The following is a 143,105-nucleotide window of genomic DNA, read 5'->3' as shown; positions in this document are numbered from 1 at the left end:
GCGCGATACAGATATGTGATATATGTAATTTATCGTTTGACCCAAAATCATTTAATAAATCAAAATGAATTTTTCTGAAAATAATTTCGTTAGAGAAAAATGAGAAGAAACATATGAAAGAGAGAGAAAGAGAGAGAGAATATGTACTTTGTAATCGGTTATATTCCAAGTTCTTTCTCTGCATCTTTCTCTTACGTTCCTGGACGCGTGTGAGAGGTGGAGCTCGGTTGAGTTGAACGCGGCGTTGGTTGAAAAACACCCTGTAGACACGGGGGACACGGTCACTGCCGGCTTATCAACCGATCGGAAGTAAATCTCTCGAGCGCTGTCAGGGAACGTTCGACAGGCGCGATAGCGAATTAACTTGAAGGTAAATGGTGCCTCCTACGAGGAGATTCCAATTGACGAAATTTCTTTCAGGACATTCCGGATTTCGCGATAGGAAGCTCCTTCGTCCCTTCTGTCCTTCTTTCTTTTTTCTTTTTCTTTCTCTCTCTCTCTCTCTCTCTCTCTCTCTTTATTCTGTAAAAATGTCGAAAGAAAGGTTTCGTCTCTCGCGAGAATCGTCGTACATTCTTCTTCTTTTCCTTTCCCGTCTGTTAGATCCACTCGGTAAGATCGTACGAACGAAAAATCTTTACTCGGCTCAAATTCTCTCTCTCTCTTTCTGTTTTCTCTCTTTTCTCTTTTATAAAAGGGCAATTATAGAGAGGGTTGAAAAAGAGACTGGTCTACCTTCTTCTTCTTTTTCTTATTCGCCACGTAAGTAAGTCTCTACTTTGACGCTTTTCCCTGCACGCTGTGAAAGCGATCGCGAAAAAAGCGCACGAAAAAGAGAAAGGGAGAGAGAGAAAAAGAAGGAATAATGTCGCGAGAGAGGGTAAAAGAAAAGAAATTCAATTTGCATCGGCCGCCATTCTTTAGGTCCTTTGAATTCCCGTCGCTATAGCGACCTTTGTCCGGATCGTGCCACAATGGCTACTATCCTCTCTCCCTTGACTCCCTTTCCCTCTCACTCCATCTCGCTCTCTCTGTTTCTCTCTTCCTGGAGAGAAACCGTCGCAAACAAAGAATCCTCCCTGCGCCCCCAGTGAGAAAAGGGCCAAAACGACGAAAAAGGTCGATACACGAATAAGCGATGCGCTGCTCGGATAATCCAAGAAAAAAGACCGCGAAACGTGAACTCGCACTGCACCACCTTCTCCTCCTCCCCCTCCTCTTTCTCTTCCTGCTCTTCTTCTTTCTTCCCATCCTCTCCACCGCCTCTGCCTCTCGACGTGCCTACGGTTAGGAGATAGGAAACTCTCGTATGTACAGGGTGGATCCGCCAAAAAGCTCCTCTCGTTCGTGGTGGCTAACTCTTGGAAATCGAATTCGTGCGCGTAGGTTAAATAAAATTGCATTACATGCAATTCGTGATGCTACTCTATGCAATGTATTGGAACTCGTTGAATTTTTTCCAAATAAGTCATGGTGAATCTATTCCGAATTGGATTCTCGGACCCGATGTAATTTCATTGAAAAATTTGTACCGCTACCGATCGCTTATGAAAGTCGATGGGCGAGTGACTCGTTAAAAACGGGGAGAGAATTCGTGAGTTTGATATATATCGCGAGCTTTGTGGCAATCCTATCGATAACTCACCGACAAGTTTCTCCCTCTCTCTCTCCCTGTGTCCGATTATCGCGGTTCGACGTTAGGATTTACGCTCCCCACAAACCGTGTTCCCTTGATGCCACGCAACTATTGCGAAATATTCGACGGGTGGAGAAAGAGGAAAGGAGGTAGGAGGAGGAGGAGGAGGAGGAAAGAAGAAGAAGAAGAGACGACGGTCGTGGATGGCGAAGGGTGGATTCGTGGGGACAAAGGAAACAAAGCGAGCGGCGTGACTCTGATAGCCAATGGGAGTTCCGTGCGAGGGGACATCGGGACCGAATCAGTTTATGCGCGACAGGTTCTGGAAAGAGAGAAAAAGAGATGGAAATCGGGAGAACGAAAAAGGTAGAAAAGGATTGAATAAGAGTGGATAAGAGAAAGAGAGGTAAGGACCAACCAGACCGTACACTTTGCCAACTCTCCAACCTTCTGCTAAAGCCGCCATGGAGAGACATTATTTACAACGGAGTCCGTGGTAGACAATGCCGAGGTACCCGCGGCCATCTTTCCTTCCTTTTCTGTTCTCCATATGCAACAGCATCTGCTCCGGCCATCCCGTCGACCCTCTTCTCTCGTACCAAGGAGCGCAACCAAGTAGTAGCAACAGCACAACCGAGAAGTACGACTACTACTACTACTACCTTTCTCTCCCTTTCTTTCCCTTTTCTTCGAGAACCCTATCGCAATGTCGAGACATCGAAGGTGCCCGCGAACGGTTACTACCTACGTACTCGCGCAGCACTATCATTATCATAAACTCGCGGACTGGTATCGGGACTAGCCATAGAAAGGGATGCCATCGTATATATATGCTTGTACATAGCCATTTTATACCGGGTGTCGGGATTCTTCTCGTAACTCCTTGGAACGACTCGAAACTCGTACCGCGAAGAAACGTAACCCAAATTCCTTGGATACCGAGCCTCTCCTCCCCTATCCTCCTCTTCGATTTCCGACGGATCAATCGAGCCCCTTCGATAAAACTATAGTACTCTCTCGCGTATACTACTACTACTACTACTACTACTACTACTACCTACTCTTACCACTACCGTCTACCAGACCTGCCATCTTTCGCTTTCTCGTTTTTATAGATATCGTTTTTATATCGACCGACATCGTTTTGCGTTGAACCATCGTCTCTCCAGGGACGCCATCTTAGTTTCCTAAAGGAGACACTACCGGTGACAGGACGGCCCGATCTTAGCGCCTCCATTCACAGCAGATGTTTCCATCTTTTCGACATTTTTTCTTTTTTTTTCTTTTCTTTTATTTTCTACTAGTGAAAGTCGCGAAAGCCAACGGACGATACCTTTAACGTCTTTTTCTCCATTTTTTTTCTTTTTTCTTCTTTTTCCCCCGTCGTTCTCTTTTTAATTTTTTTGTTTGTTTTCTTTTATTTTCACAAAAAGTATATCGATATTCCTGATGAAAATTCATTGGCGGTTATAAAAGATTCATGAATACAGAGAAGAATATTGTCGAGGTTACGATCGATCAAAATAGGAAGGCGAGGGTCCTTTTTCCACGTCTTTGAAATTCCGGCCATTTTAAATCGCTCGATAAAATGGGCGAATCCTCGAGGACCGAGTCAGTCGTTTTTTATCTCTACCAAACGACGACGAGGACGAAAACGTCGAGGACAGAAGTTGGAAAGGGGAGGTGGATGAAATAAGAAGTAAAAGATACAACGACGAGTGGATATACCTATGTAACGACACGTACATATAGAAAGTAGAAGCCAATGTTCGATAATAACATTTCATTCGAAATAATAATTGAATTTATCAATACAATTAATAGCATTGTAAACCGATAAAATATAAACTTAACAACAAGAAAAAATGTCAAGTATTTTGATCGAGAAGAAAATTTGGACATTAATTAATGATATCTCTCTAAGGATCAAAAATAAACGGGACGAAATTTGGAATAATCGAGTCGTTTAATTAACAATCAATTTAAAACGATCTAAATCTTCGATCGCGAAGGAAATGTCGAATGAATTGTCGAGCCATGGAAATGGAAAGAGTTAGTTGGTTTTAAAACCGGTGGTAGGTCCACCGGTTGGACTCGTAGTTAGAGAAAAAGTGCACGGTGTAGGTTTTCTTGCCTCCGGAATATACACGAATAACGCGTGCCTCTGTCACCCTTTTCTTGGCAGCCATCTGCCGTTGGTGCCGAGGTCGTGCTGGTGGTGTCCGGCAGCTTCCGCTGGGGCAAACAGCGCAATCGAATCGAACGAGGAGTCTTATCTTGCGCGTCAAGGGCGACCAGGAGAAGGGAGAAAAGAGAGAAAGAAGGAGGCCCTTTACTTGCTATATCGGCGGAAGCATTGCGTCCATCCGTGCAATGGCGGTGAAGAGAAGTGCGCCGGTAGCAGCTGGCGAGTTTCTGCCCTTCTTCTTCTTCTTCTTCTTCTTCTTCTTCTTCTTCTTCTTCTTCTTCTCATTCCCTCTCCTTTTCTCATTCTATCTCAAACGTAGAACGTGCGTATTTACTTGTCTCTCTTCTCTGTGAACTTGTACATATATATATATACATAGGTAGAATCGCGACAAGGTGCGTGCGTATCCAGTTGGCAGAAGACGATCGCCAGGAGCTTCTTGGCCTGCAAGAGCAGCCGCCCCAATAAAAACTCCTCTTCGAATCTTCTTCTTCTGCTCGGTCCTCGTCTTCTTCGTTGTGTCCTCCTCGTCGTTCTTCTCCTCTTCTTCTTCTTCTTCTTCGTTGTCGTTGTACGTCGCGTCGCGTCGCATTTAAAAGGAGGAACAGAGAAGGTAGTAATACGACTATCTCTCTCTCTCTATCGTGTTTTCTCTTTTGCTACCTTTAACTCGAGTATATACGTATGTCTCTCCCTATTTCTATCTTTCTCTTTCCCTTTAGAAGAAGAAGAAGAAGAAGAAGGAGTCGGGCGCGGTCCACGTTCCACGACGTTTGACAGAACAAAAGACTATCGACCGAACCCGTTGAAGAGGAGGAGGAGGAGGAGGAGGAGGAGGAGAAGGAGTAGGCAGAGAAGGAGGAGGAAGATGGGTTGAAGGAAGAGGAGGAGGAGGAGGAGTTCTTCCTCTTCCCTCGAAAATAGCCTTCTACGACGACCCACCACCGACCGGCACCCTTCAACTATCATCCTTCTTCTTTTCTTCTCTCTCTCTTTCTCTCTCTCTTCTCTCTGTCTCCCTTTTTCTCTTTGTCTTTCTCTTTCCCGTAGACGGGAACAGCAAAGAGAGGGAACGCGTGGAAAGAGAAGGCGGATCCCAAACTACGAACGCCATACGTGCGCGAGCGTGCACTCTCCATCGCGTACAAATTACCGAAAATTGGTCCAGTTTTTTAAGCTTGAACTCGATTTCGACACCGGTCCCGCTACCGAAAAATCTTTCACGTCTTCCTTTTTTCCAGTTACTCCCATTCTCCCTTTTCTTTTTACTTTTTTTTTTCTTTATATCTTTTACCGTATACTTACACCCCCGTTCTTTGTGGACTACCGGTATTAGACATAGGGACCTTTGAAATTGGATAACCTGGCCTCAAAACAATTTCGCGAGTTCCTATCATCTTTAATGAATTCGAAAGAATCCAGATTTTCGTAAGAACGAAACCGTAAACGCATAACGGTCCTCCTCCTCCTCCTCCTCCTACTCCTCCTACTCCTTCTCTTCCTCCTCCACCTCCTCGATCTTACGAAGAAAGAATTCACGCTCGTGTCAATAATCCGTTTATTAGCGCAAAAAGTTTATAACGAAAGGGGACAACTGTCGTTCCGAGGAGGGAAAGAGTTACTGTCCAAAAAACAAAGAAACAGAGGAAGGGAAAAAGAGAGAGAAAAAGAGAGAGAGAGGAAAAGATCCGGTACTCCCGTTAATTATTATCGGTATGAGAAAAAGTTAGAACCGATATCGAAGGGCGAATCGTTTAACGAGCGCGAACAACGTCAAGAGAGCCGTAAACCTGACGAAGATACTTGCAAGAAATACATACACATAAATAAACTGAGCCACACACACACACAATATATATATATACAATAGAATGAAAAGATAAGAGTTTAACTTTTCGCACTCCTTCTAACTAATATTTAAGTACCTAATATTCTAAGGTCTCGTTTCAGGTCTGATCCACGTATGTTACGTAGAGTTTCTCATTAGATTCGAAAGCCCTTCGTTATCCGAGACAGTTAGACGCCCTCGCGTGCGATTTAACGACGCTTAGCTAATTAACGTAAAATTCAATCGGTCATGCAGTACAACTTCTCTCTTCCTTCTACAATTTGCTCGCGGCGCAACTTGTTACTCTTTTCTTTTCTTTCTTCTTCTTCTTCTTCTTCTTCTTCCTCTTCTTCATCTTCTTCTTTTCCAATAAGAAAAGATAGAAATAACAGAAGTAAATAGATATCAGTGAGGGCTTATCTCGTCGAAGTAGTTATCCCTTTGGCAAAGGTCGGCCGATTTCCACGGACAAATGAAGTTGACTCTGGCAAAGCGTGTTGGACTACAGCCGTAAACACCCATGTAACCATTTGAAAACGGCCAGTGAAACGCCCCCGCACGATCGTACCTCTACGTACATAAGTACTTACATACATATATGTTTCAAAGCGGAGTTTACGAACGATTCTCACGATCGGCCAATGAGAAGGTGGATAGAAAGGAAGCCGGAGGGCGAGCGCGATCTTCAAACAAACCACCTGCTTCTTTCTCTCTTTACACCTATATACACACATGTATTTACATATACAAATATATATATATATACATAAACGTTCACTTTTCCCGAGAGACTAGAGGAAAAAAAAAAGGAAAAAAAAAAAGAGAAAAAATAAGAAAAAAGTTATCTTACTCTCATATTATGCGCAAATAACGGAGAAAGGAAGGTGGAAAAGGTGAAGGCGTGTGGGTGGGGTGGGGGAGTGAGGAAGACGAAGGTGTGTAATGGTATAAGTGTTACACACCGACTAGCTGATATTTGGAGGCCTCGGGAGGACCAACCAACGGCCATTGTATCTCCGTTCGCGCTCATTAAATATTAACGAGAGTCTCAATTTCTTCATTCGTTGATGAGTCGCCGCGCGCCACTCGAACCCGCATATAGATTGAAAATTAACTTATATGAGCCTCGACAAAATATATACCTTTAGGTATGCGCGCGGCCCTGCCAGTAAGATCCCTACGAACACGCGTGCGCGAACGTTCCTTACCTACAACCTACAGAACTCCCTTTTGCACTTACATACACAACTTTCTGAGCTACGATTTACACGACTATCTATATTCGTTCGTTATTTTCTCCTTATGTTGGTATAAGTTTCTCTAAGTAGGAGAGGATGTGTGCGCGAGTGTATATTCTTTATTTTCCCTTTCTTTTTCTTTTTCTTCTTCTTCTTCTTCTTCTTTTATTTCTATTCCTTTTTTTCTTCTTTTCTTTTAAAATTTTTTTATTTTTACTACTCTCCACTCTCTTTCTATCCCTACGTTCTTTCCTTCTTTTCTCCGTGTCTTCTCCAATTCACACACTGGCCACGCGATTCTCTTTCCCACCCGTTCGCCAACGTGAAATCCTTAAATACCTAATTTGATGCTAATTAGAACCAAAGCTGTTGCAGTTGCGTCCCCTTCGAGCACGCGGTCACGCTTATGATCTTTATTTTTTTCCTTTTTTTCAAAAATAATCTGAAAGCCGATACATCCTCCGGATATTATCTATTTCGCTTTTTCTCTTTCGTTAAATAATGTTTGGTTTGTAATCATCGGGGGAAATATCGAAAATGGGTTAAAAATTAGAAATAATACGAGTCAGGATGCGTGTATTTATGTATGTAACTATTTATTATATTATTGTTATTAATATTATTATTATTATTAATTATTATTATTAATATTATTATTATTAATGTTATTATTATTATTAATATCATTATTATACGATAATAGTTGCACTCGAAGGTAGCACATTAATTTGTCTATACAATTTCTTTTTTTTTTTTTTAATTTTACTTTCGTTAAACCATATCGTAAACTGGTTCATCTTTTTTTTTTTTTTTTACGAAGTTCAGACGCACATTAATCGTCGCTAAACGCTACGCGCAAGTAGTACCTAAAACGCACGACTTCAATTCGGCTCTTTTATTCGATGCAAGACGTTTTTTATTTCTATTTATTTATCTTTTCTTTTTTTTTTTCTCTGTAGGAAGTGTCGCCAAATAACGAATAAAAAATCGGGCGATCGATCTAACGATTATCTCGATTTTATTTAAATTATTTGTTTCCTTCGTTTATAGATACAAAACGTCGGATTCTATCTAAAATTATTTTCCGTGTTTTTTCTTCTTCTTCTAAAAATGTTTGCATCAATTTTTGTTCTGTTTTGCTTCTAATATACATCAACTGTTTGAGCAGTGGTCAGAGCCGTACTTACGTTCGGATTCAAAGACAGACCTGGAATGTGAACGCTTCCTCGAAACGTCGATCGATTTAGTATATCGTTAAACCGATAAATCGAACTTGTCGATTTATTTCTGATAAGATCGAGAAATTTCTCTTCTTCTTCCTTTTCTTTTTCTTTTTCTTTATATTATTTATTTTCTCGCTTATTCAAATGCGATTTGAAAAGCCGGAAGAAGAACGAACGAACGAACGAACGAACGAACGAACGATCGTACGATCGACGATCGGGAAGTGTCTGACTGGTTGTTGCCGACAACTTTCTTGAAAAAATATATCGCTTGTAATCTATTGAATTCGAACGGCTCGTGAAATTCTCCCTAATCTTAGCAGCTACACTTTGGCACGAGGAGAGGAACGCTGTTAAGACATTATTTTTTTTTTCCCTAAGTTTAACCGTCGATCGTTATTATTTATCAAAAGGTTTTCTTTCTTTTTCTTTTTTTTTTTCTTTCTTATTTTTATTTTTATTTCTCTCGTCTTCGTCACATTTCTATTATATGCAAAACTTTTTCTCTACTTTCTTTATCGACTTTTTTACTTTTCAACTATAACACACGTTCGATCCGATATTACCGTAACGTGTTTGCTAAACGACGTCTCGACGTCTCTCAAATAATTCTTTTTTTTTTTTTACGAAGAAAAATAAATAAAAAATAAAAGAGGAAGATGTGACGAACGAAAATTGGTCAGAAAAATGCCGAATTTTTACTCGTTGTCGCCGAATTGAACACGTACGAACGAAAATAATTAAATTTCATTTATCCATGTAGGAAAAATTCGTTAACATTTTTTTTTTATCGGGATTCTTGATGTATTCGATAATAATTAGAAATAATTAATATCGAGGTTCTATTTGAGAGAATGAATTTATTCGTCGATGATCGTTAATCGTGTTCTAATGGCGTTTCTCTCTCACATCTAAGTACTTAAACAGGAGTACGTTTTCCACGAGAGAGAGAGAGAGAGAGAAAGAGAGAGAGAGAGAGAGAGACAGAGAGAGAGTGACTATCGTTTAGAAACCCTTTGGTAATTAAAATGTGCATGGAACTATGGTTATTATCACTTATCTTTTAAAGCTAATCTCTCGTCTCTTCTCCTTTTTTTCTATAAGAATTTTCCCGAGTCAACGATAAAGACTTCTCTATATCTCTGTTTATTTATTTTAAACGAAAATTCAATTTCTTCGTGAATAATTTTGTCGATGGGGTTTTCTTTTCTTTTTTTTTTTTTTTTTTTGGTTCAAAAAATGTATTCGAAGAATGATAAATAATAAAGGATTTCCACGAGTATCCTTGACCGTTATCATCAGGAGTTTTCACTAATTGGACGTTAACGTCCTTCGATGATAAGAAAAAAAAAAAAAAGAGAGAAGTCCGTATCTTCTTCCTTGACGTTTTCTCATCCAAGATGGCTGGAGAGGGTACTATAACCGTCTTCCTCCATCTCAAGCCGTCGTCAGTAGAGATCGGAAAAAGAGACCTGAGAGGAAACACCGGAATGCAAATGATGAAGGGCGTGCAACTCTTCCATCGAGGTCGAGGGCATGCTGTTACTGTCACCTAGGATGCTAACGGGCGGAGCGACGTTTGGTGAACCTGCTGTACTCGATGACACCGGAGTACCAGGACAACCAACGTTACTGCTTGCTCCGCTACCCTCTTGCCGCATCATATTCCGCCGCCATTTTGCGCGTGCGTTTTGGAACCATACCTGCGTGGAAAGTATTATATCTACAAATGTCGACCTTTTTCTTCGTAATACGCGAAATTAGATTTTTTCCCTTATTATTTCTCAAGGAACGTATATTTTTAACGAGTACAATTTTCAAACACTCCTCTTATCACCAAAGAAACGAATCAAATATTTTACGCTTGAATGCCCTTTTTTTTAATTTAATTTAATTTAATTTAATTCTTATTCTCACTTCGATATTCTTTTTTTGTTGTTGTATTTCTTTAATCTCGAGCACCCCCGTACGATCGAATGAAATTACGGACGTACCGCAATCGCGATCGTCCCCTTCTCACCTGAAGCACCCTCTTCGAGAGACCCGTCTTCTGCGCCAATTGCTTCAGATCTTTAGCATCTGGATTCTGGTTTATCGCGAAGTAGTTCTTCATAGTTCTCAGCTGATGATGCTTGAAGCTCGTACGCATGCGTTTCGTTCTTTGGCTCTGATGAACGGGTCCGGGCGAGCCTACGGATGCGTCGTACGCCGCGAGCGATTCCATCGACGATGATAATTCGGTCGGATGTAGTAATTCTGAAACAACGAGACGGACAACAAGATGCTTTCCATCTATCACTGGGCCGACCGATTAAATATATACATATAAATATATATATTTATCAATGCTTTACACACTTATCGATTTATCTAGAATCAAATGAAACTCGTATTCTCTCGCACGACGTCCTATTATTATATATTTTACAAATATACGATAATAAAAATCAATTTAAATGACAAATCCTTTAAACCATTATTATACCATCCAAAAAATACTAATAAAATTCAGATTGAAAAAATAATATCCTTTAGACCAGTTCATTCCATTTATCGTTATTGCTCAACGTTATTTCCTATCGTTTTGTGAAATCAACTTTGATCGGAATCGAGGAAGGAAGGTGGGAATCGACCGAGTAGAATCTGGAACGGGGATTGGAAGTCGCATAAATCCGTTGGATGGAATCGAAACTGGTCGACGATGTCGCGAAACCGTATTTTCTCCTCGTTCCCCGACCGAAGAAAGACTTCGGCCGAAGGATCGGAACGAACGAATTCATTTTTCCGTCGAACGTGCTCCGTCGTCGAACGGGACAAGGCAAAAAAGTATGTAGGTATCGAGGGAGCAGCAACAACCAAAACGGGGGGAGGGGGAGCGGGGGAGACTGGCAAGGAGTAAGAACAAGAGGAAGAGGGGAATGAGGGGGAAGAGACTCGCGTTCTGTGCCATCGAAGAGAGTCGCGATTGTTGCGCACCGGCGGAGCGAAGAAACGCATCCAATAAATAAGACGACGAGGGTAACCATTGAATTCGATCGAGAGAAAGAACGGGTTCCAACGACGAGGAAAGATAGCTCGTGGTGGTGCTGCCAATGCTAGTGGTGGTGGTGCTGGTGCTGGTGGTGGTGGTGGTGGCCTCGGCCACGAAGGGCTCGGATCTGCGGAGGGTTCGGTGGAAGGTTCGGTAGAGGGGGAGGATATCCCAGAAGTAAATCCCCGAGCACGTATCCGCCATTACTGTTTATTGTTCCGAACTTCCATTCCCTCGCGTTCGACGATCTCTGAGCATCGCGAAAGGGAAAGAGAAATAAAAGAAATAAAAGAAGGAAAGAAAAAGAAAGAAAGAGAGAGAGAGAGAGAGAGAAAACGAGATAGAGAAGAATTCTCACCGCGAATATCGTTTTTCTTACGCGAGAATGAAAAAGGGAGCGAGAGAGAGAGAGAGAGAGAGATAAAGGTGAACGATCTCTTATCCTTTTCCCGTTCTCCATATAGGAATCGAACGGAATGCATCCGAAAGTTAAATGTTCATATTCTTCTCGCGTTTTACTCACGATCGTACGTGAGAGAAAAGGGAAGCTGAAAGGATTCGAAGATTTCATTGTACAAGAATGAGATTACAATTTGTCAAGGCGGAGGTTAGAAGGGCGCAAAAGAGAAAGCAAGCGGTAAAAGGTAGATACGAAAGAGAAAAAGAGAAAGAGAATGAGAGATAAGTAGAAAGAGAGAAAGAAAATAAGAATAAGAATAAGAATAAGAAGAATAAGAAGACAGAAGAACGGTAGAGGGTATAAAAAAAAAGTTGAACGAGCCGGCATTGTGGACGGCCGGCCATTCTGCTAGCAGTGGCCACGTATTGGCCGCGACAGCATTCTTTTCCGGGCAGATCGGCCAATCGATGCATCTCCGTGCCGATACCCATCTGTCACTGTCCGCGTATGCCCCCTAGCCGTTTTCTCTCTCTCACTCTCTCTCTTTCTTTCTATCTCTCTTTCAGTTCTTCTCTTCTTCCTCTTATTCTTCTTCTTCTTCTTCTTCTTCTTCTTCTTCTTCTTTCGTCGAGCGTAACCGCGTGCAATCGGTCGCAGACGTATGCGAGCGAAATCTGTTTAGATCGACGATGTGCTCGTACAAAGATAGAGAAAGAGCTATAGATATATATATGTACCAAGCTGGTATGCGAGAAAGATAGAAAGAAAAAAGTATCGAGAGTCGTCGTAGATTCGCGATTAAGGAGACGAGACTCGATCTGCCGATAAATCGTTCTCTTTCTCTCTCTCTCTCTCTTTGTGTCTTTCCTTCTATATCTAGGAAGAGTGCACAAGCTTCGATCGTTCCGATCCATCGATCTGATCTCGATCGATCGAACGATCGTACTTCCTCCAGTCAATATTATTTCTCTTCCTCTTTCACGTTTTCGGCAAAAGTTTTCGTCCACGTGGTTCTTGAAAAACGTCATCGATCCACCGGATTGTAAAGACGCGTCGTTAACGACGTTAATGGTTTACCTGGACTCGCTGATTTTTATCGGAAACGCGAATGGATTTACTCTCTCTCTCTCTCTCTCTCTCTCTTTTTCTCTTTTCTACTGGCATCGCCAAGAATGGCCGAGGCGAAGACGTGGAGAAAAACGAAAGCGTTCGTCGCGAGTTGTCGGGACGTTGCGTAAGCGCGACGTTCCATGCCCGATCGAGTAGAAAATCTTTACCGAACAAGTTTAGCGTCGTGTGTGAGATTTCTTTCTCTATTTCTTCTTTTTTCTTTTTTTTTTCTTTCATTCCTTTTAATCCTACTACCTCGTCTCTCTTCCGTTTTTAACTCTCAACTTATCTTCCCTTTTCTATCTTATTTTCTGTTATCTCTTTTTTTGTCTACCGATTAAATACGTAAGAGGAGAAGGATTAGATCATCCTTAAGTGTAAATTTCTTAAACGACCTTGACGAAAACGAATGGGATGAAGAAAAAGGTGAAAAGATGATGATGATGATGATGATGATGATGATGATGACGGTATCGAAGGAGAAAGAATCATACCACCTTTCTCCTTCTCTCCTCTCGATTCTTTCGATCTGTCGCGGGAACGTCGACGCGTTTTCAAGGATTTGCCGACCGTCGAGAATCAGGGGAGAGACATCCAGACGGGATAATTCGAAATCTCTCGAACGAAGCAAAAAGTGTCCCAATTATATATAAGGACAATAAAACGCCGGGAGAGGAGTCCTGACGGGGACAAGTCGGCTGGTTCCCACCCTATCTTTCTCTTTCCCTTCTCTCTTTTCTCTTTTTCTTTTATTCTTTCTCTTTCTCTTAAAGCCGCAACAGGGAGAACTTCATGGACGATTTTATGGCTGTTGGTCGTAAATTCCAACCGGTAGTCCGAGAGCGATCCTCCTTTGCTCTGATCGCACGTCGATTATAAAATAACTGAGAATCACGCGTATGTATATATGTATATATGTACACGTACACATAGACATCTCTTCTCACGAACGAGACTCTAAACTCGAGCAAAGTCAAGTTTGCTTTCGCCGTTTCGTGAAATCGTAAAGATGCGAGAAAGTGGCAATCGAAGGAACGAAATCAGGACGATATATTCTAAGAGAGAATAATTATTGGCGCTCTCGTATTCTCGAGATCCTTTTCGATAGTTAATTTATCGTTTCACCGTTAAGAAAAGTCAACTGAAAAATCAGCGAACGCAACGCAACGCAACGCAACTCAACGACAACGCAAAAAAGCAAACAAAAAAAGTACAACGAAATGATGTAGAATAGCGTGGGATCGTATATGGTTCGCGTATTGTAAAATGCAACGCGAAAAAAAAAAAAAGAATAAAAACAAAAAGAAATAGAAAAAGAAAGATCGTTGTAACGCGTGTCGGCTTCGTTAGAAACTACGTTTGGAGACTCGGTCGCATTTGAAATACGAAATATATAAAGAATTAAAAATGCGATTCATTCGTTGCAACGAGATTAAAGAGAATATCCGATGAGTGGAATCGTAGAAAACAGCTGCGTAGCGTGCGAGAATTTATTAAAGAATTCCGTGTGTCGATGGGAGAAAGAAAAAGAGGCCGAGGGGGAAGGAATAAAGAACGTTACGGCGTACGGTTAACGAGGCAAGTGCGAACGAATCTCGCGATTCGTACTTGCCGATTCTCGAAAGCTCGTGCAAATGTTTGCGCGCCTAAGGAACGAGCCATTATGCTCATTGCTCGGCAAATAATGCAACTCCCTCGACTAACCTGCTCGAATACGCGAACGAACGAATGAACGAACGAACGAGTATATGTAGGATATTAGAGAGAGAGGGAGAGAGAGTGGGGAGAAGAAGGAGACTCGACGCGGATATAGAGTGCGTACCTACACCACGTGTTCCTATGGTTTTAAGGCCGACATTTGAAAGCAACCCCTATTTACCATCCGGTCCAATTAGGGTATATCCCTCTCTAACATCGACATTTACGATTAGGTCGTCGCGAAGCTTTCATCGGTTAGTCTCGTTACATGATCTCTCGACGATTATACAAAGTATGTATGTATGTATGTATATATGTATTTGCATGAATTGTTTATCGTAATTGTCTCGTTAAATGGAAGGAACGGTCCATTTGATTTCACTTTCATGGATTAGTAATATGTATGCATTTATTGTTACGAACGAGTTCAGAGACGTTCGTAGTCGGAACGAGTAGATTATTTTGCAGGTGTCGAGATTTGTTTGTATAAACAATAACAAGCGTCAAGATAGACAAGTTACGGCCTACGTTCAAAACTATATTTGTTATTTTCTTATTAGCGTTAGAAAATTTGTATAATTATTATTAGATTTTAAGAATAATGCAACGTATGTATGTATATGTGTATACAGGGGGATTAGGCGAATGATCGAAGATTGTCGGAGATTCGCTCACCCAGCGCTCCGGCGGCCAGCCTCATCGTAACAGGAAGCTCGGACCCGGTGACTTCGGAAAGTTTCCTCTTCCTTGGTCTTCCCTTCTGTACCGTTCCCGAGGACGCGATCGGACTCTGCTCGGCCGTGCTGTAATAAGCCGGAAGCGGCGAGACTCCCGGCGAACCGATGTCGTCGATGCTGCCAGTGCCGCTTCCGTAATCCCCGGCGCAGCAAAGCAACTCGTAGTGCGGTCTTGGGATCGACGAGCTCGTCATTCGTGAACCTTGCTGTCGAGTATTCGATTCGCGAGCCTTCGTTATCTTACCGAGTTCGTTCGACGAGACGATCGCCAAACTTACTTACAAGTCTTTTTTCTTTTTCTTTTTCTTTTTATTTTTCTTTTTCTTTTTATTATTATTTTCTTTTCCCTTCTCTCTCTCCGTCTTCCTTTCTCATATACACTACTAATAATCACGAACAACATCGTAAACGATCGACCAAACGAATACGATCTCATCATAATCGAACTTATGAAAATAATCGATCCGTCAAGACGATCCGATCCGGCAGCACGCGAGGAGCGTCGTGCGTGATCACTGTCTGTCAATTGATCGGGGCCGTTTCTCCGATCTACGATCTCGGTCTCGTCGGTCGAACTCGTTGATAACAAAGAGACGGCCTTTGGATAACGCTAATCATCGGGCTCGTATTTATCTCACCTACAATATACCAAGCCGTCTCTCTGCCCAAAATGATCGCCTTTGTTCAATGGTATACCGCAGGAAGCGCAAGTAAAGCAGGCCACGTGGTAGACCAGGTCCCGTGCTCTCATCACCAGCTCCGAAGGAAAGATCCCAGCACGGCACCGGGAACATCTCGATACCGCGAACAATCTGTAACGATTAATTAAACGTATGTTTTTACAAATTTTTTCATAATCATTCTTATTTATTTTCTCTACGACATTATATGATAAATCAATAAGTGTTTCTTTGAGTTTGATATTTAGGATAAGTCGTTATTAAGGATTCCGTAGGGGGATCATTTCTACATCGTAAGCAATGAATAATTGACAAACGAAGGAAGAAGATGTCAATTGTCGAGGAAAATGTATTTATCGAACAATGGTTAATATTTCATACGTTTGGAAAGATATACGAGATCATAGTTTAGCCTATCTGCATTCTGCTCGTCCCTGTTATGCAGTCGTGCGTTAAACGTCGTCGTTCGATAATATCGCGAATAGTCTGCCGACACCTTGATGATTACTGCATTCAAATAGAAACATAAATTCAATTATAAATAATAATAAATGTCACACGGTTGTGTAATAATATCGATCGTTTATTAAAAATATCGATCCAATAAAATATAACAATCGTATTTTAACTTTGAACGGTAAAGAACAAAATTTCACATCCGATTAAAATTAATTTCTTCGTAAGAGTAGAAAATTTAATGAGTTTTTACAAAAGTACCGAGTTAGTCACGTACACGTCGAAAGAGTAGTTACGAAACCGTGCATCGAGTTGGCTCGATTTTACAAATCGTATTCTCGCGTATTCGTCATGCGAGCGACCTCCAGCATTTGAAACGGCACACCAAAATTGGCACACAAGGAACCAGTAACTAAACGCGTATGTTCTCGTTAATAGAAAAAGGCTAGACCTAGATAGGAAAAGAGTCGATTCTTGGCAATGCCCATATCACGTAGCAACGATCGAAACATAAGAAGGCACGCGTTATAATAGTTTCCGAAGCGCGAACAACAGAAAGAGAACGAACTAGAGGAAAAGAAAGAAAGAGAAAGAGAAACGAAGAAGAAACAGCAAAGAGGAAGAGGGTGAGAGAGAGAGAGAGAGAAGGAGGGAAAGAGAGAGACAAAGGGGGTGGCCTGGATCTGGATCGTTGCATATTGCATGGGAGGCCGTTCTGTTCTTCCCTAACGAAGCAGAAACTACCGGAGAGATACCGGACGTTCTTCTTCCTCCCTTGCGTGGAATTCTGGATATATTATCGCGTAAGTACAACTTTACTGTGGCATAACAACAAGAACAAGAACAACAACAACAACAACAACTACAACAACGATCGAATTATCTTTCAATACAACAATCTAGCGTTCGATTTAATTTGAGATAAAACACTATTCTTATTATTTAAACTTAAAAAAACATTACGATCATCTTTGCATTATAACTCGATGATATTTACAAAAGCACGAAAATATTAGATCCGTTTATTCCGGATCTACTTGACCAAAGTGGAAGATTCACTTTGTTCGCGAATAGAAACAAAGCAACGTGGAAGTTGCTCATGGAAACATTATACGGCGAATTATCGAGGATAATGGTTCGCGAAAGGCGATGCAAGATTCGGTTTCGGTCCCCATTCTTCTTTCCTTTCTCTCTTTCCTTTGGCCCGTTCCTGTTTTCTACGTATGCTTTCGCATTTCAGTATTTATTGGGGTAGCTTCGAATTTGCATAGGAGCGTCACTTCTGTCCCACACCCGTATGTCCCAAAAGCTTGGCCAACCTCCCAACCTCCCTCCTTCCCCTACCTCCTCCTACCAACTTCGACTTCCTCCGGACCACACAAAATCTATACTAATGGGTGTCTCTAGGGTGCGGTGGATATCCAAGCCCGAACCTTAAATTCCGCGCGCGTTCGGTGATATACTCTTCGATAAAGTTAAGCTAGGCTACTCGGAACTTTGTTTTCATCTTAAATCCATATTAAATCGATGGATAATATCTTTCGAAGAGAATCAAACATGTTCCTGCTGCTGCTGTTGTTGTTGGTGCTGGGAACTAACTAACAGAGTACTGCTCATCGAACAATCGTATCACGTTTGCTGAGTTATTTCTACGATTAAAAAGATGTAACAGATTTTTCTTTTCATTCTTATAAATAAAATGAAAAAGAATATCTATCAAGAAGAAAGGTATTTCTATATACTAAGGAAGCCCTTAAGGGATATAAAAAAATGCATACCTATTCTCTCTTCTTTCTGAAGTTTAACTTTGGATGGACTTTAGGAACAAGGAGAGCGACGTAATCTTCTTAGCCAAGGGAATAAAGCTAACCTGTAGTAATCCTCTTTGCAGTAAATGTTGCCGTCCCTAGCGAAACAAGTGCGTTCGCCGGCGAGAGGCATCCGGCAGTGACCGCAACGAAGACAACCGCAGTGCCAGGCACGATCGGCTGCCTTTAGGTACCAACGTTCAGCTATCTCCCTTCCGCACCCACCGCAGCCAAGGGTGCTATCTGAACTGTTGCTCTCCGCCGTGCCAACCGGACGGTTGCTGTTCAAAGCACCATCCCCAGCAGGGGGAGTACTACTTCCGCAGCCGACTTCCTTCAGCATCTCGCCATGACCCAGCGCTGTCTCCACCAGTACATTCTGCAAACACCATCAACGACATCGCCGATCCATTTCCGTTTCCCTCTTTCTCTATCTCTATTTATCTATCTCTCTTTTGTTATATTTATTTTATTTCTTTCTCTCTATTTTCTTTTTTTTTCGCATCATTCAATTTGATCATCCGGCTCCGACTCTATCGTTTCCCGATACGCACTCATCAAAGAAGACTAGCACACTGCCGTATTTCATTTTATTTATTTTCACGTACATTCCCGAGCTTTCAAACTCTCTCTCTCTCTCTCTCTCTCTCTCTCTCTCTCTCTCTCTCTCTCTCTCTCTCTCTCTCTCTCTATGCGGATTCGCGACCGATATTGATTATACTGGAAAAACCGATGAAACGTAGAAAGAGAGAGAGAACGATAGATAGGCTTTACGTACACGGATCTCAGATATTATTGCACCCGACGATTAAATATATCTCTCTATATATATTTGTATAAAAAATATATAAATAAAAATATGATTATCTCGTTTTATATATACGCGTTAAAATATCTATTTCCCTTAAAAATTGTCAGTCGTGTCAAGGACTCGAACCCTCGGAGGAACGGGTGAACGACTACGTTCATTCAGGACACACTTCTTAGTAGCACACGCAAGAACCAATGAATGAAAACAATTCGTGACTGCTGTCCCGTTAATGAATGACTCCCGGGGTAGAGGTTTCTCTCTTTCTCTCTCTCTTTCTCTTACTCGTACACTCACTCGCTCGTTCGTTCGTTCTTTCGTTCGTTCGTTCGTTCGTTCGTTCGTTCGCTCGCTTGCTTGCTCGCTTGCTCGCTCAGTTTCGAATCGGCCGCGAGCTAATTAGTAGAACCTTGCGGATCGCCACAATAACTCAGCGTCCTTTACGAGCGCCGGCTGCACGTGATTTCCGCGAGTTAAATGGAAGGTGACATTGCCTGGAATCACTGTACACCTTGTTACGAAGAAGCTGACGCCTTCCGCCGCCGGGAAATAAAAAGGATTTCTCTCGTTGCTTCTTTCTTTTTTTTTCCTTTTTCTTTTATTTATATTTTTATTTTCCTCTTTTCTCTTGTTAATTCCTTACTTTTTCTTTTTTCCTTCACGTTTTTTATTGTTCTCTTTTTTTTCATTGACAGGTGTTGTCCGATATAAAGTGAAACGATGCAAGAGAAAGAGAGAGTGAGAGTAAAATATAAAGACAAATGATTTCTCGTTCCTAACGAAAAGAAAAGAAAAGAAAAGAAAACGAATCGATGATTCGATGACGAGTAACTTTTGATCAGATATTTTAATGTATATACACTATTGACAATTTAATATTTAATCCAATCGATAATCCCGTGTTGGTAGTTCGCGTCGTATTAAATTAATCACCGTTACGCGCGTAAAGAAGCAAAATAATGTAAGTTAAAAAATGAAAAATCTTCGTGCCCGGACACTGTCAAGGACTTTTAAGCAAAAGGGAAGAGAGTCCGATCTCTCTGAGGCGTTCTGGGAAGTAGGACGAGTAGTAGTTCGTGGCTTCGTTCCGTGTCACACTTCGTCCTGGATTCTCTCTGTCATTCCCCGGCGTAAAAGCAGCCCTCGGTCTTTGAGAAATTTTAATGATCGTCGGCTTCTCTTCCGATGCGTTCTTACCTACCTGAGCTCGGTTAACCAGCTGGAAACGCGGCGGTGGATTCCGCCGGTTCTCTTGCCGCCGTTGATGCTGTCGTCCGACGCTCCGATCGTGTCGTTGCAGAGAGAAAGACAGAAAGAAAGAGAAAGAGAAAGAGAGAGAGAGAGAGAGAGAAAGAGAGAACGACGTGGCCGATCGACGCGAATTTATCCTTCCGATAAATCACCAAGAGAACTCTCGAAGAAGAAGAAGAAGAAGAAGAAGAAGAAGAACTTTAGCCTCTCCGGTTTGAGTTCAAAGACTGCCTCGTACGACGGACACTTTGTGAGAAAAATTGCGTCTTCGACTTGTAAGAATAAAAAAAAATGGAACTTCGAAATTCATTCGTTCGCGAGTTAGACGCGTACGTCGATTTTCAAATAAAACTTAACCGGAGACTTCTGCACCATTGGCAGGATAAACTTAAGCGGATTTCTTCCGTCGGTCACGTCGAGCATAGCTCGATAGCATCTTTGCGTAAAGTCGTAGCACAAGATTCTTAAGAGATATCACCAAAAAGTGTTAAAGCCCTTCGTTCTTGATACGAGCAAAAAAAACACTGTCCACCAGAAAGGATGAGAGGATGAGGTGGTGGGAGCTGGGGAGGGAATGGGGGGTTGAGGGTAGCGGTAAAGGAGAAATCGTGGCACGAAGTCGTAGGTAGCAAGTAGTATCTTCTTCTTTGGCGTTGAACAGGATCCTTGCGTTGGTTCACACGATCCTTATTTCTTTTTTTCTTCTTCCTCTTCTCTCTCTTTCTTTCTTGTTCTCCCAAAAGGAAACCAATAAAAAATAGAATCAACCGGGAAGAAAAAAAAGTAACGAACGATCACTGCAATCGAACTGCAATCACCGACGTGGGGGCGAGGTTAGGCGAGGCGGGCGGGCGGGCGGGCGGAGGGGGAGAGAGGGGAACGAAGAAGAAAGGTTCAGCTTGTTCGAAGAGTACGGAACGGAAGGAGAGAACTGAAAGGCGTATAGGACAAAGAGAAGTCGCGTCTGTACGAGAAAGCGAAGGAGGAGGAGTAGAAGGATGTGTAAAAGGAGGAGGAGGAGGAAGAAAAAGAATAGAGGAGCAGCGATAGCGCGAAATGCGATCCAAGTTGGGGTTCGAGGGGGGTGCGAGCGAGTGAACGAACGAACCGAACGAACGAACCGAACGAACGAACCGAACGAACCGAACCGAACGAACAAGTGAAACAGCAGGAGCGCGAGCGCGCGCGCGCACGCGTTCTTACGATAGATATGGGAAAAGTGTAGCAGTTAAAAAAAAGTACGGTGTGCCGGAGGTTTGCTGGTGGTCTATGCGCACGCGAAGGGAAACCGCTATCCGCCGTCACTTTCGTTAATATTGCGATCCCCTGGCCCGTGGAGGCCGCGGCGTCGTGGCCCAGGGCCGGACGTCAAGAGGAGAGAAAAGAGGGCTTGACGTTCCCGACGCTGCCACCGTTCTTGAATATACCTAAATGTCAGGGGTGGGGTTCGCCGGACGACCATTCGGAGGGGGTGCGGAGACGCTTTAGGAACCTTCGCGTTTGCGCCCTGCAATTTATTTCCCTCGCGTTTGCGCGTACCCCCCCAGTCTCACCGCTCTCTGCATATCTCTCTCACTCTCTCTCTCTCTCTCTCTCCTTTTCTCTCTCTCTTTCTCCCTCTCAAACATCGAGCAGCAACGACGGCAGCCAGCTCTACGACGTCGACCGTCGTAGTAACGTCGAATTCCTCTCTCTCTCTCTCTCACTCTCTCTATCTCTATGCGTTTAACATCCTTGATTCATTTTCGAACTAACGAAAGATCCCTCCATCAATCATCGTTATCGATCGTGAAGATGATCATTCTTGTCGTTCGTCGTATTAAATAAGAGAGATGATTCTATGTTTGTTTAAACAAAATATATACATATATATACATATATATATATATATATGCTAAAAATGATTTCAGATAGTTAGTTTGGTTGACAAGATTGAATCGAATTTATGTTAGAGGGTATAGACGCGATGGATCTCTTTCGATCAGGAGGGAGGGGAATATTTAAGAAACAATTTGTAAACGTGTATGCGTGACTGACGCGCGACAAACCCATTCGCGTGTCACGTCATTTCTCTTTACAAGCACGAGTATTCCTCTCTCTCTCTCTCTCTCTCTCTCTCTCTGTATCTCTTTCTCATTCTGTCTCTCTCTTTCTCTTCCCATTGAGATCCCCCGATTGCAAATTAATTGAGAGTGAAATGTGAACGCACGGTAAACGCTTTGAGAACGATGTCGACACGCTGGAGGCGCTAATCATGAATAATGAATGCTCGACCGCGACCGTGGCTTAGAACGTTTTATGAAACAACTCTCGCGTTGGCAAGGCTCGTTTATCCCGAGAACGTAGCGAAATCATTCCAACGAAAATCGCGAGAGATTCGCTTTTCTCAGGAATAACGAACCTTCTTCTTCTTTTTCTTTTTCTTCTTCTTCTTCCCTTTAAAGTAGGTAGTACCTACGATTCTCACCCATACCTAACGACGAATTTTTTATCAAAGTTTTTGCTTTTGGACGAGTCCCACGACCTATTTAAAATCATTTCAGAAAATGTAATTGTTTTTTTTATTTAAAAGTAGACTACCCTTAATATTATATAGGTATATTCGTTCTGTTCGTTATCATTATTTGATTTGAAATGGAAGAAAGTAAAAAATAAACGAACGTACGGGGTTGTTCAATCGAATCTTTAAGGGATAGAAGGACAAATAAAAATATTCGATTTAAGTAATATTTTAGTCGAATTTATAAGTTCAGGTGTGGGGGGGGAGGGACGTTAGCACGATCATTCTTGTTTGCAACATCTTGTCTCGAGTGTCTCTTAATTGCGAACGAAGTAAACGAAGAGTACGGTAGTCGAGCGTATTGTTCTTTCACGAGTGCTTCTTCCAGATTTGCTTTTCTCTTAACGTACTAACGTAGTATTAGTATTCCTAGTAATAGTAGTAGTAGTAGTAGTAATAGTACTGGTAGTGGTAATTGTAGTCGCGACTATATTTGGAGGGTCTCATGTTTCTTTCCGAAAGCACGTTTATTCCTTCTGCTACTTTTACGTTTCTTTCACTTTCTTGATTGTCATGAAACTAGTAGAAGTAGAAATAAAAATAAGTAAAATAAAGAAGAATAAAGAAGAAAGAGGAAAGGAGACATCTAGTTTTCACGATGATAAGAAAAAAGTCGTCGTACCTTTGACATGCCGTTAGGTTCGTTGAACGATCAAGAAAGGCGTGGCACCGGCATGGGAAAAATGTCATTTACGCGTTTCTAACTATTTTCTCTCGACTCTCATACTCTATTTCTTACCATATAGATACTTCCTTCCAATCGATAATATTATTCCGCAATACTGAAAAGGGTGGATAGAAGAAATAGGGAAAGAGGAATATAATATAAAGCAAGAGAGTAAAAAATGTAAAGTACATAAAAAAAGAAGTCAGTCGGAAGAGAAGAAGAAAAAGAAGAAGAAGAAGAAGAAGAAGATCCAAAGGCTTTCGAAGAGGAGCTTTTTAATTTCGAGAAAAAGAATCGTGCTCGGCCTCGAGGCGAATCCTCTTACGCGTTCCACCGCCTCGAAGATTTCCGAGTTTTCATTGAAGAAAGAGATGAGATGGGAAAATAAAAGAAGAGAACGTCTCGGATGGGGTCTCGCGTGCTATCTTAAGTAGAAAGAAGAAAAAGAAAAAGAAAAAAAAGAAGAAGAAGAAGCTCTTGCTTGGGGATGCCGAGAAACCGTCAGATCGATCAAAAGAGAAACTTATCAAAGTTGCTGTGCTACGGACAACGCGAGCGATGCGCTTTATTAGCGCGTAAGACGAAGACGGAGTCAAAGTATTAAAGTAAGAAAGAGATAAGAATAATACAAGAGTAAGAAAGAAGAAAAAGGGGAAGAAGAAGAAAGTTCATTCTGGATTCAGAAGGTTCCTCTCTCTCTCTCTCTCTCTCTCTCTCTCTCTCTCCCTATAACTATCTTTATCAATCTTCAACAACCCTCTCACTCGACTGTCTCTTTCTATTATTCCTATCGAGGTTTGACTAGTAGTGGTAGTTCAACGGGGATGGCGAGAAAGGGTACGCTAACCCCCTTCAAAAGAGATAGAGAAAAAGAGATAGAGATAGAGAGAGAGAGAGAGAGAGAGAGCAAATGATAGAGTGAGAAAGATAGAAAAAGAGAAAGATAGAAAAAGAGAAAGATAGAATGAAGCTGAAGGTCCGCAAGGCGCGGCCTCTCGAGCAGACTCGACGCCCGCTCGATAGAGACCGGCCCGTTCCGGCCAATGGCGGTGGCGGACGATGATAAAGCCGTAGTCCGATTGGTCGACGTGGAATCCGTGGCTGACACGTACGCGACGGTACGCAGAAGAGAAGGAGAGAAAACTATGGAGAGAGATGGTACTGGTCCCACCAGCTGCAGCATCCCAACTTTCCTTCATACCGGCCAACCGAGAATGGGAGTCATCTGGCGGTCTCTCATCGAGTCTACTCTTCTTTCTCTCTCTCTTTCTCTCTCTCTCTCTCTTTTTCTCTCTCTCTCTCTTTCTATCTCTCCCCCTTTCCTTCTTTCTTACTATTCTCTAACGCTTACGCATGATCTCTTCTTTTTATTTCGTTACTTTTTCCTTTAGAGTATCCTCCTCTACCTTCACTTTGATTCCCAGAGGAAATTTTTCAAAAATAACCAAATACACCAAGCAACAAGAGTTTCATCTTTCCTTACCTCTCGTATTCTAAGTTCGTTGAAATGTTTTTTATATCCTCAGGGAAATTTTGCTTACTCATAGTTATTATATTTTCTTTTTATGTATATCGTTTCGTTAATCTTGTAATTGGAGGATTGACGAATTAATTAACTCGTTATAATACTACTAGAAGAGATGACATTAAGAGTTCATTTAAATTCGATTCGGTACGACGTTTACTATTACTTAAGAACTTTGTCATTAATTAATAGTCGCGCGAAACGCTTATTGTTAGCTTAAGTATTCATAATTATTACATAACGCATTTATCATTCTAAAAAAAAAAAAGAAGAAAAAAAAAAGAGAAAAAAGAAAAATATTAGCACTTCTTGTTAAATTATCTCTTCTCGTATAAAATATTATTAATAAAATTACGACAAGTGCAAACGATCCAAGCTTCGTTTAATTTTCCTTTTAACCCCTAGGTGTAAAAGATCAGACCGATTATCGTTAATACTTCGTTCAATAGTTTTCCACTTATTTCCAGAGAAAGAAAAAGAGAGAGAGAGAGAGAGAGAGATTCTCATAAAAATTGTTAGAATTCCTCGAGTGGTTTATCAAATCTATAAAAATGCAGTTAATGTCAAACATCTCTAAACTACCACCACCACTACCCCCTTTCCTCTCCCCTCTCCCCCGCTTTTTTCTATTCACTCGAACTTAGCGTAGGCCGATTGCATTATGTAAAATACGGTGCACGCCTCGCTAGATTATCTCCTTGTGTAAGAGTAAATAAGTGCAAAGATATAACGGTTAATTTCCGTGTTAACCGCGTTTTATCGCGACGTCTATCCGCAGCCAGCCGCCCAAGCAGCAGGATGCCGGTCTTTCAGTGTGAATCTGCCGTGTGGTACTAAAAGACTGCCCCCCCTCCCTCCTCCTCCTCGCTCCCTTCGTACAAATACCAACTAACACAAACTAACAGAAACAACGACAGAGAAAGAAAGAAAGAGAGAGAAGGAAAAGGTTCGCACCGTTGCTTCCGTGTGCGTTCTCTACCTCGTATTCGTTACGTCGAAAGATATCTCCTGCGTCTACTCCGTACATGTCGTCTAACGTAAGAAAAAGAAAACGAGAGAGAGAGAGAGAGAGAAATAAGGAAAAAGAGAGAGAGGGAGAGAAAGAGAGAGAAATACTATTTGAAGTTAGAATAAAATAGAATACGAGTTCGAGATTAAATGTAAAAGTAATGAGATCTCGTTATAACAGATTATAGCTTTTACGTGGATCAATTATCGATGAATATTATTTTTTTTGTCTACATCAGTCTCTTTTTTTTTTGTACAACCAATGGCCCATTTACTTATTTGTTATATATATATATATATAGTTAGAGATAAAAGTATTCGTACAATAGTAATAATATTTGTAGTATTGAGTATTATACAGTAATAATATTTCCACATTGTTAATATACGAATACTTTTGTCTTCGAAATAATATTGGATCATATATATATATAAGTTACAGGAAGATAATAGTTAATAATTAGATTTTTATAATACACCCTAACCATCTTACAATACAATATTCTACAAAACACGATATAAAAATTATGACTATCATCTGATAAAACCTGGTCTCATCAATAATATAACTAACATAAATTTGGATATAACTGTTACATATATAGTACAAAATTGTATTCCCCTAATTTGCGATTATTTCCAAATGACAATATAACACGGAACAAACTACGCTGTTATACTTGCGTTTTATACCTGATATCTTTGCGAACGAGCAAATAAAAAAGAATAAAAAAAACCTTGAAGAAAGAAACTGTCAAAGATAATACAAAATATAGTTCACTATTTATGTTAAATCTGCAAGATAAAAAAAGAGAAAGAAAGGAAGAGACTAAATAAAAAATAAAGAAGAAGAAGAAGAAGTAGAATAAAAAGGAAGAAAAAAAGTATTAAAAAAATGGAGACGGAAGAGGTTAAAGGAGCGCGTCTACACGCACGTATGTATATTTATGCGCGGACAACGTCACGCGAGTAAACGCGGTCCCCTCGTTGGAAGCAGGACGCGTCGTCCTGCTTGTCCTCCTCGTCGTCTTCGTCGTCGTCTTCTTCTTCTTCGTCTTCTTCGTCGTTGTCGTCGTGTTTCGCGGTTGGCTCGACGAAAGAACGGCGTGTTGGTGAACGAGCCTGACGTGGATAAATGGTAGGTTTCCCCGCGGGAGACGGGTACTCGCTGATCTTCCGGGCCCCGTTCTCTTTTCAACCTCACACAGCTGATCCTTGACTATATCAAGAAGAAACTCTTACTAAAGCGAACATATCGAAGATACGTATATAAGTTACTTTACGATTATTTTTTTTTATTTCGATTAGATATATTTTAAGGTAAGTAAATGTATAGGTACTCTTAATAAACTTTTCAACGTTTAGCTTTTAGAAAGGTATTGATTAAATCAAAGGTTTTTCAATTATTTCAATTGTTATACTATAATATAACTCTTTGAGGGGTACTTTTTTTTGATACGTAAATGTGATTCTATTACAGGGGAAACTTAATTGAATAATAATTATTATTTTTCGTACGCGCGTTTTTCCTTTTTTTTTATTAATGTTGTATAATTATTATGGTTTTCCTTTAGTAATAAAAATAAATTATAAATAAAAATATATATATATCAGCGTAAAAAACATTTTTTTCGATTATAAATCGATAACATTTTAAATATAGTAATACTCAATTATATTCATAAATAAAACCTCTTTAACGATATACATTTATCTGAACATTTTATTCCAATATGTCAAAATTGATATCACCAAACATAACGTAATGTATTGCTGATTAGAAAATCATTTTTGTTTTTGTTACCGAATAATAATAATAATAATAATAATTAATAATACTCAGATCAATCGAATTAAGAAACGCGATAGAGAAAGTTTATTCTCAAGAAAAAGATATATGACTTCACACAATGAAATCCGTTCACACGGATGATTTTGAAACGTTTTTTTTTTTTTCCGTTTATTCTTTCTCTTTTTCTATCTGATCTGTCTTCTTCTTCTTCTTTTTCTTCTTCTTCTTCTTCTTCTCAACGAGAAGGCGATAATTAATTCGTCGAAAATGCGCGAGGTTCTCCGGGCAGCTACGGCGAATATGAAATTGGATGACGAAGCGATAACGATCCGTCGTTTCTCTCTTCAACATTTACGCGGAAGCCACGCTTCTTCGTTCGTTCGTTCGTTCGTTCATTCGTTCGTTCATTCGTTCATTCGTATAACTTCGTTTCCATTGTAAGCGCCGCACATCGTACGGTCGTGTCAGTCTTTTGCGGAGGAGGCGTACCGAAAGACGAATAATAAAGAACAGAAAAGAAGAAAAAGAAAAAAAAAAAAAAAAAAAGACAAAGATAGATAGAAACGGACACAAGATGGAATAAGAGAAACGTGGCAGGTCAGGCAGAAGGAAGGTAACACAGAAGAAGAGTTTTATCTGATCACGAGCGCGCGAATATCCTCCCAACTTCCGGCGGCCAACCTGTGATTACCACGTCGATTGTCTGCAAATGGAAGCTGAAAAATGTGCATCTCGGATTTCTTTAAGAAAGAACGTGCGCGCATACACACACACATATACATACAATTATATTATAAAGAATAAGATTAACGAGTAGAATTCAGACGGAAGGGGGTGGTGCTATTAGTCTAAACGAGATATTTCCGATTTTTCAAACGATTTCATGAAAAATGCATTGCGGATTGCACTGACGCATGAACAAACAAAAAAAAACATATAACGAATAAATAAAGAATATGATTGAGGAGTAGAATTAAGAGGGGGAAAAAAAAGGGGTTAATTTGATTTCATTCGCAAGAAATTTCGTGATTTTCGCGATTAAGGATAATACTTCATCCCTTTTCATTCGGCAAATGCATCCTGATAACTAAATTATTCTAAATAAAGGAATGAACGAAATAAAATAGAACAGTAAAGAGGAGAAGGATATAAGGATGATAGTAATAATAATAATAATAATAAAAAAAGGAAAAAAAAAATAGGAAAGAACAATCGGTGACCCTGTTCCAACGGAGCGGTACGCTTCGGCGAAGCGCAATTAAAATTGCTATTCTCTCGCAATTAGCGTTAATCTCGTCTGATTACGGAAGTAAGTACTCGGAAATTCAAGCTCAGTACAACGCTTTTTATCCTTAATAAAGGATGCGCACGCGGCTACGGATTTCTTCCGTGAAAAATAAAAAAAGGTGATAGAAGGAAGGAAGGAAGAGAGAGAGAGAGAGATGGGAAGAGAAAGGGAGAAGAATGAAAAAATAAAAAATATCTTTTTTACATTTTTACATATATATATTATAACATTAAATAATAATCCTTAAAACGAATTGACCTTTATCAAAATTCGAGCTTATTGTTAGACGAAAAAAGGAAGAACGACGGTTCGTTATTTCGATATTAATTCAATTGGTTCGTCCTTCGTACGAGAAGACAAGGTTCGTATGCTCAAATTCGTATCTTTTTTTAATTCGAAATGATTTTCTTCCTACTCCTTTAAGGAGATATTCGCTAAAATAAGATACGTATCGTATGCGGACCGACAAACGCATCCGATATTCATCTAATTAATACAAACAAAACGAGCTGCGCCGAAGGAAGAAAAAAAAACAAGAAGATAACAAAATCCCCCCGAACATTAGAATATGTATCGTTCGAAATATCGCATTCGCGGTAAGATCGGCAAGACTTGTGCTACAAGGACGGTTGGGGGTTGGAGGGGTGGAGGGTGGGGGCAGGGAGAGTTAATGGCGGGAGAGAGGGTGGAAAGAGGGCGGCGGGTGTTGGTGCAGTTGGGAAGGAGGAGAGAATATTCTCGTTCGTCGTATATAAAAATGTTAATTTCATGGTTCTCGTTGTTATGCTAAGCGATGCATCGCACGTGACGTTCACACGATAGAAAAAAATGCAAAGAAAAAAAAAAGAAACAACAGAAGGAAAAAGAAGGGAAAAAGAAAAATGCGAGAAAGAGAAAGAGAAATTCTGAACGAACTCACACACACACACACACGTAGAAGAACGCGTGGCTCGTTCTCCCTTCTCATAAATTCGTGTCCCTTTTTCCCTCGACTTTCCGTGATATTTACGATCCTGAAAATGCGATCCAGACACCTAAGGCGGTTGTAACGCGAAGAAATGAAATCCTCATTACTCTTTCGGCCGTTCCGCGTTCGGTGCTCGCTCGCATCCGGTCTCTCTCTCTCTCTCTCTCACTCTCTTTCATTCTTTCTTTCTTTCTTTCTTTCTTTCTTTTACCATGGCGACGCAGCGATTTATTTGAGCTTCCGTCTTTATCGTAACCAGGATCACCGTGAACGAGTATATAGACCATAACCGCTTTACACTACCTATTTAGCGTAAACGAGCAATTCCTTGGTTAACTATCGTCTACGCGAAATGATCAAAATTCTTCTTTCCATTTTAAGAAATAACTTTATAACTTTTAGGCGAGACCACACAAAATCAGGAATAAAAACATTTTTCTTTAGTTTTTTCCTTAAATTAATTAATTGGGGGCTACTTTACGTGTTTCAATTAAACATAGATCGACCAAATTTAAATCTTAACAAAATATACAAACGTTTTTGACGTTTTGATTCTTTTGACAAAACGAAAATATTATTATCAGTGAATTATTTGAAATACTTTACTCATGTTAATTAATAATTTCGTATAGAGAGGTATACCTCAATACGACCTTTGGTATATCAGACAGAAAAAAATAATTGGAAAAAAATAGGAATGAGAATTTTTCTCCTCTAAAAAAAACATAATCGATATTTTCAGCTCGTAGGTGGAAAGAAATGAAAAAAAATAAAAAGAATAAATGTTAAAAATAGATGGGGGAAATGTTTGCGATCGATCTGAAAGAAGAAGAAGAAGAAGAAGGAGAGACACTTGAAAAATATGTCGTTTGTCGTATTGTTTGCGTAGGTGTTAGGTAGAAGCGAGAAAGGTGGCTTGTTAAACGAGACGAGACAACATCAGAGGGATGCCGCCGTCGAGTTGAAGAAACGTTTCATCTTTCTCTTTCATACTAATCGAAAAGGTGGGAGATCGAAAGAGAAAAAGAGAAAGAAAAAAAGAAAGAAAGAGAGAGAGAGAGAGAGTGAGTGAGTGAGAGGGCTCGTAGAAAAGCTTGGAGCTTTGTGTTTATCCAGACGGAAGCAAGCCAGGAGGTGTCTCCTCCCTATACCTCCCCCCCCCCCACGCCCCCCATCTTTTTCTGGTCGATTCGCACCTCCGATGGCTGTCACACGCACCCTCTCTTTTCCCGTGGATGCTCGCACCCTTAACGGCGATTATTATTACGTCGGACACACAAACGAAGACTCGATGACGAGTAAAGTACGGTAAGAAACATCTTGTACGATAAATAAGGAGAAGATAACGATCGTACAGTCGACAAAGAAAATATTCGGACACCAGTATAGATTTGATATTAATATATGGTTTTTATTTTGATTAAATATAAAAATGATTATAAAAATTATATATTATGCTATGGATAGAGTATATGATTTATATATATATATGAATAATAAAAATATGTAAAATATTTATTTATCGTATAATATAATTGTTTCAACAATGGAAAAGAATTGTAGATGTCGGTAATTTGTAGATCCAAAAAATATTATATACTGTGGAATATTGTTAGATAATATTAACACTGGTGCAAGTTACAGAAAATTATTAGTACAATGTTAAATAAGTATAATGTTTGTAATATAAAGGAAGAGTCAGTGGTTGAGTATTCTTTAATTGCGTTTCAAATTTATTGAAAAAGAAATGAGTCGTAACAATGAGAACAGATGTTTCTTTATGCGACAGTATTAATCATTTTCCACCAAGAAAATGGGAAAATCGTATCGCGAAATTTCAAGTCTTTTTAAAATTAATAACAGTACTGTAGCGGACTTAAAAATGATATCAAAATGAAGAGCAAATCAATTTCACGCGTGACATTATTAGAAAAATGAAAAAAGAATCGCAGACAAGTGCTCCAAAAACGGTGCTATATAAAAATACAATTCTATGGGAAGAACGTATAATAGTTGATTCGGAAAACGTGGGTAAAGTGTTCCGTACAGAAGATTAATCAAGTGAAAACCGTATATTAATGCAATAAACAGAAATAAAATACTTCAGTTTATTAAAACATATATTTCTAAATAAAATAATTGATGGAATGGACGTTATTTTTGCCGATATGGGTAAATTTAATATTTATAGTGGTGATAGGAGAACGAGAGTGCAGAGAAATGCAATATTATATAAATATCAAATCAATATTGGTGTCCGGATATTTTTGTGACCGACTGTAGAAGGCCATATCAAAAGAAAACTATTATTACGAAGACGTGTTCTTTTTATTTTCTTTCTCTTCTTATCTTTTCTCTCTCTCTCGCTCTTTATATTTTTATTGTGTATTTTATTTTGATAAAAAAAAAAAAGAAACAAGAAAATACGTCAGCTACCTTTTCCTCCTGTCCTTCGTAGTCGTGTAGTCGTTGTCGTTGTCGTTGTCGTTGTCGTCGTCAAAGGTACACGATTCCTTCGACGTTCAGATCCCTTCGAAAAGGGTAAAGTTTTATTCAGTAATCTCGCGAACATCCCAGGAGAGAGTCTTAGCGAGTGTCCGGCACCACTCTTCGGCACCATTAAAGCACCGACAATCTTAATCCCACGTACAGTACGCGTTGCAGCAACTTCCAGCTACGATTTCAGCATAAAGCATAAGACTTTATGGTTATTCGACGTACGACTAGCTGACGGTTCTGACTTTGCAAACACGATGAAGAAGAAGAAGAAGAAGAAGAAGAGGAGGAGGAGGAGGAGGAGGAGAAGGAGGAGGAGAATCATGAAGGGAAAGGAAAAAGAGGAAAAGGAAGAACGCGACAACGGTGCTAGGCTACGTTTTGCTACCTGAACAATCTTTTCTTCTACCTTCCAGAATTTCTTCTCTATATATCTGCGTGTCAATGTGTATGTGTATCGTGTAAAGGGTGGAGAAAGGAAGAAAAAAAAAATGGGGAAAAAAATAATATAGATAGATAGATAGATAAAGAAAGAAGATGCTAAGAGAGAGAAAAAGAGAGTTAATGTGTAGCCATTGTGACGGAATTTTGATAACGACAGGATACACCACGGGACATCCTGCGGAGTTTACCGTGATTCGGACGTCGAGCATAATTCTCGTAAAATTCTTAGCTTTATGATAATGTCTACCTATTCTCTACCTTAACCCACGGACTGGAGCTAAGTTAACATAAGACGTCCACTCTCCACTTGTTTTCTTCTTTTTCTTGTCCTCTCACGAGGAGTACCTCACCGACCGATGATTGTATTTTTCTTGTTTCTTTTTTTTTTTTCCTTATCGCGATCGTCAAGGAAACCTTTTAGAATTTTTCCTTTCTTTTCCCATAGTCAAGTATCATTTCTTCTGTTCGTTAACTTTTGTAACGAAGCTGACTCGAAAACGAGATTAAACGGAAGCGCAACTAAGGGAACTCGGGTACACGTTTGATAAAATTGTCTGGAATAATTATGCGTGTACCGTTTTATAAACGAAATTTATATATATTTCAATTAGTAATATGTATTAGAAAAAGATAGATTTAAAAAATTAGATCGTTCGAAATATCTATATTTATATCATTTTAGTTATCATATCAATAATTTATTTCGCTTATAGAGAATTGCTAGATGATATATATATAATTAGAACAATATTTATATATAATTTAATTGTTTAATAATATTTCTAATAATTCACTTTTATATCGTTTGATAGTTGAACAATGAATGTTTTTATTTAACACATCTTCATCTTATCTTTTTCGAATTATAAATTCGTCGTTAATAAATGAATGAACCTTTAAGGAAAAATAAACAGAAAAGTGCGAAGTACTCTTTAATTCGAGATAAAGCTTCAACTGTGTGTTCTTCTTGATTCGGTGAGAACTCTCGTACTCACGAGTTTTCGAGCTTCTAAAATCGGACGACTAAGACGAAGACGAAGACGAAAAGGAAAAAAATCTTTTCCAGTTGCTGTCGATAAGATCTCAGCGTTAACACGTTACTCTTTAAAGTTATAAAGTCCCGTTCTCGAGCTTCTACAGACTCGATTCTCCAGAGTAGAAAAAAAAAGAGGAAGGGTACTCGAGTGGAAGATAGAAGAAAGTATCAACTCGATCTTTATCGTCTCGTGCAGGTTTAAAGCTGGTGCGAATGAGCCAGGAGACGTCGACAAGTCTTTTCCGTTTACCGAATACGCGCCTTCCTTTTTTTTTTTATTCACGAAGTCAGCAATTAAAGGTAGAATAAACGAGGAAAAATGCATTCAATGCTTTTCTCGCGCCTTTCAAAACTTTTCCCCAAAAAATTTAGGAGAAATTTTTTTTCTTCTTTCGAGTACATCATCGTAAGTAATTGACGTTTAAAAAGTTTTTCCTTTTTTTTTTCTTTTTTTTTACCCTAATCGAACTTTCCACGATATCGACCAAACAATTTCCCACGTAAACGCGAAACTTAATCTAATCTCGAAAAATTAATTATATATAATTAGATATTAAAAGAAAAAATAACATTAGAAAAGGGATAACAATTATTTCGTTTGATTTAGACAATATTTCGCAAATCGTATCGTTCGATTTCGATGTCGAAATGTTTTGGGTAAATTCTATGGTAGGAGGAACGAGACGTTGCTTCAAAGGAACATAGTATTCTAAATTTGGAAACTAAAAATAACGAGAAGAGAGAGAGAGAGAGAGAGAGAGAGAGATAGTCGTGCGCGTGTTGTATCGACCACCCCCCGAGTTTCGTTTTTAAATCAAACTTTTATAACAATTTTCTCTTTTATTTCCTATCTCCCCCAACCCACCCCATCTCTATAACATAGTTTAACAGATTTTATAATTGATAGAATTTTTCTTTTTAATCAAATATTATAAATCAATAAATATATAAAATCATTAATAGTTTGAATTTAAGCTAAATAAGATGTATGTATGTATGTATTTACATGTAACATGAACAGTTTAACTCTGTTTATCTCTATATATCTTTCTTCTTCTTCTTCTTCTTTATGTTCCTTTTTCATTTTGTCTCTTTCTTTTTATTCTTTCTATTCTCAATAAGACTCGGCTTCGACGATGCCGATAATTAAAATACATTCGACGAGTTATAAAGCCTTAACGACGTGTGCGCTCCTCTCGTTTTTTGCTACATATCCTTCGTTTTACGATACTATTTATTGCTTATTTCGTTGAGCCTTTCCATTTCATTGGTTTTGGTTCGTCTACTGGCAGCAACACCCGCGGCGCCTTCATTTTTTCAAACCCTCGACGGCTCTTAAAAATCCTTCGTAAAATAGAGGGGAATAACGGGGTCGGGTGGGGGAGGGGTGGTCGAGAGAGAAGAAGAGAGTACGAGAAAACAAGTACGATATATCTCTTTTCCTAAAGAACATACTTTATTTTTTGCTATTCCAATTCTTTTTCACTTTTTTTCTTTCTTCTTTTGTCTCTTCCGTTTTCTTTTTGTTTTTTTTTTCAAATAAAATAAACTTTCGTTAGATTTCAAAAGACCGTTTCCTTCCATTTAAGTTGCAACTAACTCGAGAGCAGGTTCGACTAGATTCGAACGACATTTAATCCTTGCCACGCGAAGAATGTACGAATGTACCTACTCGGAAGCGTTAAACGTTAGGCTTGTTTTCAATAACGTTGCAAAAGCCTAAGGGACATTCTCGTTTGGCCAGTCATTTCTTGTAAATATCTTTCTCTCTCCCTCCCTCTGTTTCTCTATATTTCTCTTACTCTTTCTTTTTCTTTCCCTGTGTGCCAAGAGAACCTTCTCCCTGTCGTTTCTACTCTCGAACGGATTTCTTACGAACGCGATCTCGAGGAAACGATAAATCATCTCGTTTCTCGTCGAACGCTCCGCAGTTTGGCCGGTATTTTTATTTGACGGCTGCCGCATGTAACGACTTTCCAAACGCTACGTGCTCTGTAACTCAAGTATCACCCGTTCTAACTATCCTCTCTTCCTTCTCTTTCTATCTCTTTCTCTCTCTCCCTCTCTCTCTCCTTATTCTCTCTTTAATCACGGTACGGACAACATCCGGAAACGTATAAATTCCATTCGAAAGCAACTACTCTCCTCCTGTCGCATCTTTTCAATTTTACATTTGTATATGAGAATTAATCAATTCTTTAACATGGTAGGTTACAATGTTGATAGATTAAACGTTACGCATTAGTGATTATTATTATCAATTTTTCTTGTTTTTTTTTAATATTTTTAAAGGACTAAAAATAAATGAATTGATTATAAGAAATAATGAAATGGAAGTAAAACTCGTATCATAGTATGGTAAATAATTAATAATTATTGATACGGTGAGTGTGATTTAAAATCGTACACCGTTAGGTTTACTAATGTTTAAGATGACGAAAATTTACAAATCAATATTATAAATATATATCCCTTAATTATATATTTAATGAGTTTAATATTTAAAAGATTTATTTATAAAAAGTGCATTAATCAAACACCTATTAAAGTGAGAATAATAAAAAGTACATTTGTTTAAAAATGACATATCTGTTAATATACTTGAAATATTAAATAATTTCGATTTGATATTTTATTAAATCAAAATTTTCAATTCAAAGTCATCGATGGAGCAGGAACGTTGAAAAAAATGTATTTTAGTTTAAACAATTAAAAATATTAATAAATTATATTACAGTGTTCAACATACCTCAAATGATTGTAAATAATCGAAGAAATTGTAGTTTAAATGCACGGAATATAAATTCGACGTAACATCCTCTTCGGAATCCAATAGTAAACTGGCGGCTCATTGTCCTCTATGTGAGAGACGATTAAAATATTCTTATTTACTTTTGTTTATATGACTTTTCTTAATAGGAAATTCTATTTATTTCGAATATTACTTTCGTTATGCACGTGTAACTTTTCTGAAAGTCGTAGAAACAACATTGAATAAAAGAACTTTCACAGCTTACAATGAATCAGTTTATCGTTGGATTTTAAAGAGGATGGTTACGTCAAATTGCTATTTCGTATTTTTAAACAGCAATATACATTTTCTTCGATTAATTAATATTCATTTAAGGTATGTCGAACACTATTAAGATACATCACATATTCATGCATCCTTCCATAAGCAAACGCATCCTTCCACAACTATCGATTGACGTATCTCACATATACACACATACTCACACACACACAATACTATCATTAGAATCTTTTATAATCTCGTTCAACTATCGATCGATTGTGGATTTGATCTCATTCTCTGTCTCTCTCTTTCTCTTCTTCTTTCTTCATTCTTTCTTTTTTCATCAAAATTTTAGACTCTATCATATTTCGTATTATAAAATAATTATATAAAATCAATATATATATATAAAGAAAAAGAAACAAAAAATACATTAAATTAATACGATTACTTGTGTAATCCTACAGTACAGGTGTACGTATTCGATTCCCACCCGAGTTCTCGCGATTTAATTAGAAATAAAAGAGGGTTGGTTGGGACATGTGTGAGTCGAGAAAGAAACAAACATAAAAAGTTGGAAAAAGAAAAAGAAAAAGAAAGAGAAAGAGAGAGAGAGAGAGAAAAGGAGAATGCTCGAGGGTGGATAGGAGAGCAGAAAGAAAGATGAGAGAAAGAAGAAGAAGAAGAAGAAAGGAACGTGAGAGGAAGGATGAGGTGAAGGGTGAGGAGGAATAATTACTACTGGGCTCTCTCACAGATTTCCAGGTCCAATGCCGGCGAGCAGTGATGCAAAAAATCCAACGCCACCCACACACCAAGGAAGGGAAGCTCGTTCCGGAGGGCAGAGGTTAGTTATTCATGCGTCGTGGCGCCACCGCCACCGCGTCACCGTCACCACGGCAAGTTATTCGAACCAGACCGTGCGTTTCTAATGTCTAGATACCAAATTCTAAGGGCCAACCACCATATCTAACTGCGAGCGAGTTAAACACGAACTTTTACATTTATTTTATTCCATTTATTTATTCAACTACGGAGTTAACGCAATGTATATCTCTCGGTGAAGTATCATTTATTCTAATGATTCAAATTATTTTAATCGGACAGTGTATTTCTGATGTACAGATACGAGATTTGATTTTTCTGATATTTAGATACGAGAACGTGTTAAACACGAACTTTTACATTTATTTATTCGACTAAGTTAAAACAGAAAGTATGTATATCTCGGTAAAGTATCATTTATTCTAATGGATTCAAATTATTATAATCGGACAGAGTGTATTATTTCTGATGTTTAGATACGAGAACGTTTTAAACAAATTTTTACATTTATTTTATTTCATTTATAATTTATTTAACTAAGTTAACGCAATGTATGTCTCGGTGAAGTATCATTTATTCTAATGATTCAAATTTAATCGGATTAATATCGGACAATATATTTCCTGACGTTTACGTAGAAAATTTTAAGTATCGACTATAGATATAATTTCATTGCAATATACAAAGAATAATACATTGTATAACGTTAAAAATCTTTTAAAAAATATTTTCAACGAAACTTAAAAAAAAAAACGTATATATCATAAATCATCAGTTCGTAACGGCAAAGATAAAGATAGTTTAGATTTATCATTAGTGTATAAAGAAAAGAAAGTAAAGCGCGTATCGATCTTACGAAAAGTAAGAAAATGAAAAATCGAAAAGCCTTTCTTGATAAATCAGCCTTCCTATTCGCGCGTATGCGAAAAAAAGAAAAAGTCACTAAAGAAATAAAGAAAGATAAAGAGAAAGAGAGATGAAACGAGCTAAGAGTAAATCCATCGAAGAAGCAGAAGAAGAAGAAGAAGAAGAAGAAGAAGAAGGTGAGATACGAGTATGGAATACGAAGGGGGTAAAATGCTAAATTGAAATAATTCTTCGCGTTGAATAGCCGTCGGCCGGTTCGCGAGAAGCAAACCCGTCGTCTACGTCGTCGTCGTCCTCCTCCTCATCGTCCTCGTCGAAAAGGGAAGAAGGAGAAGAGGCTACGAAGAAGGGCTTCGAAGGGAACGAATAGAAGCCGTGACGATGTAGCCGTAAATCGAGCCGACTTGATGGCGCATTGATTGCCTCGCATCTCATCACGGATGCTCACGCTAACTTCCATCTCTCTCTCTTTCTCTTTCTCTCTCTCTCTCTCTCTTCATCTCTTTTACTTCTACTCGTTTATGCGAAGTGAAAAAAAAAAAAAAAAAGAAAAAAATTCATCTCTGACCGAGTCGGCATCGCGAGAGTCCGAACAGGACGTCCACTTTTTATTTACCTGTCCTTTTTGTTCAAACCGTGAGAAGGAATATGTGTCTCGAATATGATTTTTTGTTCAACTTAATCTAACGGTAAACTTAACAAATGTTATTTCAACAAATTTCTCGTCTTTTTATCCTTTTATAAACGTTTCTTTTTTTTGGAAAGAAAAAAACATATAGAAATTGTTTAAAATAATGCGTAGAATGCGTGAGAAATCTGATCATCTATGATAATTGAACTCCTTTCTCTACATTTTATTTTTAATTTATATTAAACGAATAAATAAAAATGATCGGTTTTGCGATTTTATGATAAAGATCGATATAGTAACGCAACGAAATAATAAATTAGCATAGATTTATAAAATTTTCGTTATTCCGTCATGACTAACTAATTACAAGGCGGGAATGTGTTAAATCGTATCTGCATTGAAATGAATTCTTTATCGCGTCGCTTACAATGAAACGCGTAATTACGCGTGGATCAGAATTGAAAGTAGAGGATATAATTGGAAAGTAATTACCCGTAGTCGTTCGTGTAATTAAATATAATTTAACCGATAGCCCGATCAAAAGTAGTTGTATGGTACATACATATATGCATAAATACATACACATTTATCTGCATATGTAGAATCGAACAAGAATATATCCCGTCCAAAGTTAGAAATCACGAATAGAAAGTCAATGTAACAGTGTCTCTACCATGTGTACGATGATACATGCTGACACGTGTGTATCATTTGAAAAAATGATTTTCTCGATCGAAGGAACTTCCGGCGGACGTTATCGAGAACTCGTACGTCGATCGATGTTTAGCAAGATTATCACGTTGTATTTCAATAGAAATGTATCGGCAGTTAAGCCGATCCTGACTTTACGCGCCAATATCTATAAAATTAATAGACGCATATTTTATCTGTTCGATATGAAATCTTATCCGATGCTTGTCGATAAAAACGAGAACGACCCGTTTGAAAACCGAATTAAACCTCGTATGACAGTTTTCACCGTGTATTTTATCCCCTAAAAGATATAATAACTTTATCTAGCTAAATCGCGCTATTGCAAAAACGTATATGCATTATATACACGTAGAAAATATAATATATATATGTATGCATGCGACAAGTTATAACTTTATGTGTTTTCCCAGCTTTTTTTTCCCCCATTTCCGTTGTATTTGTTCTAACGTGATTTGCCGTTATCGAGCATCTCTCTCTCTCTCTCTCTCTCTCTCATTCTCGATTCAAATAAGGATGTAACTAGGATTTCAAATTAATGCTAAATGGTAGAGTGTTGTAGAAAAGAAGTAGTCATCGGTAATTTTTTGATTGTATCGCGTTAAAAACTCTCTCTCTCTTTCTCTCTCTCTCTCTCTCTCTCTCTCTCATTTTCTCTTTCTCTTAGCTTTATTACTCGTAGCCATTAGCTCTCAACCGTAATTTACGTATTTGTTCTTTGCCTTGTAAATCTTGGTCGAGCAAAGCGGCTATTTCATTCTCTTACTCTTTTGCTCCCCCGCAGGACTAGGGTTACCACCATCACCACCACCACCACCACCACCATCAACAGAGTTAGTTCGAACGAGAAGTATCCTTTCTCTTTCTTTCTTTCTTTCTTTCTTTCTTCTTTTCTTCTTTTCTTTTATCTTGTTTTATTTTTTCCTTTCATCTTCCTTTCTCCAAGTAGATAGGCGCCAAGCGAACGAACCGAGCCAATATGGATAGGAATGCGTGACGTTACCATAATATTAATAGTTTATTTACCGAGGCCCATACGTCACTATGTCCCACCAGCTTGAGCATGTATTAGTTAACGTCGTCCGTTGCTCCTGCCTTCAGGCGACTATCACTAAATATTCCTCTTTGCGAAGATGCTGACAGAGGGGATAGTATAGGGTGGTCAGCCTTAGAGAAAAGTCATACATATACACCTTTATATTCATTGGTATAAGTATACCTACTATACACACACACGCATATGCATAAATCCAAGTACTAAGTGCATTGGAGAGCAACGCATATACAATACCTGCCAAAAGCTTCGAATTCTTACGCAAATTCATATAGAAACGGAATATTTATAATTTACAAGAAAAAAAAAAAAGAAAACGAATAGCTTTAAAAGAAATCTAATTTAAGTAGATTTATTTTGTCGTCAATAACTTACAAGTAATATGTATTACATTTTGTCCAGTTATTTTTGTACAAGTAATAAGTGTTCTCTTCTTCTAAATTAATATTTCATTATTAATAATACTTTTTACTTTTAACACAACAACACATGACATATTTTCAGCATCCTTGTAATCGTTACATTTTTTGTCAAATTATTCTAATCAAATATTTTCCCATTTTTCTCGTGAAAGTTAGTAAAAATGTTCCATTAGAAAAATTTATTCCTAACGTTGTCTTTAATTAGGTGTAAAGATTATGTAAGAGTATTAATAATATTGAATATAATGATTGAACCTTTTATGATCTCGGCGTATAAAATATTAAAATCCCTTGAATAATTCAATCCTTTATATTGGATGTAATAACGATGAATTGTTTTCTTAAATTTATCGGTGTATTCGATTATTCTGGAAATCAGCAAGGGATTCCAAACTCTTGACCGGTGGTGTACATATACACATATATATCGTTTACCTTTTCTATCTTCGTTTCTCTCATCTAACTCACTCTCGAGGCTAGCATTCGACGGTTAATATTGATGGCAGAATGAGAGAATGGCCATGGCTAAACGATTCGTTGGTGCATATCGCTATGGTAAATAACGCGCTCGCGTTTTACCATGATTTACGTCTTCGTACTATAATAAGTCAGAATCGAATCTACCTAACAATACCGTTCGTAAAAATGTTTCTTATCATTGAAATATTATTCTCTTAATATATATGTATGTATTTTTATCTTTTTAATATTTTTTTTTTATTAATGTTGATAAAACCAGGTAATTCCTTTTTAAGCATCCAAATTAAATATTTTTTCGATCGGTATAAATATTCGAAACACGAGAAGAATATTTTTGGACAAAAATCAGGCAGACCTGGTCGATTATCAGCAACTAAAAAAAAACTAAAAAAAAAAAGAAAAAAACGTTCCAACCATCGTCCAATCACGCATCTCTCCTCAATTATATCGACAGTGTAGCAAACCTGTCTTTATCTTGCCGACTTTGTTGCGAGCAATCGGATCAAATTGTGTTCGTCTGCTTTTTTGAGTAAGAGACAGACAGACAAACAGACAAACAAACAGAACAGAGCTGAGCAGACATAGCGAATGAGAATTGCCAGTTTCTCTTTGAAAATTCCCTAGGAGTTTACCGTTTCTTTCTCTTTCTCTTTTTCTTCCATTCTTTCGCTCTTTTCTATACGATATAATCGTACGGTTTAGAAGAAGAGAAAAGATTCGAACACCTTTCCTACCTTCTGGGTTTGTTTACCCATTGTAATGGTAAGTATCCTGAAGCGGTTTCTCAACCAAAGAAAAAAAAAAGAAAGAAAAGAGGAAATGAGCGAAAGAAAAAAAGTGAGAGAGAGAGAGACAGAGAGAGAGAGAGAGAGAGAGAGAGAGAGGAATAGAGAATCCTCGCTAAATCGTCGTTGCGTGTTTGGAATAAAAATGACGGGAAGAATCTTTTCCCCCAAAAATACAAATGCCGACTGTCATTCCATTCTCGTACGTTTTCCCGGAACGAGGTGATCAGTAATTTTGCTTCGATCTCGAAACTAAGCGATGCTCGGTATAAGAGAGAGAGAAAGAGAGAGAACAAAAATCAGAAGGAAAAAAAATAGGAAAGGAAGTTCTTCTTTGGTATCTTCCTTTCTCTCTCTCTCTCACACATACACACACACACACACTCTTTTTCTCTCTTACTATCTCTCTTATAATGATACACGAAGATACGTTCGATTATAGTGCGGTGCATCGCGTGTGCTCGTTCTAATGTGTCGCTAGTTACTATATGCGCGTTCTGACGAAGATGAACGCGTGACTTTGTCCCTTGGCCTCCATTTTTCTCTTTCGTTTGATTTGCCGCACACATCGAAGATTACTAAATATTCTCGTAAGAGTAGAAACATTGTGAAAATGATGGAATTATCCTATCTCCTATACGAAATAAATTATGAATAATGGATAATATTAATCCCCTTAACCTACGATTTACGTTAGAAAATTTTTATTTTATTTTATTTTATTTTTATTTATTATATTTATTATATTATCATTTTTATACACAAATATTTATAATCTTAAGACGTTCCCACCGCTAATATTTGACCCGATCATCGTATCCGGAATATGCCCATAGTTATAGGTTAAGAGGTTAACTACGGAGAGTAGATTTATCAACAAAATATTAAAGATGGAATGATTTTTTATTAACACAATTGTCGACAAAAATTTAACTGCATAACAAAAGTCGTGAGGTCCTTCTTACTTACTACATCCTCGTTACTAAATATTCGTCAAATATTCGTAATCATCTACGATCGTGGTCTCGATCATTTTCGATTCATATGAACGTAACCGATGAGTCGAAAGGAAGCGACCAGTGGCAGGACGGTAGGACATAGCAGTGAACCGATCGGTACTTGGATGCACCATGAAAGATAGATAAAGAATGATCAAGAAAAAGATACAGAGAGAAAGTAAAGGAAGATAAAGAGGAGGAGGAGGAGGATCAGGAAAGAATTCGCCGAGTAATAGCTTCCTCGCCTCCGACTCTATCCGATGATTTCCTCTTCCACTTCCCCCTCCCCCTCCGCGACCCCAACTCTTCTCCTCTCCCCGTTCCACCTTCTATTTCTCATGGAGGTACACCTTCCCCCCATGACCACCAGCATCCCTCTCTTTCCTCTTCCCCTTATACTTCGGTCTGGCGCACAGGTAGTCGTTGGAAGATCGGCGGCCCTGGTGTCCTCTCACCTTCCTTCGTGTCACCACGAAGCTGCAGCCGAGATATTAAAAGGCAGTTTAAGGATGACTCGAGACGATGACTCATGACGCTTCTGCCATTGGAAGGACGACTCCACCTATCTTCTTCTTCTTCTTCTTCTTCTCTTTCTCTCTTTCTTGTTCTCTCGATTCTCCCGACCCGTTGACATCGAGATTTGCCAGTCACCCTTCGACCAAGACGTCCAGACCTGGACGATGACGCGGCGATAACGATCCCGAACAAGTTTCTTCGGCGTGGGAGAGAAATCTTCCACGGGGGATTTACATACGGAAGCTATGCCTGCAAAAGATGTTAGGAACTACCATACCTTCAACGATTTGGATTCCGATCTTTCGTTGAAGTTTTCTTTTTTTTTTTCTTCTTTTCATTATTAATTATCTATAAACGGGTCATATCGATAATTGATATATATTTTATTTTTTTTACGTCGTGTTACAATCGTAAAGAATAAGTGTCTTCGTTATTGTGCATCGAATTGTTTTGTTCAAGTAGTATAGATACATTTTATTCGAACGAAAATACGATTTAACTTCTTATTTGATTTTGTTTTGTTTCTTTTTATAGATTGATCTTATTTCGACAATTGATTTATAAAAAGCGCAGAACAAATTGGATGATAGTATAAACGAGAAATTATTTTCACGTTAGAAAAATATTCATACGAATGCATGATTGAACGTAAACCGTATCCGATTAATATTATTGAACTTGAAAATTATTATTATTATTATTAATATAAATTTTTGTGGATAAGATCTAATGCGTGAGGTAATTTGATAAAATGTTGTTTGGTTGCGTTAAACGTTACAATTGAATATCTTCGAGAGTAGACAAGTTTAAGATCGAACGTGGGGGTTCGTATTTTCTCTCTCTCTCTCTCTCTCTCTCTCTCTCTTCCTCTCTTTCTCTCTTTAGCGAATGTATGAGAAGAATCAAAGAGTGCCGACTCTTATCTCTCTGCGGGGTCGAAACGTCCTGGGTAGGTACTTAAACGAGCTCCCAGAGACGAACAATGACGGACTATACGTGCGGCCACCGTACGCCATTGTTCTTTGTTGCGCCAGGAAGAAAAGCGAAGGGAACCCTGCAAAGAGAAACGAAGATAGAACCAAAGAGAAAGAGATAACTTTACATTCGGACATTTCGATAATGTCCCACCTACGATCCTTACGTTTTAATCTTTTACACGTTTACGTCTCGATTAGGCTACTAAAATCGAACAGAAGAAAATCAATTGAAAATCTTTTCGATTAATAGATGCACTTTAACGTTTAATAATAATAATAATAATAATTAAAATGATATGCAAGCTATAGATTATATTTTGCGAATAATATAAATTTTACATTTAATTAAAATTAATGGGATATATCATATTTTTATTTTATATTATCAATAGAATCCCCCAACGAATATAAATAATAAATGTAAAGTAGTAAAGTAATTATTGGAAATAACGTTATACTCAAATAAATTACACAATTTTAATCGTTAATAATATTCTTTAAATGTTAATCAATCTAATATCGTCAGACAAAATACAGTAATATAACAAATTTAATGGAAAAAATCACGAAACGATAAATTAATCTTTCAAAGTTATTTCATGAAGAATGAAATTATCCCGTACACGAAAATATGTAATATAATATTATAGGAAAATTTTACCCACGAAGTCATTACTGCACAGGAACGTTAAAACAAATGTACATTAGTTTAAACAATTATATAAAAATTAAAAATAATACTAAAATGAGAACGTTACAATCTTAAATTTTATTGATTAGGTGTATGATTCCCTTTATACACATGCGCAACGTTCGGAAAGTCATATAAACAACTTTCAATAAAAGTAATTTTCTAGAGGACAATGACTCAGTCTAACAGAAGACTTCGAAGGAGAAGGTACATAGATCATATATTCCGAGCTTTTTAACAACAATAGACATTTTTATCGATTAATTACCAATTATTTTAATACTTTAATACACTCTCTTTATATTTCAGATTGTTTAAACATTTATGTACTAGTTTAAGCATTACATATACTTATTAACATACTTTAAATGTTAAATAATTTCGATGTGATATTTTATTATAGATGAAAATTTAATCTCACCCTCTCGAAGTCATCACTGCACAGGAACATTAAAACAAATCTACCTTTGTTGAAACAATTATATAAAAATAAAAAAATGCTAAAATATGAGCGTTGTAATCTTTAAATTTATTGATTGGATGAATTATTCCCTTTATACACATGTGCAACGTTCGGAAAGTCATATAAACAAAATTTAATAAAAGAAATTTTACAGAGAACAATGACTAAGTCCAATGGCGAATTTTTAAGAGAACGGTACATAGATCGTATACTCCTAACTTTTAAGCAACAATAAACACTTCTATTAATTATTTAACAATTATTTTAATACTCTAAAAACTGAATATTAAACAACCTACATTACAAGCTAATATATTAAAAAGAACAATATTAGAACAATGACAATAGATAATAATAATCGACGTTTCGATTCGCATATGTATCTTTTATTACGCGCGTTCACACTCGTTCCCTTTTATCCATCCTTCCCTTCCTCCATCTTTATCTCTCTTGTTCCAGAACAAACGTTGTAAATCTTAACTCGCAAGGACGTAATCACGGTGCATTGAACACCGGGTGGACTTCACAATGAACACCGATTCCATCCTTTTCTTTTTTTTTTTTTTATCCCATACCGAAGAAAGTAAAATGGTAAGAGTAAAAGATAAAGAGAAGGAGAAAGAGAGAGAGAGAAAAAAAAGGAAAAAAAAAGAATTGGCATCTTCGTCGACGAACTTCTCGTCGTCGTCGTCGCACTTCTCGTCGTTTCTTCGTCCTTGTCGGCGCATACCAAAATGATTAATGTCTCGTCGTCGTCGTCGTCGTCGTAGTCTTCTTCGTCATCTTCGTCGTCATCTTCTTCGTTGTCGTCGTCGTCGTCGTCGTCGTTCTACCTGCCGCGGGATCCGCGCAACGCTCACGTCTTAATTCCGCGGCATAATGGCCTTAACGATTTTCTACGGTCGAACACGAGAACCCGAGATATACGAACTCGCACGCGAACGAAAGAAAGAACGAACGGAATGAACGAATGAACGAATAAACGATTGAGCGAATAAGCGAACATAGTTTGGTTTTACTCTCGAGGATACCGCATGTACCTCTTCGTTAGCTTCTCTTGTGTATGTCGAGCTGACGTTTCCTAATCTTTAACTATTTTATTCTTATTATTATTTCCTTTTCTTCTTTTTTTTTTTCTTCTTCTTTTTCTTCTTCCATTTTTAGTTCGTTAAAACAGGAAGTAAAGAAATATTTCTCTGTGAACGTTCGCTAGCTCTAATATATAATTATTATTAGTGTACGTTTATAAATATGTATGATAAGTACAGATTTATGAAACGTCTGATACGTTTCTCTTTTATATATATTTATCTTTTAATATTATATTATTCTTTAATATTATATATATAATTAAACAAAGAGAAAGATAATATTCTATGGAATATATGTAAACATCAATTATCATTTTATTTCGCGTATTAGGAAACGTAATCGAAGGGGAAGAAATTTTGTTCGTAAGAATTCTAATATCGTTTGAAATCATTTTGAAAAAAGAAATGTTACGAAGTTAAATATACGGAGAAAAGGTAGATGATATAAAAATCGGTGGAAGGTTAGGCAGTTGAAATCATAACAAACGAATGAATGTAGAATGAGTCGGTACATCGTGCTATCGACGGAAAAGAAAAAAATATTAAATAAAAAAAAAATAGGGAAAAAAAATGAAAGGGAGAGAGCAAGAGAGAGAAAGAAAAAGAGCGAATATATTTCGTTCTCTTTCGTTTGCCGGCTACGTTTAGGCTGATTTATAGCAAAGGAATGATGAGGCATTGCGCCACGTTAAACGCCGCTTTTATGACCCCCTCGCTGAAACTCTCCAACTTCGATCGTGGATCATTAATCAGCAGGGTTGCTCGCTGCTGGTGCTACCTCGCGCGTTCCGCTTGTGAGTTTGTTCGAGATTGAGTCCTTTCGTGCCTTAATCGCATTTTACCTTGCCTGTCTAGAACTTCTCATGGTGTATGCAAAATTTCGAAATAAACCGGTCCAATTATTTGACCGAGTTCTGTTGATCAAACGAATTTTGAAATATTAATATTATTTAGGAAAATTGTATTTAACTATCTAAAGTAATTACTTGATACTTTAATTATTATTTTTTATATACTCGCGCGCGTTTATTAATAACATTAAAAGAAAAATAATTAATACGTAATTTCTTTTTTTTTTTTTAAATATGTCATCAAAAAGGATTAAGTAAAACTCAAATTTTTGGGACTGTTATAATTAACCAAAGCGTGAAAATAATTATTTAAAAAATAATGTTTTGTGTTTTATTTACACTTATTTTGTTTTATGATTTTAAATATACAGAATACAAAAATCAATATAATTCAAAACTTGAGAACGAACAGAATGAGAAAGGATCGTATAAACTCGTAAAGTAAATTTTATTTTATAATGCAAATAATTTTTTGAATATTTTGATAATTATTTCATATTTTTTTATCAATGATATAGAAAGATAAATAATTAGTATATTTCATTGTTTTAATTAATTAATTATTTATTATTATACATTGTATATTATTTATGTATTTATTATTTTATAATATTAACTATATAGAAAATATCGATATAAAATTGATAATTTTTATATTAAAATTATAAACAATTTAAAGATATTATAAATTCAAAGTTTTTTAAATCCACTAGAAAAGGATAGGATTGTAGAGTCATAAATCTAAAGGATTTAAATCCACCTAACGTTAGAAAGTTAACGCCTGAGGATCGTCCCGTAAAGTAACGAAGCGTTCCTCAAACAAATCGTGCCCAGATCCGAACGAACTCTCGTACGTGAATGTTTATACGATAGATTAGAAAATCTGTTTGTAGTAATACTTAGTCGCGGCTGAATGATCATCCAGTAGCAAGCAACGTTATTAGATGAACGATCGAGCGTGATGCATTCGAGTCTAAGTACATAAAGTTACCCTGTTATTTACTTAATCGCTTAGTATCACGATGACTGGCCCAGATAGAAAAGATAAAAACGAAAAAAAAAAAAAAGAAAAGAAAAAAATCTCGTCAACAATATTGACCAATCGATTAAAAGATTAGTTTATTCGATTGACGGACGGTTGGTATGATTTCGTAGATGTTGATTAAAGAAAAAAAAAAAAAGGAAACAACATTTTTCGTAATATCGTTTATTTTCGAATTACACGAGATCACAAGGAGAGAGATAGAGAAAGCTTGCACTCTCGGTGAATCCAATCGAAAGATGAGAAAGAAAAAAAGAAGAAAAAGAAAGAAAAGAAAAGAAAGGAAAGGAAAGGAAAGGAAAAGAAAAGAAAAGAAAAGAAAAGAAAAGAAAAGAAAAGGAATGGAACGGAACCGAACGAGGAAAGAAAAAAAAAGAAAAAAGAAAAAAAAATGTACGGAGAACTGCGTAGAGATCGTTAACGCCACCGTTACGAGATGGTGTACAGCAGGTGTAGCGAGCGAAGAGTAGATCGTCTCATCGTCGCGAAGAAAAGGGTCGTGAGTGAGGAAGGAGAATGGAGAAAGAAGACGAGAGTATGTGTGTGAGAGAGAGAGAGAAAGAGAACGAGCCGTGTACGAGGGACGACGAAGAAAAGACTCGGAGGAAAATCTCTCGCTTGCAACCTCGATGAATCTCAATGGTACCAGTGCAAAAATAGGGACGACCAGAAAGCGAGAACGAAAGCGAGAAAGAGAGAAAGAGAGAGACAGGAAAGAAGGGAGGAGGCGTGCAAGCGATTCGTCACAGATATTATTTGAAGGGTCCCCCTCTTCGAGATGGAGCACAATACAAGTCAACACGGCTGTCTGCGTAATGAAGTAGTTTCTGGAGGGTTGATCCCGCCTAACACACAGAATACGAGAGAGAATGAGAGAGAGAAAGAGTGAGTGATTCTACACGAAGAAGAAGAAGAAGAAGAAGAAGAGACCAGAGGGGAGCCAGTAATTGGGGGGTACCCTACTCTACCCGCAACCCCCAGGGGTCTACGAAAACCCCTAACATATGCTCCCTTTCGATCCACCTTTCTCTCTCTCTTTCTATCTCAGTTATTCTACCCCTTGAAACTTCTCTCTCTCCGTCCCACGGTAATCCTTTCGAGTTCCTCTCGATTCGGCCGGTGTGTAATAGATAAATAAAGCTTGTAGCCACTCTCTTTCTCTCTCTCTCTCTCTCTCTTTCTCTTTCTCGTAAGCTTTTTTCTCTCTTTACCACCGAAATCTGTTCCACGTCGAGTGGTATCTCAAATGAGCATTCTGCTACGGCGCGGCGTCAAGAGTTTTCCAACTAGCGTTTGTGTGGTTTCGTTGTTTCGGTATACTATCACGCGAGAGTAGAGACTATATAGTACTTTTCTTTTTTAAACCGATCACGATCGACGGATTTAATTAACGCTTTAATCACGAACATTTTCGATCTCATCATCTAGCGAGACGTCTAGACATCTCGATCATATATATTCGCCAGTCCACTCTATTGATTTTGCTTTTCTTTCACATAAGTGTCTAAAATAATCGAGTGATAAAATAACTAGATAACTTTTGCCTATTCATATATATATATATTTTTTTTTCTTGTCGTTGTAAGCCTCACAATAAACGTCCAATTGCAACCCGTTGAGGAAAAAGTCAATTGAAACCCTTCCTCTAACATTCACTTTTTTGCCAACACCAATCGTCAGGGATCGTATAAAGACGTTAAGAGAATATATGGGCACCGCAATCAAAGGCACCATCATCATCGTTCACCCCACTAAACCCCTAACGTTTTTTTTTACGCTTTCAACGATCACCACGATCGTAAACCTCTCTCTTTCTCTTTCTATTTCTCTCCCCCATTGTGTTTAACCCACCCGCCCCCTTGTCTAACACAATTATACTACCCAGCTTGGATGTTTATTTCTATAATTGTGCGGCCAATCCGATGCACACCCTCCGATACGCTCGAATCGAACATCGAGGGGTGTCCGTGAACGTTCCTAATGCGAGTTACGATAGACCATCAAATTCAATGCCATTCGAAGTATCATTCTAAATGCGATAACCCACGATTTCTGTCTTATATTTCTCATTTCGTCATTCCTCACACTTTAATTAGTCATTATTTGAAAATCCTCTTACCTACATCTCGAAAGATGATAATCTCTTTTTTTTTTCATTTATTCTATATTACATTATTATTGTTTCTTATATATTCTCGTCGTCACTTTTATTTATATTATATTTATTTTCACTCTAATCAATTTCATAGCAATCATTCTTCGCGAACCTATCTTAACAACGTGCTTACTTTTAAAGTCTCTCGTATACAAAATTCGTATTACAACGCGATTCCTTGTCGGAATGAGAAATAAGAAACGGATGAAGGTAGAAAATAGGAGGGACATCGGATAAAAGTCACACAGCGTGACTCACCTGTCAGATCCACGTGACCGTCCTTGATTTTCCATGATGTCCCAGAGTCTCCCTCTTTCAATCCGACATCTTCTTCTAGTAGTACTAGCTACCATCACCGACCACCACTACCACCACCAGCATTGCAACTACCACCCTCGTATACTCTCCTCCTCCTCTTTCCACGTGACTTCCATGTGCTCGTTAGCGTCGGCTTTGGGTGAAATCGAGAGCGTCGACGTCACCGTACCGAGAGCGAAGAAAGACGGCCAAGGGGAGGAACAAGAAGAGGAAAAGAGAGAAAGAGAGAGTGAGAGAGAGGGAGAGAGGGGAAAACGTTGGCGAAGTTCCTCCCTAATTGGGGCGGGACGACGACCACTGCAAGCCGGGGATAAAATCAGAGCTACCTCCTTCCCTCCTGCCCCTTCTCACTCACTCCCAACCCCCTTTTACTCTACCCTCTTCTTCGTGACCGATTGCGTATTTCGCTCTACGGGATTTTCAATTTTAACCCTCGATTCGTCGAAGCGAATAGGCACTCAGCTTCGCTTCGTTGACCGCAACTTTGCGTTTAAAAAAAAAGAAAAAAAAGAAAAGAAAACCAAAAACAAAAAAAAGTAAAAAGAAATTTACGAGATTCGCGCTTTACCCCCTTCCCCTCCTTCCTGAGTCACCCGCCGACAGCGTTTGTCTTCCACGATTATTTTTCGAAATTTTATCGACATCTTCGATATTATCTTCCATGAAAAATGTTTCATCTTATTTTTATATTTCTTTGGTTCTTTTTCTTCTTCTTTTTGTGAAATATTTTTCATCAATCCACAATGAAAAATAAATGGTTCCAGAGTTGTCTTGAATATTTTGCCGTTAACGCGGGATCGATATTATAAATTAGAAAGTGTCAGAGTAAAAGTTACGATTTGCGATTTGTACGCGCAACCGGAGGAAAATATTTGCGCGCTGAGCCGGCGGCCCGCGAAAATGAGCATAATATTTGGTCGCGTAATCAATCAATTAGCGCGCAAGCAACGCGCATTAGTTTGCCAGGCTGACCGACCATCAACCCACGATCAATCGAGTAAACAATTCGCTTCACTCTATCTATCTCTCTCTCTCTCTCTCTCTCTCTCTCTCTCTCTCTCTCTCTCTCTCTCTCTCTCTCTCCGATCCTCTCGCGTTTCACCCTCTTTCCCTTTATCATTGGGAAAAGCACGCAACAATGCTCATTGCCCTTTCTCGATTCGTTAACACGCCAAAAATCAAATATTAGGATATTAGAAAATCAAAATAAAAGAAGAGGGTTAGGAAGAGAACATTTCTCGGACATTTAAATTTCCCCTAGTGCAATTTTTATAATTTTTTCTTTTTTATCTTTCTCTCTCTCTCCCTATTTCGTTTTCTCTTTCTTTCTTTTTAGGAATAGAATTTATTTTATTTCCATTTAGAGATCTCCGATCTGCGACTCGACACCCGCGTTCCAATTACAGGAGGCTGACGTCGAGGCAACGGGAAAAGAGTCGGAGGGTGGGTTTGCAGGCTGGAGATGTGAAAAAAGGGTTCGTATGTAACTTTTGCTTTTTTCCGCATGGAACGCAATATATTCGACAGTAACGAGAAGCTTGTACACGCCGCAACGCCGTTGCTTTTCCTCCTCCTCCTCCTCCTCCTCCTCTTACTCTTTTTTTTTATTCTTTACGTTTGCGAACTAATTAAAAAAAAAAAGGAACGAAAAAAGAAATAGAAAAATGGATAAAACGAAAAAAAGGGGTGGAGGTGGAGGAGGAGGAGGAGAACGGGGTGGAAAAGGAAGGAAGAGAAAAAGTACATTCGCGTAATTTTTGGATACGTGGGCATACAATTTTTTACCGATTTATCATCCAAACGGGAGGAGGAGGGCTAGTTTTATTTTTTTTTTTTTTCGGTTACTTTTCGTCTACTCTTCAATAATCGTAACGATTCCAACGTTTATCTGTTAAACCAACAAGGTTTATATATACGCGATACTATTATTATTATCAATTTTATTATAATTTATTTCATTATAATTTCATCTCATATTTTATTATTATATAAATTTATTTATTATTCGCGTATATATATATATATATAATTGTTACGAATTAAATGTATCGAAATGAATGATTTTAAAACACGAGTCTTCTTATATTATTCGACTATATTCGACATCCCCCCCCCACCCCCTATTATTTGCTTCACAAGATACCGGTATTATTATATATTTGATGTTTTAAATTAGATATTAAAAGCAGCTTGTTTGTTTCTTTTTTGTTTGAATAACTGACGTTTACTCCTTTATAATGGTCTTTTAAAATGTTTTTTTTTCTTCATTTTTATTCAATGAGAATTCTTTCTGTTATATTCATTGCGGTTTTATGAGAACCCAGAGAGGCGAATACGCCGACGGTATTCGATTCGTATTTAGCATAAATGGCGAAAACGATCGCGTTAGGAACGAACGCACTAACCGGCACGAAACGTGCGTGCGTGCGTGCGTGCGTGCGTGCGTGCTCCAAATGTTTCATCTTTTTTTTTTCTTCCATCTTCTTCTTCTTCTTCTTTTTTCTCTTCTTGGTTGTTTATTTTTTTGCATTTTTTTTTGTTTTGATCTCTTTCCATCTCACTCATTGTCAGTCGTCGTTCGTGCTTTCTCTTTCCCTCTCTCACCCCCTCCCTCTCTCTCTCTCTCTCTCTCTCTCTCCCTCTCTCTCCCTCTCTCGTTCTCTTTTCTTTTCAACCGAAGGGAAGCCCTCGTCGTTGGTTTCAGGTATTACGTTTTGTGTTGCGAGCTTTCGTCGTCCACAAAAGGTGCACCGTCGGTTAATGCGGGGTGACGTGTGTTTATAAATACACGCTCAGCACCAAAAGAGGGGTCGTAAGTGTATTTCATCATCCGTGTTGGTTGCAGCACGCCTTGTATCCTTTGCCATTATTGCTCGGTCATCGAGCATGCGTTCACGTGCTCGCTACCTATGGAAATCGGAATCCACAGAAGGGAATTAAACGTAAATTTTGCTTTAGAATATTTTCTACCGACTTAAGTGGATTTCTAATTTCTTTCATGAAACTTTATACATTATTATTTGTAGCTTTTTTTTTTGTCTTTTTTCTCTCTCTTTCTCTGTCTCTCTTTTAATCTTAATCTTTACAGATGCCATTTATATGTACACGTAATATAATATCATATATACGTATTTGTCCTTTGATTAAATAATTAATAATCGTTAACTAATTGCGCTTAACGCAACCTTACAGTTCGTTAAGAATTAATAATAACGATAATCAAGCGCGTGAATGAATTTATTTGACGTAACTCTCGTAATTATATGACTCGAAGCGAGAGTTAAATATCGCGAAACATCATACTCTCGTTGCTTGTTGCTACATCGTTAAAAAAAAAAAAAAAAAGCAGAAAAAAAAAGAAAAAAGGAAGAAATGAAACAAAATAAAGTAAATACGAAAAAAGAAATAGGAAAAACAGGATGAAATAAAAAATAGGAAATAAAAAAGAAATAATATTAAAAAATCCAAAAAAGAAAAAGGTAAAAGAGAGAAAAATCCGAGTATAGGGTGTGTTACCCGGTGTAACGCGAAAACTTGGTCGTTAGCGTCTCTTTCGCTAATTCTCTCTCCCTACCTTTATTTTCTCACGTTTCTACGTTGAAAAAAATAAAATAAAAGTCATGAAGGAAAAAGAAAAAGAGAGAGAGAGAGGTGGATATACCACGAGGACATAATAAAGCGTATATCCATTATTTTTCTTGGCATCCTTACCACCCACATCCTTTGCGAATCATTGCTACTGTATACTCGGACCGATAACCCCCGAAGCACTTTTTTTTTCTTCTCTCCCATTTTCTTTCGTAGTTTGTTATTCTGAAAGTCTCTTTTTAGATGGAGAAATTCTACACAAGCAGTTCGGCCCATTCCACTCTCTTTCTCTTTCTCTCTCTCTCTCTCTCTCTTTGCAAAACCCTCCTCGTCGCTAGCATAGGAATAGCCTCTTTTCTTCTGGCGTCTACCCTCAACCTCTCGATCCCCCATTCCTCCTTTCCTATAGGTACCTACCCCGTTTCTACCCTGTTTCTACCCCGTTTCCAGCGGTTCTTCTCACCCTTCGTTCCTCGTCGTGAGGCTAACCTCCCTTACGAAGAATGAAATTACCTTCGTTACGTGAAACTCGGTTTCCCCAGCCCCTCTGGCAGAGCTTGTTTGTTTCTCTCTCTTTCTCTCTCTCTCTCTCTCTCTCTCTCTTTGCTTCTCTTCCAGCCTCTCAGTCCCTCATTTTCTATTTTTCCTCGTCGGCGTCGACCATGAATATATATATATATATTTCGTACCAACACCCACGCGTCCTTGGAAAGCAAACTCGTGTGAGTGAACCGAGGCGATTCCATTGCGCCATTTCTACTCCCTCCTGCATCCAGTAATTCTTAGTTGGGTGGAGAAAACTTTACGAAAGTAATGATTACTTCCATAAGACGTTCTTAGAGAGATGTCACGTTTTTTTTTAATACCAACGAAATATAATATAATACTTTATAACGTTTTTACACATGATCGCGCACATTGATTTCAACTAAAATGTTATTCTAATACCAGTTTAGATACACACTTCTATCTTTTGATAGATGTAAAATCATCCGAAGAGATGATCATCGTTCATTCGCATCATTATCATCATCATCATCGTGATGATCGTCACGATGATCGGTATCGTCATCATTGGCGAATAAAATCATCGATGGAATAAAAGTCGCGAATGAATATGAGACAACAATGGAGCTCGTCTATATAGTGACTTAGTAGTGAATCTTTGAAGCAATATACGCACCTGGTTCACGTAGAGGGTACCACCGTTCGCGATAAAAGAAAGAAGAGAATTATTATTCTCTCGTCGGGAAGATAAATGGAGTTCATTGATAGCCGATCAATCGTGCGTCGAGGGGGATCTCGAGCAGCATTGTCCGAAGTTCTGTTCGCCAAAAGTAACCCACCACCACCACCCCCCTCATCCCTCCCGCCTACCCCCGCCACCAATTCGCTACACAGAGATTTGCTACGCGATACTACTCACGTTTTATGCTTCAAGTAACAACGCGAGCATCTAGGGGAACTGATAAATAATATCCTTTTTTTTTTTTTTTTTTTTTTTCTATCTAACCTTTTTTTTTTATTTCTTCTTCTCGTTTCTCTCTTCTTTTTTTCTAAATACAATAAAACAATAACGAGAAATGAGCCGTTTATTTTGAAAGTGGCCTAATTCCATTTGTCAATTATTTCCGGTTACCCATGGTCACATGTACAACTTCAAATTATCTATCAATAAAGCATTTAAGATTACTTATATTCCGAGTAAATACGGTAATTCTGGACTTATAAGTTTTCAGAGTTAGTTGAATAACTGAGCCGTATATATCGTAATAAGTCAATTATATCCTTGAATTTTGCGGTTGTAATTTGTCTAATATTTTTATACAGTGATGTCAATACAATATTTTCGAACTTTCTTGGTCTACCCCGACGTGGTAATAAATTCAGGACTTTAAAATTTTCGTTATCATTCATTGATGTCTTATAGAAAATTTTATACGATTCATTTTTGGACAAAACGCATCCAACATATTTTAAACCAGTTTATTGGTTCTCCGTTAGAGTTCTTTACCCTTTTAAAAATTGCGTCTTCTAATAATTTATTTCTTTTCTTTTTCTTTTTTTTTTTTAACTAATGCAATTGTCCAAAAATTGAGGTTTCATCACTGTCTTTGGACATTATCAATGATAAATATCTTAATTTAAGTTTAAATGGACTTAGGCCACTTTCCAAATAAACGGCTCAAATAATTATTCATTTATATTTTCGTAAGATTTTCGTCGAGAATTCATCTTGTTCTTATCGAATATTTTCTTTATCGATGCGTTGTTTACTTGTATACAAGTTTGTAAGAATATTTTTGTCCCCGATCTCCTTCTTCTTCTTCTTCTTCTTCTTCTTCTTCTTCCCATTGAAAAGAGAATCTCTTTTGAATGTAAGTTCGTGTCGGGAACACGCCTAACTCTCCTTACAACCTTTCACGCGTCATTAGCCATCGTCCTTTGGGATCAACCAAAGAGAGAAAGAGAGAGATGCAAAACGAGACGGCAAAGAAAAAGTTTCTTGGGAAAAGAGAGAGAGAGAGAGAGGGAATGGGAGAAAAAGGAAAGAAAGATGAAGAAATAGGGTTCACACCCCCTACAGACGTATCACGTGTCCCAAACGCAACGACTTGGCGCCAGCTCATCTCATCTTTTCTTCTCTTCTCTTCTCTTCCCATCTCTTCCCTTCTCTTCCCATCTCCTTTTCGTTCTTTTCAAAGAAACCGCAAAAATCTGTAGGACTGGCCGCAAGGATCTTATGTTAGTGTATCCGGCTACACGCGTGCTACTTTCCTTCAACGGTTCCTGTGGTGGAGTCGCGTTACACTGTTGCGCCTGCTGTAACACCAATCGATGTCGACACGCGCGTCAAGTATGATTGAAATACTAACTCTCACTTTGAGAATATGTTTTCCCCCCTTCACCCCTTTTTTTTTTATTTCTAATTTGGTTTAATATAAATTTCTTGTTGTTTTTTTTTTCTCATTATCTTTCGCGTCCGTCGAGAGTAATTGCAAATGAAAGGAAAACGAAACGAATAAAAAAGATAGAAAGAATGACGGAAGAACGATCTCGGTTCGTCGAAATTAATTAATTCCCACGTAAGAGATAATTTGCGAAATATTTTATTGATAGAAATTATTAATGAATGAGATAAAAAGAAAATTTTTCAGATTATATATCATTGAAGTGAAACTTCTCTTAGGCATCGATTATGAAACTTTGGTATTAACTGATACCAAGGGAACACAATAGTCAATTATATGAATCAATTGATTATTTTCCTACACGATAATACGAAGTTTGAACTTATGTCGCGGGGGTTTTTATTTCTTTTTTTCTTTGGGGAGGGGGGGGGAAGGGGGTTTAAATCGACCATCGATCAAATTAATTTCGAAAGCGTCATGAACATTTATACGAAAAATAGGGCGAGTATTTTTGCTTCAAGGTAAAAAATAAGAAGTAAATATTGAAACGGGAAAAAAAAGAAGGAAACGAAAAAAGAAAAGAAAAAAAAAGGGGGGAAAAGAAACGCAAACGAAAGGCAAGTTGGACTCTCGTGCATTTTATGAATAATGATCGCAAGAAAGGTTCCGCGGTCTTAAGGCGTAGGGTGGGCGTTCCTCGAGTTTTTTACGCTTCACTTTTACGATCCATTCGCTGTTAAGTCGAGTCAAGTCAGAGAGGATGGAGGCATTGCACGTCCGGTGGGCATCAAGTGAACCGTCACGACTTCGATACGCGTCCGAGTTCTAACGATTTCCTGCCCGATGAAATGTACCCCGTGAACGTTACGTTGCTTTCCCCTTGCCTTGTCTTGCGTTGCCTTGCCTTGCGTTGCGTTTCGTTGGGTTGCGTCGGGTTGCGTTCGCGCGCCACGTCCATCTGCATCCGCCATTTCTATATGCATAATAAGCATATGTAGATGCGTTTAAATATGTAAACATTTGTTATGTCCTCGATGATATATCGCTTTGCGTTTCGCTTCGTCCTTTCTTGCCTTTCTCTTCTAAAGGTACCTATTCTATACACATACATACAAATATACATATATATATACTGATCAGCCCTTTAAAAAAAACGCGCTCGTTATTTATTACTTTCGAAATGGATACGAAACGAAGAGAAGAAGAAGAAGAAGAAGAAGGTCCGCCCTTCGAACTTTCCTTTAATTACAAACGACGGTGAACCTCGTAATCTTTCTATAATTCTCTCTCTCTCTCTCTCTCTCTCTCTCTCTCTCTCTCTCTCTCTCTTTTTTTCTTCTCCTATTCTTTTTCCTTTCCTTTTCGTTACTTTTACATTCGAAAACACGGGAATAGACTAGAAAGGGATAAAGACGGGCGGCGGGGGAAGTGGGAGCTAGGGGGAGGGATGGACGGAGGGTCCGAGGAAGAACAAAAAGAAAGAAGTAAAATCTTTTTCGGAGCGCGTAAATCGTGGTAAAAATTTTTGCGAGGGGGTAAGTAAGCTCGAGAGTTCGGTCGGGATCGCAGTCGATCGGCTCGCAGCAGGTGCTTTTCCACTCGTATTTACGGCACCCCTTGACCCCGAGGGTGCCGATCGGAATAAGTTTTCCACTCGGTAGGAGGAATACGTCTCTCGTTTCTAACTCTCTCTCTCTCTTTCTCTCTCTCTTCGTGATATCGTGCCTTACTCGGGATAGTTTGTTGGCTAGCTAGCTAGCTAGCTAGCTAGATACCTAACTATTCTCTCTCTCTCTCTCTCTCTCTCTCTCTCTCTCTCCCTCTCCCTCTCTCGTGTGATTCTTTATTTTGTTTTTCGTTCTTTTCTCGCTTCAGGGCTCTCCCCCCGGCCTCCCCCTCCGATTTATGTGTGGCCCCGATCGAACGAATAACGATCTGTAAAGAGGTTTGTAAAGTTGGCGGGTAGCAAGAACCCCGCGGAGAGAACGAAACGGGCGGCCCCCCCTCGGTGAGGTCATCGAGCCATCGATGATGCTCCTCGCGCCTTCCTTAGAAAACTTTGTTGGAACCTTTCGAATATAACCGATTCTCTTATACTATCTTTTTGTATATATTTCTCTCCTTATCTTTTTCTCTATTCGTTTACGTCTCTTTTTATCTTCATCTTTCCCTCTCTCTCTCTCTCTGTCTTTCTTCTTTCTTTTATGATTTTTCTTTTCTCTCTTTTTTCCTTCGTTTCCATATTTTTCTTTTTCTTTTTAACTATTTTTCCCTCTCTTTCTATCTCCCTCTTTTTCTCATTTTTTTGTTTCTATTTCCATCTATCTTTCATTATACGTGTCTCTCTTATAATTCATTATCTCTTTCTCTTTTGCGATTTCTAAGAATTTTTTGATAACTAACACGTACAAGAGAATAAGGGGAAAGGAAAAATATCAAAGCAGATTTGGAGTTTCTCGTTTCGACGTGTTTTTAAGGCGGTCCTCGTAATTATCATTCATCTTCTCACAAAAATTCTCTCCTTTTTTGACTAGGCGATCTATTTAGTCGTAGATTTGAAAAAAAAGAGAGAGAGAGGGAGAAAAAAGATTAAAATTGAAAGAATTTAGAAGAAAAAAAAAAAACAAAAATAATGATACCCACGTTAAAGTGAGGAGAGTTCGAACAAAGGATAATATAATGATAAAAAGGAAGATTGAGAAAAAAAAACGAAGGAAAAATGATAGGCGAGAAAGCGAATACGCGCATCGTCGCCTTTGTGCAGTTGCAGCATAATCGATCATAGTTCTCTACACACTCTCTCTCTCTCTCTCTCTCTCTCTCTCTCTCTCTCTCTCTCTCTCTCTCTCTCTCTCTTTCTTTCTCTGTTTTCGAATCGTAGGACAGTTCTGCGTCGGTGGTTTTACCTTCGCGTAAGTAAGGGGGATGGTTGGAAGATGAAGAAAGTACAAGTAGGAATCGTGGAAAAGGAAAGGGGGAACGATGTTGTTGAGGACCACACGCAATCGCTACGATATCCTTTTTGCTTCTGCCATTGGCCAGTGCCGGGCCGAATAATATACCGAACGTGGGCGACACTTTTTACAATTTTCTTTACAATTATTTCATTATTAATTTCAACTGTTTTATTCAACGTGCAAGTAATAATACGTACGTAAGATGAATGCGCAAAGTAAGATGAAAAAAATGAAAATCTTATGTAAAGTAAATGGTTATGTATGAGTAGGAAAGAAGGAAGTGGATGGTGGTGGATGAGGGTGATGGGGGTTACAGAGGGGTTAAGATTTTTTATAAAATCCAAAGTTTCGAAGCTTAATGGGAGGAAAAGTAAAGAGGTAGGCGATCAATAAGAAAGATCGATACGATAGATCCGATAACGTTACCTGTACGAAGATATATCGCTTCGTTAAAGAGAATATGGGATATTTTTGGCTAAAGGAAATTCAGGATCGTTATAAAAGGGCTTGGAGTTTGTTCGTTCCAGCCCTGAGTTACACCATTATCGTGACACGGAGTCGCGCTTATGGCGTGTCCTCTTCTTCCACCCGTAAGCCTTTGAACAACAACACCAACAACAGACAGACACCATGATTTCTCATTTCGGCACGCCATGTTTTTTATCTTTCGTGATTCGAACCTCGCTATACGCTGTTCTTGAAATATATATATTATTTCTTTTGGTTATTTAAAAAATACGTCGTCCGAAAGGAAAATAATTCTAATGAACGAATAATCATTCGTTTTGATTTGATTATCTCTGGAATTGGTTAAACGATTATTTATCTATTTCTTTCTAAAATAAATAAATAATTATCTGTCATCTCGCGCGCGTTTTGTGCAATGTTGCCAAGTAGGTAAGAAAATGTAAGATAATATCGATCGGTCAGGTATTTGAAAAATTTCAATTCTACGAGCGTTAAGAGAGAGAGAGAGAGAGAAGAAAAAAATAATTTCTCATAGTTGGAGAATATGCGAAAGATACACACGTTGCTTGGTCGGTTTCTAAACTCCCACACGTATTTGAGCGTGGGCCTCGAGACAATCGCCACCTACAAGCCCATTCTTCCGTTGGCCGAGCGCACGCGCTCGTACACGAGCGAGATCGAAGATTTACGGTTTTCACGAGTTATGGCCAATTAATTAAACCGAAAGGTAGAAGAATGGCGTACCGTACGTGGACCGTAACGATCTCCTCGAGAGACGATTTTCAATGTTTCTTTCGCGCGGCCAGTTTCGCGATTCGTAAAACGTCCACTGCGCGAATGATATTTTTTTAATAAGCTAAGCACAAAAATTTCATTCCTCGTCCATAGAAATACAACGTAAGTAATTCTAATAAGAATTTTCATTGAAATCTCTAGCAATTCAATTTATCCGTTCTAATCTCAAAAGCAAGCAAAAATTCGAGCCAAATTTCTATACTCGCTCAGAAATTAACACGTAATATTTCGGATATATATTATCGAATATATTATCGAAACTTAAACTGACAATGATTTCTATGATACACGCTTGGACGGATAAAGTATTTACATTTATTTACTTGAATATAATTGAAGGAAGAAATAGAGAGAAAAAATATTATGTTAGAGGGAAAGAAGAGCGAGTTAGAAACGATTACCAAAACGGAGAACAGTTTGGGTGGTCCTGTTCGTTGATGGGATTCCTCAATGAAGCGGTTCCTTACGCACAAGAAGAAGGATAGGAGGAGTAGGAGAGGGGGATAAGGGGGAGGAGGTGGATCTTGTCGGTCGGATTTCGGATGTAGGCGCAACTCGCGTCGCCTCGAAGCGCGAAGGTCCGGTGACGACCTAATGAGGAACAAGCCGGGAACTCTTTAAACCATCTGGTCACCAGCTTCCGAGCTCGACGACGAAGTTCCCTCCGGGCAACCGCACTTCCCCTTATGTTCTCCTCCTCTTCCTCTTCTTCCTCCTCCACCTCCTTCCTTTCCTTCCTCAAAGCCCGTCTTCTCATCCTCGCACTTACGGGAAATTAATGTACCTCGAGAATTAACGAGCCTTCTTTTCTTTCGTTTCTTCTACTTTTAGTTAGAGCGAGTGAAAAAACGGTGGCTTGAGATTGTTCGACTACTCTCTCTCTCTCTCTTTTTCTCTCTTTTTCAACGTAGACGCCGAAAAAATTTGTTCGAATGCCCCGATTTCCAAGCTCTCGACTCTTTCGTTCGTCGCAAGATTTTTCATTGAACTCGTTTACTATTCTTTAATATTAATTCATTATGAAATTTGTTTACGTCAAAATGAACAAATACTCCTTTGTTAACTAAAGGTGTTATTAAAAACACTTTTGAGTTAAAAATATTCATGATGAATATTATAAATTATCGTAACGATAATTGGTAGAAAAATTTACCATAAAAAAAAAAACAACTAAAATCACGCGCATCCGATGTAGATAAATGATTAAAACAAAGTTGAAGAGAGGTTCGAGAGTTTTTATCCGATTAACGTTGCAAAGAAAATTCTCTAGTCATTATTCGTGGATTTTGATGTAGATGAAAGACGATGGAGAAAGAGAGAAAGAAAGAAAGGGGAAAGAAGGGGTAGGAGAGGAGGGTGGGAGCCTGAGGCTTTGTTCCACGAAGATCGGAGGAGGGCGAGGATCGCGTGCACGGGTCGATCCTCCAACAAATCGTATTATCCGACGGGCAAGCGCATATATAGTGATATGTAACGAGTTTCGCGATGATTTACACCCCGTGACCTCCTGAAACTAATCTGTATTTGTTTATTTATTCAAACGGCCGTCGGAAGACCGCGAGCCGCAGTCTATCCTCCTTCCTCCTCCTCCTCGTGGCCCGAGTCCGACACGTGATTTAGGGTTTCGCCTTTCCCGGGATGCACTCTCTCCTCTCCTCTCCTCTCCTCTCTTCTCCTCTCCGACCCCGCCGTTGTATTTACAATTCCCCCGAATTTATAGCCTCACCTAAAGAAGATAGCCGGCGGATGAATCGAGAAGAACGTCGAAGAGAAACTGAGGTAGGTAGGTAGGTGGAAGATGAATAAGAAGAAGAGAAGGAAGAAGGATAAAGAGAAGAAATAGGGTTGGGATCGATAGTGATTTCGCATCTCTCTCGCAGGACCTTCTTAGTTGGAACGAGTCCCACTACTATCTTTCGTGGAGAATCTTGAAAAATTCAACGAAAACATCTTCAGAACTTTCGAACGAATCGCTAATCTAACCTAATTTACAATTTTCGGAAAACTAATAATATTGTATAACATCTACATGATTTCATGTTTTTTTTCAACTCGTATATTTTAACATTTCCCGACTAGATGAAATTTCGATTTTCTGCGGGGGACACAAAAAAATGAAAATGAGAAAAAATTGATTTTAATAAAAATTAAATGAAAATTTTTGGAACGGGTGTCATACGGTGTTCGGAATCGATCGTTGCATCAACGGATACACGTTGGTGGTATAGGTTGGATTATGTCGTTAAAAGCTCGACGGTTCACCGAAGCATCGTCGTGGCTCGCATTTCGAGGTGCACCTGTGCGTTCTCGTTATGCGTCACCGATGTCCGAGGATGTCGCGTTGCGTTCACGTATGTAACCTGCTCGGCTGAAATAACGCGTCCCGAAACGTAGCACGTGCTCTTTCTCTCTTTCTCTTCTATCGTTGAAACGCGGGAGGTGGTTACGGCGCTTTAACTAACGAGGGTCGTTCACCTATAAGCTGCCAATTAACGAGCTATGAGCCTTATACGAGATTGGCCGTCAATTAATTTAGATTCAGCCTCCCCCTTCTGGACACGCCAACCAGCCCGTAACATCTACACTCGGACCTGTCTTTTTTCTTCCTTCTTTATCTATCTATCTATCCATCCATCTATCTATCTATCTATCTATCAAACAATCTATCTCTATCTTTGTTCGTCCAATTCTTTTCCGTACCCTTTAACGCACAACACCCAAAATAAGGACCACGTGCATCCGGCTATTGTACTCTTTCATATTTATTATCCTTTTCGGGTCTTCATATCTCCCGTTGACAGGTGATACATATCTACCACCTGACATCGAAAGGTACCAACAAAATAAAATCGGTAGTACTATTGGGTTGGCAATTAAGTGAGTGCGGATTTTATCGATAGATTATTATTAAAATAACCGCACTCCCCCTTAGTTACCAACCCGATAGTATTCTCAAGCGTAGGTGTTTAATCGTTAATTATTATAACCAACGGTATTTAGTCATCCGTCACTATGGTATCGTAATTTCAATTGATATTGGTTCGTATGATATAAATAGATAGATTATGAATAAGAAAAAATATGAAAATATTGTAAATTTATCGATCTCCAGATCGTATATGATTTATCGTCGAGCCACCGTAATCCATCAGCACTTTTCATTTACGATTCCTCGAAATCATTTATCTTTTATTGCGACGAAATCTTTCTCTCGGCGAGGTGAGCATTGAACGGAAACCTGAACTCACAATCAGTTAGATGATGCGCTTGCTTGCTCGCTTAGCAGTTCACACTGCTACTTGAGAGTGCTGGAGGCGATAGAACTCACGTGGTTCTTCGTAAATTAATATAATTTATATTGCCTGTCATCTTCATTTAGGCGTCCGTCATTACCAAGTCCAATCCCGAGCGCGATGCAGTAAGTATTTGTCCCTTTAAATATGCAAAAATGGAATTTGTATAGGCGTGGTAATATCTTCTTTTACATTTCGACAATTTCTAAGCTGTTTTTTTTATCTTTTGTTGACATTTTTATTAATTTTCATTTATAATACCGACGGTAAGTAGAAAATTGGAATATGAAAGAATAAGATAGTTGAGTTTTGAAATATAAAATGGTCGAAAGAATAGAGAATTGAACTTTGAATGCAGACGAAATGGTCACGTGGCTTTCCACGATGGCGCCATGCCGATCGATTCTTCGCTAAATAAAATGCATTTTAATTAATCGACCGATATAAGCCTCTCGTTAGGGAGTAGACAACGGCTTGGCGTCGGACCGCCAACGACCGGATCGATCTCCGCTGTAATACTTACGTCATCGATCGATTACGAGGATTTCGTTCGATAGGATTACCCACGTTGATAATAATTATAATAATGATGATAATACAATGAGACGATTCATTGTTATATAGTATTATTGTGTAACATGAAATAAGACAACGTTTATTCCGAATATATATTGTTTCTAATCGAATATTTTTTACTAAACTTTTCTTCTGGTATGCAGGTACACGAAATTAATATAACGTATTATTAAACAAAAATATAATCAAGTTTTTAAATAAAATGAATATTTTCTATTTGGTCATCGTTACGAACAAACCATTTTTTTTTTTATTTTATTTTTGGTAAATATAAATTTTGAAAACATCGTATTCGAAATGACAAAAATTACGAAGGCTATGTGCGGATGAAATAAAAAAAAGGTTTACTTATCTACACCTAGATAGCCATGTGGGCGATCTTGTTGACAAATATGCAAAGGAGTATAACAACCATGCGTGTCTTCTCTTAGCTCCGCCTACCGACTTTGCTCGGCGGTGATGCGTGCAGTTACGTATATCAGGAACGAAAAGCACACAAGTACATCGTCCGACAAAAATTTCTTCGCAACCCAGACACCCTAAAATAACGAGTAGCATCTTCCTGTCACTGCCAATCGACTCGACAAATAAACCAACTTTCTTCGAGAACGTTTTGAACGTTCTACGGACGATTTATTTCAACATGACGAATTTCTATGGCGCGTATTTAAATCGAAATAAGTTCAAAGGATTGACAGATTTATCGTCAACGTTGTTAAATATTTTCGCGAATTAAATGATACTTGTCAGCTGCAATTAGTGGATATCCGCTACCTGTCTAATTGTTGTTACTTTTCAATCGTCTTTCGAAAAATTTCTATTTTAATTAGAAACATATTCTCAACAAATATTTCGATGAACAATCTCGAAAAAAGAAGACAAATCAAGCGACGAGGATTGTTATATTATTCCCAAATTTATTCGGAGAGAAGAGATACAGGACAAAGACAATTCGTAGGATATACAATTTGAGAGAAAAACAAAAACAACAACGAAGGGGTTGATATTTATTGTTAGACCAAGGGGTTAACTTAGGAATTTTGTTTCGGTTTGTACCCCAACGTGACATCTCGCGGCTATTACGCTGACTCCCAGCGGCAGGTGTAACATCGCTCACTGTCCAAAGTCGATATATTCAAATGGCCCACTCACACCGTGGCCTACCATCTTGAGGCAGGTCTTCCTTTTTCCTTCTTCCTTCTCCTCATCTTCTTCTTCTTCTTCTTCTTCTTCTTCTTCCTCCTCATCTTCCTTTTTCCTTTCTTTCATTTCTCATCTCACTCTCCTCTCTCTTTTTCTCAGTCAGTAACTCACTCGTTCGCTAGCTAGCTAGCTAGCTAGCTAACTCGCTCACTCACTCACTCTTTCACCCTCGCTTGCGCCAACCTCAACACAGAGCGCCATCTTTTTCTTCTCTTTATTCTATTTCTCAGCGTTCTCTTTTTCGGCACGCTCGTGAACCGCTAATTAGCGCTGACTTTGCGCGCCCTGCGGATCCGTGGAATCCGCACGCGGTTGTTTGTCACCCGCACGACTACGGGGGAAGTCCACCGCCTCCTCCTCCACCCCCTCCCTCTCCTTCCCTTTCACCTTCTCATTCGTATTCTCTCCTCTACACCAACTCGTATTTTTTTCCTCGACCTCCTCGTCATAGGCGCCGAAACTTCTACAAAACTTGATAGGGGTTGCTGAGTAGTTAGTCTCCTGTGCACGCGACCGCGAAGGTCGTCTCAAAGAAATTCTCGTCCTATCCGAGTACACGCCGACTAAAAAACCCTTTCCAATTTTTCTTTCCTTTTTTTCTTTTTTCTTTCTTTCTTTCTTTCTTTTATTATTTTACCTACCCTATTCCTTATACTACCATTTCAACCATTTCTCTTACCTTCATTTCATTTTTTTTTGTTAACCTTTGACCTCGATGCTTTGTCCCTCGCTAAAAAGAATAAGGAGACAAAAGATGGACGAATTTCGTAAGGTTCGTTATATAAATAATATATACTTATACGATTCTACTTGTGGACAAAGGAATAAAGTAAAAATAGTAAGGTTAAAGAAATCATTTCTTTTGGATTATTAATTAGATCATTATTTATATCAAGAAAATATAATAATTATAACGAATAAATTAAATATAATATTTTATAAATTTATTCGTTGGAAAATAAATCTCGATTACGATCAAGTGAAAAAATAAAAATATTCCGAATAATTTAGTAAAAAAAATTAGGTTTTCGCGTAAAAAATCGGTACCAAATAAATACATTTAATATGGATGAGATTTTTGTTTGTAAATGAAAATCGGTAATAAACTTTCCAATAAAGAGTGTATCTATTTAAATGAAAAATTGATAATCGAACGTTTTAAACGCGGTAGCGAATTTTTCGAGACAACCTAATCAACAACACGTCTATCTTGGGTACTTTTCACTCCCTGCATTTCTACGTCTATGCGTCTCGTATTCCTCTCTCTTTCGCAGACGCTTTGAGAAACTGCAAAGCACAGGAGAAAGAGAAAGAGAGAGAGAGAGAGAGAGAGAGAGAAAGGGCGTAAAATACGGCGCTTTTGATATTCCGTCATGGCGATCTTCACGCTCGCGCCTTGAAGTCTGAATTATTGGCCGCGAAGAGCGGCGCCCCTTGTCGAATGGTATCCGAGCGTGACATAGGGCGTCAAAAGTTTCCCCCTTCTCCTCTCCCTTAGCCCCTTTTCCCTTCCTGACACGACGTAGCACGTGCCTTCTTCTTCTTCTTCTTCTTCGCTTCTATGTGCGTGCGTTTGTGCATACGTTTGTTGTGCATCATGAACGCACCAAACGCGTTCACTCCTAACCTCTGTTATTTCGATTTAACTTTCTTCAGAAGAAAGATACGTGTTAACTACCAAGAACCGAAAAAGATGAGGAAATTTTGAATGGCCTGTGTATCCGGACTTAAATGTCTTCACAAGTTTCGTTTCATTTCGTTTCGTTTCGTTTCTAAGATGCACCAAAGTATAATATTTTATTTAGATTGGTGGATGTTACTGTTTTTGATTATTATGGAAACACTTGGAAATTGAGATTATATATATTTGGATGATATTAAGTTTAATGATTGGATATCAAAGTATAAAGATGAAAATGTGAATAAATAAGGAAGAGTTTATCTTATTTTATATTTTTTCTTACAACAAGATTTTTATACCATAGAAGAGAGATATTAAATCTTCGATTTGAGAGATGACAATTGATATTTTTTAAAAGATGTTTCCGCGTATGAAAGTTAACAAATATAAAAATAAATAAATAAGAACAACAAATATTTTATATTTTTTTCCAATTACATTTTCATACCCAAAAATAATAATAGATGTCATATGTTTTATATCCGACATAATATCTTATTGCACTATATTATATTATTCGTATGGAAAAAAAATGTACTCGATATTCCATGGATCGTCTTATATAGAAGAAAAATTTCAATGAGTCGTATCTTCCATCTTGGAAGTATTCAATGTCGTACCGTTGGTGAAATCACGAGCGATGGAAGAGGAAGAAAAAAAAAAGAAAAAAAAAAATGAAGAAAAAGAAAAAAAGAAAATGGGAAGGGTAGGGAAAAAAATGAGAGGAACACATCGAGGAGTCTCTCATATTTCCTTGTCGGATGGTATTCGAGCGTGAACTCGATCCAGGGCGTTAAAGGTCTTCGGATAAGGGTTGCGCGAGTACCGCGGAGAGTATTCGCGAGAAAAAGCTTCCTCCTCTGATACGACTGCGAAGCAAACGTAAAAACGAGAGAGGGATGGAATAAGAGAGAAAAAGAAAAAAAAAAAAAGTGAAAAAAAAAAAGAAAGAAAGAAAGAGATGTGGAATCCACGAGTCGTAAACTCGAGAGAAATGCAACCAGGCAAAGGGATTTGAGAGAGAACGAAGGTACTAGAAAATCCTCAGGTGGAATTTTCGATAGACGAACGTGAAAATAAGGGGGAAAATACAAAAATCTATTTCTCTTTTGCTTTTATTTTATTCTTAAATATAGAACTAGGATATTATCACCGATTCGATCAATCGCGTCAATTAATTTCCGTTACTCGTTTATTATTTTTATCATTGTTCGCTTTCTTAATATAATTAAATTTTTACAATTTTAACCCTTATACGTACGTATAAATATTAATTGTATATCTCATCTTGAGATATATTAAATAATCGAAGAACGGAATGAATCTATTAAAAGACGCAGACATCGTAATTTATCGTTATCTATATTTTCTTTTTCTCACAATCATGCGTTCGTTATCTATATTTATGCGACTTTTCTTCATATAATCGTATCAGACCGGCATATTTTTTTTCAATACCAACAAGAATCACATAACTCGATTATACACGTTTCCTTTTTATTAAACACACATCGTAATTTCTGATGTTTGTGCATTAAGTCATCTCAAAGATTCTCATTATCGTAACTAACGGGAACTGTCGATGGACAATGAGTGCATTATGAATTTAACGATTTCCACTATTGGGTATAGGAATAATCTGTCCTAGTCGTAAATTTTCGATAGAGTAATATTAATCTATCGTTAAAAAAAATCCCGATATCTTAATTATTAGGTCGTGAAATTTAGAAAAAAAAAAAAAAGAAAGAAACCAAAAGTGACAATACAATGCATTACAAATTTCATGCTTGTCAACCTAATATATATATCTATATTTGAGATATTCGAATAAATAATTTTAAGTAAGATTAGTTGAGAATTTTAATCGATTAAAACCGAGGAAAGGAAGTCGTGTTTTATTTGACGAAGTAAATGAGACGTCGGCAAGAAGCGACAACGGTCTCGCCGTTGTCTATCGAAAGGTTCTCTTCCCTTGTCTTCACGAAGCTTCGGCATCGATCATCCGTGTTATCGACATCTCGATCCTTTTTCGAACCGGTCGGAGAACACTGGATAACTTGACATCAACGGAAAGATCTAGGAATCTTTTCGATATCCTCGATCACGCCTCATCGGTTTCGAAAATGAACGCTCGTCAAATGTGAACCGAATCCTCGTTCGATCTACCTTTATCGTTTTCCAACCAAACACTAAAGCGATTATCTTTTTTTTATTGATTTATAAATGACCACGATATGTGATGATTATGACGTAACTAAAGGACATTAACAATTCCTGGATTAATAAGATAATAAAACAAAGTGTAATGTTTTCACGTAAGGAAAAGATGAAAATTATTGAACATTCGTTTGATTTTTATTTCGAGGAGAAGACATTTTTTTGTCTAGTAATTTATGAATATTCTAGTAACTTATGAGAAAGAAACAAAAAAAGATAGATATTAAATATCTTCACCGAAGAATATTCACATAATAAAATTCTTTTTAAAACTAAGGATACTTGATTCTTCGGTTACGTTATATTTTCTTGTTTTTCTTTCGGTATTATTCTTTATCTTACGTTTCATTCACAATTCCGTTTTGCAACGTCTTAGAATTCAAAAAATAATCTCGACTAGAAATCGTATCACGGTGTTGTACGTCATGCATTAGAACGACCACGCAAAGCCCTTCCTTCCTTCCTTCTTCTTCTACTCGATGCATATTGCATGGGCCACGAGTGGGAAAAGAAGTAGAGAAAGGAAAGAGATGGAAAATAAGAAGAGACAAGTGTATAGATAATATATCTTCCATTTTACCGTAAACGGAATAGGACTCTTCTTTCCGCCGGAAAAGTATTCCTTGTTTATTATTTATAAAAGAAAAAAACAAGAAAAGAAAAGAATGAAAGAAAGACAGAAATTAAACCCCCAATTGAAATCGAAAGTTATACGAGTTTAAAATCTTACATTTGAGAAAAATATAAGAAAACAGGGATCAGTTAAAGGAATATTTTAGAATAGTTAGGAATAAAAAATTAAAAATATATATTTTACCGAGTGCAAATATTATTAAAAAGAAGAGGAGGAAGAGGAGGAAGTGGATGAGAAAGGGGGAGAGAAAGGAAAAGGATAAGAAAACGAGTACGAGTAAGCAAGGAGATAAACGGATAACTAATGAGGACTTTTATGGGCGGGCAAATGTTATGTACGCAAGAGGGAAAAGAAAATTTACACGTAGACGGTTATGTACTCTTGCATAATTCGATCTGCCGCGGCAGCTTATAATTTCAATTTTAATGTCCAACCAGCGGTCTGCTAGGTGCATCGCGTTTCATAGCTTCGCATAATCGAGCCGTTAAATCGGTACTATGCTTCTGTGCTTGAGCGAATAAACGTACAAATCTACGAGAGTTATCCTCGAAAATAGTCACATTCGTGTGTGTGTGTGTGTATGTGTCTATATATATATATAACATACTCATTTATATTTCCCGCACATACACGGATCTATCACTTTGTAAATCTTAGATTATTTTATATCTTATAATATTCACGGATCTCATATTCGATTTTTCATTATTCATTGCAAAAATCAATTAGTCACGGAAAGATTAAAATATTTTTCTTTTTTTTTTTTTTTTTTAAACACACGTTCACTTTTATTAACGATCGAAAATCTAATGGTTTAAAGCGATCAGATGAAAATAAAAGAACGGAAAATTGTGAACGTGTATACGTTTTAATAGGTGTGGGGACAGAAAAAGAAAACAAAAAGACCAAGAAAGGAAAAAAAGATCTGCTTGGTTTTATGTCTCATTCGGTTTTGCATCATTGACGTTCGTTCGAAAATTCATGAATTTTTTTTCCTATCTACTTATGTCCGAGAACGTAATAAAATAGACTTACCTCTCTCTCTCTCTCTCTCTCTCTCTCTCGTTCCCGAGACACACGATCGAGTTTTAAAAGTAATAAATATATACTTACGTCGAGTAAACGGCATATATAATGAAAAGCCAGCAAATAGATCGTAAAAAAGATATTGATAACCAACGTCCGAAGAACATTCTCCTGACCTCGAATAAGAAAAAAAAAAAAAAAAAAAAAGGATTACATTGAGCTGTTATCGATCATAAGGTGAGAGAGGAAGTGTGTAGCAATTAGAGCTGGGTTATCGTAGAAAATAAAAATCGACAAAACAACGTATATTGTCAAAATATATTCAATGAAAAAATCATCTTGTAAAATTAGACAATCGTTCCATTCGTTACAAGGATATTAATAATAGAAGTAATAATAATAATAGTCGTCGTCGTCATCATTATTATTACCGTTGTTGTCTAAAACACGACCGCTACCGAATGCAATTATAACCCTACAACCTATAGCGGTGCCTTAAGAAGAACTCGAGGAACGTCCTTTATATACAACAATTATGATTATTACGTCAAGGATTTAATCGCTCGTTTGGTTTTATTTCGAACCAATAACATTGCGCAATCGTTTTTTCTTTTTTTTTCCCCTTTATCTTTTTATTATTATTATTATTATTATTATTATTATTATTATTATTATTATTATTATTGTTATTATTATTATTATTATTATAAATATCGAGTGTTATATTATCATCTAAAGAAATTCAACGTTTCATTTTTGTTTTCTATATTCTTTCTCTTATTTTCTTTTTTTTCTTTTTTTACATTTATTTTTTTCCTCTTTTCCTTTCCTATACCTATAGAAAAAAGCACACTCACTCGATTACTATAAATTCTTTCGATCGACGAAAAACGTTAAGTAAAAAGTATTTCATTTAAGATAACCCTTAATAAAATTAGCGAAATGATTTGATCGAAACGTTGAATTTCAGGCGAAGGGGGCTAGGGGGAAAAGGACGAGGGCGTGGGGTGGGAAAATGGTCAGAGCTCGCTGCATCGTCATAAATCGTAATCGTTTAGCTAATGCATTTTAATTACCTCTGAGCGATTACACCAATAAATAGACATCGTTAGCTAATTACATTGCTTTCTGCAGAAGGCTCTTTTTAGGCATCCTTCAGAAATAATTCTTTCATTATTAAGCGAGACAAAGCTCTCTCTTTTTTTTTTTCCTCTTCTTCTTCATCTTCTTCTTCTTCTTCTCTCTTATTATTAATATTATTATAATTATAATTATTATTCTTCTTCTATTCCTCTCTATACAAGAAAATAATATTCGCGGACGTTCGCCGATTAGACTACAATAAATACAAGGAATTTTTCTCGACTATTTTCAATTATCTTTACCTACTTTCTCATCATCTCTCCGTTTAAGTTTTCGTAATCGGCATTACGTACGATAGAATTTCTATAAATCGATGATAAATATCCCTATTGGTAGTTGATTGGCTGTTAATAATTCGTTCTCGTTCGATTCATTGAAAGAGAAAGAAAACAAAAAATCTTACGTGGGCAAAAATCCGTTCGAAAGGATTCATCTCTCTCGACGAGAACCAACAAAAATATATATAGCTTAGGAGGAAAAAAAAAAAAGAAAAAAAAAAAGAAAAGAACACATAACCAAACAAGGAATCGCTTTTAGGAAACGTCGAGGAGTCGGATAAGAACCACGGAGAAATAGTTGATTTGTTTGAAATTGAATCATTTACGAATTGTCTTCGTCTATCGTGGAAATTCCAATAATGGTCGTTGATGATCACGCGCAATCCAAGGACGCCAAAGATGCTGGACTATGAGGACCACCAAGCATGAAGGGAGGACTCATCGGTGGACCACCACTTCCGCCGCTGTTCCCATAAAGTTCGAGATCACCCAATGAACTTCCGTCGACAACGCTATCGCACTTGTCCGATTTTCCTTCTTGTTTCAACACCATACGTCGCCATTTGGCACGCGCGTTTTGGAACCAAACCTGGGGGAAACAAACAAATCAAAACGACAAACGTAGTCGCATTATTTATTTTATATTTTCCATATAAACGATTGTGTGTAAAATATTTAAAATTTAAAAGAAAAAGAAAAATTAGAAATATCATTTAATCGAAAGCAAATAATCATCGTCGTTCCTCTCCCTCTCTCTCTCTCTCTCTCTCTCTCTCTCTTTCTCTTTGCTGTCGTTTCGGGGAGCTGGGGCCGAGGGGGGAGTCGAAAAAGGCGTGAGTATGATAAAAGAATAAAAATAATTAAAAAGATTTGCGTAGCACATGATTTATGTCGGGTTAGAGATGACCGCACAAACGATTCGGTTCATAACGCGATGGAGAGGTGCCGAGGTTGGGTGGGAGGATGGGAGGGCAGATTCGCGGCCCGTCAAAGACACCATTGTGTCTCCGTTCCTAACGAAATTCGTCAAAGTCCGTTGAGAGATTCTATTTCCGCGCAAAGTCGTCGTCGTCGTCGTCGTCGTCGTCGCGTCAGATTCTCGCTTCGAAACTCTCTCTTCTCTCTCTCACTCTCTCTCTCTCTCTTCTTCGAGCTTTATCGAGGTACGATATTCCAGAAGGGGTTTATGAAGTAGGTCGAGCCGAGTAATACGACCATTAAATGTGAAGATGTCTTTATATTAAGATACTTCGTCTTCTACCTAAGCCTTTCCTTGAGTACATTGATTTCATGTAAGTATACATATATATCACGTATACAATATATATATATATATATTACTATACAGCAAAATATATAAAGAAAGAAAGAGAAACACACCCAATTGACAAGTTGGAAAAACTCGAGATGAAAGAAGAAAAATGAAGGAAAGGAGATGAGAATGAGGATATGGAAGTGGAAGTTAGTGAAGACGAGAAAAAGAATTTCCTTTACCCTCGGCACACAAAGTTACGTTGAAGAAGAATATAACTACATAGTCGACACAATAATAAGTATGATATATATAACGAAAGAAATAGAATAGGAGTGTAGGAGGAGGGTTTGGGAGAGAAACCCTCTCTTTCCCCTTTCCCCTTTACCCCACCCCGGTGTTATCCCTTTTATTCTGCCGATAGATAAAAGACGGCCCGTGTGTTCTCGATGCACGTCGCCATTTTCAAGATAGTCTCCTCCCCCGCGAACCGAAAGAGCCACCGGAGGAGCCTGCTGCGACGTCGACGAGAAGCGGAGAAACGAGGAGGATCACTCTCTCTCTCTCTCTCTTTTTTTCTCTCCCTCTTCCTCCTCCCCCTTTTGCCTTCGAAGGACGGACTGCCCTATGTGGCTCTCTCTTTCTTTCTTTCTCTTTCTCTCGCGCGCGCGCGCACTCGACTCGCGCTACGAGAAACCCCGTTTCTACGTTTCCTCCTCTACCCACTCTGAACCCCACCCCATCCCCTTCCCTCTTTATATGTTATATAGAGTGTATATAGTGAACGCAGCCGCGAGCGAGTATTCGTGCGTTTCGCGATCAATATCAAGCAAGATGGCGACCAAGAACCCTATGCTACGTCGAATACAATAGCCGCCTCCTCCCCCTCCTCCCCCTCCAACTCCTCTTTCTCTACCTCTTCCTTTTTCCATGTCCCGTCCACCCTTGACTCTCTCTCTCTCTCTCTCTCTCTTTCTCCTTCTCTTTTCCTTTTTTTCTTTCTTTTTCTCTCTAGCATCGTAGGTACTCCGTATTTTCTCTTTCTCTCTTCTTTTCCTACCATTCTCTTAGCCTCAAGGACACCTTTGCGCACTGTTCTCTCTCTCTCTTTCTTTCTCTCTTTTGAAACTCTTCTTCGCCCTTTTGAATAGCACGGCTGCCTTTCACGACTATATCGAGATCGCGTCGATGCTTCTTCTTCTTCCTACGAGTGAAAAAGCTCTTTCCTTTTCATTTCATTTCTTTTTTTTCTTTTTTCTTTTTTTCTCCATTTTCCTTTCTTTTATTTTCTTTATTAAATGAAATAGAGAAAGAATTGAACGTGAAAGCGTTAATCAAACGCTCGCGCTATGAATTCCAAAAGAAGAGTGATGAGTGAGAGTGTGAGGGAGAGAGAGAGAGAGAGAGAGAGAGAAGAGAGTGTAGAGTTAGAGAATAAGAATGAGAGAACGAGAGAATGAGACCCGATACGCTTAATAAATTTACTCCTCGAGGGTTTTCTAAGTATAGATTACCAAATATCCATGCGACAATGCGTAACTACAAAAATATATCCTTGCGTCTGGCGTTGAACGTAGCGTGTATTAAAGAAAAAAAAAAGAAAGAGAGAGAGAGTAACTGACTGAGTGAGTGAGTGAGTGAGTGAGTAAGTGAGTAAGCAAGAAAGAGAGAGAAAACCGAGCGAGAAGATGGATAGTCGGTGGTTCGTCGTGTTCGTGTTCGCCCTTTTTGAAGCGGGTAGGTAGCCGCCCTATAAAAATATTCACGCGCGCGCGTGCTCGCACTCCTCCCAATTAGTGCAGCACCGACCGGCTGCCGTTGAGTTAAAAGAACCGCGCGTCCGCGTGATATTTCCGTCGACGAGCCCGTGGCCTTTCTCCGTAATTATGGCCCTCCGTCAATCCGGCGCAAGTCAAAATCTACGCCCCGGCTAAGTTTTGTCGGACGCGGACTCGAGTGCGACGAGCTTCGCACCCCGCCCCCCCCCAACCCCGCTACCTACCACCATCGTCTCCTCATTTTATCTTCCTCCCACCTCCGCGTGTCAGCTTCGTTATAATCGTCGTTCCAGATTAAATTCCAATTTTTCGACGATTGATTTCCATTCGAAATTTATTCTTGCCCATCACAGCCCACGCCTCCCTCCCTTCCTACAACCTCGCTTGGACGAGTAAAACGCGTTGGCAGATTAAATTAATTTAAAGATTTATTTGGAATTTTTTGTATTTTATTCTGTTCCTTTTTTTGGATCTTTTCAAAATGACAAAAATATTTGATTCCGAGGAAGAAGAACGCGTCCGAATCATCGGCTATACATATATATGTACACATACGTGATTGGTATTATCTGAACAGATAGGACGTCGAACAAAGATTTCGACCACTTCCTTCCGTTTATTTTAAAACCGTTGATTTTTCGTTACTTATAAATAGAACGTTCTATTTTGAAATTTCGATAAGGGAGAGAGAGAGAGAGAGAGATGGGAGAGACCTCGTGTGGATGAAATTTTGGGCGAAATACGTTAGATATGAATTTCTACGCGTCATCTTTTTAAAACGAGATTCACTCGCGGACAAATATATTTTTTTTTTTACTTGTAAGATGTTTATAAATAGATTTATACGAAAAACTAATTGCAACGTTGGTACAGAATTTGTCTAATATTTGAATCTTTGAAAGGTATAAATATAATTGTGTACGATAAACTCTCCCTCCTCGCGAGTTAAGAATACTCGTTGAACATGAGAAGCAACAACATCGGGAATGGTGAATTGTACAATAATAAGAAATAATCTCGTTTTACGTCGTTTCAAAGCGACGGTAAAAAAATCATCATTGATCGATATAAAAGGGCAACGAACGGGAATTGACTCATTGTCGGATAATATCCGTAAATAAGTTTTTTTAAACGCAATTTCTTATAATAAAATCGCGGGAAACACATTTCGTGAAAGTTTTTACAAAGAGGTTGGATAACGACGAGTCATCGGGAAGAAAGTTTCTCTTTAATAAACTATTCTCCAACCGTTCGCCGTCTGTTTTCCTTCCTTCCTACAAACGTGTTACGAAATTGTTATTTCGAGGTGATTTGAAACAGTTTAATAAATATTCAGGGTAACAGTTGGATATTAAATATCTAACAAAAGTCTATTCGTTATGTTAGAAAGACGAGTAGCTGTTAAAGAATGTTCGAACAAAAAAAAAAAAAAAGAAAAGATAAAAGTTCAAATACCGTAAAGGGACGTGAGAAAGAAAGAAGAAAAGATTCTCGATCTATCTTCTCTTCTATGAATGCGTGCGTACGTGCGTTCGTTCGTTCGAATAACGATAGCTCGCGGAATCATCATCATCATCATCATCATCATCATCGAAGAAAGAAAGAAAGAGAGAGAGAGAGAGAGAGATAGAGATAGATAGATAGAAATGGGTATTAAAGCTTACCTGCAGTACCCTTTTTGGCAAGCCAGTTTTCTGGGAAAGCTGCTTGAGATCCTTCGCGTCGGGATTGTGATTGATCGCGAAGTAACTCTTCATCGTCCTTAACTGGTGATGCTTGAAACTTGTCCTCATTCGTTTTGTTCTACTATTGGAGCCAGGTATGCCTGGAGTCCCAGGACCGCCTCTTCCGAAGGGCATGTCTATGTAGTCGGCGTTCAAGTCTGCAAAACGTAAATTGAATCCGCATTGATTAGATTTCCACCTAGGATAACCAATAGTATTTTTTTTGTTTTTTTTTTATTATTACTAAGGGAGGAATGTATTATACATTTTCCAAAGTTAAAAAGATTGTAAATAGGATGAGACAGGGATAGTGGTAAGACGAAAAAGGTAAGGGGGAGGCCTATGGTAAAGGTAGAATGGGATTGGACTATAGTGGATAGGTAGGAAGGTAGGTAGCTAGCTAGCCAGCTAGCTAAGCAGGTATATATTCATGGTGAAACGAGGTATCGTGTCTGCGAACTATTTGCTGCATAGAGTTGTAATTGGCCGTGTATCCAGCGGCCTTTCGCATACGCTATCACCCTTCTTGTTTGCACTCAAGGAGCTAATGAGCCGTGATACACATCAAACAGCGCTATAGACTCGTGGCGGGCAACAACGGCAAACGACGTACACTTCCGACGGTTCGTCCTATCGCTTTCTCTCTCTCTCTCTCTCTCTGTATGTATATATATATATATATATATATATATGTATACATATCTTTCTCTTTCTCGCTCTTGGAAACACAGAACGATCGTCGATGTCGGGATAACTCCATCGACTGATCGATCCTATCCAGCTACTACGAGATCCGATATCCCTGTTGCCACGAGTCAGAATCTTCGACATCCAATGGAACTTAGGTATATGTACGTATTACCTGTAGGTACCATAAGCGTCAATTAAAACGATCGATAGATCCTAACTTACATACCTATAAACATCTATCTCAATGACAATTAGATAAAATCGCGATTAACCGATTAAAATATGAACGATAATTAACAATGCACGTAGTTAGAGAGAAATTAAAAGAAAATAATAATCAAATCCTGTCAAAGTTGATTGCGAAGTAGAAAAAAGGAAGAAATTCTGTAAGATACTTTTCCATCGAGGACGAGTTGGCTAGCTAGAGGAACTTGAGGAACAGGAAGGTAGAAGAGCAGTAGGAATAGGAGGAGGAAGAGGAGAAGGGAAGGAGAAACAAGGCGACATTGGTCGACCTCCTCCAATGAAAAGAAAAAGAATGGATAGTAGAAGGAGTATAGAAGAGTGCTCTCACGTAGGAAAGAATGAGAGGTATAAAGACAAAAAGAGATAAGAAGAAAAGAGACTCGGTCGAAGTTGTTGTGTTCCCACGGTCGGTCAACAATCGAAATTAAGTTCTCGAGGAGGAGGAGGAGGAGGTGCTCGTGTCCGCGAGGAACTCTGCCCACGCGAGAATCCGTCCACCAAGTACGCGCTTCCTTCGGGATTCGGATTCGTGAATTTATGTTGCAGCGACAAATTTTATCAGGGTTCGGTGGCAAACGGCGCACGCCCACGCGTCCCATAAATCACGCGGAAAGGAGAATCGGATTCGTGTATCCGGAACAAGGGCTCGCTCTTCCTTTTTCCTTTTATTTCTCTCTCTCGATCGTCGGGGTTCGTCGCTGTCTTCGAAGAAGAAACATTCGTTTCTTCGTTCCTTTCTCTGCGATTTCCTCGATCTACGCGAGTAGATACCCTACTACATTGAATAAGAGAGAGAGAGAGAGAGAGAGAGAGAGAGAGAGAGAGAGAGGAACGTGTATCGAAATCCTGTTCTCAGTTCTCACATACTTACTACTTAGGTATACGAATGGTACGAATCGAATGGAATTTTGGTGTACTTATAAGGATCTTGATCTAAACGCGAGTTTCCGGTTTGAAAAGTAATGGGAGGAAGAATCATTCGGAAGAAGAATATAGGGGGTTGGTTAAAGTAAGAGAAAATAGTAAGAAATAGAAAATATTAAAGTAAACGAAAAAAAACGAATTATAATCTTACAATGTTGCATGGAGCTCGATGAAAAAGAAAGAGTAGAGTAGGCGTATGGGAGCTCACCGAGACTGGCGGTCATAGCCTCGAGATCCTTAGGCTTCCTTTTCCTTGGTCGTCCCTTTTGCCTCGGTGGTGGTACGACTGCTGTTGCTGCTGCTGCACCGTTGAAGTATGGTACTTTAGGGGGTGAACCGGCATCAGGAACGGACGGTGTCGAGGGTTGAAGCGGAACCGGACTGATGTGACTGTGAGGATGCTGAGGGTGCATCGAATGAGGATGAGGTGGACCATGACCAGCGACCGCAGCTGCCGCTGCCGCGGCCGCGGCCACCGTCGTATGGTGATGATGGTGGTGGTGATGATGATGAAGGAATTCGGGAGACGGAAATTGGCCTGGATAATGTGGACCCGGTGGATAAACAGGAACCGGTGGACTCTGGGCAGGATGAAGTTCCGCACCTATCTCGTAATGCAGCCGACACAAAACCGTGCCGTCCCTCATCCCAAAGTGGTCGCCCTTCGTCAAGAGGACCGCGCACACCGCACAGGAAAAGCAACGCACGTGGAAGACCAAGTCGCGCGCGCGCATCACCAATTCCGAGGAGAGAATCGCAGCTTGGCATCGCGCGCACCTCTTCAGGCTCCCGAACATCCTGCGAACAGACATTCGGAACATATTTTCTTCAAAATTATCTTAAGACATTCTAAATATCTATTTGCTCGGTGCAAGAATTATTATATTTTTGCTAATATTTAATTACTTGCAAATAATAATAATAATTATTATTATAATTATAATAACAAACGATCAAATTAACAATAGCAATAATAGTAAAATTCATGAAAGAAAAGAAGAAGAAGAAGGAGAAAGAAAAAGCAGAATAGAAGAAAACGTTGAAAGAGAGAGAGAGAGAGGGAGAGAAAGAAAGAGAAATATCAAGGAGTTTTGCCCGAACGAACGAAGTCATTCCAGTGCTAAACCCTCTTTCCTCTTTTTCAAAGGTCCGATATTGCTGAGATATCAGACTACCTCCAGAGATCGTTGCTGGCAAGGCAAAGCAAGGCAAGACAAGGCAAGGCACGGCAGGATGTAGCGAAAGGTAGAAGAAGAAAGGCAGAAATAAAAAAGGAAAAAAATAATATGAATAAAAAAAGAAAAAGGAGAAGGAGAAGGAAGAGACGCGTACGCCTCTCGTCGATATCGCGAAGGCGAAGAGAGGACACGGCTTAGTAGCCGCGAAAGCAAAACGGCGGAAGGGAAGGAATATACCAATGCACCGGGCACCGTGACATCGCTACTGCATTAGCGGCACCCTGCAGTCTCCATTACCGAAGCCGGTCGACTATCTCGCTCGACATCCACCACGGCTACCTACCTAACCACCTATCTCGTCGTTCCCCGCTTCTTCCAAATATATTGGCGTCCCCAACTTGGCCGTATGTTGCCCAAGAGCCTAGATAGAGACGTGTCCGATCTTATAACGCCGATCCGGCCCGCCACCACAACCACCTCCTCCATAACCACCTTCACAACTACCACCACCACCACCACCACCACCACCAACTGCAGCAACAACATCCATAAATACGTGACTATCTTCTCATTCCTTTTCCCTTTTCTTTCAACTCTTTTCGAAAGCCTGTTTCGCATTTCACAAGCCACAGAAGAAACTTCTTCCAGATCGTTAATGTCGAGAGATCGGTAAGTAACAAAGAGAGAATGCGACTATGTGAGTTAACAAAGAACGATATTTCGATAATGTCATCCCGTCATTCGAAAAATGAGGAAACCTTTTCTACGGATGATTTACTTTAAACTTTACGTAATAATTCTTTTTCTTTTTTTTTTTTTTCTTCCTTTACAAAAAGAAAACTATATTTCTATGGTCTATTATATTATATTATATTCGTTTCAAGATATTTGTAAATTCACGTTTAATATGTATTTCATATTTTTCTATTAGATACATATATCTATCAGATACATAAGTGTTATTACATTTCTGATCTGGGAAGCTATGAAAGGAACTCCTCATGCGTAAACCCCAAAACCTAATCTAACGGATTAGTCCCAACAGGTCTCTCCTTTCTAGAGGGTCTCTTGACTTCAAACATATTGTTGTCATTTCATGATCCTATTGACGACCCAAAGACTTCCCTCTCTCTCTCTCTCTCTCTCTTTCTCTTATTCTCTGCTGGATTCTCTTCCGCTTCGAGTACACGTAAAGCCGAGTATTTTCGTTTAATCGGATCTACCCAAGCGTACTGGTCTTGATCGATCAACGAAGTAGTAGCCTTTGTATGGCACGTATTTAGTTTACCCTTGGTAAATCCTTGGTAAATTCCTAGTTTTCGCATGAACTTTGCCTTCTCTGATTCGTTAAGCTTTCTTCGATCTTGATCTAAATTTTCAAAGAAGGACGCGAAGATAGAGGAAGAAGAAAAAAATAGAAGACAAATAAAAGGAAAATTTTACTAAAGAAAGTCCTCCTCCCTAAGAATAAAGCAAACAAACCATAAACGATTTTGCTCATTCGACTTGGTTTTTGCTTTTGACGGAACCACCAAATTCCGTTTTCTTTAACGCGGACAAAACACGTAGGACGACTTGCCGTTTGAGGTCTCTCTCTCTCTCTCTCTCTCTCTCTCTCTCTCTCCCTCTACCAGGTTGCTTCCGATGAATGAATGAACGAATGAATGAATGAATGAATGAACCAACCGAGCAACCGAGAATAAGCTCATTCACGTTTTCATCCCGTTTCGTCTACGAAAACCTAACAACACACGTACACGCAATAATAACACAGACGCATAAATTCGTACACGGTAAGAATATTCGTAGGGGTCAGGCAGGGGTATTGGAAAAGAGGAAAGAGGGAATCAGGGAGGGGAGGGGAGATGTTAGAAGAACGCCCGCAGAGTTTTACAAGATGCGCCATATGCGATACATTATTATACAATGTGACGCGTATTCTAAGCGCACGGCAGTGTATTTCCAAACGCCTAAACACCACCGTTGCCACTCGCCACAAAGAGTCGGAAATCCTTTATATACGCGGATTCGGACCACTCGCAGTGCGTTCGCACACTCGGCACCCGTGGAGCACGTGGATTCTCTTCTCTTTCCCTTCTTTCTCTTCCTTTTTTTTTTCTTCTTCTTCTTCTTCTTCCGTTTTACTTTTTTATTATTATTATTATTATTATTATTATTTTTTATACTTTTTCATATTTCTTTTTTCTCCCGCTTCATATTTCTTTTGCGTTCCTCTTCTTCCCTCTTGCTTCCTCGTTCTCTCTTTCTCCTCCTCCTCCTCTTCTTCTTCTTCTTCTTATTTTTTATTCTTATTCTTCACTTCCTCCTTTTTCCCGTTCACGTTCCCCATGATCCAGGGGGCTTCCAGGGAGCTTCCAGGGGGATACGACCGCGAGAACGTGCGCTCCTCTCCTTTAGAGAGAGAAGAAAAGGAACCGCGATTTCTCACGTACGAGAGAAAGAGACTGGACCATCCTCTCTTTTTCTTTCTCTCTCTCTCTCTTTCTTTCTTTCTTCCTTTTCTTTCTGTAACTTGTGCACGAGACACCACCAAACTGGAACCACCATCGTTCTCTGGCAGCTGCAAAGAGACTCCTCCCGACGAGTCCAACGACGAAAGGAACGAAGAATTACGCGTTCGGTTAACGACATGAATAATGATCGAACCAATTCTCTCGATATAGTTTTCTCTCAATCATGATCTTTATGAGACCTACTCACGATCACCTCTCCCTATCCATTTTCTATAAAAAGAAAAGGTTCGAATAAAAATATCTAAATCGCGAATGGGGTGGATGGGTTCTTGCTTAAAAACGAGAACATTGACGGAATTAGATATTTACGGTAATGAGCTTTCGAGTTTCTAATATTCTTGATTAGATTGAAATTATTTAACAATTATCATAGGATAAAAATAAAAGAAATAAGTTGGCGTGTTAATCATGGCTACCTACCTACCTACCGTAAATATAATAAAGATTTTCTTTTTTTTTTATAGTATTCGTATAATACGTGAACTTTAAAATATCGTGATAGTAGGACATTTATCAGATACGATACACGGACGTCGAGAAAGGTAGCAAAAGCTCTGCATGAATATTATACGTATCTCTACCTTACTGCATATTTTCCTTCCGTAATTCTCGCACTGGTAACTCGTCCTTTCCTTTCCTTTCTTTTTTTTCTTTTTTTTTTTCTTTTTTTTTTTTTTGTTTAAGAGGGGAAAGGGAGAAAGGATCTTCTCAAGCTCGTAAATTATTATTTTCGCGATAAAACTTGTCGAGGACCGAACACCACGCTGAATTTCTTCCCGAAGATCGGTAATTAATGCATCCACCGATAAGCTATACCCCGATCTAATCGTTTAAAAAAAAAAAGAGAGAAAGATAATATAATGAGAATATGAGAGAGAAAGAGAGAGACATGAAATCTCTGTAAAACGTTAATGGACCTTTCGAATTGTCGATTCTTCACCCTGACAATGAATTATTTGCCTTCGATCCGACAACCATTCGACGTTTGCGTTCATTTTATCTACTTAAGTGCCGATAACGTTGTGTCGCGTTAACGCGTAAATAACTCGATCTATCATTAAATCTTTTTTACTTGCTAGTATTGGTCATTTAAAAACGTCAATCGAGTTCATTGTTCTTTTATTCAATTAATTCGTTATATTTCGCGGTAATTATTTTCCTTAATACATATTCGTAACGTATAGAAATGTAATCAAATGTTACAAAAATCATACAAAAATAATAATATATTATATGTAATATTTTAAAACACGCGTGTGCGTATATACGTATGTTATTATTGTAAATTTCAAAACTGACTCGATTATACGTCATTGATTATTTTCAAAGATCGATTGATACGAAGTAGAAATAAATCGTATTATTATTATCGATGACCATTCAAAAACTATTATGAAATGATCGTAAAAAAGAAAATGATCTAAAAACATTTATGATAAATGATTAACAATTGAAAATAATTCAAGATGTTTAACAATTTAAAACACAAATGCATAACATTTCACAATGGAATAAAAACGATATTGATACTTATCGATAATTAATTAACTGATTTCGATTCAAGAGTTATATTTTTAAACGGAGAGAACAATATGAAACATCTCAAATGTCGAGTTACGATGTTCGAATATTCTATGACGTCCCACCCTTCCATCCCGATTGATTTTTCCCCATAGATTTAAATATAAAATTCTTTTAATCGTTTCAATGAAAAATATCATTTTTGGCATTGAATAAAAGTGTTCCTGATAATAATTAATTTAGGTTATACAAAAATCATTGAGTGTATGAAAGTTAAAGTAAATTGTAAAAAAGTGAGTGAAAGATGAGAAGAAAAGAAAAATAAAGAAAAGAAAAGAGAAGAGAAGAGAAGAGTAGATTCGTTCGATCGTCAGAAGTGAGAAAAATTGTTCGTCGACGGTGGCAACTGTGGCGGTATCCCAATAAAAAGACATCAGGGTTAATATAGTGCTGTGATCTAGATTAATGCAAACGTTGCCGGCAGCAGTCACGTAGCATCCCACGCACAGCGGTGTGTCCTCCCTGTTTTCGAGAAGAGTCTACACATACAACCACATCGAGCGGTAGCTGTTGCTGCTGCTCCTTCTCGTGGTCTTCTCGTTTCTAGATTATTCCTCGTAAAAAAAAAAGAAAAAAAATAGAAAGAAAAAAAGAAAACAGAAAGAGAAAGAGAGAGAGAGAAAGAAAGGGAAAGCGAATGACGAAAAGTAAGAAAGAGAAGGAGGAAAAATATCGAAGAAGAAAATCCTTGAGATGCGTGGGTCGTCGAAATCGACATTTCGTCTTTGACATTTCTCTCTCTCCTACACGTTTGATGCAAGCTTCCTTTTCTCTCTCTCTTCCTCCTTTATAATTAAAAAATTTGTGTATATATATATATATATATAAGAGAGAAAAAGAGGTTGAAGAAAGTAGAAGAAGAAGAAGGAAGAAAAGAGGGAAGGGGAGGAGAAGAGGGAGGGTTTAACGTAACGCGATACTTTCTTAGGAATGTTTTATGCGGTGACATCGACGATAGCATGGCTGGTTGGTTGGCTCTTGCTGGCCGGTTGGAAGCGTAGGACTCGTCGCAAAAGAGAAAAATAAGAATAAGAGAGAAAGAGAGAGGGAAGGAAAAAATGAGAGAGAAAGAGAAAGAAGGTTTGTCCGATAGGATGGACCCCCCGCCGGGATACGCCGAATCCTCTTACGGAACAACGATGAGCAACGAGGCAGGTACTCGTAAAAATTCCCAACGAATCCCCGTAGAGGCGAATGCCAAAACGAACCTTAACATCGCGTTCTGCGATATACCCCTCAAGTCCTGTGAAGAAAACCCACCGAGGATCGAGTTTTATGGCGAGAGGAGAGTTAGATCGTCGTCGACGTAAGTCGAACGATTATTCCGAAGAATACGACGGAAAGAGCACGAAGTCTCTTATTTTCTACCGTTTGAAGATACCGCCCCCCGACCTATCGTTTTCTGGAATTTGTCCGATGTAAAAATGACATTTTATGTTTGAACTTTTGATACAGTTACTAACATATATACTTATTGGTATTTATACGTTGAGATCTTATCTGTAAGATCGCGAAAAGATAATCTAATGTGAGGATTGCTCGTTAATAAAAGTAATATATATTAATCGAAATATTAATATCTATTCGAATCACAAATTTATATCGAGCGCGATATTATATATTAAAAAGAAAATAATAATAATAATTAAACACACACACGGATCGTTTAAAACAAGATTAGAATTGAAAAAAAATATTTCTATTAAGCGCAACATTATATATATATATATATATATATATATATATATATGCAATAATATAATTAAACAAGGATTGCTTAAGAAACGAAAAAATAAGAATTAGCCGAAATGTAAAATAAAAAACAAATTTTAAAATAGTATCATCGTGCATGTTCATTAATTATCAATGACGTATAAAACATATATTGATAAAAAAAAAAAAAAGTAATATTCTCGAAAAATTTTCTAGGAAAATAAATTGAAACGAATTTAGAGGAGGATGCAAAACACACGCGCGCGCTCGCGTTCGAGGATGTTTTAAAATGGAAGCTGTTCGCAAGAGGGTGGTACACGAAGGAAGAAGCGTAGGCATAGCGGGGCGCCATTGTTCGTGAATCTGATAGGGAACCGAGGCCTTGCTCCTCCTTAAGCGATATCGCCTAAGGGAAAGAAGGAGCTATCGTTCGTGTTCTCGCCATGTCGCCAAGGGCCACGGCCCTTCGGTGATACATGAAGTGTCCCGTACGCAGGTGTTACCTTTACAAATACGGTCCCCGCCTTCTTTATCTCGCCAAATCTACTATATCGAGATATCCTTGCTTTCTTATCTCATTTCTACCACTCCCCCCCTCCCACTTTTCTTCTTCTTTTTTTTTTTATCTTTCTCGAAATAAAACGTCCACCTATATTCATAGTGATATGGCGCATAATTCAAAAACCACACCACGGACGACACTCGGTTACGTTTATCGGTGATAAGAGTTACGAGTAACAGAATTCGCAATCTTTCTCTTTTGAAACCGTATATAATATATTTTTGTTTGTTTTATTATTATTAATTTACATTTAACGATTGCCATCTCATCATTTCAGGTTGAATATTATTCTCCCTCGTAGATAAGTAAAGAAACGAACATCCTGATATTATACAAAAATGTGAAATAGTAAATAATATTAATATAAAAATATTAAAGAAAGATAGAAAATGAGAGGATATTATAATTCTTAAGACACCCAGTTGTTCTATCTCGAAAAGGGAGTGTATCCTATACTCTCGGTAGGATAACGAAGGCAAGGACATAACTCGGTGTCTCCACCGTGTTACGATCTCGGAAAGGGCCTGAGAAATAGCGCGACACCAGGACGGCTACCGATGATGCATGTCCTTGGAACGCGTTACGAGTCCCGCGTATTATGTTACTCGTTTCTTCTTCTTCTCCTTCTCCTCCTCCTCCTTCTCCACCTCCTCCTCCTCTTTCTAGTACCATGTAAAATGTAGAAATAAAGAGAAAGAGAAAGAGAGAGAGAGAAAAAGATACTGAAGTTAGGGTCGTGACTCTATCATATTTATATCCTTGACTATATTTTCCTCCTCGAGCCGAAAAAGCAGGGCGAATGCGTCGAAATTCCAAGAGAAGATTACTGGATCCGATAACGTGCGGACGATGATCGTCGATAGGGAGACACTCTCGTTATCGTTATCGAGGTCTAATCATTTCTCTTTCCACCGTTCGTTCATTCGTTCGTTTATTCGTTCATTCGTTCATTCGCTTTTTCCCCATTTGCTCTGTGTTCTGGTCAACGGCCGACGACGTTGCTTTGAAAGAGGAGGGGAGGAGGTGGGGAGAAAGAGACGAAGAAGAAACGACCATGGTTTAAAGAAGTCCGAGTCGCCAAGTAGAAGAGGATCCGCCTCGTCGTATGTCAAACGACTGATCTTACTGATATCCTTCTCCTCTTTTTTAAGGAGCATGCATTCGGACAAAATGCAGCCCATGGGATTTCGTAATGTTTCGAGCTTTACGAGCGGCCGTTCTTTTAAAAGCCGTAAGCGTTAGAGAGATTTTTAACGTTCCACCAGCTCTTCCATCTGTTATTTCCTTTTTTTTCCTTCTTTCTTTCTTTCTTTCTTTTTTCTTTTCTCTCGAACTATTTTATCGTTCGTTTAAAAACACGTTATAACCTAGTCGAAAGAAATCAAAATCTTCTCTATCCTACCAATACTAAAATTAAATTCTTATTACGAGTAATTCTTTTCTTTTTTTTTTCTTTATGTCAAACCATTTAGCTTTTATCTATTTCTTTTTTTTTTTCCTTCTTCTGTTAGTTGGATTGGTTCGACAAATTTAACGATAATTCATCTCTACCTAATATCGAAAGTAAAACGATAAATGGCTTTTTTAAATACGCATTTAATTTTCTAAAATAAACCATATATAAAACCATTAGCAATAGATAATGCAATAAATGTAGGAACTGTGTACGATTAGATCTACAAAAAGAATATATTCATAAATATAATTATCATTATTATATCTATTATATCGGAATATCAAAGTCAAGCTCTCTTAAAAATTATTCGAAACATTTTACAGACGAAAAACTATAATATAGATTCATACGAGTAATTATTTTCTATCCATAAATTGAACAAATAATTTTTAATAAAAAAATGACGTTTAAACAAAATTAGCCAAAATTTTGGATCCTAAACAAATCGAAAGAGTATAAATAAGTAAGTAAATAAATAAGTAAATAAGAAAAATCAAGAAAGTTGCGTGTTGTTGTTTCTTTCGATTTCTCTCTTTCTTTCATCCGACTTTAGAGTCTTTCTTCCACCAATGGCGATGGTAGGTACTCCCGTCGGGTGTCTGCATCTTAATTACGAGGGGTTAAATTATGAGCGAGCTCCCAGCGCTGAAATATTTGTCCGTTCACCGGCCGTGGGTTATGGCTCAATTACATCTCGCTATTTCCCGTTTGCACGGCGTTGATTTAAAGCGACCAAATGTCTACCAAAGCATCGAGGATCTCTCTTACCTGCCCTCTCACTCTTTATATCCTTCCAATCTTTCTTCTTCTTCTTCTTCTTCTTTCCCACTCGAGTAACGAGTCTCCTTTTTATTATTTTACGATTTCTACGAATATTATTTATCGTCGCTTACCAACATTCTTTTTTATTTTTTTCTTTCATTTTCCCTCTCCCTTTCTCTTTATCTCTCACTTTACTTATTTTTTTTTTTTTTTTTTTTTTAATACCCCTTCGACAATGTAATAACTCGATGTAAAAAAATGTGAAACTACACTTATGAAAGTCGATTTAAATCGTTCGAGAATTAAATGTTTCTCCGTGCCGACGTATCATCGGTGCTTGGCTTTCTTTTACGATCGTACAAGGTAAGACAAAAAATAAAAGGTAAAAAGAGGTGAAGAAGAAGAAAAAGAAGAAGAAGAAGGGGTATAAGAAAAAAAAAAGCTTGCCTAACGATTAACGATGTCGGATGACATTTATGGTAAGTACAGTGAGAATAAAAGGCGTTTTCTTTATATCCTTCTAACGTCACTACACATGTCCACGTTGCAAAATTTCTTTAAACATTTTATTCTCTTATTATAAACTCGTAGAGAATAATTCTCCCGTATAACACTTCTTATGTAACAATTATTATTTGTTCATCAACGAGCAAAGTATTTATAAATGTGTGTGTGCGCGTTTATGTGCATGTGAAAAAAACCTTTCGTATACGAATATGAAATAGAAAGAATAATAGTGAAACGTTTTATCTTAAAACATTCAAAAACCACAAGGATGTTACAGTCCCGTTTTTATCGAATCTAATCATATTAAATAACTAATTGTAAATACAAAATAATTATCGCTTTAATTGTGATAAAAGATAAGGCGAAACAACGTAGAAAGGAAATCATATAAGACGTAATCGAATTTATTATAACAGGTTCCTAGAGTGGTTGTGTTTAATAGATTTTATCCTCGAGTTGATAATTTATATCAGACCAGATTTATATTAAGTTTAATTTGATTTGAATTTATACATATGTTTTTACTCTTTTTTTTTCTTTTTTTTTTTTTTTTAACTATAACCTATGCCTCATATATTTATAAAAAGCAGATTGAGAAATTACGAGCATAATTCTTTTCTATAAGTTTTGAGACTATAATATTACGTAGAAAAATAAAAATGTCTTTTAACTCGCACACATGTAATTTGATATTTAAATAAAGATTAGATATTTCCTCTCGAAATAAATCTTCCCGCTTGCACGGTGTATGATCCTCCTCTTATTAGAAAAATATTCTCATTCTCTTTGAACTCTATATTACAATATTTGTCACAACTAAAATATCACAGATGTACTTCGTTCATTAAAATATCGTATAAAATAAATATCGACACGCGACGCCGTAAGATAAAAATAAATATTTTCTTCAAAGCGTTAATTTATTTTCTAACTTCTATCAGAATTTATACGAAAATGAGACTCTTCCTTAATACGTTTACATCTATTTTAAATTTAAAAACATATTCTCTCTCTCTCTTTTTCTCTCGTACTTTGCTATAAAAGATATATCGTATAAAATAAGTGACACAGGACAATAAAAGATAATAGTTAACTATTCCATTTGATAGTAATCTATTCTCGGAGTATATAACGCATAATACCACCTACAAAACAACATAGCAAAAAGATGATGATCATTCTCGTGAAATGAATCTCATACAACATTGTTGTCTTCTTCCCGATGTTATCGGACTAGAGCCGGATAGACGCTGCTAATGCAAGTTCTGCCTGAGTCTACTTACAATGACACGATGCATGCCGTGAGACTTTACATCCGGAGAATACGAGAAGGAGAAGACGACGACAACGACAACGACAACGACGAAGGGGGAGAGGGAGGGGAGGAGGACGAGCAACGATAACGATGACAGCAACAGACCTTTTCGCATGCGTTAAAAGAAAGAGACAGAAAGATAGATAGAGAAAGGGAAGTTTCAAAGAAGGTAGTAAGAAGGGAAGGGAAAGGGTGGTAGTGGTGGTGGTGGTGGTAGGATGGGCTTCAGAGGGTTAGGTAGTCGTTAAATTTACCGTCGATTCCAAGTACCGAAGGGTACGTCAGATCGGATTTGCGGGAACGTTTCTCTTGTAAGTTTATTTTCGTTATTGGTTAGTCGTAGAAATTATCGCTGGAATCAGCAGCCCTCTCTTTCTCTTTTTTTTTTCTTTCTTTGTCTTTTTTCTACTTCCTCTTTCTCTTTCGCTCTCTTTCATTTTGAAAAAAAATAAACAAGAGAAAAGGGATTCACCCGAACCCGCCACTCATTATTTATCGAGCAAACTCGTACCGGTATCACCACCACCACCACGTGGGACGGTGGGCACGCATAATTTATCGCACGCGAATTTTTGCGCCAACTTTGTTGACTGTATAAAGCACACGAATATATCCTCTTCTATTTCTCTTCTTTGATCATCTCTCGAACGCGCGCAAAAGAGAGAAAGTAAGAGAAAACATTTTTTAGGTAAAGTGTTATTTCTCGGTAATATATTTGTTATTAAAATGAATCGTAATAAAAATGATCATAAAATTATATCGTCGATTGGTAAAAAATAATTAGTAGAATTAATCGTAGGTAAGTTAAATTATCATAGAAATAGATCGTCCATTTCTCTAACGACTAACATTTAACAAAATGAAATTCAAATGAAGAGATGTATATTCATAATTCCGAATAAAATTTGGCAAATCGTACGAGTATCGCGTATTTAGATCTTCTTGACGATCACCTTATATCTTGAACGTTTTCATGTTTTAAATCTTAAATGTCCGTGAATGAAAACAGACAGAGTTGGCAGTAATACAAAGTTACCGAGGTTGCTATATATGCATGAATTATGAGTTTTACTTCTATTACTTCTTCTTCTTCTTTTTCTTAGTAAGTCGTAAAAACTAACGTAATTATTTATCATCCTATTACAAATCAAAAAAAAAAAAAGAAGTGGCACTCGAAAGGCTGTAGAAAAAACGAACTACCTTCAACAACGGTTAAGAGAGTCTTGAATGAGAAATATTGAAGAATCTTAAGGCGTTTGTGCTACGTATAATTTCATTAAGTACTTTAAACCAATTTATAAGCAACGAGGAGAAAGAGATGGGATAGTCTCGGTTCGATTAACGTCTAAAGTTTTTATAATATCACGCTGAATTATGAGAAACGAGAAAGAGGAAAGAACGTTTGTGGTAAAATAAAATAAAAATAAAAGAAATAAAAGATTGAGGATACACCGAAACGGAAGAGAGAGAAAGAAGGAGATAGAGATAGAGAGATAGGAATAGATAGATAGATAGATAAATAGATAGATATATATACAAGCGAAAGGCAAGCAGAAACAGAAACGAAAGAGTTAAGGAAGTTGTTCCTACGTCGACGACCGCAACACAACGATCTCTTTACGCGAAGTAATTTTTACGACAAAACCAGCCGGCCGGGCCGAACCAGCACGCAAGGTGACGAGAAACTTTCAAAGTATCTTGAATAACCTATTCTTAATTTCCATTTTTCTAAAGGACATGGGTTCCATTCGAATATATCGAGACGAGACGTTCTTCCTATCTCTCATTTCATTTAACATAAAATTACGATAACTCAATTCGAGATAAATAATTACAATCCTTTCGATTTATGAATTATCTGATCCTACCAATAAAATAATTAAAATGACTTGATTGAAGAAAGAAAAAAAAAACAAATATTATCGATATAAAATATTTGGAAAGAATTGTTCGTTTGTATTGTTAACACATTGCGTTAAGTTCCAGCGTTTTTAACCAAACGCGTTTTTGAAATCTCGCAAATTTTAAAGCGTACCAAAAACCTTAGTACACAATCCATATGAAGAACTTTATTCATAAATATTTATCAATTCATAAATATAACTAACATAAGCGTGTGACTGAAAAGGAAAAACATTGTCTATATTATAATTCTATACTTATCTCAAATTAATTTTAAACAGATTTACTTATACCCCCTTTAATTTTGAACCGTTCATGTATATTCATTGATTCTCTTATCCAAATTGAATATAATTGAATAAAATTATTTGAAATTCGTTTATATGAGTACGTAGTATTAATAAGACAACGAAACTCATAAAAAGGAGATACACGATCTCGTAACTCGTGGTCTCAATGATCGATTTTATTATTAACAAGAATTCTCGTAACGCAATGTGTTAAGTATTAGAAATAATTAAAATGAATAGAAGGGAAAAAGAGAAGATAGGTAATGACTTATTTCATTGGCAATCTTTTTTTTTTTTTCTTTTTTTTTTTTCGATAACTTCGCAACCTGTAGAAAAGTAGAGAGTTAGCGAAAGTATGTCACGGTAGCATGGCACACGTTAAGAATGTTCCTTCTTCGTGAAGAGTCGAACCGGACGAGACACGCGACGTGTCTCTGCCTAATAACAGTCAAGAGAGAAGAAGAAGAAGAAGAGGAACGAACGGTTGGAAACAACTCTGAAGCGACGATGGCAAGTAAGCAAGCAAGCAAGCAAGCAAGCAAGCAAGAACAGCAACGATGCTAACGGCTCGAGACGCGAAAGACGGAGATAAGAAAGATTCCTTTCGGTTAAAATCCTGTCGTGACGGGATGTCTGCCTGCCTTTCTATAATCTTTTCTCTTGTTTTTCATTTATCTTTCTTTTTCCTTTCCTTTTTTATACCATTTTAATTTTGTTCTAATAGAGAACACAAATTTATGATTTCATTAATATACCATTTTTAATTGTTTTTCTAATTACTCCAATACAATTATTATATACACTATTTGTTAATGGGTTAATATAACGATCGATACATTTATCGACGATCATTGAGTAAAGTGTAATAGTGTTGGAACTTTAATGTGTGAGTATATAACGTTGGGGATTCATTTCAAGAACCATCAATAGAGAGTTATTTTATTTCCAGTATTATTTTAGTAGACTTAAGTAGCGATTCTTTACGAAGAGTTTAATGTGATTATTAATCCTAAATAAATGGAGTCTTTGATGAGTATTTTCTCTTATGCTGTTGACAATTTTATCGTTGTTTTTAACAAATCACTATGCATTTTTATTCACCCTTTTACGAGGTTCACATTTCTCTATTTATCACCTTCTCAATATTTATTCGATACTAATATACCAAATAGGTGCCCCCGTCTTTTTCCACTTTTCTGGAGTCAACAGCACACGATTTTTGTCTTTTATTTTTCTATGGACTGGGCGCACCCATCCATGTAACTTAACCATGCCCACATCGCTCAACTTTAACGATCGTGCTGGAAATTAATAATCCAACATAGCCAGACAGTTGACATAATAAAATAGAAATATATATATAGGCAGGTGAAATTATAAATAGTTGTTTATAAATTTGTATCATCAGATCATAATCGAATCAAATAGTTCATTTTTCGTTCTAAAGACAGTGTTCTAAAGGACAGTTAGAATCGTAGCAACACGTGCACCTTAATTTCTAAACTAATCGATCATTTCTAAACATTTCGTTCATTCTTATTTTCTCTATTTCTCTTGCCATTTACATTTTACGCGATTATACCAACCTCACGTCCCTCCAACTCCACCCTCCTCTATCTTTCTCTTTCTTTTTCTACTTTGCAAGCAAACGCGTCCTTCTTGGCGCGATAAAACCAGCTGCTTATCCTAGGATCTCGAGCGTACCCTCTAAGAAGATCGGTTAATGCGATTTTCGAGGCATACCACGTACACAAGGAAGAGAAGAGAAGAGAAGAGAAGAGAAGAGAAGAGAAGAGAAGAGAAAAGAAGAGAAGAGGTACGTAAGGGCGATGACTGTAACTCCTTATTCTCTTTCGCAACCCTAACACTCTCGTGACGACCGAAATTACTTCGAAGGGTACCTACTATTTCTACGATACTTATATGTTAGATTCCTTTACTCATTAGCAAATAATCGAATCTTTACGAGTATCAAAGTGTAGTTTTACATACGAACAACAACTTCGAAGATAAAACTTTCATTAGAATTTATAAGTTTGCTATTATCTCTCAAATGTATTTGACAATGTAAGAAAATGAGTTTTGTAATTTTCTATCACGAGTATACACGTGTACGTAATATATGATAAAAAAAATAACACGTACAATTAGTCACGAGAATATTCATTTTTCCATTGTAAATTTTGTAATCATTTATATTTGCTTGTGTTATTGCAAAACTTTTATAATATATTCTATTACAAGTAAATATTAATTGTATTTAATTGACAATAGTTGTAGGAATATATATGTGACTGACTCTCTGTACATGTCCATATATATATATATATATATACACAGTATGTATAAGTATAGGTTGTAGTATAATATAGTGTAGAAAGGTATTCGTTGATCGTAACGCAGAGACATATCGTGGCGTCGCTCCTGAAATGTAGATCGCCAGTGATTTACTTATCAAGAATCGACGCTTCGCCGGAGGTAAATGGTCGAGTCGTGACCATTAGTCGATGGAGCGGTGGTCGAAGGCATTGCCGGTGTCCACTACGGATCTTTAGTATATATATACATACATACATAGTTCGTGCTTGGTAATTTCTTCTCTCTGTACTCTACTCTTGCATTCGACTGAACCACCACGAGAGAATACGCTAATATCCTTCTTCTCACCGTGTGAGGCCTCAACTTTATCATTCTCTCTCTCTCTATATATATATATGTATATTATATTATATATGTATATTAATTATATATGTATTAATATTAATTATATATATTATATATTATATATGTATATTTTAACCCCTTCGGTTGAATATAATAATTAAAAATTAATTGAATCTCTCTCCTACATTATTTTTATTTCTTACATTTTTTTACTTTCCCAGTTTAACAATTTACTAATTTATTTCTTAACAAACACCTTCTCACACCACCTATTCAACACTACTAAAAAATATCGCATCTGTTTTAACCTTCTCTCTATCAACAGCACAAAGTTTTTGTTTTTTTTGAACAGTTCACCGTTTATCCATTTTATTAACCGTGTATTAATAACTCGTTGCTTGTGACTTTATCATTGATCTTATGGGGAAGTAGTATTTCAACGTGACTAGAACGTTGACAATCTTCTTACATATTTTTTTTCCTTTTTCTTTTATGCATAATCATTTTTGTTATTTACAGACTTTTTACTTCGGTTTGATAAACTTTATTATCATTCTTTGTCACGTGTATACTCGTTCAATAATATATTTGAATATAATTTTTTATTATCTTTTAAATTCTCACTCACATATGTAATAAACATTATTTTATCTTTCTTCTTTCGTGTAAAAAAAAAAAAAAAAAAAAAAAAAAAAAAAAAAAAAAAAAAAAAGAAAAGGAAAAAAAAAACAAGAAAATACATTTCAATGTTTGCTAGTACGTTTGCAAACATTGAACATTGAAATCTAAAGTACACTTCGACTCCTTCATTTCTATACGATTTACAACGAACTCAACTACTTACGACAGTTCATTAAATGAATCGACCGTGCGAGTTAGTCGAATAAAAAAAAAAAAAGGAATCTTTCAACGAGAAAAAACTTTAGCGCGAAATATCTATATCCGATTCACGTATGGGGTGTCGTCCCTTTTCCTTCTTTTTCCCCTTCTCTTCCCGAACCTATTATATTTTTTTCTTTTTTTTTTTTTTACATACATACACACATGCAAACATAGGAAAAACTCGGTTAAGCGTAATTGACGTTGAATTCCAAAAAAAAAAAACTATCTACGTTTGGTTACAAAGTACGTTACAAAGTATAAGAAAACAAGAAAAGAGAGAGAGGGAGGGTGTTAAAGAGGGGGTTGAAGAGGGGATACGAAGAGAAAGAGAAAGAGAGGAAAGTTTTCGCATCATCCACTTCATTCGTTCAGAAATATACGTTTAGGTAGGATCTAATTCTATAGGTACGCTTCGTTACACCAAGTTTTCTGTAGCCATTAAAGTAGTCTCTTTCTTCGTACCTCGAATTCTACCGAAAGAGAAAGAAAGAAAGAAAGAGAGAAAGAAAGAGAGAAAGAAGGAAAGAGAAAGAGAGAGAAAGGAAGAAGAAGCTTTATAACCTTAAAACGTTTATCCGACGACGAATGGTAACACGATTTTGACGAGTAGTATTTTTTTTACCTTACACACTATACCCGCATCGTGTATGTTTAAAATGACGATAACTATCTTGTACTTTTGCTTTGCGTTTCCCTCTTTTTCTTCTTTTAATATATTAAACGCCTATTCATTCCTGTGACACGTTTAACGTACAAGATAATGATACTAGTTATGATCAACCGTTTTTCCTTATTTTTTGTTTTGTTCGTTGGTTATTTGTGTATTCTAATACTTGGCCTATTAAAGAGTTGTGTTAGCGTAAAAGTGGTAAGAGATTAAGCGCAAAAAGAAAAAAAAAAAGAACTCGTCACCGTAATATACCAGACGCTTGGCGTTTAACTCAACTTGGTGAATATTTTTCGCATCGATTTTATTCGAACGAACTCGTTTTTCAATTACAAACGAAATCGTGACGAATTCGCGCGACGATTCGTATACGACCTCGAAATCGCCTCTGGGAACGTTTATCTTAGAAAATATTTAAAGAAAAAAAAAAGAAAACACATCTATGAAGGTTGGACGAAATCAGAGAAAGAAAGAAAAGAAATAAAAGATCGATAGTTTCATTAATTTCTGCAGAAAGAAAAAGAAATTATCGCGGATCGAATAAGAGAAGGGGGGAGAGAGAGAGAGAAAGAAAACAAAGATACGTTATCTTTTAAAAGAAATAAAGAAAAAAAAAAGAAAAAAAAAAAAGAACTTAATCAACGTGATAAACTACGAACGTAATTAAAAGTTGGTCTGATTATTGAAATAATCGGATGCGAGTGACGTAATATTGTAGAAATATATTTGTCTGAAATTTCAACGCAAGGACGACGGCCGATAACAATCCCGTAAGGATTAACCAAACGTAAAATATACAAGTTGAAACACTAGGGGTCTCCTGTAAAACAGCACCATTTTACCGACTCACTATTGGTTGCCCTAAGAAGAGTCGTTTGCTCGAACGCGAGGATTAGTGTCTGAAGTCAGATCGAAATATGGTAAGACAGGTGATTTCCGCGTATTTCTACCTGCCGGTCTGACGATTGTTTCCCGCAATGGAAATTACTGGTTAACCGACGAGGGAAAGAGGGAAACGTGAGAAAATTCTTATTAAGCCGCGCGTTAAGTAGCAACCATGCCGTTGGTACGTACCACCACTCCGTATTTACGAGTATGGGAATTTTGTAGGATCAAAGAGATCGAGGAATTTCTTTTCTAACTGCTGATGATTCAAAAAACTTATGGCTTTAAAGGATAGTTACATTTATTTTCTCTCTCTCTCTCTCTCTCTCTCTCTCTCTCTTTTTCTCTCACACTCTCTTTTTTTTCCTCTTAATCTGACGTGTACGTGTGGCCTTTAGTCGTTCAATTTATCCTAATTGTAAATTAAACTCAACATTTTCTAATTTCTTACTACAAATTGTCATATTTTCATTAAAAAAAAAAAAACAGAGAAAAAAACAGTATAAAACACAGTATAAGTGATCAAAGATAAAAATAATTTAATGAATTTATTTCTAGCAGTTAGAATTATTGATACTTCAAAAATTCGATGATTATTAGTGCGCTACCCCGAGGAAAAAGTATCGTTTTGTTGTTTTTGTTCAACATTCGGTTTGCTACAATTTAATGCATAATCTATTGCCATTGGACTTTATAATAAAATCGTTTCTCGATCGAGAACTACCCCCACGTATCTAATATTTCATTAGGAAATAATCACGAACTGGGTCGGCTTTGATAAATGTTAGTTTCGCGTGCGATACATCGGGATACATCAGTAGCAGCAATTGCGTGCCGGATTATATTTGCAAATGTTAACGGCCATGAATCGCGTATTTTATTTTATCGTAAGACTACGAACTTATGCGACTTATCGAAAGGAATTAGAAAGAAAATTACATCGTTGTGTAACTTTCTTGGAACTTGCTAGATGGAAATAGATTTTTTTTTATATATATATAGAAAAAATATATTTTTAAAAATATAAAAAAAATTGTTTTGGGGGGGGGGGGGCAAAAATATGTAAAAAAAGTAAAAAAAAAGATGACGTGTAATTACGCAAACGTTAGTCGAATTCCGTTTCGCGGTGCTGCTGACGACGGCAATGGCAGCATGAGCGTTGGTTGATGGTGGTGGTGATGATGGTGGTGGTGGTGGTGGCGGCGGCGGATGTATTTTCAAACAGCGCTCGTCTTCGAATGGCTCACGGAATCGCATAAATTACTTCGCGCTTGACTTATTCGCACGAGCCTCCCGACCTATTCTCGGTAAGCCGTAACGAGTGGCTTTCATGACGCGGATTGTTCGCCGTCAAAATGCAACTGCAGACGACGGTTGGTTGCAAACGAGAGGGACGTGAAACTTTCGAACTGAACTGGTCGAAGGACGTCTTTGAACTTTCGTCACATGATTTTCTTTAACCAGTTAGAAAATTTTCGTTCATTTATAAAAAAAAAAACAAAAGATTCGTTTATAAACGAGAGAAAGAATTATTTTTTAATTTTGTCGAATAACATCATTTGGATAAACGTTGTATCTCTACTTGTACGTATATTGTTCAATTGAAATTTAAAAGAAAAAATATCATTTTAATAAGAATATCATAGTTAGGGTGTCTTCTCTCTCTCTCTCTCTCTCTCTCTCTCTCTCTCTCTCTCTCTTTCGTTTTCTAGACGCGATATAATGATTTAATACGGATTTCCGCGAGAGACACGGTAGCGTAAGCGTGACAGGCGTTACCGGCGTGCGATCTCGCTTAATGACCGTACCGAGAAAAATGAGGGCCGGTGGGCGGTCGTGTAAACACGCTCCGCTATGAATGAACCTCCGCGAGTAACGTAATAAATAAACTCCCTATCGACTTAAAGAGGAAGCGGAAAAGAGATCGCCGGGAACGATCTCTCTCTCTCTCTCTCTTTCTTGACTGTTCGTCGTCGTTATTTAACCCGTCATGCGAATCATGTTTTCTCTTGCTTGGACATGAGCAAAGTTGAACTTAACTTATTGTATTGTATTGCACATATTATCGACAACAATTATATCACCATCTTATCCGTGTAATATGATTTCGAATAAAACCATAAGTACTATTGATATTTCTTGAATTTTATTTCAGATAATTTAGAGTATTAAAGTAGAATTATATATTTAAACTAAATTGGATTATATAAAAAAGAAAATGAATTTTCCAATTTACCGGAAACGATGTTTAAAATAAAATGTAAACTCACCTATAGTAATCTTTCTTGCAGTAAATATTTCCATTCCTACAGAAACAGGTGACTTCGTTATCGAGACCCTGACGACAGTGAGAACATTGAAGACACGCAGCATGCCATCTCCTGTCAACCGCCTGAAGGTAGTATCTGTCAGATATCCTAAGCCCACAACCCGCACAAACAACTCCAGGAACATCCTCGGATTGTGCCGGGGGCGTTGGCGGTGGCTCGAGTTTCGGAATGGTCTGCAAATGTTCGGAGGTTTGTTGTTCCTGCGTGTGAGTTTGTCCATGCAAATGGGAGTGATGATGGTGGTGATGGTGATGATGCGTCCCTTGTGGCGGCATACTCAAGTCACTCGGATTATTATCGAAACTACCGTTGTTTCTGTACTCCGATCCACCTGTCGAATATTATTTTGATTCTTTTTTTTTTGGTTTTGTTTTGTTTATTTCTAACTTCTGTAAACATGGACAATTGTTCGATACAAATCGTAAAGAGTAGTTAATAGAATCGATATTAGTGTAGGTATTAATTGGGTAGTCATTTTAATCGGACTAAAAAATTACATAAAAGTAATTTTATTTCATGGACGTTTTTATAGAAGCTTATAAAAAAAAAAAAAAGAAAGAAAAAGATTTACTCAAGACATTATTAAAATAATAAATAAGAAAATATAAACACGAACCTCCAGGCGAATCGTAGTCTCTGGAATCGTAAGGGGTGGTCGGTCCGTCGTAGCAGTTGTTGTTAGTGCCGCAGTGTGTTTGATGTAAGGGCGTCTGATGGGACGTGTGATGGGGCGTGTGATGGGGCCCGTGGTGGTGGGCGGCGGGAGGACTGCACGGTAAGGTGGTGGGTCGTGCAGCGTCGCCCATCGACGCGGGGAGGCAGGGACTGAGGTCCCTTGCCTGCTCGACTGCTCCGGGGCCCCCCGCACTACCGGGCCCCCCTTGACGCCCCACAGCCAAGCCGCTCCCGCGCTCTTGCGAGCTGGCCGGCTGTTGAAACAAAACCGTTCACGTTAAATATTTCTTTTTTTTCTCTCTCTCTCTCTGTCTATTTTTTTTTGTTATACACGTACACATTTATATGTGAACAAATTCTTAAAGACAATTTTCCAATACTTCGACCATTTTTATTTGATTTTTTTTTTTTAGAAGTTTATTCTTGTCTTCAATATGAAACTTTTATAAGCGATTTAAACAAATGATCGATTTAACGATCTTCCTTACGTCTCTAACTCGATAAATGTAATCAAGTTGGTAGCATAATCTCTACTACCGTGTCGTAAGAAAATCGTTTTAAGAGCACTACGGAGGATAAAATCGGTAGACTAGTCATTTTTAGGAAGATTACACGGAAGGAACGTATCTAACGAAAAGTAAGAAGTTCGAAAAACCGGTTGTACCAAAAAGGTTTACTACGAGTAACGACGTCCGTCGATGCGTATCGAAAAACTCACCTTCGTTTTTCTCCCTTGCCCTTTTTATTTTGTTTTTTAATTTTCGTTTTCTCGATATCGTAGACTCGCGTGTCACGTTATTTCAAATAACTCTCAAAGTTAAACTTCGCTATCGATCGTAAACTCTCATGTCGAGGAATGGAATGAATGAAGATAAAAAAAAAAAAAAAAAAGAAAAAAAAAGAATAAAAGGAAAAAAATAAGAAAAATACTCAACATTCGTGTGTCTCCGCGATAATTCTAATATTAAATATAAATAATGATATGCCTTATATATACACGTTGAAAAAAAAACGTTTGATCTTTTAACCTACATAACAGAAATTTGCATTACTCGACGGTCCAGAATGATCGTAAAAAGTGGCCTCGGGAAGGAGGAAGATCGATGCAGGAAGCGATCGATGCGACGACGGATCATGATCGATCGACAGGTCGAACCGGTAGGAGAAATCGCATCGAACTAATAAAAAGAAGAAAGAACGCACGAGCGCCTCCTCCTCCTCCTCCACCACCCCCCTCCCCTCTCGTATATTGCCTTCTCAAATGCTGCTTTCTCTGCAACTTGGTGAAAGAAAGGAAAAAAATACTATAAGAGAGAGAGAGAGGATGGACGTAAAGAAGGATAAAGAAAAGGGGGAGAAAAAGTAATATAAAATATTATAAAATAAAAGAAAATATATAAAATAAATATAAATAAGAGAAAAGAAGAAAAGAAAAAGAGAAAGAGAGTCGATCGGGTAGCGAATCGGCGGCTCGTTTCTGATGGATGTCGCAAGGCAGTGTGCGCATGCGCGCGACCCTATAAGGCGCCCGAAGCCGACCAATCGGAGTAGCTGCCGTGTTTCAACTGTCAACGCGCTCACGGCGTACCGCGGCGCGTACCACGGAGACATAAATTACGACTCGAGTTGCCCTACTGTCGTCTCTCCTTCTTTTTCTCTCTCTCTCTCTCTATCTCTTTCTGTCTCTGTCTCTGTCTCTGTCTCTTTCGTTCTTTGAACGTTGCACAGCACAGAGACCTACGTTTGTAGTATATACCTACGTCTCGTGGAAAACCAATGGTGCACTTTACGACAGCAGATACTGGTATTTACTGCGCCTTAGGCAAAGCGGCACGTTTGCGGATCCCGAGGCCGCCCGAAGGAAACCCAGGGTTGTGTGCAAAAGTGTAGTAGGGGAGGCTTTTGGTAGGGATGCGAAAATATAACGGGAGACAACGGACAACGACGAAAAGATATTTCCTATTCGGTGAACGTTTTAAAGAAACTATGAGACACGCTCGAGTAACTCGTTAAATTCGACAAAAAAAAAAAAAAGAAAACAATTTTCAAATCTTTCCTCAGGAAAAAAACTAGAAAAATGTCTATTAGCTAGCTCGGATTGGTTTGCCGTCGAATTTTAAGATAAAGAAAAGAAAAATAAGGAAGAAATAAAAGGAAGATTATAAGAATAAACTTGTCCGGCAACGTAGAATTACGCTCTTAACCGTTATTTTATTTCAGATAGAGGTAGCAGCCACTCGTCGTCGTCGGCGGCGGCGGCACCAGGGACGGTAGCAAACGTGTCGGACACATCGTCCCTCGTCGAAGATAATGTTTATCGGCGAGAAACTTCGCCGATAAAATCGTTACCGCGTGGAAAGCTATATCTCGTTGGTGTGCGCGTACGCTACCGTCTTTCTCCGACACTAAATCGAACACTCGAGTTGTGTTTAAACCGATATACATATATATATATAATACCACGGAGACCATAAAAAATATATAAGAAGGCTCGTTAAGTCGATCGGTATGGTAACAGAAAATATATTTCTCTCCCTCTATCGTTTGTAATAAATAATAATAATAATAATAATAACAACGTGCACCCAAAATATTTGTATTTTTTAATTTTTATCGGTGCGCGCGTTAAAAAATAAAAAGAAATAAAAGTTATAACATGGGAACAAAAACAAAAAGTTCGTCCTTATCTTTTCTCTTTAATTAATCGTCGAAGATAACGATGTAGATATAATAGGTAAAATATATTAAGGTATAGTCGAATACGGGCAATACGAGGAGCCGTTAGGAAAATTCTAAACCGCCTACTTCGGATTAGTTTACAAGGTGTAACGCGCACTTCTCTCCTCGGTACACGATCACCGGTATTCATTCTCTCTTATGTAATATTGCGTCGGGTCAACGAAGGAATCGTTGGAACGCGCGCTTATAAGGATTGCTGGAATAACTCTTCGCTGGCGAGCATGCGAGGAACTTGATTTGTTACTTACTTTCTGCGTTAGAGTCGTTAAGAGGAAAACTAAAGATTCGCCTAAATCCACGCCTCCTAATGATTTTTCTCTCTCTTATTTATAATCGTATTATAATTTAGTTTGTTATTGTTGTCGTTGTTATTAAAATTCTATCTAACGACAAGTTGTATTGTCGAATATTTATGAGGTTCTTCTTTTTTCCTTATCTCACCGTTGATTACTATTAAATTAAATTTTATTCCTCGCGACGATGACCGTTTTATTTTTTGTTGTTGTATAAGAAAAGAAAATTGAATAAACAATCGAAACTATTTCATCGAATCGTCGTTAAAAATTGATCATTTTATTTAGAGCAAAAAGATAAGAGAAGAAGATTCTTTATTCTCGTTTGTCGGTCATTGTTATCCTTTTATTCGACAAATAATAAAAAAAAAAAAAAAAGGAAAAAAAAAGAAGTCCCGTTGTCTCTTCGATAAATCTTATAAATTTCCCACGAAAGTTACATTCGACGATCGATCTTCGTTCGAAAGATCCTTATCCATCCGCGGAGAGTGGACCCAATGCGGCAAGGAGGCCGTGCTCGGACTGCAAAAGAGTGCCGAGACTTTCACCGGCGGCGATACCTTGCACAAGACTCCGCCTTTTTCATTTTCACGAAACGTGAAGTAAATAACGAGCTAACAGAAATCGCAATATATCCGAGCGAAAAGGCATACACAGAATGTCGCCAGAAATGTCGGCCGATCTTACCGTCCTAAGCTAACTCCCGGGGCCCGTACAAGCCACGCTTCTCTTTCCTATTGGTCGAACGTATCTAACCTCCACCAATAATCGATAACGAATCGATACTCGCAATTCATTACAGATGATTATTCTTTATTCTTACCAAACTTACAAATGGGTTTATTGCGTTAGTGATTATAATGGTTAACCGGATAATATGAGTCATATAAATTTATATATTACAATTATTAAATATGGATTATTATTTTTTTTTTTTTTAACTTATGTACATTTGTTTACCGTTATTTGTTTGACCCCCGACTAGATAATCTTTATACATATATAATTTCGTATTTTATTTCTTTTATTTATTTGTAACTAATGTAAATGTAAGTAGAACACATCAGTTTCCTTTAAAGCCCTTTTACTGTTAATTCTGATAATAATTTGCTCGAAATGTCAATTTTCTCGCTATCCTAGGAGAACTCGTGATCGGAATAACTTTCGAGATCGTCAAGGACTGACGTTCCTTCTCTTTAACGACAAAACCTCGAGAGGACGGATCATTCCGAACGAGTCACAACGGTGAACAAACAGTAACCATACGTCTGAATCTGGGTCTGACCGTTCCATAATATTTTTTTCTTCTTTTTCTTTTTCTTTTTTTCTATTTTTTCTTCATTTCTTTCCTTTATCCCTATCGACCAATGGCCATTTTCCACGGTGTAGTCACATGGGGATAGATGTAATTGGAACGTACGCCGTTCCTTTTGTCGCGTTATGCGATAACTTATGATTTCTAAGAAGCTCCTTAGTGAATCGCAAAAGTCTTTAATCGACCAAACAGAGTTGTATTAATCAATTGCAATATCGACATTAATGCATTTTTTATTTATTTTTTTTTTTTTTATTATTTCTAATGTAACAGAAATATTTCTCAATTATCTTCGAACGAATGCGATGTAATTCATAATTATATTAACTTCAATTAATTAACTAAATATACACATTATCTATTTTTTATATTATATAATATAATCTCTCGCTTTCCTCGATACTTTTTATCAATGCAAATTAAATTACACCACGCTATATTTATCAAATGAATTTTATCGTAAGGTTAATAAATCGATTTGAAACATTTTATCTATTTATTTCTAATACATTTAAACACACTTCGAATCAAGAAAAACTAAACACATAAATAATTTCAATCAAAGTCAAACGATCGTAATATCGTAATAAACAAAATAAATTATTGAAATGAATTATTTTATGCGACGAAACTCTATCGATAATATTAATAAAAGGAATTTTTCTATTTAAACGAACAAAAAATTTCCACTTGAAAAAGTAAAAAAAAAAAAAAAGAAATAATAATGCAAAATAATTTCTAATCAATAGTAAAATAAATTACAATCGCAATAGAAAATATATCATCGAATATAATACATATTTCGTTCTTCGTGAAAAATCTAATGCAACATAATAAAAATGACCTGGCAACGTAGAATACTGGTAAGATTCGCGAGAGGTAAAAAGAGAGAAAGAGAGATCGTGAAATAGAAAAAGAATAATAAAAAAAAAAAGAAAAAAAAAAAAGAGAAAAAGATAGAGTTTGCGTTAGTTCGTGGCCGCGTGGTTTCACGAATATATCAGCTTCCCTTACTCGAGAACGACGATAAGCGATAACAATAAACAGCCTAGAGAGTCCAAGTCGAGCTCCATTCCGGCGCTCGTTCATGGTTTCTCTTATTCTTTCTCTCTCTCTCTCTCTCACACACACACACACATAACATACAAACACACGCGCGAAAGATATATACATACAGAAATATCTAAAGAAAGAGAAAGAAAAAAAGAATGGAGGAAAAATGCGTGGGCGACGGTTAACACCACGGTGGAACGATAAACGCTTCGCTATCTGCACTCAGAACGGCTACCAAGCTTGGCCCGGAGAGCCCGGAGAACCAGCCCGGAGAGAGTCACCAGAGAGAAGAGAGCAAAGTGGTCTTTCTCTCGAAAATGTCCGAGCTGCTGCTGGTTGCTCGACCACCAAGAGCTACCGTCCTACCTCCCCAAACTTCTTCTTCTTCTTCTTCTTCGTGCAGGAGAAAGAGAAGGAGGAACAGAAAAGAAACAAAATTAAGGGATAGGAGGGAGAGGGAGGGAAGGACCGGATGAGAGCGTTACGATCTCGATAAAAGAAAAGAAAAGAAAAGAGTAAAAACTCCAACGCTGTGTCACCAAGAGAATTTTATTTTTCTTTTTTCTTTTTTTATTTATTTATTTTTAGTTCTATCGACTGTTCTCTCCTCCATTAAACCTAACTCCCCATCCCCCGTCATGGTCACTCTTCTATATTTTTCTTTTTATCTCTTTTCTTTGACTCTTCTTCGAGAGGATGATCGATAACGATGTTCGTTCCTCTCTCTCTCTCTTTCTTTTTCTTTTTATTTTCCTAAAACTTTCTTTGAAAATTTCAATCGTGAGAAGTTAAGTTGAAATGAAAAGGAAAGGAAGTACTTTTCTCATAACTTTTTACCAAGTGCTATCGTAAATCGATCAAAAGACTAGGACACAGAGCTTCCGCCGTTATAGAAAAGCTTTACTCTCGCGTTTTTCTACCCCTACGTGAAATTAAAACTCTCTTTAACTTTGCACGACGACGAGGACGACGACGACGACGATGATGGCGGTTCGTTTTACGCGAAGCTAATGGAAAAGATCGAGAAAAAAATCTTATACGAATAAGAGTAGACATCCTAACGTAAGAAGAAAAAAGGAAGAGAGGGATTCGTGAATTTGAAAGGGAATCCAATTCCGTAGCAAATTTAATTCCATTTTGTACCAATTAAAAAGAAAAAGAAAAAAAGAATAAAAAAGAAAAGAAAAAGAAAATTAACTGAAGAAAAATCCCCTGGAAATCCCACTTTCTACAGTTGAAAAACCTTTCGAAATTTTGTTCAAAGTCAAACGGGAAAAGAAAAAAGAAAAAGAAATGGAAAATAGGAGTCTCGTAGATAAATCGAATAATTTTCTTCGTCGAGATAATAATACCGAAGATAACGTTATCTCGATACCTACTTAACTAATACGAAAAAAACATTCGAAGAGTTAGGAAGGAAGGAAAAAATAAATAAAGAAACAAGTAAAGAAATAACTTTTGATCGTACGGACGCGACATTTTTTTCGCGCCACTCGAATGATCGATAGACGATCGAAATGGAACGAACCTTCTACGCCATTTGTCACACGACGAACCTTCGTCAGGGAAGGAGGGAAGAGGTTTGCCAAAAACGATCTCGAGATTAAACGCGAATATTTAAACGTCCGCCATTTGTTTGTTCTTTATTCTCATTGCATCGAGATCATCGAACACGTCCTATTTCAAATCAAATCTACACACACAAAAATCCTAATCGAAGGATTTCGATAAATTATCTTTGATTTTTACTACAGATCCTTTTTTTAGAAATGATTTGTAATCGTAAAAACGAATAAAACGAAAATATCAAATCAAATCAAATTAAATAAAATGATAATAAAAAGGATTTAGAATTGAAACGTTTCCAATGATCGTACGAATATATTATTTCGAGTAGATTATAATAACGGTGGATCTCGTTATCGTTAAAACCGCATTTTGCGATGATAGATCACGGCCCCAAAAAAAAGAAGAAGAAGAAGAAGAGGGGGTGATCGAGGACGAGTGGGGTATGAAGCGAGAAGCACGATATTTGTCATCGGATCGTAACTAAGTCGACCGATGTCAACGGCGCATGATGAATACTCAACGATATAGAGTCAGGTGCTCGAAAGATATTCACCGTGATATCTAGCGAAGAAATCTTCGGGCAAACGTATTACACGATCGAGTTTGACAAAGATACTCACGAATTTTCACGAATTATTCATGACACTTTTGTTTCAGCACGATTAATGAGACTAATACCGAATACACGCGACACACATATCTATCCTATCCATCCATTTCCACAAGTGTTACGATATTTATTAAACTATTTTTATTATTATATTTGGCATGATCGAGAAGAGAAAAGAAAATACGTGATTACAGTATTAGTGTTTTACTAATTTTTCATCTAATAATTTCTAACAAGTTTTGACGATTTATTTTTTTCAAGCAAAAATATTAAGTACAATGTTAACAAGAAATAAATTCAATACACATTATTATCCATTCATTAGGAGTGTTACGATAATATTTAACTATTGTTATTATTATATTAAATTACGAGATCGAGAAGAGAGAATCGTAACTCGGTTTATAATTCTTGGTTAAAAGAACTACGAAAAACGTTTCGAAGACTTTAAAGGAGGAATATGAAATTAAAAAGAAAAAAAAAAAAAAAGAAACACAGACAAAAATGAATATCGTAACGATTTGAGCGATAACACGGTTATATATCTTGTGGGTCGTGACGTAAGGTTATCATACACCGCCTATACTTTTCCGTGAAAGGCACATTCGGAGCTGAGTTCAACGACAAGATTCGTTCTTCTCGAAATTTCCTTTCAACGAATATACACGGCGCGGTGAAATTCATCAAAAATATATTTTCTCGTTGTTTCTTATTTTCTTTTGCATTGCCGTTGATATTTGCTTGTTTTTTATCTGTTTTGTTTTTCTTTTTGACAGATAGTTCATTTCGAGAGAAGAAAATTTGTTGGAAAAGAATTGATTAATGATAACTGCTCGTCCCGGATACGTACCACATAGTTCGTGCGCGTCCGTCCAATAGTAGAGTACGTGCAATAAATTTCACGAAAATATAGGAAATAGTCGTATACTCGGTGAACGGTCGTACTTGGATGTCGTTAATAAAATTGCAGTTTCGCTATTGCCCTTGTCATACATCCGGTACGTTATTACACACCGTTTGCTTGCTATCGCGTACGATGATTGAGATGCAACCAAGAGAAACTAAACGGAGTGTGCTTTTGCTCACGAAAATACATGGAATTCGTTTATGGGTAATCTAATATATCGGATTGCTAGCTAGCTAACTAACAAAACGATTCAACGATTCATTTTAGAAAAATGTTTTTATCATGCAAGACGATTGAATTATAGTTCGAACAATAATATATAATCAAATCAAACAATTTGTTTTATTTTTCAAAATCGTTGGAAAACGATGAAAGTAAAACACACACCGAAGATTTCTAATAAGATATATTCGAAAAATTAACAACAATTTTGACTATCACGTGGAATAATTGAATTTTAACTAACAATAAGAGAAAACTAAAATATATATTCACCGATTTCGAAAAGTTGGAAACGTAACGAAGAGAAAACCGAACACGAAGTTACTTCGAATTTTATATAATAACGATAATAAGAACGAACGAACAAAAAATCAGGATTGTTAGTTACTCGTTAAAATATATATTAGACAAATTTTCTTGTACCATTTTTCCTTAATAATAATAACGACAACACAATAATAATAATAATAATAATAATAATAGTAACATAATTATTATCTGTTAGAGTACATAAAAGTCATTTAATTCTGGAATTTAGTGTTGTCAGCATTTTCGAAGCTGTAGACAATAAGAAAATAAGAAAATGAGAAAATAATGATTGTATTTACGTTAAAAGCGACGGAGTGTCTCGGATAGGCACATGCCGTGGAGGCCAAGAATCGCGACCCGACCCAAGAGATTAGTGTTTTCCTCCTCTTCTCTTCCACCCCACCCCTCTTCATAAAGCTTCTTCTACCATCATCGACTCTCTAAGATTTCTGCGAACGTGTCTCGATCTTCCTCGCGTTCTTTCATTCGTTCGAACGACCACTCCTAATATATATTCGTATTTTTAATTTATTAAATAAAAATCCAACAGAATATGTGAATAAAAGTTATCATAAATAATTATTATAACACTATATTCTTACATAAAAATAAATAAAAATTTACGCAAAGTTCGATAAGAATTTTAAATATTAATTCATATTTTTTGAAGTCTTTCTGTTAACCCTGTTTTTCTATTATAAGAGAAACATGATTCGTTTGAAATTAACGAATATTGTTATGATCAATCTTTCGTATCTCATTTAATATTAAATACGAATATATCAAAAGTTATTTTACTCTACTAAGAAATTAAATATTTTTATTAGCAGGTATTTGGAATGAATAGCATTGTGATTTTTTCATGCTGTGTTTTAAACAACACTGCTGAATATTTAATATCTTCAAATGAAATAAAACAAAATGTTCTAATTTCTTCTCTTTTTTCGTTTTCTTTTTTCTGTTCTTGGTAAAGTAACTTTTGCGAAACTGTTTTTACGCGTACTTGTTAACGCATAACGCGAAAATCAAATATAGTACGAATTAAATAGATGAAAAAACGTATGGATTCGTGATATCTTTTGATGGATTTGTGATTCATAAAGATCATTCGTGTGTCGATCAGTATTCAAAATGTTGGATGAGCAATCATGTGTAAACACATGAGAAAACACACGAGCCGAGTAATAAATTATGGTCGAAGCAAACTCGGTGGACTCTGCTATCACGAGCAGACACGCTGTCGGTAGGGGGAAGGAAAATAAAGAAGAAAAGAAAAAAGGAAAGAGTCAAAAAAAAAAAAAAGAAAGAGAAAAGAGAATGATGTCCTTATCTCGTCGGTTACTATAATAATCACTCTATCGTTTATAATATGTGGTTATTCTGCGTGTTCAACGAAATTTTCCAATCGCTTTTGGGAATAAATTCCTCTATGCAATATAAATATATACGCAAAATGCGATTATTTAGTTCGAAGTTCCGAAAATGACTGACTATATCGATATAGTTATTTTTAAAATCGTTCACATGCCGGATGTAAGAAGACTGCACGAGGTCGAGTTCTTATCTCGATCGTCGTGTCTTTCTTTTTCTGTTTCTTTTTCTTATTATTAATCTTGTTCTTCTTTTTCGTCTACTACTACTACTACTATTACTATTACTATTACTATACTATTACTTCTTCTTCTTCTTCTTGGAAAACATGTTAATAATAAATATTTTCAAACTAATCAAATAAATGATCATTCTCAAAGCAACAAAACAAAAAATAAAGATAGATAATTTATTAATCATCGCAAGAGGATTCTTATCTATATTTTCGCAATTATTGTTTTTTTTTTTCTTCTTCTTTATCATATCTTTACGTTTTAATGCAACATCTTAGAGAATAATCGATATGCAAATATGATGCGTGGACACGTGTATAGGATATTGAAATAATTAAGTTCGAATGAAAATAGAATGTAGAATGTTCGAATCATCCCTTTCGCATAGTTTTCATCCGTCCGTCGGACGTAATCGTAAACGTTCAAACTGCACACCAATACCATTGTCTCCTATTTTCCTTTCGATAATTCGATTGAGCTTTGCCGAAAAGATTTGTAAACGAAACGAATGAAGAAAATTAAGATGACGATGAAGATGAAAATGAAGAATAAAAAAAATAAGAATAAGAGGAAACGAGCGTGCTTCTTTTTATCGACGACGTACCTTTGAGAAGGCCGAAAGGGTGACGGAACCTCTTTCTCTCTACCGGTTCTGTGCCTCGTAGATAATTAATTTCGTCTGGAGACAGGGCTATAATAAAACGGATTCGAAAACGTATGTATGTGTCCGAACGATATCCTATGAATATATCCTCCTAAAGTTAAAAATCGACCTCGACCTCTCTTATCCCTCTTCCATACTTTTCTTTCAATATTCCTTGCGATGAATGACAAGGAACAATTTTTTCATATACTTTTGGGCTGTTGGCTGCCGCCGCCCGCCCATTTTTATCACTCACACGTCAATCTAAAGTTCTCAAATTCCTTTTTCTTCATCGATAAAAAACAACTTCGATATCTTTCTAACGCTAAAATTACCTACCAACAATTAACCTATTTAAATATGCTATTATATAATTTTCTAACGGTTCTATACCCAACGACCATCGGAATCTTATCACACCGTGTGGAATTTAACTTTGTGTCTTAGGAAACAAAAAAAAAACATTTTTTCTTCGTTTCTTTGTTTGTTCGTTTAATTTTCATTTAAATTAGAAAACAAACGAAAGTAGAATACGATCGACGGTTCGGAACAATTTTCACCAACAATTCGAAGATTTATAATTTGTTATTGATACGACAAACAATTTCAAATATTTCATTTTGAATTTACATTGAATCGGTTGTTCATAAGATACATTGTTAGAAATAAAATGTTAATGGCAAAAATTGGCATTATTCTATTTAACCAATTGTTTCTAGTGATAGTTTTGATTTAATTTCAGTGTTAATGACGTTTGTACAAATCCGAAGGTCGATGCACCACCACCTTACGAAGATACTTTCATTCGTCGAACTTTAGGCAAATATCAAGGAACGATGCAACTCGATTAACGACTGACACTCTACAATCGATTACGCTTGTTTACAAGCTGTACGTATATACGTTCCACATACGGCCAATTAACGAAAGTCGATCCTTCGCCTTTCGATGTTCGATTTGTACGATGACCCGATGTTTCATCTCTTTCTCTCTTTTCATTTCTTTAATCTAACAATAAGATAAAGATTGTTTCATATATAAATACACTAAGGATCTAGAACGATAATATCAAATTCATATTCCCTACAATCCTAACACACGTGTAAACATGTAGATACAATTTGTACATATTCTGGTTTCCTAAATTAATTGATGAGATTTGAATTTCAACCACATGGTGGTTCGTGAATATTATATCCACATATACCTATATATATATATAATTAAGCTCTTAAAACTAGCAATAGTAAAATAATTCAATTGTAAACACGCGTAAATATGTGCATTGCAGAACTGTAATTTAATTTAATGAAATTTTATGGGTGGTAAATGTTCTTAAAAAAAAAAAAAAATAACAGATTTTTCTAAGTAAACTTTAAGCCTACAGAAAAAAGCCTGCATATCGATGTTTCAAATATCATCTTGTAGTTAAGGGGGATTTATAGTAGTGCGAGTTTGCGACACCACTGGTTAAAGTATTTGGACGAATGATGATCGTGAAGAAAATCGCGTGCGAGTGGAGTTCATCGAGCTTGGAGTCTTGGTTTGAAACGAGTTCGAATAAGAGGAACGCATTGAAGCGCGAACCAAGCGTAGGAAGGAAGAACATCGTTGATGACGATAGGGACCACAAGCTTGTCACGATACTCCCGATGTATAATTCTGACCTTGCCGGCGGATCCGAACTTCGTACCATCGTCGTCCATTTCGCAATCCCCTTTTTTCTTCTGCTTCTTTTTTCTTTTATTTCGTCATCATTTTTTTTTATTGGAAAACGACCGTTCGTTGTTTTGTATATTTGAATTCTAATATTTGCCTATACTACTATGCAAATAATAATGCACAAATATATAAAGCACGCTATATAATATTTCTAAAGTAACAAATTTTAAATATTTACGAGTATCAAATTCTAATTGTAATTCGAAGTATTCGAATTCTGTTATACAAATTGAAATATATACCAATTGTTTAATTCTATATATAATAACTTTGACGAAACAAAGAAAAACAAAATGTTCATATTTAAATATGAGATTAAACACGGCTAGAATCGTTAGAATAAATGGCATGCACCATTTTTCCAACACCTACTTTCCTTTTATGTTCTTCTTACTTTTTGTTTTTTAATCATTTTACTTACTTCTTTTTTCCTCATTCTTTTTTGTTTGTTTCTGTTCCCACTCCCCCCGTCTTTCCAATCTCGACAAGACGCGCAATCTACAACGACGCGAGAAAGAAACCGAGAAACCCGTTTGCCATGTTCGCTCTGGGAATATATCACCGGGCGTTACATTGCCGATAAGCCTCGGATTCATCCATGAACACAACACACTCTGAATTCGACGATATATTCTTAATGACCAAGTCAAAAGTATTAGGAATATTCCATTTCTTTTTACGTTCTATTTAAAAGTATACGCAGTTTGTCAGTTTATTTTCATGGTTATTGATAATTAAATCCAACGTCAAAATAAATAAATCATTATAAACTTGTTGTGTTTCTTTTTCTTCTTTTTTTTTTTTTTTTTGATTTACTCGTCAAAAATAAAAATCATTTATCATTAAATTGCATCGTTAGATTTGTATTAGAAACAAATAACTAAGTATTCGCATTCACTTTAGAAGAGAACGAAGCCGGTTAACAGGTTAACCACGAAAGGAGAGAAATACGAAGAGTGTTACGTAGAATAAACCAAAGTAAGAGCTGTCTAAGCCTTTAACGGTAAACCGGAGGTACAGGGTAGTCTTACGAGTCTAAGAAAAATCGAAAAACAATTGTCATTAAACCATCGCACGAGCTTCACGTAATTATCTATGAATTTTTATTGAAAATATTGATTTTTCTTCGGTATATTAAAGATGAAGGATTCGAACGTTATAACGCGACTTGAACTTGACAATATCTATACTTCAAAATTCAGAAGAATTCTTCACTCATATAACGTGAATCAAGTTTGTAGATTTATGCAAATGCAACAAAAAAACAAAGGACATCTTTTAATTATCATTTTAAGACGTTTAATTGTTGAAACAATTTCTTATAACATTTGATAAATAATAAAAATACATATATTACCACGAGTATTACTATTATTAGGAATATTATTCGTAGTCTTTGTAACATATCATCAAAAAATTCTAACGAAACCGTTGAAAATCTGCAAAATTGATTACCGATATTCAATTAAACATTTTTCTATAGATTCTAAAGATATAAGAAAATTAATTACCATACCTCTAATTATTACATTAGACATATTCTAAAAAAAACATACGCCAACGTAAAATCAAATGACAACTCGATACGCGCGAATATAATAATCAAACAAAACAAAGTACGAGATTATTCGAATCTTTGTAGCTATCAATAAGAAACCGAGAAAAGACGTGTAAATTGGTGGAAGAATAAATAGACGAAAAAAAAAAAAAAGAAATGGGGGCTTGAAGGGGAGGGTAAGAAGATGTCGAGTATAAAACGTATGAGAAAATAAATGTTCATCCATAGTTGTTTTTGTTGAATGAAAAGGGGGATGAAACTCACCCAGTGCATGCCGGTGGTAGGAGGGGCGCGCTCCTCATACACTCCCATCAGGGTGATTTCTGTCTCGGGGTAATTCCCAGCGAGGGTGCGCGACGTCGAAGCTGCTTGGGGGGGAGTCCCGGGGGATCCGCTTGCCGATAACGCGGAGATGGCGTCCGGTGCGCGGCTTCTCCTCTGCTTCTTCCACCACCACCACCACCACCTTTGCCACCGCCGCCACCGTTGAGCGACTCCTCCTCCTCCTCCACCTCCTCCTCTTCCTCCTCTTCCTTCTCCTCCTCCTCGTCCTCTTCTTCCTCTTCCTTTCTAGCTTCCTCGTTCTCGCCGCGAAACCACAACAACCCTCTTCCCTCCAACTACTATCTGTCTACCACCCTCTTCTTCTTACTCGTCTCCACGTCCTCATCCGATCATCATATTTATATTATGTAATTTATATTTTATTATCTCTTTTTTATATTAATTATTCTTCTGTTCGTTGTGTTGTTATATTCGCGACGAAAATAATTGAATGCTGCAAATAGCAGCGCCCTCACGGGCACATCTCCATGAGCTCGATCCCTTTTTCCCTTGTTGCCTTTGAACGACAAGCTGAGAAAGAGAGAAAGAGAGAGAGAGAAAATAGAAGAGAGGTAAGTAAAGAAACAAAGAGATAAATAAATAAATAGATAGATAGAGGATATAGATGAGAAAAATATCTTCGGATATTATCACGTTCGCGTATGTAATATATATAAAAATAGAAAAAGAAAAAAGAAAATGCACTCGATCGTTCGCACCACTCGCTATCGTTCTCACTCTTTTTCACGGATAGAATGATGCGCGGTATCAACGAAATAAATATCAACACGACGATGACTTAGTAATCATTTTTAATTGCGATGGAAAAGAAATTCTTCTTTCTTTTTTTTTTCTTCTTTTAATTATTTCTCTTCCGTAGGAAAGGTTTGGTTAACACTGACGATGACGATGATTACGATGAAAATGATTACGATGACAATGACGAAGAGACGATGTAGTCGCACTCGATTACATATCACAAGTTTGACGCACTCTTAAATCCTCACTGTTCGTCGGGTAAACGCGAAAATGTAATCGCAACGATTGACGAGCGGTCGTCTCGCGAAAAATATGAGATTGCGAATGATCTCATCTCGAGTTCGCTCTCGTTCGAGAAGCTTTTGTGGTGGTTCGTCGTTTGAAGTTTAAAACACGGTCTCCAAAGTGAGAACCCGTCTTCCGACGAGAAAGCCGCGACGCGGAGTGAGGGAACCGGCACACCAGCGACCGCTTCCAGCCGAATACAGCGCCGCCCTGCGGCTAATCGGCGCAACTTCACGGCCACGCCGAGAACCGGGGATTCCAGCGGAGTGGGGCGGACACGATTCGAAGAAGGCCGGCCCACTTATCACCCCACTACCATCTACTCTCTACCAACAAGCTCCTCCTATCGACACACAGTGATCCTCTTCTTACCCTTCACACCCCTAAGCCTTATACCATCGTTCTCTCACTCTTTCTCTCTCTCTCTCTCTCTCTCTCTCTCTCTATCTTTCTTTTCCCTCTTTCTTCTTCTTCACAGACCCTCTTGGCTCCACTGCAATTCCCCCATTGGCGTAGCATCCGATTTTTCCCCTTTTTATTATACTCGCCTCGCCAAAGTGTGGACAAATTTCTTTTCTTTTCTTTTCTTGTTTTTTTTTTTTCTTTTCTCGAGAAAGAAACTACAAGCATAGGCAGTCTTTTATTATCTGAAAAATTGACCTGAACAATTTTGGAAGTAAATAGAATAGACGATGTATTTTAAAATATATCTTTCAAATTCAAGAATTATCTTGTGTCCATCTTATTATATTAGTGTGTTACTCCTGAATCGGTCTATTTCATTTGCGTTAAGATATTTCGTGAATCATCTTTTTAATATGTTGCACGCACGAATATACCAAACTCTATTGTTGCATTTATTATTTGAAAAAGGACGACGAATAAAGAGGACATAATCGATTGTATGGCAAAATCACTGGGAAGCCTTTATTTCACTTTCTACGTTCTCCTCTTTTTCTCTCTTCCAATCTTTCCTTGTTTTTTATCTTTTAAAATGTTTGTTTCTTTCATTGGGAAGCCGATTCAAACGAACGGTAACTGGCCATGGTCTCGCATCTTTTATTTCTTCCCCTTACGAAGGACTCCTAAAGACTTGGCTCGTTCCTTCGTTCGATCTCGCATGCTTCGTATCCTTAAAATATCCTTTCCTTTTTTATTTAATATCCTATTTATATTTAACCGAAAACTAGTTAATATCTTAATTATATCATTTGATATTAGAATTAACCAATTGTTATTATTACTTCAAATTTCAATTATTTATAATGTTACGTATGTTGTGATATTTTGATACTGGATTTTGCATCGATCAAATGAATAATATTTATTTCTATTCCACGTGCAATCATTGTATGAGTTCGGTCAAACAAAAAATACCGCGACCAAAAGATTAAATATTTTTTTTAAAACAGATTCGCGGTGAAATAAAAAATATTTGATATACTTAAGCAGTTTGAACATTGGCGAATAATGAAAATGAAAGAGAGGAAGACGAAGAGAAAGAATAGATCGAGTTTGAGAGCCGCTGAAAAGGAACGACAGGGCAATATTCCGTCATAAAAAAGAACCGGTTTGGTTGCAGCGAAGACGGAAAGTGTCGTACGCGGGGGGGCGTCAATAAGAAATTCCCTGACATTCGGAGGTTGCACGATGACGTTTTTGGATACATAGGTGCTCTCCGAGATCTTTTGGTTTGACCCGACGACGTAAGGACCCAACTACTCGGCGAGCCCTTTGTTACTTCCTTCGGCAGCAATCATTTTATTTCCTTCTTACGATTAAACCGAGTGTTTACAGGGAGAGCCAAGCTTGGAATGCAGAAAAACATGTCGACAAAATGAATCCACCAAGTGAGTCTTCTTCTTCTTCTTCTTCTTCCTCTTCTTTTTCCTCTTCTTCTTCTTCTTCTTCTTCGGTTTCGTTGTCTTACTGCAATGCCTGGTTCGAACGATCACGCTTATCCTTCCGAAATATTGTCGACAACATTCAATTATTTCTTCCAGTATTTTCCCTCTCCCAACTTTCCGCGTGAAATATCCCCCGTTAGTTTTATAATTTAAAATCCTCTGTAATTTTTATCATTTATTTTTATTCATTCAAAATTGCAAGAGAATATTTGTAAAATTAAAAATGTTCTTTAAAACGAATCTATCTCTCTAATATTTGTCATCGTTTATTTTCCAATACTATTAAAATATATACCTAACAATAATTATATATATTTTACATCATTCTTAAACTCGTCGCATTGTCAATTTAAAAGATGTGGTAGCCAAACAAACAAAACAAAAATAAAAAAGAGGAAAAAATCGTGAGAACCAATATCCGTATAACGAAACAAAACGAAATAAAAGAAAAAAAAGGAGAAACGGTAAGGCGATGATCCTGTAGGATTTGATCCTCGTTAACTTTCTAACGCGAAATCGATCCAGAAATTATAGTTCGTTGAGCCACGGGGTGCGAGAAACGTTTTATAAATTGGTATCGAAGGGATGGAAAAACTCGGTGGCGAGTAGTCGATTATTCGTTCGTTCGTTTTGATCTGTGAGCTTGTTGGTAGCTTGCTCGTCGCGGTTGGTCTCGAAACGTTTCGAGGTTCGGAAAGATCGACGACGAACGACGAGGCTTTCATACTTTTCGTCGAGTCCCACTCATGGGGGGTTCTCAACGGGCGGGGTTCAATTCACCCCATGGGGCGCCGCTCCTCATTGTGCCGTCACTGCGTGTTTAGTATTCACGCGTCAACTTAACAGCATCTCTCTTTTTCTTTCGTTTCTTTATTTCTACCTGGTAGTACCTTTCTCCTTCCAAATGTTCCCGCAGAACGATCCATTCTTCCCTTCCGTTTACATTCTCTCCATTGACGAATCCATTTTCTCAGACTCGCCAACTGAAAACCGTTCGGTTTATACTTTTTTTCTTTTTTCTATCTATATCGATACATTCCATTTATTTATACATCTATACTTCTTTTCTTTCTTTTTATATTTATATATTATTTTGTAGTACAATCTTATTTTCTTATATATGTATATTATATTCAAAATACATAGATATAAATAATGTTATTTTAAGGATTAATAAATAACTCAAATATTTTGTAACATTTTTTTTTTCATTCAAATCAAGCGAAATTTTGGTTTGTTTTTTTTTTCTTATTTTTTGACAACATGATAAATGATATAAAATTTTCAAATCTAAACTTAGAATCTCGTTTGAAAACATAGGAACAACACAAATAGAAAATACAAAAGCATGAATACAAAATATTTAACCCATTGATTGACTGACCTTTGAGATTCAAATGACCAGTTTTCTTGAGCCACAGGACAAATTTTTCTTTAGAAAGCTCCGAAGGACTGACATCAAAGTTCTTCAATGTACAATACTATTTTATTTCTTCTTCCCTCTTTCTTTATGAAAAATTCTTTCTTATAAATCCCATAAGTTCCGGCTATTCTTTCGATATTCCGATATTATGTTAAGATTTTCTTGAGCTTTCTAAAAGGATCAATATTCACCTAAGGAAATATAAAAAATGTTTATTTTATATTCCTTATTATAGTAAATTTTGTATGTATCGTTTGAAGTGTCGCTTCGATAAATAAGATTATAACCTGAAATGAAAAAATAATGTTATTCTGAAATTCGAATGATTAATTTCTATTATTATTATACTAACCTTTAAGTATAATAAAATTATATTAACATCTTCTTTTTTTATCTTGACGCGCTAAAGCAAAAACATGAAAAACATATCGCGTTTAAAAAAGGAACAATTACATTCGTTTTTACTGTTTCAATTTGAAAGTTTAGCAAATATTAAAGGGTTTAGTAATTGAAATAACTCGAATGATTCTTTAACACACACACACACACGTGTATATATTTACATACAGGGATACATAGGAGTTTAATGGGCCCTCGAGGACTGAAAATCTGTTGGAGAATTTCTGCGGTTTCGTTGGTGCAAAAGCTTCAACGACGAGAGTGGGGTGAAGGTAGTAGGTGGGTGGTATAACTGAGAGAGAAAGTAGCACGAATTTCTGTGAAAATAATTCACGATGCGCGAAAAGGTAAAAAGGAAGGAAGAAAGGAAGGAAGGCATTTTTATCGGGATTTAAATTGCATGGAAAATGCAATCCGAGTGAGAAGTTAAGCGTACGTACGTACGTACGTACGCGTGACGTTTAAACCTTCGAATGACTTTTTTATGTCAGAAATACACTTACCCGTTTAGAATATCACCCTCTATAAAATGAAAACTTTAATCGACAATGCAAAACTTGATTCGAATGAAAAGTACATGGGTTATTTTTAATTCACAAAAATGTTATTTCAAAATCTTCCGAAAGAGAAATAAAATACCTAAACGAATATTAAAAGGTTTCCTTTTGGAAGGAAAATCTTTCGGTGGGTAGGTATAGGAGGTATATGCATTTAGAGAAAGCAGATTGAGTCGTAGAAAGAGGAACCAAAGAAATAAAGAGAGAGAGAGAGAGAGAGAAAAAAGAGTATAGGAAAAAGGGAATAAAATAGAAGTGAAAAAGGGGGAGGACAGTTAGATACGGAATTGAAAGCAGTAGTTTGTCCAAATGCAGAATCGTTTTTCACTAGAGCAAAGGTGACAATGTCGGAAAGGAAACTAAACGGTACACCCTACGAACATTGTTGGTATTGTTAGTGGTTGGTAGTGGTCAGGAGCACGCGTACCAAGTCGCAAAAACGCAACAATGTCGGCGGGTGGAGCAGTTACATACCCGGCTTCTCGGACTATACCTCTCATTCAACAATGACGAGGAACTCGTAAACTTTCACGATTCTTCTCCTTTTCTCCCTCCCTCCCTCCCAACCTCCCTTCCTTCTCTCTTGACCATTCTATTTTTCTTCTTCAACTCGACAGCACACCGGTCCTTTTAAACGAAACGATCGGAAACGCGTGCTGTTGAATAGACGGTCACGGGATTACAGGAATTTCGTTGAATTCGTGAAAACGAGCGTGCGCCAACTCGTGCCGACGCTTAAGCTCACATCGTTTGAAATTAGGTTTACGAGAAGAGCTCGTCGTTAACCTTTGGTCAAGCCCCCACCTCCTCTCTTCTATCTCTCTCTTTCTTTCTCTCTTTTTATCTCCCTCTCTCTCTCTCTCTCTACGCTTGATCTATTCAATGGTCAGTTCGAATCCTTGTTGTTAAATCGTCTCTTCTCAATCTATAGATGGTCCGCTCTAAATCGGAGTACTTTTGCGCATTTTCCGAGCGTTAAACCGTGCTTTGAACGTATTACCATAAGCTTTTGGACCAGCAGCAGCTCCTTCCTCCTGCTAATGACTACGATATTTCAACTTTAATAATGAATGTTTTTCTATCATAGAAAATAATATTTTCTATATAAACATATCTTTCATATATATATATTTAACTAAACAATTGATTTTTTCGATTAATAAAAAAAAAAATACGTCGAATGAACAACAAGAAACAACATTATTATCGTATCTTAAAGCCACTGCTATTACCTTGTCCCCTTATAATGGATATAATTCCTATGCAAGTTTTAAACCTCAACATATTACTCGCAATAAATTAACAAAGTGGGGCCCAGGTTGCGGTTCGCACGAAACCGACAAAGGGTTGTTTGTGTTGCTGCTTCTCCCAGTGTGCTGGCCCCGAAAGAAAAATGGAAATTTCTTCGTGTTAGTGTGTCCGATCGGAAAGTTCATGCGAACGGAACGGAATGGAAAGAAGGAAGGAAGGAAGGAAGGAAAGAAAGAAAGAAAGAAAGAAAGAAAAAAAAGAAAAGTAAAATATAAAAAGAGAAAAAAGGATTTTACCTTGTTCGAGAAGAGAGGGAAGGTCTCACGCTGAGCCGAAAATAAGGAAAGAGGAAAGAGATGAGGTGGAACCAAGGGAAAGAGAAGAAGAAGAAAAGGGACATGGGGGAGGGGGGAGAACGGTAGAAGGTACAGGAACGATGTCTTAAATTTTTCGGAGCTGTCAGAAAGTAATACAGCCGTCGGAAGGTCGAGAAAGAGAGAAGCGTCTTCTTTTAAAAAGTGCTTCTCGCGTTTGGCGTTCTTTTTCCTTCTTCTTCTTCTCTCTTCTTATTATTATTATTATTATTATTATTATTCTTCTCCTCTTCCTCTTCCTCAACCTTCCTTTATCCTACCCATTCTCATCCTATTCGAGTCCTTCGAACTGAGATACTTCAAACGCTTTTACGGGCAAGCCCCGTTCTTGTTTTATTCTACCAAGACGATGACGATGACGATGACGATGAGGATGATGATAATGACGATGATGACGCCGTTGATGATTCTGTCAGCTCGATGAGAAAGATAATAGCCTTTAATTCTTTTTTTATTTTCTATTCTTATTTTCTTTCGACGATTATTATTGAACATGTTCAATGCTATCTTCCTGACTTGGTAAACGAACGCAGACACAAACACGCGACACGAGTTAGAAAAAAATAACACACACAACAAATTAGTAAAATAATAATAATAATAATCTTCGTTGTAATTTATTTTATCAACGATATTACGATTTTTGATGTTTTACATAATAATCTTCGATTATATCGAAAATTTCAAATATCGTAAGTATTTATTTCTCATTTTTTTTGATGATTACGAGAGGGAACACTTCACGGCACCTGAAATATTCTTTCTTTTTCTCATTTTATTTCTTTCTTTGTTTTTCTTTGAACGTAAGGACGATGCCAAAAATGATGGCAGAGCCAGCTAGCAGCTCTCTTTAGGGTAGCACCGACGGATATCCTCTTACCGACACGTGGCATGCACGTGCCCTTTTGCCACCCGGTCCTCCGTGAACGCAGAAGAAGAAAGAAAGAAAGAAAAAAAGAGAAGGAATAAGAGAATGAGAACGTTGGTTGAACGCGAAAAAAAAGGGCTCGATCCTTTTCTATAAGGCTATTAATTAAGCAAGCGAGACTTCGAGACACGTCAGATTTTTCCATCGTCGTGTCTTACGTCAGTTTAACATTTATCTTCAAAATTTTACAATGGGTCACAAACGTTTACCAAAAAAAAAAAAATTATCAATCAGATATATTATTATAATATTAACGTTATTACGATTAATCATTTTTCTCGATGCTTGAATTTGTATTATAGTAATAAAGTAAAGCTTACCACTCGAGACAATACGAAAACTTGACGAGAGTTGATCTGACGTGTAAGGGATACTTCATATAAAAAAAGTCTCAACACCCCATCGCGTTCACGTGTACCTTTTATTGTGGGAAACTAAGGGATAATCTGAGCAAAATGTATTCTCGCTAAAATGTTCTCATTTTTTTATATATACATTATTTTTTTCTAACGTAGACTATTAACGTAAGTAGTTTAGGTAAGTTTCATGATTATCATCATAATGGATATATTATTACAAATGATTCACGAAACGATATTCGATACAAGTTCCCGATCCTTGACAAGTTGATAAAGGCAGCTAATTTTTTTCTTTTACAAAGATCGCTTACCATGATGTTTTATCAAAAAAAAAAAAAAAAAAAAAAAAAAAATGAAAAAATCCGTAACGTTTAACAGGTTATGACATCTTCATAATTATCGATGGACGTTTTATTATCCGGCTTTATATTGGTACGGTCAGTTGGTATTTTGCCGATATTTCAGCTCCATAAAAANTTCGTTCGAGAAATACAATACAATGTTTGAGTATTCGAAACGATCGAAAATTCGTGACAAATGTTCGTAAATAAAAAAAAAAAAAAAGAAAAAAAATGTGAAATATCCGTAACGTTTAACAGGCAATGACATCTTCATAATTATCGATGGACGTTTTATTATCCGGCTTTATATTGGTACGGTCAGTTGGTATTTTGCCGATATTTCAGCTCCATAAAAATCTCATAAACAATACGATCAGCATGGACATGGTATGTAGGCAGGAGGGGTTTGCGAACGCTCCTGTTAACGTCTCTCTCCCCATTTGGGGTCTCGTGTTACGGATTTCCAGAGTTCATCCATCAACTCTGAAAAAGCCGGTCCGCTATGAAAACGACAGAGTGGCAGCTCGTGATTGATAAAACGTCAAATTAGTTAGCCCAAAATTCCACGATAATCTTAAGCCGTTACTAATGGCGGTTTCTATGCGTACGCCCATTCGCGGTCTTTGCAATTCTCGTTCACGCATCTTTGTAAACTTTGTCCGCCAATGTGTGTTTTGTAGTAAAAAGTAAAAAAGAAAAAAAAAGAAATTACGATCATTATGCTATTCACAAATAATAACAGCTACCAAATACTCGCTGTGAAAATTCAATGAAAAAGATTCAATGAAATACTTTTAAGAATGTAATCTGGATGAGCTACGATCATTGGAGGAACTACTTCGGTTACTTTTAACGGATCCATTTGACTATCCTTTATATTCGAACAGCTTTAACTTTTTTTCACTTAAAGAAAACTCGAAGAGAAAGAAAGAAAGGAAAAAAAAAAAAAAGATAGTTTATAATAAGGAGTACAATTTTAGATGGATTTAACCGAAGTAAAAGGAATGCTCTTTTGGAATAAAACCGATGAAGAAAACTTTTCGCACGAATGAGATTTAAATAAATGTTAGATTGTACGGTGTGTTATATTTTCGAGAAACGACACCTGGATCTTACGGTGATCGCAGGTGTGAGTTTAGTTAAAAACCCCCAAAGGACCTCCTAGAGATCGAAGAGCTTCCAAAGGGCACACCACAGAGACTGAAAAAGAGAACCGAGAGAGAGAGGAAGGAGATGAAAAGTGATACAAAAGGGCGTGACGACACGCTGAGCACGTCAAGGGTAAACGAGTGATTTCACACAAATTAAGCATAGCCTATGGACGTTAGTATACCAGCTAATGACCGAGAATCGGTAAGAGAGTTGTATCCACAGACTACCAAAGAAAATCATCGTTTCTTTACTACTTCATAGTAGTTTACACCCCATTGACGAATACAAAGAGAATTATCCTCGATGTTGTATCGTGAAAAGTAAATATTTGAAAAAAAAAAAGAAAATAAAAAAAAACTCAATCCAACAGTAGCCGTCCTGTCCGGTAACCATTTTCGTTCGATTTTCGTTTAGTTGCCTGGGTCCTCTTTGCCAAACGAATACTAATCACCTTGCCTCATACCTTTCTCGAAAACTTTGCTTTTAATCTTTTACGCTTTACCAACTGTCCGATGTTTATATATATATATATATACAGGTATATATCTCGTTGCAGTCGGTCCACTTTCATGTACACAGTCACAATTTCGAGCAATCGAACAAATTGTCAAAGAGGATACCAACGTTCGGCTACCCTTTCATTTACTTTTTATTCGACAAAGTTAACGTTTTTTTTTTTATAACGAGTACCAACCCTGCCATATACTACAGTCTTTTCTCCTCTTTTTTCTTTTCCCCCCGTCTCTTTTTTCAGATTTATTTTAATACCAACCGACGATCCCGTTAATCCTCAAAGTCAGGATTATACCTAAGTATTTTTCTATCTCGAAAGAAAAAATGTGTAGAGAGAAAAGTTGGATGAAAAAAAAAGAAAAAGAAAAAAAAGAAAACAGGGGCAACAAAATATTTAATTTTCGCGAGGTAAGTTTGTTTTTTTTTTTTTTTTTTTTTTTTTTTTTTTTTACGTTTGTTTATCCTCTCGAGAAGGTAATGGTCTCGAAAGAAAAAATGTGTAGAGAGAAAAGTTGGATGAAAAAAAAAGAAAAAGAAAAAAAAGAAAACAGGGGCAACAAAATATTTAATTTTCGCGAGGTAAGTTTGTTTTTTTTTTTTTTTTTTCTATTTTTCTTTTTTACGTTTCGTTATCCTCTCGAGAAGGTAATGGTCACGTCGTAGTGAAAGAAAAAGAGAGATTGTACGAAAGAAAGAGTTTTTCGAAATTCTCCTCTCTTCCCGAGTAGGCACGTGCACGTTCGAGAGGGGTCTCCAAGAGCATATACACCAACATCAGCAACAACTACGACACGGTGGCACCCCATCGAATTACTCACGCTTCAGCAACAACGCATCGGATTTACGCGTGTCGGGGTCGGCCACGACGCGTACCTACTACAGAGATCACATAGCAACGATCCTTTTCTACGTCCGTCGAGATCCAACGAAGCGTTTCATTAACGATCAACGACCAGCTTGCTAACTTGCTTGCTTGCTTACTCGCTTGCTTGCTTGCTTGCTTGCTTGCTTGCCATCCACGCCCTCATACCAGAAGAAAAACGGGATTCATCTTACTAACAGAAAATTCACGCTTGCGTCACTTTTCTTCCATTACTTACTACCACTATTACGATATACGTAATAGTTATTCCTTGTTTCAATCCTCTCCAACACGAAATGTGACTATTTAATAATCCGTCAATGTATTCCTATTAAACGGTATAGTCAATGATTGAGAAATACTATAATGAACACCTAATTCATTAGCACTGTAATTATCTGTTACTTGAAATTATTATTGAGATATATTTATTTTCGATAAGATATTCATTTAAGCTCCCACTTGACTTTAATTCATGTTTTTTCTGTTCGATCTAAGAAAATTTGTAGATATATATGATATTAAATAATTTAATATATGTTGGATGTGTCATCTTTAATGTTAAATCAAATTGTTTTATTTTTTCGTAATTTATCGATCGATATGAAATGAACGGAACGAAAAATATATAATATAAAAAAAAGAATAAAATTTGTTTTGTTCTTACACGGTTTGGTTTTCGTTCGTTTTACGTTCGCTGCCATTCTTCGGCGCTTCGTGCCGCGTGCAATCTTCGAAGTGGCCGGTTATTTATGGCTGGATGTATTAGAGGTGGATATAAATGTCGGTTATTGCAAACACTTAACAGTCCGTATATCAATCAGACGCCAACTTGGACTACAGCCCCTCGAAAGTGAAGAGGGTTTATCCGTTGTTGTTGTTACGCGAGTTCCACGTCGTCAAAGAAATGCATCCTTGTTGATTCTGAGAGTCTTCCGAATAGAAAATGCGTCTGCACTCGACAGAGTACTGTATTAACTTAACCAAATAGTATTTCCGATAACAATCGTTATACTGCTATAATATTTATAGCATTATTAAATTACGAAATATCTTATTGTATAAATTGGAAAAAGAGAGATAGAGAAAGATACAATAATTAATATCTCTCTTAAAGAAATGAATTATTATATTAATTATTTATTTCTTCTGCATTGTAAAACAATTTCTATTATATTGTTCAAAATATGATAAGTATACTCCCCCCTGCAAAACTTTAATCCTAAACAAATTTGATTTATTAGTATTTCCACTCTATCAACTTTGATAATTTTAGTTTTCTTAAATCCTCCTACAATATAGATATAAATATAAATTATTAACGTTTATTATTCCATACGCGTATATCTTTAACGATTTTCTATGCAATAAAAATGAAAAGAATAAAAATAAAAGTTAGACATCGGGGTTTGATTCGGAAAACCTTAGATTATCCTTTCCTAGTGCTCGTAAATAATTTAAGAAAGGGTTAAGAGTGGGGGAGGGGGGGTTGAGAGTTGGGTAGAATAAAAGAGTCACATCACTACCGACCATTATTTGATAAGCCAGATAAGTTCTATACAAAATTGTTGTCCCTTGTGTCTTCTTCTATTATACCACCGCGCCTTTTCCCGTCACTCTTTCCACAATTCAGTGTCGGTATCTTAATGTTCCTCCTCTTCTTCTTCTTCTTCCAACCACCCTCTCTCCACCTTTAAGAATCCCTACCGATGCTATAAATTACACACGAACACACCGCACAACTGTAACCTCAACTCACTCTCTCTCTCTCTCTCTCTTTCTTTCTTTCTTTCTTTCTTTTTTTCTTTTTTTTCCTTAAATCCTCCTCTTCTTTTCGACACTGATTTTTTTCCCCAAAAACGAATTTTTCTACCTTACCACCCCGCCGATACCTATCTTAGAAATTATTAATATTAGCTTAATAAATAATATCAACTCAACAGAAATATTCAGTTAATATATTTTACCGTACCGCGAAGTGACAACGATGATGATAATCGTACAACAAGAATATATAGAAAAAATAATATACATCGTCATCGAGATCGTAAAATAGTTGCTTATAATTATTATCGAACAATATGAAACCTGTATGACATAATAATAATAATAATAATAATAATAATAACAAAATTTATATTCTTATTAAAATCGTAAAATAATTGTGAACAATTATTGAAACATAAGAAATGTTTTTAAGCTTAATAATTACTTTAATTGATAATAATAATAAAATGACAATAATAATATTAATAAAGAAGAGAATAAAATAAAAAACTAAATGAACATTTGCCAATATAATTATGCTAAATTTATTAGAATAAATTCAGCAAGTTATTGGCTTAGTAATTGGAATGATCAAAAAGAGAGGATGATCTGTCATAGATCAAAAATTGTTAACTTGACTAGTAGTTGGCTGATATCCAGTTCATATTACTCGACGTAACTGAAATGTCTCGAGCAATGATTTCGATGGAATTTAAATTTATGCAGTTACCTTCTACCACGTGCAACTCTGATGACATCGTCAAACTGTTGCAAAGAAGACATTGGGCTCTCGTTTCGGTTGGTTGTACGAGTTTAATGTTTAACGGCTTCTAAAAGGGAATAGAATTAAAGGAGGGGCGGGAGGGGAAGTAGAAGGGTGAGGGAAACGATCGTTAAAAAAGATTTCCCTACGATATATCTTCATTTACGTGCAATAAATAACTCACCTATCCCCCTGGCTCGTGTCTTTTCGTTTCTAAGCGATTCCAAATGATGTTAGAATAAAACTTGAAAAACGTTTAAATAGAGGAAAATCATGCGCGATTATCGTGAAGATTAATCTATGTAACTGTAAAAAAGAAAAAAAAAAACTAAATTATATTTCTCATGATTTTTGTCGAATAATTTATTTTCCATTAAGATTAAGTTTCATTTATTTATATTAAGATTATAATATTATATTAAAAAAAAAAAAAAAAAAAGATAGATCGAATATTGTAAATAATATTCGAAGGAATATTCGATGATTTATTTGACGTTTTGAATCAGTCGTTAAAATTGTTACGATTTCAAACACGAATATTGGGAAAGTGGGAAGTACCTATAATAAATACTATAACGTTGGACAATTTCGAACAAAGTTGACGTATGTATGTATATCGTAATGGGGAAAACATTTTCATTTATATTATTCGTTCGACGACGGAAACGTATTTAATCTCCGAATATTTCATGGTTGAACGTTCGTACATTTATTTTACATTTTTTTCTTTTTTTTTTTTTTTATTTACGAACATTTGTCACGAATTTTCGATCGTTTCGAATACTCAAACATTGTATTGTATTTCTCGAACGAATAACTTGCTATTATTATCGATTAGATATTACGAGAAAGTGAAAAAAGAAAAAGGGGAAAACTTAAAAATAGAGTACCATGACATTGGAGAAAAAATATAAGAAAAAAAGAAAGAAAGAAGGAAAGAAAGTTTTCAATCGCGATTTCTATTGAAGGATCTTAGAAAAATAAAGTTTTACAAATCGGCGATTAGTCCTCACATTTTCCTTTCTATTCACTTTCCTTTTCCTTTCTTTGCACCTTCCTTCTCTAATACCCGACTTTTATCCCTATTGAAGAAAAAATTAGTAGTTCTCAACTGACAGAAGAGAAAAAGAGATGATCCATCAAGCGCCGGTAGGCGCCGAACTGTAAATATTTTTTTAGGTTGCGGACCACTCGTACCGGTAACGGAGACAATGACAGAATAAACATCGAATTACCCTTTTGATTTTCGGCTTTTGTACGAATACTCCAACATTTTTCTTTTCCTTTTTTTTCTCCCTTTTGACAGTTAGCACTCTATTTCTTTTCCTTCTTTCCTTTTTCCCTTTTCCTTTTTTTTTTTTCCCTTTTTCTCGACCCATAAGTATTGGTCGAACGATTGGATTATTTCGGTTTTTTTCCGGAGGGATATTTCATCCCTAAAATTGACTTTATTTTATATTCATAGTATCTCCACACCTTTCTGATTTTTATAATATACATTATATTACAACAAATAATTTATTTGGAACACTACAAAGGTATTTTTTTATGTTCTTTTTCAACATTTTTCATTCCTTTTTGTTTTTCTTTTTCAAATAAATTTGCAAAACTTGTTCTTTCATTATTAAATATAAACTCTACTTTTATTTTCATATTAACCCCTTGGCCTTCACGATATCTGCCAATTGTGTGGGCCATAATAAACAAGAAAGTCGTCGCGCGCCGTGCCATTAAACTGTTCAGTCTTATACCCGAACTGGCGCAAAATACAATATATACTTTTCATGACATATATATTTCAATGAAACGAAAGGAATTCTGATAAAATAAACAATCTTTAGGTACAAATAGTAATTTTAAGACGTCTGAGGTGTAATCATAATCAATTGATCAGTTGAACAAAAATAATTTATTATTTTAAAGCAGATAATGAATCAATAACAATTTGAAACGTGTGAAAGTAACGAAGCTTTACGAGCAACTAAAGTAAAAGATCATGTAATGTTACAATTAAAGGAAAAATATTCGATGTAGAGTAACTCTAATCGCTTGCTCTAATAACGCGTTCTAAAAATACGCGGCATCTTATGTATAAATTCCTCACCACGAGTCAGACTCGTGGCTTTTGTTTATAACACAAATTCTTTACCACGAGTCAGACTCGTGGTTATAGGGCCAAGGGGTTAACGGTGTCTTCAATTTTTGTAGAATGAATAATACCAATAGGATTAAAAAATTGCATCGATATCATTGTTACATACTTATGTTAGACATTTATCGTACTTTTTGTTTGAATAAATTCGTGAATTTAGACATGTGTTAGTATCTTATCACGAAGACAAATCGCCGTTTAAATGTTATCTCAGTCGTCTGCTGGCGCGTTCCGAACCATTGAGCGAAGGTTCAGCCAAACATCTGGACGGTACAGATAGTCGTGCTTTGAGGGAATTCTAGACGCAACTTTACTTCCCGGAAGCATCTATCTCTTCTCAGATCGTGATATGAGTTTAAACGCGAGAGAACCTGTAGAAAATATGTGATATTTGTTTTTACATGACGTTTGCTCTTGATCTAGTTAATAAACTCTAAATCGTTATAGGAAGAAGATAATTAAGATAACGTTCTAAAGATTTGCAAATGAGTCTTGGTTGACATTAAATTGACTGGTAATTGATTACTAGTAATACAATGTTATTTACGATATGGAAGAAATATTTCAGATTTGCAGATATTTTATTATTATTTTTTTATATCTATGCATATTTTATATTTTATTACTCGGACATCGTTTGATATCATATGCGAGCAATAAATTTGAAGTAATCAATTTTTATAGAGACGAATATAAATTTAAAAATGATTTATTTTCATTATTTTATATTTAAATATAAATGAAAATATATATATAATACAAATATATAGAAGATAATAGTAATTATATTATATGCATATCTTCAGCTTACATTAATACCTAAATTAATCTAATTACTCGTAAAACAAAAATTACTATGTGATAACTAATGATTATCGATTGACATCAATTAGTTATAATAAAAATATCATATTATTGTCAATTTTGTTTTTACCCAATCGATATTTCGAAAACTCAAAATACTCGTTAAACTTTTCGTTGGATTACGCGAAGTGTAATAAAAAAAAAATGTTGGAAAAGAAACAGTTCGTGCGTCAAGTTAGTCTAGTTTTTCTCGGATTCGGAAGATTTCTTCGAAACAGCAGCCAGCCCTTTTCGTCCAATGTAAGAAGTTTCTCTCGCGAGAGTCGACCCATAAATACGCGCGCGTTTCTGCTCCCTAAGCTGGTTTACGTGTGCGTGCTAGTCTACGATAAAAAGAAGAAAGAAAGACTGAGGGAGATGCGTATAGATAAGTAGAGGGATAAGGACAACAAGAAAGAGAAAAAGAGAGAAGGAGAGGAAGGAAGAGAGAGAATTCTCTTGATTATAGATGCCCAACCATGATAACCCCGAAAATGAATAATGAAACGATCTCTCTTGCGCTTTTAAAATGTACCTAACCGTGTACTACGCGCTCTGCATACACCTTCAAAGAATTTACTAATAAACAAACATTATGCACCTTTTTATTTCAATTTCATTATTTGTTCGAATAATATTTTGATCTAATGTAATTTATAGAAATTGGTTTGGGTTTGAAAAAAGTTTCTTATCATAGCATAGAAACTATTTTTCTTAATAATTCTATTTAAACAGAAATGCTATTTTTATTAAACCCACTCTTGTATATAATCCATATATATATATATATGTTTTTTAATTGATCATATCTTTTTTAATATTCAATCATTTCTATTACAAATATGTTAAAATCAATAAGGAAGAAAAATATAAAATATAATAAAAAATGTTGACAGAGATCACCCTCGTCCACATTTGTTTGAGATTTATATTTCGAATAATAAAAAAAGAAAAAAAAAGAAAAACAAATGATTTTCTTTAAAGCAAACAATTGTGGGGGAAGTATCGATAATTTAGAGAATATCGACACGCGGCGGGAGCAAAATGATCTGTGCGTCGACAGAAAGTGCAAACTCGTCTCGACCGCTCGTTATCCCTTTTCTCAACGAGAGAGGATACAGAATAATAACGTGTCCGTTCTCGCGATAGTTTGCCGCGAGCACCGTTAATAATTCATGAATTATGACACTCCGGAGTCCGAGTAATTACCATCTTGCGCTCGATCCGATTGGAGAAAGAAAAAATATATATATGGGGGGGATGAACGCAATTACATGTGTGAGGTACATCACAACGTGGCTTTCTAGGTCGAAGGGTTTCATTCCTCCAATCCTTTTTAATTCTATTTTGTTTTTTCTTCTTTCTTTTTTTGCTTTTTCGTGTTATTTATTCGAGTTTGTTACCTCGAAAGAGAAACCCCACGCACATTTTCCTTATTAAAAAAGAAAAAAAAAAGAAACAGAATAAAACATTTCTAAACGTAAATAGCTTTTGAGAACGATATATCGTTTTCACGAAGTTCATCTTCTTCAAAGATCTTTTGATCATCTTGGTGTCTCTCTCTCTCTCTTTCTCTCTTAAAGGATGTTTCCCCCCATGCTACTCGAGCTACCTCGTTAGATGCCGTATATTCCTTATCTCTAAACGTAAAGATGTAAAAAGATATTCCCATGGAATCTCTGACACGTATAGTCTAATGAATATATAACATTTACCGTAATATTTATCTAAGAATGATACACTACCCGCTATGTTTCATCTTCAAAATTTCTATCGAATTTTAACAAACGTGAACACATTATCGAAAATATACAAATATTAATTAACTTATCGTAACTAAAAATGAATATTTCAAAGTATCCATTCTTTTTTCTTGTTCTATAATCAATCTCTCTCTCTCTCTCTCTCTCCCCCATAAATATGTATTATAATATCTGGTATCTCATTTCAAGAGTCATCATTCATCATTTATCATTCATCAGCATCATCGAATTACTTATTCATATTTTCATTTATAAGATGGTTATCTTCGTGAACAATTCACTTTCATCTTTCGTCTTTCGATCATCTCTAAATACTACTCGAACCGGCACGAGTGGCATTTCGTGTATCAGAAGCTTTCTTCGATCGAGGTACAAGAAAAAAAAGAGAAGAAAAAAAATGAAGAAGAAGAAGAAGAGGAGGAAGAAGAAGAAGAGGATGAGGATGAGGATGAGAAGAAGGAACACGAACACGGCGGCATTGTGTCGCCGGAGTAACGTGAGACTCGAGGAACTCTAGAGAGCGCCACTTTCTCTCTCTCTCTCTCTCTCTCTCTCTCTCTCTCTCTTTCTCTTTCTCTTTCTCTTTCTTTTTCTTTTTCTTTTTATATATCCCTCTCTCTTTCGTTCTCTTGGAGAAGCGTTAATACAAAGCTCGCATAACGCATGGCACGAGCGAGAGTCCGAAGAACGAGCGTGATAAACATGTCGACGTGAGTGGACCCCCTGTAGAGGTCCACCGTCGGGGTCCTGGGAGCTTCATGCCACTCCACCTGCCCCTCCACCTGCCCTTCTTCCTTCCATCACCTACCCCGTCCACCTACTTACCTGCTGCCGATTCCTCTTTCTTTCTTTCGTTCTTTCTTTCCTTTTCCATTTCTTTATCTTTATACTTTTCTCAATGTTTTCCCACTAATCGTCAGATTTCAAATATTTGACTTAAATCTTATACCCTTGTGACTTGTTAATATATCTAAATAAATCTCACATAAGATTTCATAAATTAAAAATTATTATTTTCTCTATGTTATTTTTTTTTATGTTTATTTAATAGTTTATTTTTATGTATTTAGTTGAGTTACCTTTCGATGTTTGGATATTTAAATATGTTCATGTTTTCGTGATTAGAGATTGTTACTTTCTTTTTCTTTCTTCGCTAGTTTTGAATCATTTTATACTAAAATGTATAATATTTATAACACTAATGTTTTAATTTGATACGTAGAAATTTAAGTACTTATATAATTGTATGATTAAAAACTGACGTGCTTTTTATTTCTTTTTTTCATTTTTAATAGTTGCTGTGTTAAAATAACAAAACATTTCCCTTCGATCTATGGACATTTTTGGATTAATTTAATAATTAATCATTTTTACTGTATGTGTGTAATATATTTAATACGGTTTACTGTTCTTTTTCTTTTTATTAATCTTATCATTTCATTTTATTCACTCGCGTTTAATTTCATTTCGCATCATTTTCTCTTTCTTATAATAATTTCTGACGGAGAGATAATTCCTTTAAACGAATTTCTTCAACATTTTCCTCGTTTATAACTCGTCATTATCATTCTTGAGTAAAAGAAAAACGTTTAGAGAAATAACAGATGGCACTCGTTCCAATTCCATCCAATTGCACAAATTACGAAATCCCTTTTCGCGCCCTTTCACTCTCTTAACGATTTCCGGTTACGAAGTGGTTAAATACTGGTGCTACTCGACAACAAGATGATTGCTATAATCGTAGCCTTTCTTTTCCTTAAGAATTCCATAAATCGTTCATTTTCCACGAACAAGAGAAAACTATAAATAAACAATATATTATACCTATTCATTTATTGTTCGAAAACTTTAAAAAACATTTCTATTTCTTCAATCATTCTCGATTTTTTCCTAATCAAAACAAACGTAAAACTACGATGTTTATCATCGAATTATCCCATCGACGAATATGATCTTTCTTCCCTCTTTATCTTTTTAAAAAAACAAAAATAAAGAAAAATAAAAGTAAATCGTTCGTATTCTTTCTGTACAAGCCTTGACGTCGACATTTTCACGATACTCGGGCCCTTTAAATAGTAACAAGGATTCCCTTTTCAATTTGTTTCCTCTTTTCATGGAGATCGAGACGATCCCTAAGTAAAAGCAAGACCATCAACGTTAGAGAAAGAGTGTGTGTAACAGAAAGAGACAGACAGACAGACAGACAGAGAAAGAAAGAGAGAAAGAGAAAGAAAATCTGATCAGTGATCGACGTTGAAAGGGTTCATAAACGCGAGCTCGTGGAATGTCGCTCATCTCCCTGGGCAAATACTACCTTGGAATCGGTGGCAATATAGCAAATCAAGTATTTTATTTGGCATAGTTGGCTGCCTCGGCAATGCGACAGCACTTCATATAGGTTATCTTCTTCCCCCCCAATCCACCCCACCCTCCTAGCATGTAGACTTGCCGCTCCAAATGCAGTTTTCAAATGCAGTGTTTCTCGGTCTTGAACGGGGAATGCGGTCCCAATAGTGTCCAGTGATACTCAAACGCAAAAACAATCTTTCTCTCTCTCTTTTTTATTTATTTCTTTGACTCTCTCTTTCTCTCTTTCTTTGTGTTTTACTTTCTTTTTTTGAAATTTATATACGAACGATTCGTTTTATCCCATCCTCCGTTATCTCCCTGTGATTTTCAACGGTCTCTTTAACGTTCAACGATAGTTCGTGTCGGCTTCGTTCGTACACTGTACCCCTCTCCCCCTCCCTCCTTTCCCACCCTTTTTTCACCATCGGACGTTTTATTTTTCTATTTCTCATCTTTTTTCTATTTTCTCTCTCTCTCTCTCTCTCTCTCTTTCTCTCTCTCACTCCGCCGGCAAGATGAATTAAGATAAAGGAAAGAATTTCATTCATTCGGTTACGAACTTAATTCTCGATTACTTACTTATAATACGATATGGTAGATTAAAAAAATAAAACAAAAAGAGAAGAAAAACTGAAATAAGTAGCAAGAAGAAGAAGATCAAAATTAAACGTTTTCATATTTCTATCTCTCTTTTATCTTTTTTTTTTTAAATCGAGTTTAATTTAATCGACACTCCTCCTATCCTTCTCCCCTCTCCTTCTCACCTACCCCCGACCCCCTCGTCACGTAATTATTTCATTAAGTTTTTATCGACTCTTGAATTGGAAAATTTGCTTCGTATCTTGTTAACGAACTAGAAATTTCTTTCTTTTTTTTTTTTGTCGATCGATAAGAATTACTCGTACGAAGTATTTATAACATTTTTGTTCCCTTATGGGAATTTTTATTGAATCGTCCTTCGAACGGCAAATTTAAAAAATAAAAAAAAAAAAAACAAAAAAAAATTACATCTTATTACACGAGATAGTGGAAAATGGTGGTTTGATATTTGAGAAGCCCTGTACGCAAGAGTATTATATTATTATGCCGTATCTCGCTTTCCGACGCTGACGTTTTGCCAACGCAACGGATACTAAAAAAAAAAAATAAGATGAAGAAAGATTTTTCACTACCTGCATGACATAGGTACACTACCACCCCCCCCCCTAGCCCATTATCTGCACGAAATTGTCGTCGACAAATCGATTTGAATTCTTATTCCCAAAAGAAATGACGTAAATTTTGCGTTATTATTTAAGAAGCAACAACAACAACAACAAAATAAGAACAAAACACATCAAGTTTCTGGAAACTTCCATTTTAAGAAGACACTTTTAACCACCTCCCTATTCCCCCGGCTTCCCCTCCCCCCCCATAATCAAAAAGTAATTTTATTATTTTCGTAATATTTGTCATCCCTTTCGCTACGATTTATATTTATATTGTAATAAAGTATCGAAAAATAGAAGAAAAGAAAAGAAAAAAGAAAACTTCGAAATATCTTTAGAAAACAATTGAAACAGGAGGAGAAAAAAAAAAAAAGAAAAAAAAGAAAAAGAATGCCATTGTTAGGTTGAAAAAAAGAAAACTCAGGAATCGGTTTCTAACCTTAAAAAGCACGAGGAAAAGAGAGAGAGAAAGAGAGACTGGCATTGGAAAAACGAGGAGAAATTTATATCCGCGGGATATATCTCCGTAGAGTTTCCGTTGCAACCGTGCCGGCTTGGATTTATGGTCTACAACCGCCTCATTGCGATCGTAGCGTAAAATCTATGGGCAAAGTATATCGGTCTCTCGTCGTTGCCTCCGGGCAAACGAAAAATCACCACACCGAACGTTTCAACTAGTTTTTGTTTTTTTTTCTCTTTTATTATTATTATTATTATTATTATTATTATAGTGTTGTTATTATTATTATAAATTTTAAACGACTTGTACTAGCACAGGTAAAAACGTTAACAAGTATGCCACGTGCGATGGGATGCATGGTCTCATTGAATTTTGAATTTTCCATTTGCTGTATGGGATACGAAGAAAGTGCTACTTTTTTTTCTTTTACAAAAAAATACGATATTAAGATATCTGTTAAAAAATTATTAAACCATGTAGTTTTGTTTTTAAAATGCACACACACACAGACGCGCGCTCGCGCGTTGTGTAATAAACATAAAGAAACGAGGAATAAATTGGTCGAACGGAGAATGGGGTTGGTTGCGAGAGGGAGGATGGTTTGAAATACACGCAGCTGCTGTAAAATTGAATTAAATTATTAATGACCACTTATTATGTTTGTGTGGTTACTTATTATATTATATATTATTACTACTTAATATTACGAGACCGGCACGGCTATAAAACAAAAAGATTACGCAAACGTTTACGTTTTAATAATTAACGTTCGTATATATTCGTTGAAATATTATTTATATTATTAAAAAATACAAAATATAGGAGGAGGGGGTAATTATAAAATTCGAAAGGTGGTTAAACCCTCGTGTAAAAAAAAAGATTTCGATGAAGATAAATTAAAAATTAATGAAAAAATAAAAAAATAAAAGAAACAAAAAGGAAGGAAGTGTTACATAATCCGTTAGGATTCACGAGGGCTTGCGAACGGAGCTGAGCTGAGCAGAGCGGAGCCGAGCTGAGCTGAGCTGAACGAAGCGGCTAATTAATATTTGCAGTTAAATCTACGATCTAGATTTGAAGTGAACCGCTAGCTATCCAGACAAAGTCAGCCAGGTAGGATCTGTACCGGCTCCTTGATTCCGTTGTCCGACGCGCTGAAACCGAGCCCCGGCACTGTTGTTTCCGAGCATCATCGCGATAGCATTCGTGTGAGTGTTCACTGACCTGACAAGAGAGTGGCCGACTGCGAAGGAGATACGATATACGAGCTTAAACTTTACGGAAGACACCAGATACACACGTCCTCGTCGTCGTCCTCCTCCTAGCTCCTCCTCGTCCTCGTCCTCCTCCTCGTCGTCGTGCGGAAGGAAACGTCTTGCAAGACTTACCGTGCGTTCAACCGTTTCCTATTTCCTTTCTAACGTAATCCGACGACAAAAATTGCACAACGTAATATCTTTTTATCCCACCCCCACTCCCTCCTCCCTCCTACCCCATCCCCCTATTTATTTTCTTACCTAACTGTCGCTGTAAAATAAGAAACACATTACTTTACTTTAACATTTTGTTAAAAAGATCGATCGAAAGAAAGTAAAAAAAAATAGGGGGAAAATAAAAATAAAAGAAGATAGATATAAAAGAGAAATCTCGAAAAAGATCGAAGAAGAGAGAGAATTGTGAGCAACGAAACTCGCTGTTAACGAGTTACGAGTTCTACGACTCGAGAGACAGGTGGAAGAAGCAGAAGAAGCAGAAGAGGAAGAAGAAGAAGAAGAAAATAAGAAAACGAAGAAGGAGGAGAAGAAGAAGAGAGAAGAAGATCAAAGAAGGTAGCATTGAGGAGGAAGATAATTTCATTTGCCGCGAGCACACATGCGCGGGAAGTAGCTCGAAGACGATTACCGAGGGATCCCGTGTTCCTGTCATCGACGAATCGAGATCTCCTATCTGATGCTGATTATGCGCGAGCGAGCCTTACGTGTGTGTTAGACCCGGCATACAATGTATAATAAAAACGTTACCCGTCTTCTACGGGCTCGCCCTCGAACGAACGAACGAACGAGCCTATCTACAACACAACCAATCTACCAACCTCTACATCATTTCCGTGTATAAGTATAGATCCCTTTCGTTTACGCGATTCAAACCTAAGCTCCATGTATCTATCCTTTATGTGTTAGAGATACATCTATTATATACCTACTAACGTATACCCATAAATGTATATATGTGTAAGTATTTTATATATATATGTATGTATGTGTGTGTGTATATATATATACACTAACTTATTTTAACATCGCGTAGGAAGTTCCGCCCCGAAGAAACTTCCAAGTTAGAATCAACCACGCGAACCTAGCGTCTCTGATTGGTAATTAAACGCATGACAGCCGACCGCTCATTCATCGCTCATCTTTTTCTCCATCTTCTCCTCCACCTCCCTTTTTCCTCCACCCTTTTTTCCTCCTCACTTCTCTCTCTCTCTCTCTCTCTCTCTCTCTCTCTCTCTCTCTCTGCTGCTGCTTCATCCCTTTGTCCTACAAACTAATTTACGATACGTGTAACGATGCCTGAGCACGTAATTAACGTTAGTTATCATTTTTCTTTTTCTATGGACTTTTTTTTGTTTTCACATCGAGCATTGCTATATAGTCGAGACAACTATGTACTATATTTAATAGAAATTTTCTTTTTTTTTTTTTATATTTTTTATAAACTAGAGATATATATTAAGCCTTAATAAAAGAAGCCCGTTGATTTAGATTC

General features: G+C 37.0%; 2 protein-coding genes across 5 annotated transcripts; both read right to left on the bottom strand.

Annotated features, from left to right (window-relative positions):
* Window positions 1-7,634: 7,634 nt before the first annotated feature.
* Window positions 7,635-21,502, bottom strand: LOC106792831 (LIM/homeobox protein Lhx2-like). 2 transcript variants are annotated; one of them, XM_014759360.1, is made up of 6 exons: window positions 20,043-21,502; window positions 18,096-18,412; window positions 15,728-15,901; window positions 15,028-15,260; window positions 10,134-10,369; window positions 7,635-9,816 (listed from the first exon to the last, which is right to left on the bottom strand). In XM_014759360.1, the coding sequence occupies exons 2-6, from the start codon at window positions 18,374-18,376 to the stop codon at window positions 9,562-9,564; spliced, it is 1,179 nt and encodes a 392-aa protein (XP_014614846.1). In that variant the 5' UTR covers window positions 18,377-18,412; window positions 20,043-21,502; the 3' UTR covers window positions 7,635-9,561. The 2 variants fall into 2 exon arrangements, with proteins under 2 accessions (XP_014614846.1, XP_014614853.1); XM_014759367.1 differs by having other exon boundaries at window positions 21,335-21,502.
* Window positions 21,503-74,360: 52,858 nt separating this feature from the next.
* Window positions 74,361-119,674, bottom strand: LOC106793005 (protein apterous-like). Of its 3 annotated transcripts, XM_014759562.1 has the most exons (7): window positions 117,865-119,674; window positions 102,998-103,310; window positions 102,322-102,712; window positions 81,758-81,951; window positions 81,305-81,454; window positions 79,234-79,451; window positions 74,361-75,128 (listed from the first exon to the last, which is right to left on the bottom strand). In XM_014759562.1, exons 1-7 carry the CDS (start codon window positions 117,910-117,912, stop codon window positions 74,913-74,915), a joined length of 1,530 nt encoding a protein of 509 aa, XP_014615048.1. In that variant the 5' UTR covers window positions 117,913-119,674; the 3' UTR covers window positions 74,361-74,912. The 3 variants fall into 3 exon arrangements, with proteins under 3 accessions (XP_014615048.1, XP_014615046.1, XP_014615047.1); XM_014759560.1 differs by having other exon boundaries at window positions 81,305-81,951; window positions 117,865-119,672; XM_014759561.1 differs by having other exon boundaries at window positions 81,362-81,951; window positions 117,865-119,668.
* Window positions 119,675-143,105: the final 23,431 nt, after the last annotated feature.

The sequence above is a fragment of the Polistes canadensis genome, unplaced genomic scaffold (genome assembly GCF_001313835.1).
Source record: "Polistes canadensis isolate GaletaPanama2010 unplaced genomic scaffold, ASM131383v1 scaffold_10, whole genome shotgun sequence".
Lineage (NCBI taxonomy): Eukaryota > Metazoa > Arthropoda > Insecta > Hymenoptera > Vespidae > Polistes > Polistes canadensis.
This window is presented reverse-complemented; position numbering and strand designations above follow the sequence as displayed.

Excerpts from the sequence above, each read along its gene's own strand:
- LOC106792831 (XM_014759360.1), bottom strand. The coding sequence starts at position 18,376 with ATGCTGAAGGAAGTCGGCTGCGGAAGTAGTACTCCCCCTGCTGGGGAT. Across the intron at positions 15,902-18,095 it reads TGCAAAGAGGATTACTACAG|ATTGTTCGCGGTATCGAGAT; the intron begins GTTAGCTTTATT and ends TAATCGTTACAG. Across the intron at positions 10,370-15,027 it reads GCTGGCCGCCGGAGCGCTGG|AATTACTACATCCGACCGAA; the intron begins GTGAGCGAATCT and ends TCGTTGTTTCAG.
- LOC106793005 (XM_014759560.1), bottom strand. The coding sequence starts at position 117,912 with ATGGGAGTGTATGAGGAGCGCGCCCCTCCTACCACCGGCATGCACTGG. Across the intron at positions 102,713-102,997 it reads AGACTACGATTCGCCTGGAG|GTGGATCGGAGTACAGAAAC; the intron begins GTTCGTGTTTAT and ends AATATTCGACAG. Across the intron at positions 79,452-81,304 it reads ATCGAGCTCCATGCAACATT|ACTTGAACGCCGACTACATA; the intron begins GTAAGATTATAA and ends TACGTTTTGCAG.